General features: G+C 34.8%; 12 protein-coding genes and 1 non-coding gene across 19 annotated transcripts in view; 4 read left to right on the forward strand and 9 right to left on the reverse strand.

The window, feature by feature from the left end:
- The window catches only part of LOC133305552 (MLO-like protein 11), an 8,385-nt gene extending 6,777 nt beyond the window's left edge, over positions 1 to 1,608 (reverse strand). Inside the window, exons 1-4 of the mRNA XM_061505806.1 lie at positions 1,483 to 1,608; positions 884 to 941; positions 489 to 724; positions 277 to 393 (exon numbers count right to left, since the gene is read on the reverse strand). Of these exons, the coding sequence (XP_061361790.1) occupies positions 277 to 393; positions 489 to 724; positions 884 to 941; positions 1,483 to 1,608 (537 nt within the window). The remainder of the gene's footprint in view (positions 1 to 276; positions 394 to 488; positions 725 to 883; positions 942 to 1,482) is intronic.
- Positions 1,609 to 4,769: 3,161 nt separating this feature from the next.
- Positions 4,770 to 4,873, reverse strand: LOC133305568 (small nucleolar RNA R71). Its single transcript, XR_009750768.1, has one exon. It is a non-coding gene; the product is annotated as a small nucleolar RNA R71 (small nucleolar RNA).
- Positions 4,874 to 15,360: 10,487 nt separating this feature from the next.
- LOC133305345 (uncharacterized) lies at positions 15,361 to 39,785 on the reverse strand. 3 transcript variants are annotated; one of them, XM_061505536.1, is made up of 15 exons: positions 39,483 to 39,784; positions 38,872 to 38,951; positions 38,183 to 38,300; positions 37,903 to 38,081; positions 26,446 to 26,528; positions 26,165 to 26,349; positions 25,179 to 25,240; positions 24,875 to 24,977; positions 24,666 to 24,785; positions 22,982 to 23,101; positions 22,761 to 22,881; positions 18,126 to 18,282; positions 17,348 to 17,420; positions 16,347 to 16,474; positions 15,361 to 15,670 (listed from the first exon to the last, which is right to left on the reverse strand). In XM_061505536.1, the coding sequence occupies exons 1-15, from the start codon at positions 39,562 to 39,564 to the stop codon at positions 15,548 to 15,550; spliced, it is 1,734 nt and encodes a 577-aa protein (XP_061361520.1). In that variant the 5' UTR covers positions 39,565 to 39,784; the 3' UTR covers positions 15,361 to 15,547. The 3 variants fall into 3 exon arrangements, with proteins under 3 accessions (XP_061361520.1, XP_061361521.1, XP_061361522.1); XM_061505537.1 differs by lacking the exon at positions 39,483 to 39,784 and having other exon boundaries at positions 38,183 to 38,287; XM_061505538.1 differs by lacking the exons at positions 15,361 to 15,670; positions 16,347 to 16,474 and having other exon boundaries at positions 17,365 to 17,420; positions 18,092 to 18,282; positions 39,483 to 39,785.
- Positions 39,786 to 46,397: 6,612 nt separating this feature from the next.
- Positions 46,398 to 59,882, forward strand: LOC133305471 (bifunctional dethiobiotin synthetase/7,8-diamino-pelargonic acid aminotransferase, mitochondrial). Its single transcript, XM_061505700.1, has 14 exons — positions 46,398 to 47,070; positions 47,383 to 47,553; positions 48,962 to 49,223; positions 49,905 to 49,985; positions 53,615 to 53,735; positions 54,070 to 54,218; positions 55,805 to 55,899; positions 56,571 to 56,680; positions 56,768 to 56,905; positions 57,352 to 57,485; positions 57,588 to 57,719; positions 58,333 to 58,467; positions 58,830 to 58,942; positions 59,679 to 59,882. The coding sequence occupies exons 1-14, from the start codon at positions 46,412 to 46,414 to the stop codon at positions 59,857 to 59,859; spliced, it is 2,481 nt and encodes an 826-aa protein (XP_061361684.1). The 5' UTR covers positions 46,398 to 46,411; the 3' UTR covers positions 59,860 to 59,882.
- LOC133305328 (clavaminate synthase-like protein At3g21360) lies at positions 51,735 to 53,559 on the reverse strand. Its single transcript, XM_061505508.1, has 3 exons — positions 53,544 to 53,559; positions 52,307 to 52,558; positions 51,735 to 51,985 (listed from the first exon to the last, which is right to left on the reverse strand). Exons 1-3 carry the CDS (start codon positions 53,557 to 53,559, stop codon positions 51,735 to 51,737), a joined length of 519 nt encoding a protein of 172 aa, XP_061361492.1.
- A 2,595-nt stretch (positions 59,883 to 62,477) lies between the features above and the next one.
- On the forward strand, positions 62,478 to 69,345 carry LOC133305333 (calmodulin-binding protein 60 B). 4 transcript variants are annotated; one of them, XM_061505519.1, is made up of 10 exons: positions 62,556 to 62,624; positions 62,749 to 62,828; positions 62,959 to 63,131; positions 64,519 to 64,594; positions 65,152 to 65,210; positions 66,381 to 66,874; positions 66,982 to 67,142; positions 67,215 to 67,418; positions 67,800 to 68,034; positions 68,422 to 69,345. In XM_061505519.1, exons 3-10 carry the CDS (start codon positions 63,034 to 63,036, stop codon positions 68,997 to 68,999), a joined length of 1,905 nt encoding a protein of 634 aa, XP_061361503.1. In that variant the 5' UTR covers positions 62,556 to 62,624; positions 62,749 to 62,828; positions 62,959 to 63,033; the 3' UTR covers positions 69,000 to 69,345. The 4 variants fall into 4 exon arrangements, with proteins under 4 accessions (XP_061361501.1, XP_061361500.1, XP_061361503.1 ...); XM_061505518.1 differs by having other exon boundaries at positions 62,557 to 62,624; positions 62,997 to 63,131; XM_061505517.1 differs by having other exon boundaries at positions 62,478 to 62,828.
- Positions 69,346 to 72,342: 2,997 nt separating this feature from the next.
- Positions 72,343 to 73,464, reverse strand: LOC133305366 (probable xyloglucan endotransglucosylase/hydrolase protein 23). Its single transcript, XM_061505566.1, has 3 exons — positions 73,189 to 73,464; positions 72,865 to 73,058; positions 72,343 to 72,736 (listed from the first exon to the last, which is right to left on the reverse strand). Exons 1-3 carry the CDS (start codon positions 73,462 to 73,464, stop codon positions 72,343 to 72,345), a joined length of 864 nt encoding a protein of 287 aa, XP_061361550.1.
- A 17,270-nt stretch (positions 73,465 to 90,734) lies between these two features.
- Positions 90,735 to 91,859, reverse strand: LOC133305367 (probable xyloglucan endotransglucosylase/hydrolase protein 23). The gene is made up of 3 exons (XM_061505567.1): positions 91,584 to 91,859; positions 91,259 to 91,452; positions 90,735 to 91,128 (listed from the first exon to the last, which is right to left on the reverse strand). The coding sequence occupies exons 1-3, from the start codon at positions 91,857 to 91,859 to the stop codon at positions 90,735 to 90,737; spliced, it is 864 nt and encodes a 287-aa protein (XP_061361551.1).
- Positions 91,860 to 95,642: 3,783 nt separating this feature from the next.
- LOC133305383 (probable xyloglucan endotransglucosylase/hydrolase protein 23) lies at positions 95,643 to 96,759 on the reverse strand. Its single transcript, XM_061505593.1, has 3 exons — positions 96,484 to 96,759; positions 96,159 to 96,352; positions 95,643 to 96,036 (listed from the first exon to the last, which is right to left on the reverse strand). The coding sequence occupies exons 1-3, from the start codon at positions 96,757 to 96,759 to the stop codon at positions 95,643 to 95,645; spliced, it is 864 nt and encodes a 287-aa protein (XP_061361577.1).
- Positions 96,760 to 99,693: 2,934 nt separating this feature from the next.
- Positions 99,694 to 100,833, reverse strand: LOC133305385 (probable xyloglucan endotransglucosylase/hydrolase protein 23). Its single transcript, XM_061505596.1, has 3 exons — positions 100,552 to 100,833; positions 100,231 to 100,424; positions 99,694 to 100,102 (listed from the first exon to the last, which is right to left on the reverse strand). Exons 1-3 carry the CDS (start codon positions 100,831 to 100,833, stop codon positions 99,694 to 99,696), a joined length of 885 nt encoding a protein of 294 aa, XP_061361580.1.
- Positions 100,834 to 105,454: 4,621 nt separating this feature from the next.
- On the reverse strand, positions 105,455 to 106,564 carry LOC133305384 (probable xyloglucan endotransglucosylase/hydrolase protein 23). 2 transcript variants are annotated; one of them, XM_061505595.1, is made up of 4 exons: positions 106,292 to 106,564; positions 105,992 to 106,185; positions 105,677 to 105,883; positions 105,455 to 105,616 (listed from the first exon to the last, which is right to left on the reverse strand). In XM_061505595.1, the coding sequence occupies exons 1-4, from the start codon at positions 106,562 to 106,564 to the stop codon at positions 105,475 to 105,477; spliced, it is 816 nt and encodes a 271-aa protein (XP_061361579.1). In that variant the 3' UTR covers positions 105,455 to 105,474. The 2 variants fall into 2 exon arrangements, with proteins under 2 accessions (XP_061361579.1, XP_061361578.1); XM_061505594.1 differs by having other exon boundaries at positions 105,455 to 105,883.
- A 4,285-nt stretch (positions 106,565 to 110,849) lies between these two features.
- Positions 110,850 to 112,011, forward strand: LOC133305372 (probable xyloglucan endotransglucosylase/hydrolase protein 23). The gene is made up of 3 exons (XM_061505574.1): positions 110,850 to 111,080; positions 111,212 to 111,405; positions 111,519 to 112,011. Exons 1-3 carry the CDS (start codon positions 110,865 to 110,867, stop codon positions 111,913 to 111,915), a joined length of 807 nt encoding a protein of 268 aa, XP_061361558.1. The 5' UTR covers positions 110,850 to 110,864; the 3' UTR covers positions 111,916 to 112,011.
- A 12,831-nt stretch (positions 112,012 to 124,842) lies between these two features.
- On the forward strand, positions 124,843 to 126,394 carry LOC133305485 (CASP-like protein 2C1). The gene is made up of 3 exons (XM_061505720.1): positions 124,843 to 125,144; positions 125,245 to 125,383; positions 125,851 to 126,394. The coding sequence occupies exons 1-3, from the start codon at positions 124,987 to 124,989 to the stop codon at positions 126,100 to 126,102; spliced, it is 549 nt and encodes a 182-aa protein (XP_061361704.1). The 5' UTR covers positions 124,843 to 124,986; the 3' UTR covers positions 126,103 to 126,394.
- The last annotated feature ends 11,596 nt before the right edge of the window (positions 126,395 to 137,990 follow it).

Here is a 137,990-nt window from a genome sequence, read left to right on the forward strand (position 1 = left end):
TCAGTCAAAAGAAGTTCATCAAAATCTTTCCAAAATCTATAAGTTAAATGAAAAAGATATATGGTAGTCCTTCATTAACAGCAGAAATATAATACACATTATCAATTACCTTTTTAAAGAATGATTCAAACTACTCTATATCATTACTCCAATATTGTTCAATATGCAAAGGCAAGTATGTTATGAAACAGAAATTAATATATGGCTAATTCTTTGCAATAATGATAAATGTGTGGCAATCAAATGCTTATCTACATATAGGAAACAATAGCTCACCTTCACAATGGCTAACAACATTGTTAGGCAACTGTAAGATATATGTGTTACCGCCATGACAAAAATGAATCGATGCAATTGCTCTAGACCTTCATACGAAACAAATGGTTCATAACCCTGAGCAACATGACAAATTGAAAATTAACCTACATTGATATAGAGCAGTAAAAGCTAATGATAATCAAATTTAATACAAGGTATATTCATCATGCCTCTCTGCAGGAGTTTCTGTTTATTCCATTCAACATCCTCCTAAGTAAGCGTGGGTAAGCAGAAGCCATCAATAATTTACGTTCTTTGGAGTCATTCTCTTGCATTTCTTCATCAATCTCAGATCTAGAGCATGGAGAAAAAGCACTATTGTAGAACTTCAATGGAATGCAAATATTGGCTATCATGCTGGACGTAGCTGTTAATAGGAGTGATATAAATCCAAGCAACATCAACTCTGAAGGTAGAATTGCAAAACAGTGAGAATTGATCAATAAGAAGCGACACAAACAAAAAAAGATTAGCACAAAGTAGAAAAGTCAGAAAAGATAAACAGATTAAAAAGAATTCTTGTTTATATTGGAAAGGATTTCCAGTAGAACTTAATGCATGATACCTTCTTTCATCTTCTCTAAAGCTGCAAGCAAGGGTTTTCGATTAGTTTTCCGCAGCCACTGCAGCCACAGAAAAAACATAATCACACATCAGAATTCATACAAAAGTTGACCACAAAGAACGGCTCATTTACTAATTGGTCACAAGTAAGACAAATGTACGATTAAGAGAAATCAAGCTTTAAACAAAAAACGAAAATTATAAATCTATACATGTACGTGTAATTGCATTTTAAGAGAGAGCTTCTTTCCATGCCAATTGATGCAGATCCACATAAATTTCTTATAGACATACATTGAACCCATAAATGAAGCTTCTTACCACATTTAAATAGTTGTTAGGCAAAATATTTTTTTCTTTTTTTCTTGTCCAAAATCGTAATGGACCCGACTAATCCGGTTTCAGGCGTGTGCCTCTCTTTTCATTTTTTTACCTCTGCCCTTCCTCCACTCAATTTCATAAACAAGTCTGATAGCAGCTCCTAAGTATCTTAAGTTTGCAAAATTCCTTAAAAATAGAACAAGCTTCCAATTTTTTTCCATGCAATTTATTTGCTATAAACAACAATCATAGTTCAATAAAGATTCTAGCAATACTTACATTGCTTAAACGGTGAATGGAGCGCTCCACAAGCAAAGAGACAGCAACGAAGATAGTCAACACAGTGGCAACCGACCATGTAGGAGTCAAGGCCAGTGACCGTGTTTCTTGTACATTTTCTGCCATTTTTAAGTATCATATCACTGACCAAACCTTCAATATGACTACGCCTTAAAAATCACAGGCCAACTTCTTCAATGGACGTAAAATATGGGTCTCATTAGAGATCAACATTGAAAATTATACAAACAGAACTCATAGTACATCAACATATAACTTAGTGGGATAATACTTAATCCTATAAATATAAAATCCTAATCGTGGAAATATTGGCAATTAGTGATCCTGATTCCTGATTTACATACTAAGATACAACAAAACAAGGGAAAATGAAGCTCCTTGCATTTCCAATCTCTTCACCATTGACTCTTTGGTTTGAGTATAAGAAAATAAGTCTCTTAAATGAGACTTAGAACATATGGTTTAGAGTGTAATTGGTGAGAAATGAATGATGTTTGTGATTAAAATACCCCAAAAATTTATGTTGGGCTTAAATTCTAATGGGCTTAAACTTGTTATTTTACAGGCCCATTGTGTTAACATTCATCAGAAAAAGGAAAAGCAAAAAGAAAGTGATGGGCCGGACCTAAAATATTAAAGCCCAGAGAAAAAGGGAAAGGAAGAGAAGAAGATAGGAGGAGGAATTGGGCTGGATCTTTTGGTGGAAGGCCCAAGTTAAAGGAAAGGGAAGCTAAAGGGATCAGAAAGAAAACCCTAATCTCCTCTCTCTCTAACCCATTACGCTACCTAACCACAACCGCACACCAAACCCACCCTCATCATATTTCCTAATCTCTCTTCCTCTAAGCCGTGAATCATTTTTCTGAAAGACCCACACAAACCACCAGCCACTCAAATCAAAGTCCAAGTGTGATTATTGTAACCATCTGTGACCACACAGCTTGCTTTAGCCATTGTTCTAGAAGCCATACACCAACAGAATAGTGATGTGGATGCTGTTACGAGTGCGGAGCGAAATTGCATTTGGAATATCTGATGCGATTGTGGAACGATTGGGGACCACTGGTGTGTAACGCGTAAGGAGCGCGTGTATACCTGCTGAGCTGGAGAGGAAAATTGCGCAAAGAAGGAAAGGAACCCTATAAAAAGGGAAAGAGGAGTGAGTCAAAGCGCCCCTTCTTCCCATTCCTGATTCTGATTTATCGTTTTTTTAGTTCTTGCTTTCTGCACCATTTTTATTTTATTTTAATTTTTATTTTGTAATGAGATTCTGGTTCATCTGATGAACTCGATACATGCATTTACAGCACTGAAATTGCTGGTTGTTAGGCGAGTGCTGTAAATTATTTTCTAGCATTTCTTTTTTGTAATTTCTTTAGTTTTGTGTTACTGTGTGTAAGCCTCATCCATATGGATAGTGGCTAACTTTTTAGAGGTTGGGTTTTGGTGATACCCAAACCTCAGTGCTTGTTAGATCTTTGATTTTCTGGTTTTAATTGTTATATCTCAGTTGTTTAATGTTTTTTTTTATGTTTAAAATTATCTGCATTTTGGCCGAATGTCAGAGGTTTGGTTAGGATTTAGTTGTTGAGAAACAACTAATTCTGGATTCTGCATTAGACACATGGACTTAGATGAGAAATCATCTAAGGGATCTCAATTCAGAAATGAATGAGTCCTCATGTAATATTGGACCTGAGTCTCAAGAGTCCTAATCCCACTTGGCATAGAGATATGGAAGTGGGCAACTTTGGGATAAAATAATTTTTAAGAGATTAAAATTAACAATACAGTTCTGTTAACTGAGAATCTTAGGATGAGCTTTTTGTTAATCAAATTATTTTTCAAGCACTGTGGGGAAGGAGAACCAGAACTCAACCCACCTTTTTAAACCTCTTTATCAATTCAGATTTTCCAATTTCCTTTGTTATTTCATATTTCAATCTGTATTCTGTTTTCAAAATTTTTGTCACATCTGTCATTTAAGTTGCTTAATTCTTCATTCTTATTTTATAACTTAGGAAAGTAATTCATAAAATTTTAAAAGAAAAGTGAACAGTAGTGTTTTAGGTCCATTCTAGATTATTTTTACTTTACAATTTTATTTCTTCTATTTTCAAATAGTAACTCAGTTTTAAGCAATTACAAATTTTAGTCATTTCAAAACGCCAACGATCCTTGTGGGAACGATAACTGGGACTTATAACAGCCCTATATTACTTGTTGTCGCGTATACTTGCGCGCATTACTTGCACAACTGTTAGCAAGGCAACAAGTTTTTGGCGCCGTTGCCGGGGATCGAGGCGTATATGATCAGATTTCTGTGTGATTGCTATTTTTGAACTGCTTCTTCTGTTTTTAGTGTAGCTCATTTGAATTCTGTTTCAGTTTTGTTTAGTTATTAGTTCTATAGTATCTTGAATATTGGTAGTTTAAAATCTGTTCTGTTCATATTCTGTTTATTTTATGTCATTTAATTTTTTTTTAGTTTCATTTTTATTTTAATTATTAGTTCCACCCTGTGTGAGGGTGAGTTATTACTGCCTTATAAAGCCGTCAGGCTGTGAACTGTCTTGGGACTTTTCTGCTTGCAGGTTCTTGTGTGTTTATTTTTTGCTTGTTCTGCATAAAAGTTGGTTAGTAATCTAGGTGTTTTAGCTAAGTCAGGTTTACCTGTTTTAGTTAAAAGGGGTGCATGAGTGCAACTCCACACCCGTTCATATATTCAATTGACCCTGAACCTGAGAGGACATTTAGAGTTAGGAGAAGAGCCCAGAAAGCACATAGGCAAATTCCACTTCTAGAAATTGAAGAAATGGAGGATTTAGGAAGTGTAAATGGGAATGATGGGATAGGAGGACCTGCAAGGATAAGGGAACCACCTGTTATAAATGATAATGATAGGTCCATGATGGACTTCATCATACCTGTGTTGGATGAGTTAGATCCAAGCATCGCCCAACCTGTGAATGGAGTGCCCTTCAAATTAGAACCGGTGATGTTCACCATGCTTCAAAACATGGGGCAGTTTCATGGGTTGTTGATGGAAGACCCACACAAGCACCTTAGAAATTTCATAGAAGTGGCCAACACTTTTAGGAATCCTAACATCTCGGATGATGTGTTAAGATTGAAGCTCTTCCCTCATTCACTGGCTGACAAAGCCAAAGAATGGTTGAACTCCCTTCCATCCAACTCTATAACCAATTGGCACACCCTTGCTGAGAAATTCATTATGAAATTTTTCCCCTCTAATAAGATAGTGCAAACTAGAGGTGATATTGCTAACTTCATGCAGAGGGATGGAGAGACACTAGTGGATGTGTGGGAGAGGTACAAGAACCTTCTTGCAATGCCCAAATCATGGTTTGCCCTCTTGGGCAGTGTTACAAACCCTGTACAATGGCCTAAATACTCAAAACAGGGCCTTGGCAGATTCTGCTGCTAATGGCATGTTTATGACTATGTCCTTTAACCAAGCCCATGAGTTGTTAGAACAAATGACTCAAAATTATGCCCAATGGCCTGAAGAGAGAAATCAGCCAAGGAGAGTGGCTGGTTTACATGAGATAGACCCTGTAACAGCTCTTTCAGCCAAGTTTGATGCACTGTCCAATTTAGTGAGAACCCAAGGACAAACCATTGAGGCAAGATTATCCCAATCCCAAGTTCCTGCACCTCAAATACCTGTGACCCAACCTCAAGTTAATGCAATAAACACAAGTGTAACTTGTGTTTGCTGTGGTGGGCCCCATTTGTATGATAGCTGCCCATCCAACCCAGAATCTGTGTTTTATGTGGGAAACCAAAATAGAAACCAAAATATTTTTCCCAATAACTTTAACCAGGGATGGAGGCAGAACCAACAGCCTCAATATTTTCAAGGGCAGGGGCAGCAAGCTGGTCCTTCTAATGCCCAAACAAAAATACCTTTTCCTACCCAGAATTACCAACAAACTTCAAGGCAGCAAGCTGTTGTTCAACCTAGTGAGATGCCTATTGCTCCATCCTCTTCTTTAGAAGCTTTGTTAAGGGAATATTTGGTTAAGAATGAGACCAAGCAAAACAGCTTGGAAGCTGTTGTGCAAAGTATTCCAGCATCCCTAAGGAACATAGAATCCCAACTAGGCCATTTAGCAAACACTATGAATACCAGACCTCCTGGTACCTTGCCTAGTAACACTGAAGAGCCTAGGAGAAATAAAGAGCAATGCAATATGATAGAGCTTAGAAATGGCAGATCTGTAAATCAGCCAGAAGCTGTGGTTAGACCTTCCACATTAAAAAAAAAGAAGAAGGGGAGAACATGCAGAAAGAAAAGGATGCAAATTCTGAACCTGTTCAGAATTCTGTTGTTCATAATAGCCCCCAAGGGGTTGTGCACAATAACTCTTCACCCATTTTGGTCGAATCAGACACTCAGCCCTCTATAGATGAGCCTTTAGGGAATAATTCCATTGAAAAACCTACTCAAAAGGGTTTGACCCCTAAGCCAAATAGTGAGACACCTGCTGCTTCAAAAAGACCTCCACCACCCTTTCCTCAAAGGTTGCAAAAGCAGAAGCAAGATAATCAGTTTAGGAAATTTCTAGACCTCCTAAAACAGTTGCATGTCAACATTCCATTTGTTGATGCATTGGAACAAATGCCCTCTTATGTAAAGTTCATGAAAGAAATTCTTTCAAGAAAAAGGAGGCTAGAAGAGTTTGAGACTGTTGCTCTTACACAAGAGAGCAGTCAATATCTTCTTAGTAAGATACCTCCTAAACTAGGAGACCCAGGAAGTTTTACAATCCCTTGTACCATAGGAGACCACTACATAGGCAGAGCATTGTGTGATTTAGGCTGCTAGTATCAACTTAATGCCTTTGAGTGTGTACAAAAAGCTGAAAGTAGGAGAGCCTAATCCCACCACTGTCACATTACAGTTGGCTGATAGGTCTCTAGTTTATCCGGAAGGGAAAGTAGAGAATGTTTTGGTGAAAGTAGATAAATTCATTCTACCTGCTGATTTTATAATTTTAGACTATGAGGAAGACAGAGAGGTTCCAATTATTTTGGGAAGGGCTTTCTTAGCCACTGGTGGGGCTGTCATAGATGTTAAGGAGGGTGAGTTGGTCATGAATGTGAATGGGGAACAAGTAAAATTTAATATTTTAAAAGCCATGAAATACCCAAGAGACATTGAGGAATGTTCTAGACTAGATATCATTGACTGTGTAGTCAAAGATAAATTTTTGCATGAGTCCTCATTAGACCCTTTACAAAATTCTGGTTTTGAGGGTCTAGAAATCAGTCAAACTGATTCTGAGGAAGTAGTTAAGTGGCTGAATTCTAAAACTGATGTGGTTTGGAAAAATAAAAATTTTGAGTCATTAGAATTGGCCAAGAGAGGATTAAAAATTCCCAAATCTTCAATTGAAGAACCCCCTGTGTTAGAACTTAAGCCTCTGCCTAACCATCTTAGATATGCTTACCTAGGAGAAAAAGATACCTTGCCTGTCATAGTGTCCAATCTGCTCACTGTGCTAGAGGAAGAACAGTTGCTGACTGTTTTAAAAAAATTTAAGAGGGCTATAGGTTGGTCTTTAGCAGACATAAAAGGTATTAGCCCTTCTTATTGCACACATAAAATTCTGTTGACTGACCCAACCAGCAGCTCTAGGGAGCAGCAAAGGAGATTGAACCCAATCATGAAAGAGGTAGTCAAAAAGGAAATAATTAAGTGGTTGGATGCTGGGGTAATATATCCTGTTTCTGACAGTAACTGGGTCAGCCCAGTACAGTGTGTCCCTAAGAAGGGTGGGATCACTGTTGTGGAGAATGAAAAAAAAGAATTAATATCCACAAGGACTGTCACTGGTTGGAGAATCTGTATGGACTACAGAAAACTCAATAAGGCCACTAGGAAGGATCATTTTCCTTTGCCTTTTATTGATCAGATGTTAGATAGATTGGCTGGTAAGGAATACTATTGTTTTCTAGATGGTTATTCAGGGTACAATCAAATAGCCTTAGCTCCTGAAGACCAACCAAAGACCACTTTCACTTGTCCCTATGGCATCTTTGCCTTTAGGAGAATGCCCTTTGGATTGTGCAATGCACCAGCCACCTTTCAAAGGTGCATGATGGCAATTTTTACTGACATGATAGAACAATTTGTGGAAGTCTTCATGGATGACTTCAGTGTCTTTGGGGATTCTTATGAAGAATGCCTAGGAAATTTGGAAAAAGTTCTTGAGAGGTGTGAAGAGACAAATCTGGTCCTAAATTGGGAGAAATGCCATTTTATGGTGAGGGAAGGCATAGTTCTAGGACACAGGATCTCTAAGGCTGGTTTAGAGGTTGATAAGGCCAAGATAGACCAAATTGAAAAATTGCCACCCCCTGTTAACATAAAGGGGATAAGGTCTTTCCTTGGGCATGCTGGCTTTTATAGGAGGTTTATAAAAGACTTTTCCAAAACCTCAAAGCCTCTTAGTCATTTGCTGGAAATTAACACCCCATTCCATTTTGATGAGGCTTGTCACAAAGCCTTTAAGGAGCTAAAACAGAAATTAATTTCTGCTCCCATCATAATAGCTCCTGACTGGTCACTGCCCTTTGAATTAATGTGTGATGCAAGTGATTGGGCAGTGGGGGCTGTTTTAGGACAAAGAAAAAATAGAGTTTTTCACTCTATTTACTATGCTAGCCGAACCTTAAATGGAGCCCAACTGAATTATACAGTTACTGAAAAAGAACTGTTGGCTGTTGTATTTGCCTTTGACAAGTTTAGATCTTATTTGGTAGGTACCAAAGTCACTGTATATACTGACCATTCTGCCATAAAATATTTGGTGGAAAAGAAGGATTCTAAGCCTAGATTGATTAGATGGGTTCTTCTCCTTCAAGAGTTTGATATGGAGATTAAAGATAGGAAAGGAACCGAGAATCAAGTGGCTGACCACTTGTCTAGGCTTAATGAAGGGCAGAAAAATGATGTGGGAGTTGAGCAAGCCATTAGGGAAACTTTCCCGGATGAGCAGCTATTTTTAATTACCTCCAACACAACCCCATGGTATGCTGATTTTGCTAACTATTTAGTTAGTGGGGAACTTCCTAAAGAGTTGAGTTACCAACAGAGGAGGAAGTTGGTGCATGACAGTAGGTTTTATTTGTGGGATGAACCCTACATGTTTAAGAAATGTGCTGATCAGATAATTAGGAGATGTGTGTTGGAGGAAGAGAAAGAGGCAATTTTACAGCAATGTCATGACTCACCATATGGTGGTCATTTTGGTGGTCTAAGGACAGCAGCAAAGGTGTTGCAATCTGGTTTTTATTGGCCTACTTTATTCAAGGATGCCAATGTTTATGTCCATAAATGTGATAGGTGTCAAAGGACTGGCAATGTGTCTCGAAGGCAAGAAATGCCTTTGAAGCCAATTTTGGAAATAGAACTTTTTGATGTTTGGGGCATAGATTTTATGGGACCATTTCCCCCTTCCTTCGGGAATCAATATATATTGGTGGCTGTGGACTATGTTTCCAAATGGGTAGAGGCTGCTGCCCTACCCACAAATGATTCAAAAGTGGTAATTAAATTCTTGAAAAAGAATATTTTTACCCGATTTGGAACTCCAAGGGCCATTATAAGTGATGGAGGTAAGCACTTTGCTAGTAGACAATTTGAAGCCCTTTTGGCTAAATATGGAGTTAAGCATAAAGTCTCTACTGCTTACCACCCACAAACCAGTGGGCAAGTAGAAGTCACAAATAGGGAAGTGAAAAGAATTCTGGAAAAAGTTGTGAATCCTTCAAGAAAGGATTGGTCCTTGAAATTAGATGATTCCTTGTGGGCTTATAGGACAGCCTATAGAACACCTTTAGGTTGCTCACCTTACAAATTGATTTTTGGTAAAAATTGTCATTTACCCTTAGAGTTGGAATATAAAGCATACTGGGCTACTACTCAATTGAATGTTGATGCCACTGCCTCAGGAGAAAAGAGAATTCTCCAACTGAATGAAATGGATGAATTTAGATTAAATGCTTATGAAAATGCCAAGCTGTATAAAGAACAAATGAAGAGATGGCATGATAAGCAAATTTCAGATAGGCAGTTCTTTGAGGGACAACAGGTCCTGCTCTTTAATTCTAGGCTAAAATTCTTTCCGGGAAAGTTAAAGTCTAGGTGGTCTGGTCCATTTAAGGTAACAAAAGTCCATTTACATGGTGCAGTGGACATTTTAAATGAGAAAGATGGGACCAAGTTCACTGTCAATGGTCAAAGGCTTAAAAATTATTTGGGGGAGGGAATTGAGAAAGCTCAAATCTCAATATCTCTTGCTGACCCTCCCACCATTAAAACAAACGAACAGTGAAGAGTCTAGCTTGAGACTCTAATCAGAAATTAAGCTTTGTTATTGTTGTGTTTTGTATATATTTCAGTTACTGTTTTTAAAAGTTGTTAAAAAAAAAAAAAAAAAAACTTTTGTAGATAGAATATCTGAGTCCTGACACTCTCATTCTTTTTGTTTTCAGGTGTTAAGCGAATTCTGTTTGCTGATTTCTGGAAGCAAATTCAGTATAAAGTTTGGGGGAGTGGTCTGAGTATCAACTCAGTTTTATTTTTGCTATTTTTCTGTTTTTGGTAATTTCAATTTGCTGTTTTAATATTTTTAGGCATCATGGTTAGAAAACATATCTTGCGTAGTGGAGGACCTCACAGTCCAAAGCTTACACCTCACACACCTGATCCTGAGAGTTTTTCCCTCTCCTCCTTCACATGTGAAAAAGCAATAGAAAGGTTTGAAAAGACTATGCTTGCTAGGGACCCTACCCCTGACAAGGGATTTGAGGAAAATGCCTCTTATCCTGAATATGTGCATGAAGTAGTAAAAATTCAACATTGGGAACAGTTTTACCTGCATCCTAAGGATGCGGCTAATGTCAATGTGGTAAGAGAATTTTATGCAGAAATTTTAAATGACAGTCAAACTGAGGTTAGTGTCAGGGGCATTAAAGTTTCCTTTGAACCCAAGGTTATTAGGGAATTCTTTTCCCTACCGAAGGCCTCTAAAGATGAGTTTTCCAAGCATGTCAAGAAGCATGATCCTGCTTTCATGGCAGCAATATTAGAGGTCATAGCAGTCCCTGGGGCTGAATGGGAGATAAAGGAAAAGAACTATACTCTGCAAAAACACTTTCTAAATGAAAAAGCTCAAACGTGGTACCACTTCATTAGAGCCAGATTGCTCCCTACCACTCATGTAAATTTAGTGACTAAGGATAGAGCTGTGTTGTTGTGGTGTTTATTGGTTGGGAAACCAGTAGATGCTGCCAAATTAGTTTAGAGGAATTGGAGCTTGTGCTGGGGGTAGGAAAGGCAAGCTACGGTTCCCTAGCTTCATATCACAATTATGCAAGAAAAAGGGTGTCACAGCAAACCAAGCTGATGTGTTCTTTAAAGTTAGTGAGGCTATAACTCTGCGAATCATTACTAAATTAAAAAAGGGCATTGCTGCACCCTCTGTTGAGAAAGAAAAGTTGGAAATAGAAGGAAAAGAAAAGTTGAAGGGGGTAGTTGAAGAGGAGAAGACTCAGTCTTCTCCCCCAGAAAAGAAAGGGAAATTTGTCCCTGATGTTGCTAGTTCTCAGCAACAGGAGGCTGAAAATATTGCAAATCACTTGGAGACTATGGTCCCTCCCACTGAAGACCAGCCTTTCCCAGGCGGGTTACATAATAATCTGGTTCACATACATAAAGTGCTCATGCAAATGCAAGATCATAACAAAAAAATGGACTTGCTGTTTGAGAAAACATATGATCAATTTTACACTTTTATGTATAATAGAGCCAGATTTCATGATTACATTGTAGGGAGGGACAGAGTCTTGAATGATTTTTTGAAAAATACCTTTGCAAATTTTCCTGGTTTACCTTCACTTCCTGATGATTTAACATGGCCACCTTCTTCAGTATTTGTTGATCCACAGGTAAAAGAAGTCATGGCAAAAGCTGCTGGCAATCCTCCTTCTCCCCAACCTACAAGGCAAGAGACAACTCCTCTACCTACAAAGGAACATGGCCACCCATTTAGCTCAAGGAAGAGGGGAAGGCCAAGAACAAAAGCTGCCATGGAGGAAGTGAGTGACAATGAAGAAGAAGAAATGCAATCTTCTGAATCAGAATCTGAAGATGTGGATAAATCTGAGTCAGGGGACTCAGATTATCAGGAGAAATAGGCCAGAACTTCTTCTGGCCTCAGGTTACACTGATCCTACTTGTAAAATTTTCATTTGTGTAACTTGTTTGAGGCACAACAGTGAGGACACTGTTGAAATTAAGTTTGGGGGAGAGTATTTTGTTGGTGCACCATAAACCATGTTTGCTCTTTAGAAATTTTTTAGTTTGAATTAATTTCCTATGTTTCAGTTGCTATTTTGATTGGATTTGTTGTTTTTAGAGTTGTATGAAGTTTTCTGTTGGTTTGGTTGTTTTGAGTTAGGAAGAGATTTTGTGCTGTTTTGAACTGTTTTGTATATACTTGCTGTTTTGGTGAAAGGGAATTTTGGATATGAGAATGGATTTGAGGAGTGTGATGTTTAGCAATGAGTGGTCAGTATCACAACTAAGCAGCTGAGAATTTGAATAAAGGAAAAGAACTCAGGGCAGGTGTGTGGATGAAGAGTGATATGAGTGTTTTAAATGATTGATGGGTAAAAGGCAGTGAGAGGTTGAGAAATTTAGTTGATTAATGCAGCTTGAGTGTTTTAACAATAGACACTAGAGATGGTGACTAGACCCAACACAGTGAGTCATTGAGCCTACACAGTCAACATTTTTTATGAGGTCTCCACTGGGTTAGTGAGACAGAACTTGCTTTGATGCTCAGTTGATGAATTGTTGCACTTGCTTAATTTTAAAATGATGAGGGCAATTTGTTGTTTTGTTTAACCATTTTCAAACCAAAAAGCCATCCATAGATCATCATCCATTGAAAACCCATTTTGAGCCTTTGACCTTTTCTTTTCACATACCCACATTTTATCTTATCCCACAATTTACCACACCTTTTAGTTACGATGGAAACAGAAAAAGAAGCAATATTTTTTATTTTATTTTTTTTGTTATTTTTTTTTTGTTTGTTTAAAAAAAAAATGAATAGAAAGTAAGAGACTGCTAATAAAATGAAAAGTTTGATTTCATAAATAAAAAAAAAAAAAAGAAGAAGAGATTTTCAAAAAGAGAAAAATACCAGTCAAAGTAGCAGCCAGTGAATTAGTTGATTATGCTTCATAATTGTGTTTCATTTCCATCATAGCTAAGTTAGCCCAATCCCCCACAAATTTTCCACCTTCACCTTAGCCAAGTTACAACCTATTCAAGTCCCTTTGATTGAGCTTAGGTCTGTGCATCACTTTAGAGACAAGAGCATCTTAACAAGCCTATGTTACATCTTTTTCCAGTGTTGGATTGAGAGAAACAGAATCCTTGAGCATGGAGTGAATATTTGTTTTATTAAGTGAGGAATTGAAAAGTTGCCATCTCTGTTGCATTGTTAAAAATTCTGCATGCTGTGTTAAGAAATAAAAAAAAATTCAAGATCTCCTTTGTCATTATTTTACAGTCATTGAGACATTCATGCATTTGAATTTTGCACACTGCCTGCTGAGTAATTTTATGGAATAAAGGATCACTAAGCTGCCTGGTTTGTGATTGACTGATTGCTGAATTAAATACATCCCTCTGTTCCATGTTCTTTATGAAAAATTTGAAGCGCTGATTGGTTTGAATATTTCTGAATTGTGCTGAAATTTGTTTCCTGGTTGAGAAGAATGTTTAATTTACTAAATTGTGGAACTAATTTCTTGTGTTACTTGAGGACAAGCAACAAGTTAAGTTTGGGGGTGTGATAAGTCTCTTAAAAGAGACTTAGAACATATGGTTTAGAGTGTAATTGATGAGAAATGAATGATGTTTGTGATTAAAATACCCCAAAAATTTATGTTGGGCTTAAATTCTAATGGGCTTAAACTTGTTATTTTACAGGCCCATTGTGTTAACATTCATCAGAAAAAGGAAAAGCAAAAAGGAAGTGATGGGCCGGACCTAAAATATTAAAGCCCAGAGAAAAAAGGGAAAGGAAGAGAAGAAGATAAGAGGAGGAATTGGGCTGGATCTTTTGGTGGAAGGCCCAAGTTAAAGGAAAGGGAAGCTAAAGGGATCAGAAAGAAAACCCTAATCTCCTCTCTCTCTAACCCATTACGCTACCTAACCACAGCCGCACACCAAACCCACCCTCATCATATTTCCTAATCTCTCTTCCTCTAAGCCGTGAATCATTTTTCTGAAAGACCCACACAAACCACCAGCCACTCAAATCAAAGTCCAAGTGTGATTATTGTAACCATCTGTGACCACACAGCTTGCTTTAGCCATTATTCTAGAAGCCATACACCAACAGAATAGTGATGTGGATGCTGTTACGAGTGCGGAGCGAAATTGCATTTGGAATATCTGATGCGATTGTGGAACGATTGGGGACCACTGGTGTGTAACGCGCAAGGAGCGCGTGTATACCTGCTGAGCTGGAGAGGAAAATCGCGCAAAGAAGGAAAGGAACCCTATAAAAAGGGAAAGAGGAGTGAGTCAAAGCGTCCCTTCTTCCCATTCCTGATTCTGATTTATCGTTTTTTCAGTTCTTGCTTTCTGCACCATTTTTATTTTCTTTTAATTTTTATTTTGTAATGAGATTCTGGTTCATCTGATGAACTTGATACATGCATTTACAGCACTAAAATTGCTGGTTGTTAGGCTAGTGCTGTAAATTATTTTCTAGCATTTCTTGTTTGTAATTTCTTTATTTCTGTTACTGTGTGTAAGCCTCACCCATATGGATAGTGGCTAACTTTTTAGAGGTTGGGTTTTGGTGATACCCAAACCTCAGTGCTTGTTAGATCTTTGATTTTCTGGTTTTAATTGTTATATCTCAGTTGTTTAATGTTGTTTCTAATGTTTAAAATTATCTGCATTTTGGCCAAATGTCAGATGTTTGGTTAGGATTTAGTTGTTGAGAAACAATTAATTCTGGATTCTGCATTAGACACATGGACTTAGATGAGAAATCATCTAAGGGATCTCAATTCAGAAATGAATGAGTACTCATGTAATATTGGACCTGAATCTCAAGAGTCCTAATCCCACTTGGCATAGAGATATGGAAGTGGGCAACTTTGGGATAAAATAATTTTTAAGAGATTAAAAATTAACAATACAGCCCTGTTAACTGAGAATCTTAGAATGAGCTTTTTGTTAATCAAATTATTTTTCAAGCACTGTGGGGAAGGAGAACCAGAACTCAACCCACCTTTTTAAACATCTTTATCAATTCAGATTTTTCAATTTCCTTTGTTATTTCATAGTTCAATCTGTATTCTGTTTTCAAAATTTTTGTCACATCTGTCATTTAAGTTGCTTAATTCTTCATTCTTATTTTATAACTTAGGAAAGTAATTCAGAAAATTTTAAAAGAAAAGTGAACAGTAGTGTTTTAGGTCCATTCTAAATTATTTTTACTTTACAATTTTATTTCTTTTATTTTCAAATAGTAACTCAATTTTAAGCAATTACAAATTTTAGTCATTTCAAAACGCCAACGATCCTTGTGGGAACGATAACTGGGACTTATAACAGCCCTATATTACTTGTTGTCGCGTATACTTGCGCGCATTACTTGCACAACTGTTAGCAAGATCACTGATATTAAACCTCCTCAACCTGTAGAAAACCAGTGAACAGTTGAAAACTGGTACCGGATTTTTGAATTTTTATGCAAATTATATTAAAATTGCAAGCAACTTTATTGGCATGGTACAAGTACAACTACTATTATATTTATTATATATTAATATATAAATTCAATTCAATTAGTTCAACCAGACCCATTAACCTAAAGCCTTCAACCACTGATCCGGTATAATAACATTGATGAATAAAGAGGCTTCGCAAAGAGCGTCTAATTGTAATTCACAGTTCGAGTCCAAGCATTCTCCGAAGCTATGCCAAGGCTTGAGCCATCATGGAACGATTAGAGAGCTGCTGCTCATAAAGACCACGGAATATCTTGTATTTTGCATCATGGTATCTTTTGACCTTTGGATCATTAGATGGATGAATTACCTGCCAAAATTCATGCACTTTATTAGCCGTTCAGGTAAAACTAGGAGGAGCAGAGTCTTGTTTCATTAACTGAATTACTGAAACACCTAGCCGGTAGAGACAATAATGAGGGGAAGGGCATTAAAAGGAAAATCTGGCTGCAATTGAAATTTAATAGCTCAGCACTCACCCATTCAACTTTGTATTGTTAATAAGATAAGATGCATACAACGTGATTAAAGCAGCCTCTAACCGCTTCGTGGCATCTTTGCAAGACTACCGAGTATAACAAATGACATCTGTTTTTCTAACAAGTAACTAGGAATAGGAAGTATCACAACCAAAACTATTTAAAGGATATGCTTCACACAAAAATGCAAAATTGGCAATAGTTTCATAAGGAATTTGACCTAGAGATATAATGTACGTGCGGAATATTAACAAATGATTATTTCTAAAATATTTTTTCCCACGGTGATATAGTATAATTTGAACTGAAACTATGTTATTTATGCTAATTTGACAACCCATTTCGGTTCCTAATACTTCCACCTTCAGTATCAATTTACTGCAAATGTTGATGACACGGCATTAAGAATTATTTGGAAGTAGCATCCTTGCACATAACTTTATGAAATCGACCTTAATTTCTAATCTGAAAATAAAAGATTCGAAATAGAAAGGAAGGCATCCACACCTGACCAGCTGCATTCAGGGCTTTCATGGCCTCCCTTAGGCTATGATATTTCCTTGTAGCAACAGCACCCAGAATAGCCGCACCCAAGAGCACAGATTTACTCTCCCTTGGAAGAATTATTGGGTAACCTGGGAAAATTATAAACGTGGTCCATTATTTTTAAAAAATCAAATATAAATAAAGCTAAAATGACCATCCATGTCATTCCTTATCATTTGGATGCACAGGAAGTTCAACCACAAATTATAAATTTCAACCTAGTTTTTGCAGCGGACCATAAGATCCCAAATATTAGAGTAAATGACAGAGTTTGAGATACTAGCAGGGGTGTTCAAAATCCAAACTAAGGTGGGTAAACCAGCCAAAGTTTGGTTTGTTTTCTTTACCCCTCCCTAGCCAAAAAAAGAAAAGAAAAAGAAAACAACAACAACATAAGGTTTGGTCCATGCTTTAACCATACTGTGTATACATATAAAACACATAATATTATATACAAACACTTTAGATTTTACATATATTACATGCAAGATTGAAGTTCTTGACTCATGATCTTGCTTTTCAATTATTGGATTATTGCACTTTGTTTTTGTTATTTTAATTTATTTATCATTGAACAAGAAAAAAATTTGAAACTGAATTATATACTATTGCTATTATAATTGCTGTTATTTCACCTTTTGGTTTCTACTGACTTGAAACACCAAAAACACATGGTTTGGAAACAAACCAAACTTTGAATTGTGGATTGATTTGTAAAGTACATAGAGTGATGTATGATTTGTTTCAAGGTTGACCATCAAACCAAACTAGATTGGACTGTGACTCAGTGAGCAACCCGAGATACCAGCATAGTCTCGTTCATATTTTAAAACTGGAGCATACTTCATGTCATTCTTTGTACTGGAAAATGTTCATATAGAATATGTAACATAAAGATATGAGTATATGTGTGCATGCATATACACATGCTCCCCATCCCTGTCCCCCTCCTCAACACATACCAATAATATCAGCATGTTCCTGAATGAAGATACGGTTCTTAGATAGGCCACCACATGCAAGTAGTGTGTCGATCTGCAAGCAAAGGTAGAACAATCATGATAATAAAAGCCATCAAAATAATCAAGAGTAATGACTTGGCAACATAACAGGGCTATACAACAATTATACAAACAATTTTTAGCTACTTTTAAGGATACATTACCTTAATGATGTTAGTAACCAGAATACGAGAGATGATCCTAGAGGACAGATGTAGACCAATTGTCTCATGGGCCAAAGGTTTGGAGGGTGTACACAAGAAGGCCAAAGAAAGTGGTTGAGGTGGCAGGGTCTAGTGAGGGTTACTGAGCAGCATCCAGCAGGTGCAGTGAAATGAGAATGATTATTTAGGGGAGGTTAGTTAGAGAAGAGAGTATGTGAATTATTATTCTCTTGTTCAGCAGTAAGCTGAGGGCAGAGGTATACTCTCTTTAGCAGTTTTGCTCTAGGACAGCACATATCAACAGTGTTCCACATATCATGTGCCCATATAGTTAAAAATTACAAAAAAGTTAAAAAATACAGTTGCAACCATAATATATTGTCATTTATTGCTTGTTAAACGTCATCATTATTTTTTTGGCTCTAATAAACAATCCCCACCTTAAAGTATGACATATGCTAGTACAACAACTTTATAGTAAGATGCCTCTCAGCGATGTAGGTGTAAACATGAAATGGATGTTAAAAGAACTAGTAATAACCTCAAATATTTGTGAGAGCATTGTGCATCCTTACTTTGTAACCATGGGCATTGCAATGCTCTACAATGTGCCGTGTGCCATACGCAATGCCTTGCACAGTTGCCAGGTATAGAAGAGCCAACTGCTCGTCACTGGTGTCAAGTGTCAAACCAGAGATAACTCCTTTTGCTTTTGGGTCTGCAATGGGAGACCTGGGCGATACATAGTGTTAGAAATAATATTAGTTTTATTATTATTAGTTTAATATTCTAGAAGGTTATTTGGGCTTAGCCCATTAGGTCATTTAACCTCTTTAAATAGAGGACTCTTGTACAGCATTATTCACAATACAATACAATACATTCATCCTTTTCAACTTGGTACCAGAGCTTGTGTTCTGGGAATCCTGCTTCCGCATATCGTGCCGTGCATCATACCGGCAACCATCCTTTCACACCTAATCCTTATTTAGTCACAAATTTTTTGTCCTCAACCTCGTATCATCAGGAAAAAGATCGTCAGCCTCCGTTCATCGCCGGAAACCGCCACAAAACCACCGTCCGCCACTGTTCACCGCCGTCAGATTGCTTTTCCGGCGACTTTTCCGACCAACCACCACGCGATCAGGAGCGGCTCAGGGAGGCGACCCCGTTTGTCCAAGCCGCGTGTTGATCAGAGCATCCACGCGCCGGTGGAAGTCTCCGGCGGCCGAACCACTGTTCCGGCGCGTGAGCCACCGTCTGGCCACCGTTCCAGGCCGGACCACCACCATCTTGCTCGCCTCCTCACCCTCTTTCCAGATCTGGTCTCCGTTCGTTATGGGTCCCATCCGTTTGAAAGATATCAGTGAAAAACCCGTTGTTTGGACACTTTTGTGCAACGTTTTTGCGCGATTTCTCTCTTTCTTGTAGTTCTTTGCTATTTTCTGGTCATCTCCTTTTATTTTGTGATGGAGGGCTCAAATAATGCGTCCAAAAACACGACTAGCATCATCTCCGGTACTACCCCATCTCCATTCTTTTCTCGGGCCGGTGATTCCAATTGGAACAGTGGACGCGGTCGCAGACGTGGCCGCAGACAGAGGCCTCGTTGCAATTATTGCCAGAATCTTGGGCATTTTGAAGAACGTTGCTATAGGAAGTACCCTCATTTGAAGCCACCGACTACCAACTTTGCTCAAACTGATGCTACGCCACCTTCAACTGGATTAGTAACTCTTTCAAGTGCCGACTATGAGGCACTTCTCAAGAAGGTTTCTTCTCAGCATCCTACTCAAGACACTGGTAATCATGTTGCTTGTTTTTATCAATCATCTCTTGGACCCTGGATAATAGACTCAGGTGCTACTCATCATCTTTGTGGTAATAAAGATCTCTTCACTTCACTTTCTTATTCTAATAACCTACCCCCTGTCACTCTTGCTGATGGCACTAAGGCTCCTGCTCGTGGAATTGGGGAAGCCAACCCAACTCCCTTTTTAACTTTGAATTCTGTTTATTATATACCTGGCATTCCTTTTAATTTAATCTCTGTTAGCCAGTTGATTCATTCTCTTTCATGTACTATTACCTTCTCTAAACAATCCTTTTCTATGCAAGATTCGGGTACGGGGAAGACGATTGGAGCAGGCGTTGAGTCACGAGGTCTCTACTATCTGATTGCACCACCTTCTCCAGTAGCTTGTTCTCTCACAGAGTCTCCTGAGCTAATTCACAGCCGTCTGGGTCATCCAAACCTCTCCAAGCTTCAGCATATGGTTCCCTTTTTATCCAATCTTAAGTCTTTAAATTGTCATTCTTGTCAGCAAGGAAAACACACTCGCTCCTCCTTTGCTAATAGAGTCAATAAAAGAGCTGATGCTCCTTTTTCTATTGTTCATTCTGATATTTGGAGTCCGAGTCGAACAACGTCTATTTTGGGTTTTCAGTATTTTGTCACCTTTATTGATGATTTCTCTCGTTGCACTTGGGTTTATTTAATGAAAAAACGTTCTGAATTATTTTCAATTTATCAAAAAATTTGTGCTGAGATAAATACTCAATTTGGTGCTTCTATTCAAATTTTGCACAGTGATAATGCAAAAGAATATGTGTCTCTTGAGTTTTCTAATTTTTTGGAGAAACGTGGGACGTTACACCAGACCAGTTGTCCACACACTCCACAACAAAATAGAGTGGCCGAACGTAAGAATCGACATCTGGTTGAAACTGCTCGTACCCTACTAATTCATATGAATGTTCCACTTCGTTTTTGGGCAGATGCTATACTCACCTCTTGCTTTCTCATCAATCGCATGCCCTCTTCCGTGCTCAATAACGAAGTTCCTCATCGTGTTTTATTTTCAGGAGCACCTTCCTATCCTCTACCTCCACATGTATTTGGATGTACCTGCTTTGTTCATGATCTTACTCCAGGAAAAGATAAATTAACATCCAAAGCCTTCAAGTGTATTTTTCTTGGATATACTCGTTTTCAAAAAGGGTATCGTTGCTACTCTCCTGATCTCAAGCGTTATATTGTCTCGGCTGATGTCACTTTCCTTGATCAACAACATTTTTATTCTATCCCATCTCAGATAACACAAGTTGATCAAGTTCTTCTTGTTCCTTGTCTTGATTTGTCTTTACCAGTTGCAGGAGACTCTATCCCAGGGGAGCAACCCCTTGCCTCCATCCCTGAGGACCGTCCTTTTCTCACCTATCAGCGTCGTTAGCCTGCGCCTCCAGCAGATTTGACCCTTACTGACTCACCACCTGCTGCTGTCGACTCTTCCCCTCCGGATCCTCTATCAGAGACTACTCTCATTGCCCTTCGCAAAGGTATTCGATCCACTCGTAACCCTCATCCACTTTATAGTTTCTTGAGTTATGACAGACTTTCTTCACCACATTTTACTTTTGTTTCTAGTATTTCGTCTATTTCTATTCCTAAAACCACAGGTGAAGCACTCTCTCATCCGGGTTGGCGTCAAGCAATGATTGATGAAATGCAAGCACTTCACTCCAATGGCACATGGGATCTTGTTCATGCTACTCCTGGAAAGTCAGTTGTCGGTTGTCGATGGGTATTCACTGTCAAAGTTGGTCCTGATGGCACTATTGATCGCCTCAAAGCTCGTTTGGTGGCCAAGGGATACACTCAGATATTTGGTCTTGACTATGGGGATACTTTTTCTCCTGTTGCCAAGATGGCATCTGTTCGCCTATATCTTGCACTTGCTGCCATTCATCAGTGACCTCTTCTACAACTTGATATCAAAAATGCATTCTTACATGGTGACTTGCAAGATGAAGTATATATGGAGCAACCACCAGGTTTTGTTGCTCAGGGGGAGAGTTCTGGCATGGTATGCAAGCTTCGTAAATATTTATATGGCCTGAAGCAATCTCCTCGGGCCTGGTTTGCTTCAGTTCCGCTGTTCAATCCTTCGGTTTAACCCGAAGTCAAGCGGATCATTCTGTCTTCTATCGGCATAGCTCTTCTGGCCAGTGCATCTATCTCCTGGTCTATGTTGATGACATCATTATTACTGGCAGCGATCAAGCTGGGATTGATCAGTTAAAGAAGTACTTATTCAATCAGTTTCAGACCAAAGATCTTGGCAGACTTCGATATTTCTTAGGAATCGAAGTAGCACAATCTAGGAAGGGCATTTCCATTTGTCAGAGGAAGCATGCACTGGATATCTTAGATGAGACTGGTATGTTGGGATGTAAACCCATTGATACACCTATGGATCCTAATATTAAGTTATTGCCTGGACAGGGGGAGCCATTGGCAGACCCTGGTCGTTACCGCCGACTAGTTGGAAAGTTGAACTATCTTACTGTGACAAGACCAGACATCTCTTTTTCAGTTAGTGTGGCAAGTCAATTCCTTGACTCTCCTTGTGACTCTCATTGTGATGCAGTTATCAGGATTCTTTGATATATCAAAAAAGCACCAGGAAGAGGTTTATTATACACTAATAAGGGGAGTGCAGAAGTTTCTAGCTATTCAGATGCTGACTGGGCAGGTTCTCCTTCAGACAGACGATCCACCTCCGGGTACTGTGTTCTCCTCGGAGGAAATTTGATCTCTTGGAAGAGTAAGAAGCAAACTGTGGTTGCCAGATCAAGTGCAGAGGCAGAATATCGGGCCATGGGAAATGCAACCTGTGAGCTCATCTGGCTAAAGCAATTGCTTAAGGAATTACATCTCTGTGAACAACGGCCCATGAAACTTATTTGTGACAATCAAGCCGCATTGCACATATCCTCTAACCCAGTCTTTCATGAGAGGACTAAACATATAGAAATTGACTGTCACTTTGTTAGAGAGAAGATTCAGTCAGGCGAGATCGAGACAGCATTTGTCAATTCCAGTGATCAACTTGCAGATGTTTTCACCAAGGCTCTTAGAGGTCCCCAGATCATATATGTAACAAGCTGGGTGCTTATGATATATACGCACCAGCTTGAGGGGGAGTGTTAGAAATAATATTAGTTTTATTATTATTAGTTTATTATTCTAGAAGGTTATTTGGGCTTAGCCCATTAGGTCATTTAACCTCTTTAAATAGAGGACTCTTGTACAGCATTATTCACAATACAATACAATACATTCATCCTTTTCAACTCATAGTGGCCTATTATTCGGAAGCCACTATGGCATATAACAAAGAGGAAAGTTGTCATTGGTCACTAAATACCTGTTCCCATGGAAGTCAGGAAGAACGTGTAAATCTTCAGTCAAGGCAGCAACAAAGGATTGGTTCTGCTTAATCATCGTTGTTTCCAAGAGCTTGTTCAGAAGCTCAAATACTGAAATCTCTGAAATATTAAAGCATAGAAAATTAGCCTTCTGAAGACATTCATAAACATAGGACTTAATAAAAATATTTGGTATATTTCAAACGAAGGAAAACCTTACTTTGGGAAGCAGCTCGATTTGCAAGGCGTGGAGAAGCAGCATGGTTTTCAATTATATGATCCAATAATGCACCAGTAGCACTCTGTCCCCCTTCAGTCAGCCAATATTCTGGTACCATTGCTGAAAGTTCAGGAAAAAAATGCATCACAACATAGCAGATGCAAGAGAAGCGATGATGAATGCTATAATAAATCTTAGATAAAATAGATGATGATGAAAATTAAAAAGGTTATCCTTTAGATGGTCCAGTCATATGTAACCTCCAATTTCAGTTACCTCCTTTTATGCCAATATCAATTTCCACAAAAAGGAACCAAACATAAGTAGCCACACAAATATCTTTACAGAGACACATACATGAATGATGTTAATGAGAATACAATCACAAAAGTATTTAAAAAAAAAAAAAAAAAAAACTCAATGTTAAAATGAGACTGATGGGCCTGTAGAGCCATTTCCACGTTGTTATAGGAGAAGGAAGACTACAAGCTCAGCCCAAAAAGGTAATGCAAGCCCAACCCAACAAAATAATGCTGATCAAGTCAATAAAAGGTTAGATATACGGGCAGGCCAGGAGGAAATTCGGATCACACAGGAGGATAAATTGGATCCAAGCCCAAGCAGCAATATTAATGTAAAAGAAGCAGTGATCCAAAGAATGGGTAAAGGGATGAAAGTGGTTATGAACTTATGCATAAAGAAGAGATGGACAGCTGGCAGATGCTGAATGGCATGGAGGAAATTGGGGAGCTAAGGAACGTGGCAGGAGTTAGTTATAGTGAGAGTGGGAGCAAGGGAAAGGTGTGAAAAAAATTATCCAATCACTTGGGGGAAGGAAGGGTTTTCTCTACCAACGGGTTTTGTTGTGTAGAGGGAGCTGTGAGTCTGAGAGTTGGTAATAGGAATAATAGTACGAGTCATGGTGTCTGTAATTTGTATCTCATGAGTGCAATGTACCTCTTGAGTAGAGTCTGTAATTACAGTGTCGTTGAGGCCTGTGATAGTTGAGTCTGGAGTCTTTTCTTATTTCAATGTGTATCCCTTTCAAAGTGTGGAAGGTTGGAGTCTGTGTTATTTCCTTTGTACTGATGGGAGTGACTTTGTTCATTTCCTTTGATGAATAAAATTGTTACCGAGGTATTTCAGATACTGTTAGATTTATTTTGATCTGGTTTGCTATTATATATTCAGTAAAAGGACTGTAGTTTAATTGAAACGAATAGGTACCAACAGAGACAAACATTCATCTCAAATAAATACCTTTCAGATCCAAGTTCCAACAAAAGGAAAATTTATTCGTGAATTTTTCAACCACAACCAAGCCACTTACAATTATTACCAAAAAGGAAAATTCCACTTCTCACTTTAAACTGCAATTTTCAACCATCTTGGTATTAACAACGTTTAAACTGCTTGAATTGTTATGGTAGGTACTCCACAAGATAATCCACTTACAATTATTACCAAAAAGGAAAATTCCACTTCTCACTTGAAACTGCAGTTTTCAACCATCTAGGTATTAATGTTTAAAGTTTAAACTGCGTGAAGCCATGAACTGCTATGGTAGGTACCCCAAAAGATAATTGACGAACCAAAATTATTTCAAATGTCTCTCAAGAAAAACATACAATGTCATCAGGAATTGAGATTTAATTCAAAAAATGGAGAAAATAGTATAGTGTACCTGACCAAAATGGCCCCCAAACCCCAGGTACGAACAATTTGCTCTGGGATACAGCCATATGGCATGTAGAAGTTCCACAAACTAACACCATACGATTGCAAATTGCTTCATTGTCATGTTCTGAGGATACATAAGTACTTTTAGTTAAGAAATACTACTGCTTTATCTGAATGACTTTCAATCACAAGTATAAGGTAAGTCATGACAACCTTCAGCTTCTGATGGTGGCACACTTTCAATTACCCCCACACCACCAGCATGAGCATCAATTAGTGATGTCCCAACAGGAATTCCTGGAACCAGACCCAGTTCCTGAAAATTTCAACCCAGCAGAAGTATTAAAACCAGCCAAAACATAGGAGTTTTTCACATCAAACTGAACCAATCTCCATAGGAGGAAGGTTGTGATCATTCTTCCCACTAAGTAGTACATGTTTACTTTGTTAATGAACCTCAAGGAAGCACTAGTTCAAACTTCAGCATAATGCATAATCATAGTACAAAATTTCTTGCCTTTGCTGCAGTAGGCGTAAGGCCAGAACCCAAAGGATGGCCCGGGAAAGCAACACTTCGTCCTGTTATTATGATTCACTATCAAGTTAAGCAGTGGGAAGACAGAAGTAGCAATGAAAGGCACAGGAAGCATATAATTAATCATAAGCTTACCAATGTTCAAACTTAATCATAACTAATCATATTGCACAATAACATTGTTTCTTCACATTGAACTTCCAAAGGGAGAAAAGAATTAAGTTCAATATCAAAGCTATGGTGGAATAACACAGTTTGCAGTTGCACCAAAATATTCCATTAGATTATTTCCTGAAAATTAAAATTTTCTAGATGAGTAATAAATTTTTTATATAATCCTGGTCAAAGAGGTTGTTATTTGCACACACACTTCCTATCCTATATTTAAAATTATGGACAGAGAAAACTCAGTTTCAAATAGGGAATACAAAAGCATATAACATTTATCCATTTTCCACTTCTGTCCAAGAACAAGTCATCAACTAAAACAGGAATTTTGCATTTTACTACAAGAACATCCACGACTCAAACTATCATAAAATTGAGCAATGACAAAAATAAAGCCACACAAATTTGTGTGTGTTTATGGACTTTGCATTCAGTACACATGGGCAGTCTAAAATCTTATCAATAATGAAAGTAAGTAGGCTATTAGATATGATATAAAACTATTCATATGCTTTAGCATAACAACTTAAGCTTTTGTCAGAGTAGGTTCTTGACATGGTGTCAAAGTCTCTATGACCAAGACCAAGTAATGTAGAGTTCGATCCTTGTCACTCCCATTCTTCGAATATTAACTTTCAGCACAAGTTGGCCTATTTTCCACGCATCAAGCCCAAAAGGCACTTGCATAAGGGGACAGTGCTAGAAATGTAATAAAAAAATCATTCATATACCTTCACCTAGTAGTTTAAGCTTTTGAAATAGCTAATTCTTAACAAGGTCAATGTTAATTAGATGAATACCTATCTTAGCATGATGTCCTTCAACAAGATCACCCAAACCAATTTCCTCCCAAAAGTCATCATCCCACCCACAAGCTTCCATATCTCGGGAGTCTTTATCATTGATATGCTGCATGTGTGCATGACCAAGATATGTCCATTTACAAACTGTGGTGCACAGACTGCGAGTATCATCTCCAGTTGCCCTAAAAGTTACCAGAAATTAATCCAAGTGAAGTTCCACTAGACTCGAACATCAAACTGATCTTGGACATCAAGAAGATTTCATCAACACAGAGTACCTGTATGACAACCAATCACTCAAGTCCATCCACCTGAAAACCATAGACCAAGATTCTTGCAAATTTTCTTTAACCCATAGAAGCTGAAAAGTTAGATTGCATTAGTAAAAATTTGAGAAATCCATAATTGAATAAATAAAAAAGTGTATCATACTCAAAAATATAAATGAAATAATAATACAGCAGCTGTATTGTGCAGAACCTAACCAGTTCAATAGTTTCAAAAGGTAAATCTTTGGTAATATAACTTTTCCAATAAACGAGTTTATGTAGGAAATCAGGATTCAAATATTTCCGTTTTTATTTCCTATTGATTATGATTGATTGATTGATTAGGATTGATTAGTCATCACTGAGTCATTCTTAGAGATTCTTTCGTGTATAAATACTCCTTATGTAATTTATTCAAATCAATACAAAGAAATACAAAATTCTTTATGGTATCAAAGCGGGTTCGTTCCTACCTTAAATCAGCCATCTTCAAGGCTGAAATACCGTCCAAACATCATCAAAAACACCTCCTCAATTCTGTCCAAACCCAAAAACCTTATCTACAGACCTCCAATCAAGAAAGTGAAGTGACCATTCGACTTAGAAGGCTCCGACGAGTTGACCGCCACTGGACCCATCGCTGTCAGCCACCACACGCGCCGTCACACGTGCGGCCAGCCTCCGGCGCGTGAGCTCCACGCGCCACCTTCCCGGCGTATTTTTCCGCCGCGACTTGCACAGAACCTCTCACCGGCGTCTCCCCTTCCTGTTCCAGAGGTCAGATCAAAAAAAAAAAAAAAACTTGATTTTTTTCATCCACGGTCAAATCCTCTCTTCCTTCATGCCTTCCTCAGAGCGTTCTTCTGCTTCCTCATCTGTTCCCAATACTCCGTCCTCTGGAGACAACTTAAGTATGCAGATTACTAGTCACCGGTTGAACGGTAAAAAATTTCTGTAATGGTTTCAATCTGTTAAGTTGGTGATCCGGGCAAAAGGAAAGATGGGTTATCTTGAGGGAAAAATTAAGAAACTTGCTGAGGATTCTCCTGATTATGGAAATTGAGAGATTAATAATTCCTTGGTAATGGCATGGCTGACTAATTCCATGGAACCACATATTGGCCAAACCTATTTGTTCTTCGATACTGCCAAGGAGATTTGGGATGTTGTTTAACAAAATTATTCAGATCTGGAGAATACCTATCAAGTCTTTGAACTGAGAAATAAGTTGAGATACTTTCGTCAAAGGGGTATGACTATTACTGAATATTTTACTGCACTAACAAATTTATGGCAGGAATTGGATCTTTATTATGCATCCGATCTTAAAGGATTGGAAGCGAATACCCAGTTTAAAAAACACTTGGAGAAGGAACGACTTTATGACTTCCTTGCTGGCCTCAACCGAGATCTTGATGAGGTTCGTGGTCCAATATTGGGGCAACGACCGTTACCCTCACTTGCTAATGCCTTTGCTGAAGTTGGTAGAGAAGCAAGTAGACGGAGAGTTATGCTAGGAGAAAATGAGTCAATTGATAAGTCTTATAATATGTCTGCATTGGCTGCCAAACGTACCATTGACCGTTCCTCTGGAGAATCAAAACGGGATGGTCGTCCATGGTGCACCCACTGCAATAAAATTGGTCATACCCGTGAGAAATGTTGGGAAATCCACGGGAAACCTGCAAATTGGAAGCCAAAAAGACCGAATAAAGGTCGTGCATATCAGGTCTCTACTGATGACAAGGTTGATGAGCCTCATGCATCCTCTGAGTCTGATGATGTCTTTCTTAGCAAAACTCAGTTTGAACAACTTCAGAAACTTCTGACTCAACCTCCTAAGGCCACTAGTAATGTGGCCCAGCAAGGTACAGCTTTCCATGTTGATACTCAAAATCATTGGATCCTTGATTCTGGAGCCTCTGACCATATGACAGGTAATCCGAGCTTGTTCTATTTATACACTCCATACTCTGAACCCTCTCGGGTCAAGATCGCCGATGGCAGTTTTTCCCAGATTGCAGGACACGGAACCATTAAACTTTCTGAGCTGATTAATTTAACATCAGTTCTTTATGTTCCTTCTTATTAGCGTAGCTTTCTGCTATAGGTCTCATTGTATTAGACTCTAGCTTATATAAATGTGTTAGTGTACTTCTGAGTTAGTTAGAGTGTGACAGTTGTAAGCTAAGTGTGTGACAGCTGTAAGCTTCAATGCTGAGTCATCAGTTTGTAGTTTGTATATATATCATCTTGTATCTGAAACGTATTGTAACTTTTCATTCTTCAATAATACAAATGGGTTCTTTTCAGATTACTCTCTTCTCTCTCTCTCTCTCAGATCTTCTTCTCTCTTCTTCATGCAACTCTCAGATTTCTAATATGGTATCAGAGCTCTCTTTCTGAGGGCCTGATCCAGTTAGAACTCCACTATGTCTTCCGCTTCCGACTCTGATTCAAACGCATCTGACTCGAATCAACCACATTCCAGATCTAAATCTCAGAATCAACGATCTTCCAGATCTACTTCCTCATCAATGAAGATCAAGACAACTTCTCTGTTTAACCTTCAGATCTCTGCCAAACTGACAGAAGATAACTACCTTTTTTGGAATCAAATTATCGAACCGGTAATCACATCACATCAGTTGCATCATTTTCTTGTTAATCCAAAAATTCCTCTTAAATTTGATTCAGACGAAGATCAAGAGAGTGATCAATTGAGCTCAGAATATATTGCATGGCTTAATCAAGATCAGATGTTACTTACATGGCTTCTGTCAACAATTTCTGAATCTATTGTCAATGATATCTTACCTGTTAAGCATTCTTTTGAGGCCTGGAATAATATTCATAAGCTGTTTCATGGAGTTATGAAATCTCGTGCTCGTCAACTCAGATCTGAGTTGAAAACGATAAAGAAAGGCTCAAAGTCCATCAAGGAATACTTAGCACGCATCAAAACTCTTTGTGATTCGCTGAAATCGATTGGAAAGCCTATATCAGTTGAGGAGCACACTGAAACTATTCTTGAAGGCTTACCATCAGAATATACTCCGTTTGTTATGATGATACACGGACGTGAGCGTGATTGCTCTGTTGCATATCTAACAGTGGAGCTAATGGCTCATGAACAACTTCTAGTCAAGCAAAATGATAATCTCCTAACTGAAGGAATAGCTGTGAACCTCACCCAACGTTCTCCAAGTTCGCTCCAGGAAGTTACTAACGAAGAAGACGACTCTGTTTCTGAAACCAGAAAACAAAGTCGAACAGAGCAATTTTCACAGCCTGCTTTTCCTTCCTCCAATGCTTATACTAATCAAAACAGAGGTCGTGGACGCTCTTTTACACGCTACAATCGAGGAAGAGGACGTGGAAACAGAGCTAATGTTCACTGCCAGTTATGTTTCAAGTTTGGCCATGATGTCACTACCTGTTGGCACCGGTTTGATGAAAACTTTGTGCGTAGCTTGCCACCTCCACAACATGTGCCATATTCTCAGTTCTTTCAACAGCAGCAACCTCAAAACACACGATCATTTCAGTATGTCAGGCCTTCAAATCAGCAACATGCCTTTTCAAATCAGCAACATGCCTTTGTTACTGCACAACAAGGATTGTTACCTACTCCAAATACCATACCAATGATGGAGTGGTTGCCAGACTCTGGTGCATCTAGCCATGTAACTGGAGGAGCACAAAACATCTTTCACAGCCAACAGCTAAATGGTTCAGACCAAGTTTTGATAGGAAACGGTCAAGGTTTGCCTATTACAGCCATAGGATCCTCTTCTTTTCTTTCTCCTCTTGATGCTACCACTTGTTTACATCTAAACAATTTATTGTTGGTTCCTTCTATTACTAATAATTTGATCAGTGTGAGTAAATTTGCTAGAGACAACTCAGTCTTCTTTGAATTTCATCCTAATGTCTGTTATGTCAAATCTCAGGTTTCACATAAAGTCTTTCTTCAAGGAACTGTAGGAGCTGATGGTCTCTATCGTTTCTCTGACATTCATTTTACTTCACAAACTGATCCAGTGACCAGTAATAGTTGTCCTCCAATTTCGTGCCTGTCTACAGTTACTGATTCTTGTAATTCTCAGTCTGATCGTGCTCCAGTTTACAGTAGTGTTGATTGTAAAAATAGTTGTGTCAACACTGAAAATAGGACATTGTGGCACTGTCGTTTAGGACATCCACACTTTGATTATCTCAAAAATGTATTGAAAACTTGCAATATTCCTTTAAGTAATAAAGTAGCTGGAGAATTATGCTCTTCTTGTTGTGTTGCAAAGGCTCATAGACTACCCTCATCACCTTTTACCTCTCACTATAAATTTCCTTTTGAATTGGTGTTCAGTGACTTATGGGGACCATCACCCTTTAAATCTACTCTTGGTAATAACTACTATATATCATTTGTTGATGCCTGCACATAGTATACTTGGATCTATCCACTTAAACAAAAATCTGATGCTATTTCCATTTTTAAACAGTTCCATGCAATGATTAAAAACCAATTTCAAACACCCCTTAAGTCATTTCAATCAGATTGGGGTGGGGAATTCAGAATTTTTACCCAATATCTAAAACTTCATGGGATCCATCATAGAGTCACTTGTCCTCATACTCATCACCAAAATGGTGTTGTTGAAAGAAAGCATAGGCATATTGTTGAAACAGGTCTTGCATTACTTGCACACTCTTCCCTTCCCATGATCTATTGGGACTATGCCTTTACCACAGCCACATATCTCATAAATAGATTGCCCTCTTCTTCTATTGATTTTACTGTTCCATAAAAATCCAGATTATACCTCCCTAAAAGTTTTTGGCTGTACATGTTTTCCTTTGCTTCGGCCTTATAATAAGTATAAACTGGAATATCGATCAAAGGAATGTGTGTTTCTTGGTTATTCTTCAAACCATAAAGGTTACTTGTGTCTTAGTCCTGATGGCAGAATTTACATATCCAAGGATGTACTCTTCAATGAACATAGATTTCCTTTTACCTCTTGGAAAAACAATACATCCTCTCCCACTTTACAACCCACCTCTACCTCTGTTCCCCTTACTATTCTTTCACCACATTTATCCTCTCCACCAAATGCCCCATTTCTGCCTCAGCCCTCTTCCCCATTACCCATACAGTCACTGCACACCAATGATTCTCCTCCTTCAAGTCAGCATACACCCCCCTCTCCTATTATTGAGATCAATCCCCTGTTAGACAACCCGTTGATGTCAGTCTGATTCCTTCTCCATCCTCTCCAGTTCACACTTCATCTAGTTCTTTATCTTCCACATCCTCACCTTCTGAGTATGTCCCATCTGGTTCCCTTCACACCTCTTCTCCTCCTCGTTCTATTATTACCAGGTCCAAAACTATGGCTAGAAATTTGGCTCTTCTCACTCATCTTGAAACAACTACAGTCAAACAGGCTCTCAATAGTCCTCATTGGTTAAAGGCTATAGAAATTGAATATGATGCTTTACAATCTAACAAAACTTGGTCTCTTGTTCCTTTACCTGTTGGCCGAGAAGCTGTTGGATGCAAATGGGTTTTTAAAGTAAAGGAAAATTCAGATGGCAGCCTTAACAAATATAAAGCAAGGTTGGTTGCTAAAGGGTTTCATCAAAGACCTGGTTTGGATTATACAGAAACTTTTTCCCCTGTCATCAAGCCTGTAATTGTTCGAACTATGCTCACAATTGCTCTTACCTATGGCTGGACACTAAGACAGCTAGACATCAACAATGCTTTCTTAAATGGAACTCTACAAGAAGAGGTGTACATGCAACAACCTCCTGGGTTTGAAAGTGATGACAAGTCCTTAGTTTGCAGACTACATAAATCCCTCTATGGTCTCAAACAAGCCCCAAGGGATTGGTTTGACAAACTCCAGGATACTTTGCTCTCATTTGGTTTTCAAGGCAGTAGATGTGATTCTTCTCTCTTCATTTATAATTCTGGTCCTCAACGCATTTATATGCTTGTTTATGTTGATGATATAATCATCACTGGGAATGATGACAACTTCATACAGTCCCTAATCTCTCGGCTCCATTCCATTTTCTCTCTCAAAGATTTGGGTGCCCTGGACTACTTTTTGGAAATTGAAGTCAGAAGACAGTCCCCTGGATCTCTCTTACTTACTCAAACAAAATACATTAGAGAACTTCTTCACAAAACTAATATGTTTGAAGTTAAGGCTATCTCCAGCCCCATGCCCTCTAGCTGCAAATTATCCAAGTTTGGCTTCGATTACTTTGAGGATCCTGGCTTATATCGATCAGTGGTTGGAGCTCTCCAATATGCTACCATTACAAGACCTGAAATCATTTTCTCAGTTAATAAAGTGTACCAGTTCATGAGCCAACCTCTTGTGGATCATTGGAAAATAGTCAAAAGAATTCTCAGATATCTCCAAGGTACTATATCCTTTGGTCTCTCTCTGACTGCAGCTCAAACACCTCACTTTGATGCTCTATTTCACTTGGCAGCCTTTTGTGATGTTGATTGGGGTAGTGATCCTGATGATAGGAGGTCTACCTCTGGTGCTTGTGTATTTCTAGGTCCAAATCTCATCTCTTGGTAGTCTAAGAAGCAGCCTCTTGTAGCAAGATCCACGGCTGAAGCTGAATACCGCAGCATGGCTTTAGTTTTCTCTGAAATTCTGTGGCTGCAATCATTATTCCAAGAATTGAATCTGCCTCTTTCTGTCCCTCAGGTTTACTGTGACAACCTGAGTGCTGTAGCACTTGCTCATAATCCCATTCTTCATGCTCGCACCAAGCATCTTGAGTTGGATCTTCATTTTGTACGTGAGAAGGTTTTACTCAAACAGATCACTGTTGCTCATGTCCCTGCTTCAGACCAGATAGCTGACATCTTTACTAAGTCATTCTCTCCAGATCCCTTTGCTCTTTTTCGTGCCAAACTCACAGTCCTGGATTCTGCCTTGCAGCTCCAGCCCTGATGAGTTTGTGGGGGAGTATTAGCGTAGCTTTCTGCTATAGGTCTCATTGTATTAGACTCTAGCTTATATAAATGTGTTAGTGTACTTCTGAGTTAGTTAGAGTGTGACAGCTGTAAGCTAAGTGTGTGACAGCTGTAAGCTTCAATGCTGAGTCATCAGTTTGTAGTTTGTATATATATCATCTTGTATCTGAGACGTATTGTAACTTTTCATTCTTCAATAATACAAATGGGTTCTTTTCAGATTACTCTCTTCTCTCTCTCTCTCTCAGATCTTCTTCTCTCTTCTTCATGCAACTCTCAGATTTCTAATACTTCTCTGGCTTGTAATCTCATCTCCATAAGCAAGTTGACTTCTGAGTTGCATTGTTTTGCTAAATTCTTTCCTCATGGTTGCTTTTCAGGAACAGGACTCGCAGAGGATGATTGGCAGTGCTAGAGAGGATGGTGGACTTTACTACTTTGAGGAGGATGTGACTCATGAAGTTGTTTTTGTGGAAAAAGACTCTATGTTTCCTTTTGATTCATGTAATGATGTTATGTTGTGGCATCGTAGGCTAGGCCATCCAAATTTTAACTATCTTCAAAAGTTGTTACCAAACTTATTTATTAATAAAAGTCCTAGTTTGTTTTCTTGTGATATTTGTCAACTTGCCAAGCATAATCGTGTTCATTATCCTTCTAAAGTTCACCATGATTCTTCCCCATTTTCTTTAATTCATAGTGACATATGGGGTCCAGCCCGTGTAAAGAATATTTCAGGTGCTCGATGGTTCATTACCTTCATTGATGACCATTCCCGAGTTTGTTGGGTATACCTTCTAAAGGACAAGTCAAATGCTGCATCCATTTTTAAAAGGTTTCATGCCATGGTTCAAACCCAATTCCAAGTTGCTATACAAATCTGCGTACAGATAATGGCAAAGAGTATTTTAACTCTATTCTTGGAGAATATCTTTCCCATCATGGCGTCCTTCACCAAAGCTAATGTCCTGACACACCCCAACAAAACGGAGTTGCGGAAAGAAAAAACCGACATCTTCTTGAAGTTGCTCGGGCTCTTATGTTCACCATGAGTGTTCCTAAATACCTTTGGGGGGAAGCTATTCTCACTGCTTCATATCTGATCAATCGAATGTCATCTCGCATTCTCAAATTTCAGTCTCCTCTTTCTAGTCTTTTCCGCACCTTCCCTTCCTTCCGAGGCGTCTCCTCCCTACCTCTCAAGTTATTTGGTTGTGTTGTATTTGTCCATATTCCCTCTCATCAATGATCTAAGCTTGATCCTAAGTCTCTCCGGTGTGTCTTTGTTGGTTATTCTCCTACTCAACATGGCTATAAGTGTTATTCTCCCTCTCTTCGTAAGGTCTTTGTCTCTATGGATGTCACCTTTTCTGAGACTCAACCTTTCTTTCCCTTGAATTCTCTTCAGGGGGAGTCTATAGGAGCAGATGAAGATCAGTCATGGGAACCTACTGATGCCCCAGTATTACCTCTACTATTGGAAAAAGGGGGAGCTACAGAATCCTCACCATCCGGAGCCTCCTCAAAGTGGGGACAAGTTTATAGCAGGCGAAAGCCTCCTCAAAGTGTAAATAACCCAGAGCCTCTACATTGCCAGGATTCTGAACCATGTTCTAGTTCAAGCACCCCAGCACTTGAGTGCCATGATAAAAATGATCTACACTTGCCTATTGCTCTCAGAAAAGGTACTCGATCTTGTACTACTCATCTTATTTCTAATCATATTTCATATGAAAAGTTGTCCCCAGGGTTCCGTGCTTTCAATACTATGTTGGATAGTACAAAGATACCGAGAAATATACATGAGGCTCTCGATGATCAAAAATGGAGGGATGCTGTCTTTGAAGAAATGAATGCTTTAGAAAAAAATGGAACTTGGGAGATAGTGACCCTACCAAAGGGAAAACAGGCAGTAGAATGCAAATGGGTGTTTACAATAAAATTCAATGCAGATAATAGCATCAACAGATACAAGGCAAGAGTGGTTGCAAAGGGGTTCACGCAAACTCATGGGATAGATTATCATGAGACTTTTGCTCCAGTTGCTAAAGTCAATACCATCCGAGTTCTCTTATCACTTGCTGCCAACCTAGATTGGCCTCTGCAACAGTTGGATGTGAAGAATGCATTTCTAAATGGTGACTTACATGAAGAAGTCTATATGGATCCTCCACCTGGTTTTGAAAAGGGAAATGGATCAGTGTGTAAACTAAAAAAGTCTCTATATGGGTTGAAACAGTCTCCTAGAGAATGGTTTGACAAATTCACACAAGCTGTCAAAAGAAGAGGCTTCATTCAAGCACAGACTGATCACACTCTCTTCCACAAACACTCTAAGGATGGTAAAATTGATATTCCTATTGTGTACGTAGATGACATAGTTCTTACAGGTGATGATATTGAGGAATTGAACTCCTTGAAGAAGTATCTAGCATCTCAGTTTGAATTAAAGGATCTTGGCACTCTCAAATATTTCCTTGGTATGGAAGTTGCTAGGAGCAAAACAGGCATCACTCTCACACAAAAGAAATATGTTCTAGATCTTTTGGTGGAAACTGGAATATTAGGGTGTAAGCCTGCTAAGACACCTGTGGAACCTAATACCAAGTTAGGTATTGAAGATGGGAATGAGGTGGATAAAGAACAATATCAAAGATTGGTTGGCAAACTAATTTACTTATCTCACACGCGTCCTGACATTGCCTTTGCGGTGAGTATGATTAGTCAGTTCATGCACTCACCCAAGGAGAAACATCTTAATGCAGTCTATAGGGTGCTCAGATACCTCAAGAACACTCCAGGAAGAGGATAATTCTTTAAAAAGGGGTATAAAAGGACGATTGAAGTCTACACTGATGCAGATTGGGCAGACTCATCAGTAGACAGGAGATCTACCTCAAGCTATTGCACCTATGTGTGGGGAAATCTTGTTACTTGGAGAAGCAAAAAGCAAACGGTGGTTGCAAGAAGTAGTGCTGAAGCAAAATTTCGAGCTTTAGCTCATGGAGTTTGTGAAGGAATCTGGTTGAGAAGACTTCTTCAAGAGTTGAAGATTTCATATTCCCTACCAATAAAACTATATTGTGACAACAAGGCAGCTATCAGCATTGCTCAAAATCCTGTGCATCATGATCGAACAAAGCACGTGGAAGTTGATCGCCACTTCATCAAAGAAAAATTAGATGATGGAAGTGTGCGTATGATGTATGTTCCTATGTTCCTTCCAAAGAGCAGACTGCAGAAATCCTTACAAAGGGCCTACACCGTCCAGCATTCGAAGACTTGATTGGCAAGTTGAGAATGATCAACATTTACCTCCCAACTTGAGGGGGAGTGTAGGAAATCAAGATTCAAATATTTCCGTTTTTATTTCCTATTAATTATGATTGATTAGTATTGATTATGATTGATTGATTAGTCATTGCTGAGTCAATCTTAGCGATTCTTTCTTGTATAAATACTCCTTATGTAATTTATTCAAATCAATACAAAGAAATACAAAATTATTTAGTTTATTTAACCACAATACTCCAAAAGTCAAAATAAGAATACAATGATACAAAAACAAGAGGATCAAGAAAACAAAAGCTTAAGGAGCACATACCATTTTTTGTGAAAGAATAATCAATTAATAGATAATCCTACAAATCCTGTGATGGGCCCATGAGGCCCTTTGAAAAGGTATATACTAGAAGGGAAAAAAAGGGCCCAATTGGGAGGAGAACAAAATAAAATGATAATAAAGGAAGATGAGACAGGGAGGTTAGTTATTGGAGATGCCACATGGCAAGCTATGAATGGAGAAGGGATAATGGGAAAAGCGTGGGGTGAAGATTCAATGGAGGAAAAGAAATGATGATATAAGGTGGTCACGGTGGGGTGAGGAGGCAGGCAATTTTCATTAAGCAAAATGGTGGTATAGCAACGGGGTGTGGTGCTCAGCAGCTAAGAGGGTCCTTGAGAGTATTGTGGGAAGACGGGTAACCAGGAGTGTAGCTCTCTGGTCTTGATTTTCTGTTTGTTTATTCCATTTGGTCTAGTCTTGTTTAGTTTCTTAATTAGCTCTTGTTATCGAGTCTGTGAGAAGTTGCCCTCCTCTGAGTTTCCATTAATAAAAATACTTTGTTCTGTTCTGATTTTTATTACTCTGGTACCATCATCCTATCAACTGTGTCTAGCTGGTTATCTACTCAGATTAACCATGATGTTCTAAACTTAATCCATTACAGATGAAAAGGCCCTATCTCAGTTGAAGATATGGTATTTAACACTTTCAGTGATCATTGCCATAAAAAGTTATATACCCATTTCCATAAGAAGTCTAAAATCACCATGTCCTTAAAAATTATAGAAAAAAAATAACATTTAAGGAGGAGAATATTTACAATTAAATTTAATAGACAGCATACTATGTACAATGTCCAGTAGTGAAATAATGGGATTAGTTCAGATGGTACCTTTGGTGGCTGCATTTCAGGTGAAACAGCTCCACCACAGTACTCCAATACAGGTGAGTTACAGGAATTGATTCTTTCAGCTTGTTCTACGGCTCTATGATCCATCCATACTATCACATTTCTTCTTGAATCACCACTCAAAGAAACCGAAACAGGTGAGCTGTCAGCATCCACCGCAACTGTTATAATTCATAAACAATTAGTTGCAGATACTTCACATAAAAACTAAATCATCCATGTTGAAAAGGAAAAAAGCATCAATTTTAAAAAATTTACATACCAAGAGAACAAGTAGCTGCAAATCCCATACCCTTTACTTCTGTAGGTGCAACTTTTGCTTGAGAGCAAGCTGCTTTTACAGCTGCACAAATTGCAAGCCATATATCTGTAGAGGATTGCTGTTTAGAACAAAAAGATGAATCTACATTATACAATATATATACATTAAAGCATTAACAATGGAAAACAACAACACATATCCAACTCAATAGGAACTAACTGGAAACTTCAAGACCATCCCTTCCCTGTTTGCAAGATCAACCTAATAGATTAGACAAGCAGCTGCTCCAATAGAAAATGAAGCAGATTTGCACTTGGAGATACTAGATTCCGACATGAAACTCTAGCCATCCCAGAAACTTCAGTATAGTATATATATTATAGCCTCACAGAGCACCAGACCCACTAATTTGGGACTGTTTATAAACCCCCCAATTGACCAATATGGTAGATTAGCCTCAGTTACCAATATATAGCAGACTAAACAAATCCTAACCAATTTCCCTTTAATTTTCACAACCAACTAACCATGGTATATTGGTATGGAATTCCTGCCCTAGTTAATTGGTGAACATATCATGTTTCCTGACCTAGTGGCTGTCATTGATTGCTATATGCCTATATCAGCAGCTTCAGGTAATCATTTGTATATACTGAAAGTCCATTTACTACAGAAAAAAAAAAAATTACCTCAACACAGGCACCGTCTTTCCATATCTGTATGGGGCTACTAGACGAACCAAGAAGCTTTCCTTTCTCATCAAACAGGCCTGTATTAGCATTACCAGTAAAAAGACCAGATCATTTAGACCAGTTTGTCACATCTAACAACGACTTAAAAGTTCATTAACTTGTACATACACTGCCTGCAGCACAATACTACGTAAACAATGTGAATTTAATAAAACCCTTCACTTCTATTCAAATCAAGGATGGCAAACAAGTAAAAATAGTAGCTATTTGCAGGAAAACAATCAGAAATGAATGGTAAAAGAAATAGAAATTTTGAAAAGAATTTATTAAAAAAAAATAAAATCAAGGTTGTTAAATGATAATTACGGTAATCTCGATAGCATAAATTGCAAGTGTCATAAATAAGCATGCAGCAAACCATCACGCCATAGCAACCGAAATAATACAAAAGAAGAAGAACAGCCAGAGAGACGCATATTAGAAAATGCACGTCATCGAAGATCTAATGAAATACATCATAATTTATTAATAATTCATTTCAACAGAAAAATCCAAACGAAAACTCAAGGAATATGAATAGGAACAGGATGTTAATGGCAGAAGTGGACCTGCACGAGCGCTGCCGGTGCCGACGTCGACGCCGAGGAAGACGGAGCGAGAAGGCTCGTCGGGAGAGGAAGAAGAGGCCATCTAGACGGAGACGTTGCGGCGATGGAATGGCTCTGTATCGGACCAAACTCTTCTTCAGCCAGATATTCACTATATCACCTTCTTAATTTTTTTGTCTCTATTTATCTATGTTTTGATTTGCTTTCACTATCAGATACTATCGTATTTCGATTATCGTCGTTCATAATTGTCTCTATTTATCTAGTTTCGAATACGAATAATCTCATCTCTCTCACTCTGTGTTGCCTTGTTTCTAACTTTCAATTCCTTCTCAAATTTGGAAATGGGAGGCTAGATCAGATTTTATTTTTTTCCCATATCAACGCAATTTGCTTCGAATTAAATATTTGTGGGGTTGTTAGTAACGAAATAATATTATTTAATTTTTTATAGAAAAAAATATTTATTATTTTAAATGTTAGTACTTAGTACCGTCTTTGATAAAATAACGTCTTAACAATTTTTTATATTTTTGTCGTTCTATAAAAGTAGGAAGAGAGAAAACATAATAAATCACCAATTTTGTGCCAAAAATATGTTGTTTTATTTAAAATAATATAAAATTGTGTTATTTAAAATGATAAATATTTTTCATTTTTTATAATATAGGATCAATTTTTTTATATAAATTTTTTTCTCTATCAAAATAAAAACTATTTTTTAATTATTTTATTACAATTTTGTGATTACTTGAAAGTGTTTTCTTTTTCATTATTTGAAAGTGTTTTCTTTTTCATTATTTGAAAGTGATTTTACCCAAAAAAAAATAAAGAAAGTGATTTTTAAATAATAATATTACTTGGACCTAAAAAAATTATATAACTGTCATAATTCTTATCATCATTATTTTTTTTTCTTCCTCCTTTTTCTATTTATTTGTATTAATAATTTATAAAAAAAATTGTAAATAATGTAAGGTAACCAGAAAAAAAAAATTGTGAGTCTCATTATATATGACTAACATTGCTATTTAAAGAGATTAGTCTGTGGGGTGGAAAAAATAAACTCTCCTTTGCTTTTAAGATTCAGTTTTTTTTTTTTTTTTTACTATTATGGAGTTGAATATACTAGTTCCAACCTTCAAACATAACAAATCCTTGATAATTTACTTTGAATTTAGTTTTAAAAGTTGTAAAGCGTGAGTTGTTGATCCAATTAGATAGATAGAGGGAATCAAAGCAAAAATGCTAACAAAATAATTATTTCTCTCCTTTCTGGTGTGATTACATAATATAGATTTAAAACTTGTCACTTTCGTCTATATTGGTTACAGAAGTGTATTTTTTATACATGTTGCGGTCTTGTGGATATATCGTATATATCACTGCGACCTATCACAGTCTTATTCATATGTAACAATAAAATTAATTCCAAATGCAACAACAACGTCAAAATTAACTTGCCATGGATGAGGCTGTCATCAACGGCAAGAACTTGCAACTTGACTGCATCGGAGGGTGACTCCTCGAGAATTCCAGTCAAATTCTAGTTGAAAACTTTGCCGGCGGCAGCCATGAAACTCAAGTGTGCCTCTTTTTTGGGTGAAAATAACAAACAAATGACTGCCTCTTTTTTTTTTTGGGTGAAAATAAGATTCATCCTAACGATAAGTTGAGGTAACATTATATGCATGTCATATCAGATTATAAAATGTTGATATGTGAAATGTGATGTCTCTTAAAAGGTATGAATTTCTGTGTAGAATGTGGGTTGAACAGTATCATCAAAGAAACTTGAATGCATATGCTGTCCCTGAATATTTCATGAATGATTTCTGTTTTTTGTTTGGCTCTAAAGTGATATTGAGCACCCTTTATGCTTCCATCATGGGAGATATGGATCATTATTTTGTATTCATACAATTGTATGCTGTAATTGATAATGCAAGATGATTGTATGTGATTGGGCAGCAATGAAAAGTAACAAATGCAGTTATTGAATGTTTCCTTGGACAACAATGAGTACAGTTAAAGAAAGTGCTGGACAGCAATGAGATGATATGAATCCAAGATGTAGAATTCCCTTGGAAGTTCATGTAATCCCTTGCCAGGTGAAGTAATAATAAGTAACACCTCTTAGGAGACGTACTACTGTTGAGATATATATAGTCCCACATTAGTTGTATGTGCAACTAATGTGGAGTTTATAAGGTCTTGAGCACTCTCATCCTTTGAGCTAGTTTTTGGGATGGTGTATCCCAAGTTCTTTACATGGTATCAGAGCTTGAGCCCTTACTGCTCCCACTTTAAAGTGGAATTAAAATAAAATAAAAAAAGCACAAAAAGATAAACCGAAAATTGGGCCTGTGCAATTCCACACTTCTAGCCCAATGGGCTCTCGTATGAGGGAGCGTTTGAGATATATAGTATCACATTGGTTGTATGTGCAACTAATGTGGAGTTTATAAGGCCTTGAGCACTCTCACCCTTTGAGCTAGTTTTTGGGGTGGTGTATCCCAAAGTTCTTTACACTACAGTGAGCAAAGAGAGCTCATGGAAATGTATGGATAAAGTTGTGACCTCTTAGGAGACATCCTACACTGAGCTACTAGAGTCATGGAGGCACCCCTACGGATAAGTGTTTGATGCCATTTTGATTGCCTAATGTGTCATTGTTATGCAGTGTCATTGTGATGGATTTTGTGATTTCTTTTTGAGTATTGTTATACTAATCTCTCTGCAGAAAGTAGTGAAGGGGGGAGAATTTATTGTTTTTTTAATCAATAATTATGAAAATATAGTTGTTTTGAAATTATTTATGCAAATATAACACTTAAACACGCTCGCATGGAATGTGTTTCAATGGAGAGAGACGCGTCCATATTGGAAGTGACCTATAGGGCAAACATGCCCAAGAGGGGCGTGACTAGGTGAGAGACACGCCCAACAGCGACGTGACCTCCCTGGTCTATATAATCCCCATTTTTCACATTTTCCTCATTTCATCCTTCATATTCTCTCTCTAAACCACTCCTCCAACTTCTCTCTATATTTTTTCTGGAGCGTTTTGCGCAGCGAAACTCTGTCTCTCTCGTGTAAGTTCCAATTTATTGTTTATATTTTTTATTAACATCAATAAATATATGATAGTTAGTGACTTAGTTAATTGTTAGTACCTTAGAAAAATGTTAGTGACCTATGTAAGAGAATGATTAGTGACTTAGATAATTGTTAGTACCTTAGAAAAATATTAGATAAGAGAATGATTAGTGACTTAGCAATTATATAGGAACTTAGAAATTAGTTAGTTACTTATAAAGTGGTATATGCTGGTGATAGGAATTAGTTAGAGACTTATAAATTAGTTAGAGACAATTAATAATTTTATAGGAATGACACGTATGAACATATTGACCTTTGCAATAATTACATTGTAATTAAAGTTTGAAAAAAAAAATAGAGTAGGCAATATTAATTTAAGTTGATTTTAAATTATTTAATATATTTAAATATAATCTAGAATAATGTAATGTTCTTTAATTTAGTTTTATTGACGTTAATTTTGCTAAAATTAATATCACTTAATTCAATTCAATTCAATTAAATTGCTATTTAATAAAATGCTATTAAATTTCATTTAATGTAATTTAATATAATATCAATAGTAATTTGTGTTTAATTTTTTCAACTGTGCTAGTATTCTGTTAGGGCCCATTCGTCTTCGTCAGAGTCGTCGCCCTCTGGATCCAATGGTGATGTTGAGCCTTCCGATCCTTGTACGCATGTACTTCCTGGACCATATAGGTGGGAGGTACTTCATAAGAGGACACAACGCACTCACGTTTCACAACTTGTGTGGAACGAGGATAAGGTAAAGGGTTAAAGACTCGAAGTGGGAAACTACAGGGTGGACCCTGTCATGATGATATTCCAGATGTAGTGGCTGACTATTTGACATAGGCTGATTTTATACACGTGGCACATATGAGTCATATTCTGGTATATAATTTATAAATTACTAAATGAAATTACTGTAACAGGACTTTGTATAAAGTATTGATGTGCTTACATATTGTCTGACAAATGTTGTTTCTCTTTCAGATCGATACCGCCCTTATTAGTGCTTTGGTTGAGCGGTGGAGATCAGAGACACATGTTTCACATGACGCAGGGAGAGATGACAATCACATTACAGGACGTGGCTGGTATACTCGGTTTTCCTACTGACGGGCAGGCAGTTACCGAACATACAACGTTGGATTGGACCGCAGTGTCTCAGCAGGTTTTTGGGACTGCCCCTGTCTCGGGCATAGACATTCACAATTGCGATCGACGTATCTCATACGTGGATATATTATATCCTGATTGGGGCCCTGTTGCACACAATCCTGATGAGGTGAGGTGTTATACCCCGGACACACATTTTGCGGCTATTAGGCTCATGGCTACTGTGTGACAGATCGAGTGGAGGCAAAATTGCGTGTCGTTACGTTCCACTGCTAGTAGGGGACTTTCATGTATTACGTAATAATAATAATAAACAGGAATTAATTACATCAACATCGCACTACGCAAATATTAATAGTTGTTACAGAGCATACCTTCAGGATGTTACGGTACTTGACTCGATGTTGCGTCATGATGTACTACGATACGAGACTCCCCCAAATCATGCCACGACTAGATTTAAGAAACGGACCTGCCACATTCTTCGTCATTGTTTGATGCACTGGCATCCTTTGTAAGAAGACGATCCTCTATTGTGATATTTTCCTCATATCATCCTCATAGTCCTCATCCATAACCCAGGTAGGGTCATGTTCATCTTCCTCATACATGTTAACAGCTGGAGCAGCAAATGAGGATGCATTAAGAGGAGAATTAAAAGTAACTGACCTCATTGGTATCACAACATCCTCCGTTGTGGCAGTTTTCACGTACAACTCTAAGAAATCCTTTCTAGACTAGTTCAAGAACTCTTCCATTACCATATCAATGTCTTCTTCGTCGACCACTTGCAAACTAATGTATTGTTCACATTGCCATAATCTTGTCATGACTAGAGTGATCAATTGGTTGTCTTCAAAACATAATTTTTGTCGTATTTTCTGATGAAGCTCCGCATCCGTTGAGTTCCACTTAATACGTGACCTTCCTCTTTCCTACCATTATAATATAGAACAACACGAATAGATTTAGAATTCGAACTCATTGTTAGAAATAAAAAAAAGAATAACATAAAACGAAATATAAATAAACAAGTGCAAATGAATGTGGGAGTTTAAGAATAATGAGTGAGAAGAGTTGTGAAGAGTGCATAGAGGATAAATGTATAAATAAGCTGTAGTTGGGTCACTCACGCTCTGGTTGAGCATGATCTCCAGCTGGAACACGTTTCATGTGGGCGTGTCTCTCTCATAGGTCACGCCCTACATGGACGTGTCTCTCTCTTGTTGGTCACGCCCCATCTGGGCATGTTTCCCATGTAGGTCACGCCCAACATGGACGTGTCTCTCTCCATTAAAACACGTCCCATGTGGGCGTGTTTGAGTGCTTTATCTGCATAATTAATTTCAAAACGACTATACTTTTGTAATTATTTATTAAAAAAGCAATAAATTATTTTTTTTCTTCCAAAAAGACCTCAATAGTTTCTTGGTTTATTGAGTTACAACTCACCCCCTTTTCGGGGCTGCTAATGCAGGAGGCAACTGTGGAAACTATTGGAAAAGAATGATGACCTGGAAGTCATGGCGATCCTAACCCAATCTAAACTCTAATGTGATATATTTTAACTTTGAGTAAATATTTTCATCAACCAAAAAATACGAAATTTATTTTAATTCTTTAAAGAAAAAATTGATTCAAAAATTAAAAAAAACTTATATTAATTCTTAAAAAAAATATTGAGTTTTAAGAATTAATATGAGTTTTATTTTTTATCGAGGGACTGTTATGTAATGAGATGCTCATTGCATGACTGTGCTAGTCTACCGACAAATGTTCTCATCATTAATTAAAAAAAGTCGTGTTCCTTCTAAAAAAGAGACGAGTTAATTATTTAAAATTAGGTTAAATTATATGTATGTCATTATAATTTTATTAAAATTTTAAACAAGTTTTTTACAATTTAAAAGTTTTAATCCAATGTATAAAATAAATAAATTTAATCCATACTTTCAAATAAAATTAGGCGAATCTTTAGTAACTTATGATTATTAGATTCCTTTAATGAATGCTTACTCTCGTTTATTAGTCACTTATGTTACTATTACTAGTTTTATTCATTAGTAACCTAATTAAAAATTTAATTAATCTGTAAGAAATATATTTAAAAGTTATTTAAAAAATGGGGTAGGATCCTTTAAACTAATTTAAAAATTCAGGAAGGCGCAAGGATAATAATTTAACTTTAAAATTATTTTTTGAATTTACATTATAATAAAGGGTTTTATAAGAGTTATGTTATAGGAAAATTGATTGTATCAAATTATAAATATTCATTTTCCGTACTTTAATTTTATTTTTTTTTGCTTTAAAAAATGCGAGCCCCAATTATTTTGAGTGTGTAAAAACTTTTTTATATCATGATGAATGCAAATTCCTATAATAAATTTGTCCAACCATGAACCACCATGTCACGTGTCGATTTTATGAAATAATATTTTCCGGCTGATATTTTTGCAATTTTAATAAAAAAAGAAGATATTTTCAATTGGAGGATTTGGCTCGTGGCACCGGACTCATGAGAGTTTGTTTGTTTGATTGTTTTTTGCTATAAGAATGACGTTTAAAGTTCTTCAAACAGTGGATATCATTTTTGCTTTCCCTCCTTAACTTCCCTCTACCTGCCATTGGTGACTCCGTGAAACAGTGAGAGTGACACTGATACTGACCCTGATTTCCTCTCCGTCATCTTTTCCTTCGCCATGTTCCGCTTCCCTTCCATCATTCTCTCACGCCGTCTCCACCGCCGCAACAAACTATTTTCCACCACTTCGCAACCGCTCGAGCTACCGCTCTCTCACCCCATCTACATCATCTGGGGCTCCAACACCGGCGTTGGCAAAACCCTAGTCTCCGCCGGCATCGCCGCCGCCTCCCTACTATCTTCCCCTGCCAAATTTCACTACCTGAAGCCCGTCCAAACCGGTTTCCCTTCCGACTCCGACTCCCGCTTCGTGTTCAACAAGCTCCGCCAACTCTTTCTCCGCCGCAAACTCCACACTCCTTTCGCCGCCTCTCACCGCATCCTCAATGCCTCTTCCGCCGCAAGGGACAGCGGAAATCGCGACAACGAGATGGATCTGTCTTCGTATTTCGCCGGTGAAGAAGGGCTTGCCTTCTCGGAGTTGATTTGCAAGACCTTGTTTGCGTGGGAAGAGGCGGTGTCGCCGCATTTGGCCGCGGAGAGGGAAAGTTTGGTTGTGAAGGACTCGGTGCTGCTGGAAATGTTGCAGCAGTGTTTTAGAGACGTGTTGGAAAGTGGTGTGGATAAGGAGAGATCGGAAGTTGTGTGTGTCGTTGAGACTGCCGGTGGAGTTGCGAGTCCAGGTCCTTCTGGGTCACTTCAATGTGACTTGTATAGGTGTGTATTTTACTCTCACCTTTCGTTAAATCATATGCGGATTCAATTTTGGTGTGTGTATCTAGGTGGCTCAAATTTTGTTCGGTTTGGTAATTGCAATTTCATGCACTGTTGATTCTTGATACTCTTTGTCAGATCATAGTCACGGGAATTTTGCAATTAACTGCTAATATTTAGTCATTTAGGCAAAGGAAGCAAACAAATTGTATGCATTATCAGGCAATGATGATTAAACAGTAATGCGTGTAGTATGGATATACTGTATCTATGAATTTTTCTGTTAAATCCGTTCCTTCTGCCGTTTTCTGCAAGGCCATTCCGTATTCCTGCAATTCTTGTCGGAGATGGGCGGCTAGGAGGTGTTTCTGGAACAATTTCAGCTTACGAGAGCTTGGTGATTCGAGGTTATGATGTTGTTGCTATTGTTCTTGAAGATCACGGCCTTCTAAATGAGGGTCCACTAATGTCTTATATGCGAAACAAGTAAGCTTGATTACACTAGTTACTATGTTCCCTTTTTGCTTGTGACTTGAAGCACAGATAAGTCTACTTACTCTTAGAGTTTTACTTGTGTTCCTTTTTCTGGTGGTGTTTTGGGTAGAACTGAAAAAATTGTACTGAAGTTTGTTGTATCGAAAAGTTTAGCACTAAATTTTAAATGTTTGATAATATTTTTTTATTTTAAGTTATTGGTATCTAATTACACAATTAATCTACGTTAAAGGAAATTATTTTAATTTAACAACTTAAATAAGAAATGGGTTAATTGTTTATGCTCAATGTATTTAGGGTGTCTATGACAAACATTATGTTATTTAACCTTGTTTTCGGTGAGAAATAATTTTTTTATATTTATATGCCTGGGAACTAAGAAGCTAATTTTTTTTTTCTCCTCAATTTTGTTCCTGTGTTACTAGTTTATTCTCTGGAACAGGAAAATAAACTGATTCTATCAAATGCAATTTTTAACCATGTCTGTTCCCTAGATGAAAAATAGAGAAAAAAAAAAAGTTTTGGGAATCCTAGGGTGTGCATGACAAGGTTCCTAAAAACTTTTTTTTTTTTTTAAATCAGAGTAATAGAAATGGTTAGAAATTGTGTTTGATAAAACCGGTTTATTTTTATATTCTAGAGAATTAACTGGTAACATTTATTTTCAATATAGTTATAATTTTAAACAATAAATTTTAAATATAATAAATCATTTATGTTATATTTTAAACTATTTTTGGTTATATTTTTGAATCTTACGACATGATTCACGATTAAAAAACCAGCCTAACATTTACTATTTGAATTGCCATCAAATAACTTTGAATGCAAAAATATATTTTAAAAATTTGCTCAAATATTGGTGGTGAGGATAATTTGGTAAAATCAATTCTTAAAGGACAATATGCTTTCGGAGTGGATTCTCTCATGTATTATTGAACATGACCACGTGGAGGATTCTAACTATTCATTGGTAAATCAATGGTGATGAGAGAGAAAAAACAGGGGATAGGGAGTTACAAAATTATCAACTTTGATTGTCCATGAATGGTTGGGATTTTCTCACATTATACGGTCACGTAAAATAACACATGAGAGGATCCATTTTTTCCAGAATTAAATTTGGCCAAAAGTAACAAAATGTCACTTGCCTCAACGTGGGTTTGAGGCTTTTGATATTAGAATAGTTATCTGCCAATAGTTTGCCAAATGTGCGTTTGATAACTTTTAATTTTCAGAACTCAATTGAGTTTTACAAACAGGCTCTCTCTCTCTCTCTCAAATGCGTAAATACACCCAAAGTTCCTTTATAGCTAGCTGCATTTACGTCTCAGCTAAGTAGCTATCTTTTTGACTTTTTACCTGATGCTTATATACTCTTGTTGCCTTCTTCATGCAGGGTTCCTGTTCTAGTGCTACCACCTGTTCCAAAAGATCCATCAAATGACCTACTGGAATGGTTTGAAGATTCTCATTATTTATTTAGTAATCTAAAGGAAATACTGCTATCTGCTTATTTTGAGAGAATCAAGAAGTTGCATGACATGCCAAGAAAGGCGAGTGATATCATCTGGTGGCCATTTACTCAACACAAACTTGTACCAGATGGAGGGATCACAGTAATTGATTCACGCTGTGGTGAGAACTTTGCAGTCTTCAAGGTTTGTTTTAATTAAATTCTTTATTTGTTCTTTTTTTTTTTTAAAATAAATTTCTAAAAGCTTTGTGATACGAACAACTTAACAGTATACTAAATTGAAAGGAAATTGACAACCGATACACAAATTATGAAATGAATCTGTAAATTGTATTGATGTTCAAACTGGAAAATAACCTAGTACATATGACAACCATCTGAACAAAAAATACAAAGAAAAACTGGAAGCAAAATTACGAGGAACGAGTAATGGAAAGGATAATTTCAGAAGACTTAAGAGAGCCTCTGATCTCTCCCAAAAGCTAAAGGTTTCCAAAGCCCAAAGATGATCCGAGAAATGCTGTGATGCTGCCCCCACTCCAATATAACAGTGCCCTTTTGCTCTCCTATTACATTCCATGCTAACTGTTTATAACATAAATGCCATTCACCCTTGTGCTAAGTCGGCAATAACAGACTTTGAATAGTTGATCCCCTGTATCGTTGCCTACTGTACACCCTCATCTTAGAAAGGGTTGTATCACTTTGCAATTCAAATCTTAGTAGACTGCACTATGCTGAGCTTACTGCTTTAGTGTTTACTTTGGAATTAGATTCAGAAGTTTTATAGAATTACTTCATTCATGTTTTTTTTTTATATGCTGATACCTAGATGCCACATTACTTGATTTTTCTTTTCTTAAAGGCTCAGAAGACAGAAGTCATAGAACCACTATTTGATGCATGTGCTAGTTGGTGGACTCAAGGACCTGATGCTATAATGCAGGTCATCCTCATTTTTTTTAAGCTTTTAATTCTATTATTTAAACTGATAATAATGGTATTAGTTATTTGATGGAGGGACATATACCAAAATATGTCATTCTTCCTTTCTTTTACTGTTGGACATGCCTGTAAAAGTGTCCTCTATATCTTTTTAATTTTTATTGCTTAACTATTTAGTTTAACTCAGCTTATGTCATGTTTTTTTGCCAAACTTTACATAGCTGGTTCCAATTCCGAATAAAAAGGGAGGTTTGTATTAGACTGTCAATAGCCAATGTAAAATTTAATGATTCTTTATGACATGGATCAACAATCCAATTGTTCTTCATTATTTATTTTATGGGCAAAACTACTCACAAGACAACCCAACTTTTTTAATATTTGTTTAACAACGTTGAAGTTTTCTTATTTAAAATATAATTTAAATTCCTTTAAGAATTGTACTCCCCTCTCTCCCTAATTTTTTTTATTTGGTTCTGCCACTGTTTTGTTTTCTAATTCTTGCTACTTTTAACTTAGGTTAAGTGTTGGTGTGTGTTGAGATATATAAAACCATTAATGTAGCTTCACCCATGAATTGGTTCTTTACATGGTATCAGAGCCTCATGTCTCGGGTTCGATTCTCACCGCCCCCCACTTTCTTTCTAGTGGAATTTCTTTCTTCGCACAGGTAGGTGGGCCTGTGCATTGTCCACTCTTCAAGCCCAGTGGGCTCTCGTGTAAGGGGGTGTGTTGAGATATATAAAACCATTAATGTAGCCTCACCCAACAGCTTAAGCTTTTGGGTTGAATTGGTTCTTTACAGTATATTTGGCATTTTGGCTCAGGAGTTTTGGCAATACTTCTCTTCCTCCAAAAATTTCTGCTCATGGTCCTTTTAAAAGATGTTTCTAGATTGGACTAGCAAGTTGCAATGGGTCTGGGTTGCTCTTTTGCATTGATTTATTTGTTTTTTCCTGTGGTTATATTTTATTTGTAGCTTTAGGAGGATTCCTGATCATCCCGTTTGTACTATTTCCTTTCTTAAAACAATTAGGTTAGGGCAATTCTCATGCAACTTCTATTTAGAGCGTGGGTGAAGATATGAGTGAGAATGATGGTACCCAACAATGTAGCAGTAAAATTCACAGCGAAATAACAAAGAAATACTTCTATTGATGTAACAAGACACTGGGGGTAACTCCTTTACAGACTCAATGATACTGGAAAATAACAAAAGAGCAATATGAACTCTTCAGCTTGATTACAGACTCCCACCTACTGTAGCTCACCACTAACAAACACTAAACCAGGACACTGAATTAAGACTCACCATACTAATGACACTATAGAAACGATACAGTGATCATACTCCCTTAACAAGGCAATCCACCACCTCATTGAGCTTCCCTCTCCAACCCCACTGTTGCAATATTCTCAAATCCCCCCACATCCCCTTCATTCTCCCTTATAACTAACTCTCCACACCACCCACGCTTACCTCCCCATTCAGAGCCATCCACATGTCACTCCTTCTAACAAACTCCTTATTTTCCTTCTCTCTCGAATTCCCATCCTTAGCAGTAGGGTTGGCAAAACGGGCCAACCCGGCTCGACCCGGCCCAACCCGCATTCAACCCATAAAAACGGGTCGGGTTAGGGTTGGCTCGAAAAAATAAACGAGCCAGAAAACTCAACCCAGCTCGACTCGAGCCGGGTTAGGGTTGGCTCGGAAAAAAGCTCGCGGGTTGGCTAAAAAAAAACTCGCAGATTAACTAGAAATGATGCCAGTGGGTTGGCTCGCGGGTTGGTTAGCTCGAAATATTGGCTCGTGGGTTGGCTCGCGGGTTGTACACAGATCATTTCGTTCATCTTCCCACCCAATGTAAGCAGCCACCATGCTATTAAACCATATCTTGCGTTGTCTTTTCTCATCATACTTTACACCCGGGATTGGACCCATAATTGTTTTCACTCCTCCATCTTTCAACCATTCCAGCTTCATACCCAGTTTAGCAGCCCCGCAAATTATTCCAAGTGAGACCATTGCCAAAGCATGAAGAATAAGAATAAGGGTGGACAATGCACAGGCCCACCTACCTGTGCGAACAAAGAAATTCCACTTGAAAGAAAGTGGGGGGCGGCGAGGATCGAACCCGGTACACCGAGGCTCTGATACCATGTAAAGAACCAATTCAACCCAAAAGCTTAAGCTATTGGGTGAGGTTACATTAATGATTTTATATATCTCAACAAAGAGCTACACATAAACTCACTGATCAAATATGCAACATTTTTTCTTCACATAAAAATAAAGAGAATCCTTTTAAAAAAGCAGAAACCTTTGCTCGGCGATGGCCTTATCGCTGGTCAAGAAGTTTGATTTCCAGCCACGGCCAATTGGGGATGAAGGATTGTCGTCTTTCCCTAAAACCCTAATGTACAACAAACCATGTTCCTCTAATCTGTCCACAAAATCAGGGTACTTGTCCTTCATCCTGTTATACACAACATGGCTAAGAACAATTAGGGTTTCACCCCCACTCCCAGGTTCCACTTCACAGAAGAAAAACAATTTGGAAGGAAATTCAAGAACTTGTTCAAAAACCCCAATTCAAAAAAAAAAATCCAACCCGCGAGCTGACTCGTTTGACCCGCGAGCTGGCTCGTTTGGGTCTGGGTTATATCGGGTCGGGTTGAGTCGGGTTGACAGCTCATTTAGGCCAACCCAACCCAGCTCATTTAGGACGGGTTGCGAGCCAACCCGACGGGTTGCCTTGTTTTTGCCATCCCTACTTAGCAGCTACACGCACCACATTGGCTTTGGTGTCTTCATTGCTCTTTTCCTTGGCTTGTTGAGCACTCTCTTTGCTGGTCTTGGGCTGGTTTTGGGCTTCGTTGTCTTTCCTTTTATTTTTCCGTCTTATGCGGCTGTATACTCGAATTGGGGGCCCATCAGAGAACCATGCAGTAACATATAAAGAACTAGGTTAGGACCACACCTTAAAATTTAGTGCATGCGCAATTGGATATTTTCTCCAGGAACTTCTTAATATATTTCAACAGGATATTGATTTATTTACGGGAGAAGTTTATAGGGGTTGGAAATGTTTATTTTATCTTTTAAATACGGATTTTTATATATTTTGTCTTTCACCTCTGTTGTAAACAAAAGTAGAATTCCAGCACAAGATAGAGTGATTTTATACATTGTTTACACTTCAAGCCCAAAGAGTTCTTACGTGAGGGGGCATGTTAGATAAAAAACCAATTGTGAATCTTCACCCAATGGCTTAGGCTTTTAGGAGAGTTGACCTTGACAATTCATGCATTGCACTACTGCACTGTGATATAAGAAGTATAACTGTGCTGTATGAATGTGGCATCTTTACATAATTAAATTTGTTATCTCAATATTTGATCATGTGACCTCTCTCTCTCTATCCATGCCCCTGGTAAGCTTATTAATGTATTTATAGAAGTTGCAAAGTTATTTGACTTATTTGGGTGTTCCAAGGTGCTTATACTTGCAACATATCTTGCTATTTTATATTAAACATGTTTGAAAGCATATTTTTACTTGGATGCTCCTTCATGATAGCATCTCTGAACTTTTCCTTTACTGCAATCTTTCCTTTTAGGTGATTTCAGACTGAGCTTGCTAGGGAGATGGCATATGCTGCCGCAAGATTTGGGCATGTAATGTTCCCTGAGAATGTTCATGAGCCAGCCTTAAATTGTTCTGAGCTTTTGCTTGAAGGTGTGGGGAAAGGTTAGTGTGTCCTTTTTTTTAACTTTTACATTTGAACCATAATTTTTTTTCTATTAGGAATTTACCAAGTGGTTGCTTGTAGTTTTGTATTTAATACATGATATGAATTCTGATCTTAGAGCTATCCAATCAATGAATACTTTGGTTAAAAATATACTTGTCAGTTTAGTCCTACTTCTACTCAGTGATGTTTGCCAATGCTCAGTGTTATCCACTGAACGAGGGCATGTTTGTTATGTGTAGTTTGCATTTCTTCGTACGGTTGCTGACTTATGTATTATTTATGTAAATTCCTATCTCGGTGTTGTGTTTTACTGGGCTAGAGTTTGTGTAGGTTGGGCTTCTCGAGCATATTTTTCAGACAATGGATCTACTGCTATTGAAATTGCTCTGAAGATGGCATTTCGTAAATTTTCTGTTGATCATGGACTTATTCTGGATTGTCATGAGGATACTACAAATGAAAGATCCACTGAGCTTATGGTTGGCACCTTCAGTCCTTTAATTGATCTGTGGTAGTTTTTGCTACATTGTATGAAGTTTAATTTTGACCATTGTGGCTGGTATTCTATAAAAGCAATGGTGTATTTGCAAAATAAGGGGGAAATTGGTAGTTGATATCAGTGAAGCCCTTTTTATGCTTTGGGAGAGCTAAGTGACCGTTGGAAAACAAAAAACACAATAATTTTGATTGAATATTTTCTGATGACATGCTTGAAATGTTGAAAGTTGAGATGGTAGAGCTAATAAACTTATATAGCATTTTTAATATTTATTTCATTGTGATTTTGGCAGAACTGGAGATTAAGTTTGTTGGTTTGTAACTTGGTACTGCTATCATATATGTATGAAAATCATGTATAATTATCTGCTTCTAATAAAACATTTTCAAACATGTTAAATGTGTAAAAACCGTTTCTTTCTTCCATCACACTTATTTCTGAAGCTTTTAGTTAGTGTAGTATTGATTCTTTGGCCAATGGGCCAAATGTTTAATATAGCTGTTCCTAATTTTTATTATTAAATTCCTATACAATAATGTTGTTCAGGCTCTATCTCCTGATAGCTACATGTGGTTCAGGGCAATATGAATGCATATTGTTCTAATGTTGTCCAGCTGATGCTTCTGTTCGTAATAGGTTGTTGGTTATATTTTTGACTCTTGGGTTTATCTTTTCAGTTTTAAATAATTTCTTCAGATTAGTTTTTGGGGCCTTGGAAGGAGAGTGGAACGTTTTAAGATGATGTGCTGACTATGCTGTTTTATGGTGTATTTGGCTTGAGCAAGATGTCCCTGTTTTCAAGAACTTATCTCGTTCCCTAGATTTGTTATTGGATAGGATTGTTTTTCTGGTTTTCATTTTGTACTCCCATGATTTGATGAGCCTGTCTGTTCTCTATTTTGTTTTGTGTTTCCTTTTTTAAGGAGGATAATATGCATTTATTTTCTCTCTGATAGTTTTTTTTTTCTTTTATTGAAAATAAAAAATGGAAAGGAATTTTTGATAAGAAGATTTCCTGTTTAGGAAGAATTAACCACTCAAGTGGTTGATTAAATCATTAAGTGGTTACTTACTGGCCACTCTTTGAACATTGTTATTGGGTTGAGAGGTTAACTATTCCTAAACTAGTTTTTTTTACTGAGAATTCCTTTTTGTAATTTTCCCTGAAATAGAATCTCTGTATTATGCTCATTTCGATAATAATCTGTGTCTATTTGTCATGTCGGTCATGTTAGGCAAATTTTACGTCCTCTTTAAGTAGTCTTTCAAATATTGTAGATTTAAATGTAAGGCTCTGGTGTCTTTTAGATTGAGTGAATAATGCTGTGTATCTTTGTTAGATAACTTCATTTTGTTTAAATGATGGTGGGCTGCAATATTATCATTTTAATCTCATTTAATTTTACTTTCCAAATAGTGGTTTGTGTATTTTCTCTGTAATTCTTCAAGCATCTAGTATACAAGATATATTGCAATAATTTTTTTTTTTTTTTTTTAAGAAAAAACTTAATTTTATCCTATGAAGTACACATCTTTGTTAATTGCTTGTGGACCTAATTATTTCAGGTCCTTGCACTTCAGAGATCTTATCATGGTGATACATTGGGTGCTATGGAAGCACAGGCGCCATCATCGTATACAGGCTTTCTGCAGCAACCATGGTATGGACATCATCTTCTACTGCATAAAGTGAAATTCAGTCTTGCTAATTTGTCTTGAATCTTTTACTACTTGAGCTTACTATTGTCATTTTGCACTGTATTGTTATGGTGTTATCTAAGTGATATGTGCTCCAGGTCAATTGGTAGCTTTTGAATTTGGCATCCAGTTAACATGGGCCTTTTTATAATCTCTCCGTGTAAAACATTATAAAAGGTGTTGGAAGATAGACCAAAAATAGACACAAGCAGTTTTGGTTTGGGAATTTCTGTTTAGCATAAGACATATTGGCAATTTTTTTTTAATTTTATAATATTTTCTTCATGCTTAGTATATTTTGTTTAAGTGCAGAAGTGATTTCCCTCCTGCCACACACTCACCAGCATTTTTTCTTTATTTTTTTAAAAAACAGGGTGGGTCCCACCATGTTTTTGTGTCAGATGCAAACTCTCAAATTTTGCAGTGACAGGAGAGTTGCAAAGCCCTTTTGTTTAAAAACCTTTTGTGAAGCTATATTATATTTTGTTTGTGAATTCTGAAATTGATGCCATAGATCTTCAATTCTTGGATCATATTTTCTTTATATATATCAGAATCAGATTGGAATTGATTCTAGTTTTCTCAACCTAACTAATACTGATGAAACTCTAAGTCTCAATTTTCAATTTCATAGGTACACTGGAAGAGGTCTTTTTCTGGATCCTCCTTCTGTCTTTATGCACAACAATACATGGAATATTTCCATTCCGGAAGGGTTTCAGTCAGAAAATCTGAAACATGAAAGTATCAGTAAGTTCAAAATTTCCAACTGTATTTCCTTTCTTGGTTACTGTTTAGAATATGTTTTTTTAATTGTTGATACTTTCACAGCCTTTGCTTCTCGTGACGAAGTATTTCACAAGGGCAGGGATAAGTCGGAGCTTGCTACAGTTTATTCATCTTACATATCAAAAGTATTATCTGGATGTAGAGGGTCGAATAATGTTGGAGCATTGATTATGGAACCAGGCAAGATATTTTATGTGACCTTTCCTTTGCAGATTATAAAATGTCATTTTAATTTAACCATCCCCTCCTGTGCCCTAATAACGTGATCCTGTGGATTTATATTAGTGCAATGCATGAAGCTGAACAAAAATAAAAATAAAAAATGAAATAATCATTTGCTCGCTTAATAGTCTTCACTCTTCACATGATAACACATCAAACTCCGTGTCTAAACTATGCCCACAATAACACAATTACATGTGTGAAATGTAAATGCAATACTGCATTTTGGTGGTTCTATGTAGGTCTTCCACACAGGTAAACTGTCTTGCTTTTCTTTTTCTTGGTTCCTATAAGATGTCTTCATTCTGAAGTTGTTTCAGTGGCCTTCTAGATCTTCTTGTTTAATTTAATTGCACATTTTCCCGGAATTGATCAACTCATTTCGGGCCTGGGCTTTTCTGTAGTGATACAAGGTGCTGGTGGAATGCATATGGTTGATCCACTTTTTCAGCGTGTACTTGTTAATGAGTGTCGGAGTAGAAAAATTCCAGTCATCTTTGATGAGGTTTTTACTGGTTTTTGGCGTTTGGGAGTAGAGGTGATTCCCTTAATGACTACTATTCTCTTTTCTCATTCTTCAAAAAACTGTTTTCTATATTCTTCATTTATTTGATTAGCACTTTTATATTTCTTCTCACAGACTGCAGTGGAGCTAATCCATTGTGAACCAGATATAGCCTGCTTTGGGAAGTTGATGACTGGTGGGATTATTCCATTGGCTGCCACCTTGGCAACAAATGCTGTGTTTGATTCATTTATTGGAGACTCAAAGGTATTGCGATTTTTTTTGGAGGATTTTCTTTCTCTGGGTTGACTAGACATGGAAACTGTTGTATTTTTAGATTTTGATGCCGATGGAATGGATTGCTTATTACACCGACAACTAATTTATTGTTTTCCTTTGCTTTTGCTGGTTGCATTCCATCATAGCTGTATATCATCTGACAAGTACTTTGTTAATCTCAAACTTGATTTCTTTTATCAACCTATATAGACTATTTAGCAGCTTGAACTGGTTGCTTATTCTTTGTTGTTGATTTTCTGATTGCTTTCATACAACAGATGTAAACTAATAATGCCCTAAAATATACTAGATTTCTTGTGATAAAGATAGTGATTTCTTATATCCCTGTGTGATATTTTAAGCAATGGACACTAGTCTTCTCACTTTTTCTTGGTTGTGCTGGCCTTTATTTTCTTCCTTAAGTGTTTCTGGTGTACTAGAAACAGGTTGTGACAAATCATGGCTTTTCGATTTTTTAGTTCTCTAATTGTATTTGAATATTTGATTTACCTTTTGGTCCTACTTTTGCTTATTCAAAGCAAAGTTCCTGGACAGTGTTTTGATGACATAATAAAGTGATGTGCACTCCTGTTCTGGTTAGCTCAAGGCCCTTTTGCATGGACATTCTTACTCTGCACATGCTATGGGCTGCATGGCTGCAGTTAAATCCATCCAATGGTTTAAAGACCCTAGTTCCAACGCTAACGTCTCTTCTGAAGGAAGATTACTTAGGGAGGTATGATAATTGCAATTTGTTTTGTTTTCTCTGAACTTCTAGCTTACTCCATAATATGGACTACGCATGACTACACTAGCCATTTTCTCATTGTATTTCTTGTCATATAATGAAGGATTTGTTGTTCAATTTTTCTTACCATATATTATGCATTTGTGTGTGTGCATATAAATAATATGTTTTAGTATCAGCAAACATTTGATATGATTTGTTGTAAGTTGTAACAAATACGGGATCTGACAAAATTAGTTTTGGGAACTTTTCATGTTAAATTCTATATATATTGCTGCCTTAATGGAGTTTGTTATTGTTCACTATACAGTAATGATCATTTGATCTAATTTTGGATTTTCTATTTGCAGTTATGGGATGATAAAATGGTTCGCCAGATTTCATTACACCCTGCAGTTCAAAGAGTAGTTGCATTAGGAACTCTATGTGCCTTGGAACTAAAAGCAGAAGGCAATAATGCTGGGTATCATTTCATCAACTTTCTCTCTTTTCCCTCCTTTTCAATAATTTTGAGCATCTCATATTTTAGAATTCCTTTATTACATGGCTTAATGAGCTTATGTATAATTGTATCATGCTGAAGTTAGTAGAATGTTTCAGATTAAGGGGCAGTTGCAAGTGATGCTATCAATTAAATATTTGATATTTGTAAGTGTGTATACTAAGAGGGTGAGTCTAAGCACTGGTAAAGTAGCTACCGTGTGACTGAAAGGTCTCGGATTCAAATAATAAGAAATAAACTTTTCCCAAAAATGCAAGGTTTGCTTGAGAGCAACCCTTAGTAATTTAGTTTTGGTATTATGTTGTTGAAGGAAGCTCATATTTTAGCAACTTGTAGATTGGCAGTATCTCTTGGTACTTGATATGTAGACATCTTTTCTCTCCTATCAGCTCTTCCTGTTGTCATCTTGAGTACAACTGCCATAACATTTATAACGAGGGCTATGAACTGCAGGACATTGTGTTTATAGTTATTGGTCATGCATACTTCTCTACCTGTATTTTTTTATTTTCAAATTCTTATTTTGTAATGAAAACTTCATCTTTTCATGGATAGAATGTACAAATAAAACTTTAATTTTGATCATTTTTGTCGACGCACCACTTTGGTTCGTGGGGGAGAAAAGGGGTGGGGTGTCAAAGTTGAATAAGTTATGCATTTTACCCTTCATGAGGTCTTATTATTTAGTTTTGCACAGGTATGGAACATTGTATGCAAGACCCCTTCTTCAGAAACTTCGGGAAGATGGTGTTTATATGAGGCCTCTCGGTAACGTCATTTATCTCATGTGTGGACCCTGCACGTCTCCAGAAATTTGCAATCAATTACTCGTCAAACTTTATAAGAGGCTTGAAGAATTTAATGGAAGTAAAAATTGAGAATCCTGACCTGGGGGGAACTGAGGAGATTGCAAATCCAAAGTAACCATTGGTTTGATTTTTTCCTTCTTAAGTTGATATGTTTTTGTTTATAATTACAAAAATGTTATTTGATTTATCATGGTTTCTTGGTAAATAAATATTTTTCACTTGACTTTCCTATCATTTCATGCCAAATACTCATACCAAACATCTTCTAAATGTTTCGTGCGTTTTCTAAGTTTTCTTAAAGGGAATTGGAGTGTAATTTATGTTATTTAATGTCGCAGTAGCAATAATCTATTTAGGGATGTGCATGGGTTGAATCGAACCGGATTTTTTTGAAAAACCGAATCGAATTGGTTTAAATAGTTCGGTTTGAAAGTGGTTCATTCGGTTCAAAACTGATTCGGTTCGGAAGTGGTTCGGTTCGGAACCGGTTCGGGTCGACCCTCTTTTGAAAAGAAAAAAATTAAAAACTTAAAAAATAAAGTTATAAAAATCAATTTGGTTCCGTTTGAAAACGGGCCGGTTCGATTCAAAATGGTTCGGTTCATGATCTGGTTCTTTAAAAACTGGTTCGGTTCATGAACTGATTTTTAAAAATCGGTTATTTTAAGAGCGGTTCGGTTCATGGTTCGGTTCATTTTTTTTTTATTATTTTGCACACTCATAAATTTGTTGACTGTTGATAACTCTTGATGTTTGTATTCCTAATTAGGTTTTTGTGCTATGATGCTTTGTTATCGTGCATAATAACAATAAACAAAACAAGTGATAAATTTAATATTCGTATTTGGTAAGCAGAGGGAGCTATTTTTCCCTAGAATTGGTTGTGAGTTAGCTTTGTACGGTCCGTTACTTGATGCATAAACCGTGTATCTAATACAGGATTCAAGAATACTAAGAGAAGTCTTTGCCTAGGAGAAAATTAATGTATAGGACTTGTATCTTGCATAACTTTCCTCTTTTATTTTCTGACATGTAAACGTGTGATAAATTATTTAAAAAATTGTTTTAAAGAGGCTAATAACTATTTTAGTTATCGAAAATGGAAAAATCTCGTAAAATTATATATTTTTCGTTAATTGCTGAAATGCGATTATGTTTCATAAACTTGTTAACTCACATTTAGTTGGCGCCAGTCAATAGCTTTTGGACAGCCCCGGTCCAGTTTTCTTACTCTTCAACCGGTAAAGCTATCATCGTGTAATAGGAATCGAAACCATTTTTTCTGCTGAAACAAAAATATATGTGGGTCCCATACCCGTAATAAAAATAAAAAATAAAAAAAGTTGGTGCGAAAACCAATGAATCAGTAGGTAAAAAATGTTATATTATGTTACATGATACTAGTTTTTCCCCTCTTCAACATGTTAATTGATTTATGGGTTATATTTATCTACTTTTACATAAGATAACTACATTTCCTACACACACACAAGCTAGGTGGGTCCCATTTCTTTTTTTTTCTCTCTCCTCTTACTTATGGGTCCCACTTACAATCTTGTTTCTACAACATAAGATAAGCATTTTCCTACAACATAAGAAAATTATTTCCCTTGATTTATATGGATCACCACGTTGTGTAAAGTTAAAAATAAATAAAGTAAATATTTTTTTGGGTCGTTAACAAAAGATATGGTTCCTACTTTAGTCTCTTACAAAAAAAATTAATTTCAAGGTTATTAAGAAATTCAAAGTGAATTCATTTAGTTGAAATCGTGGTTCCTCGCAAATTAAAAAAAGACTCATATTAGTTCTTCAAAAGGACTAAAATGAATCAACTTTGAGTTTCTTAGGAACTTCGAGACTAATTTTTTTTATAAAAGACTAAAGTGGGAATTATATCTTTTGTTACGGATCCAAAAAAATATTTATTCATAAATAAATAAAATGCACCTATGGCTTGTTAAAATGTTCTTTCTCTCTCCACGTTCTAAAAGGAAGCTCTATGTGCATTCTTGCACCCAATTCTAATTAACGACAGTGCGATATTGAAAAATGTTTGTCATTCTAAATGACATAAAATTATGTCATTTTAAGAAAGAAATAGATACAAAAAATATTTTTTATTTAAAATTTAAATTATAAAAAAATCACTTATTTTCTTCACCCACAATTTTTATTCCTTATGTCTATCTCTTTCTTAAAATGACATAACTTTACAAACTATTTTTTGGTGAACTCATTAAATATGTTTTGTTTCAGTTATATTAATTATTTGTGTCTTTTTCTTTAATTATGATTTTAAACCAAGTAAATGTTTTTTTGTCTTCATCAATGTTTACGACAAATGGAACGAGATGATGTCAGCCTCTAACTATCAAGTGACGTGAATAGAGAGTATAACTGTATAAGTGGCCGGCCACCAATGGTTATCTAATCTGATCAGGGGAAACGTACGGCCACGATTGCCCGTTACTTCCCCCTTTCAACGACAAGGACCGTATAAGTTAAATAAGCCACCAAAAAACATTGTATTTGTACTGGGACTGAATAACGGGTGTAATAATCAGGTGCGGATCATCAAAGCTACACATCGTCAATTTAGTGTTGGGATTATCCAAAGTTCATGTTGGACATCTCATCATTTGATTAAAGTGATAAGGAACGGTGTTCCTTAAAGTAGACGATCACTTCTCCATTCAGCTGAAAGTCGCCAGAGTAGACCATAATAACTATACGAACTGAACTAACCTATTTCTGTTTTCGATTTTCTCGCTCTTCTCTCTCTCTCTCTCTCTCTCTCTCTCTCTCACTAAACACTCCAAGTTCTCTCTCAGGTTAGAGTAGCACCGTAGCCTCCCTTTTGCATTCCCGCTTTCTGTTTTCCCTTCGCTCTCTCGCTCTATCTCTTCTTCAAATTTTCAACTCGACAAAACCAATTCTGGTTTTCTCTGTGTACAGTTCGTTACCGACAATTTTTTTTTTCTGGAATTTGCTGCTAGAGATTGCTTTTTGGGGGTTTCGCAAGTTCACAATTAGAGGTTTTCCTGAAATTCGAGTTCAATTTGTTTGTTATTATGTTCTAGATCTGTTATGAATTTTTTTTGTTTTGTTTGGGTGCTGTGGCTGCTAGGGTTTCTTTGTTTGTTTATTAGTTTTTTTTTATTGTAGGTGATAGTGGTGACTTTGTGGTTTTGGGGTGGTTGCAGATTTGGTAATCAAGGTAATTATTGGAAGAGAGTGCAAATGCAGAGGCCGACGAGCGACGCAATTAGTATGGGGAAAAGGACTCTGGAGGGTGGTGAAGATGAGCAGCCTGAACGAAAGAGGCCTGCTCTTGCTAGGTAGTTGCTACTCTTTCTGCAGTTGTGTGCTTCTATGAATTTGCTTTGTTTATCCACCATTTTAGTTTAGTGTTTTTTTGGGGTAAAATTTTTGGTTTTAATTTTGTCACTATTTTGCACAAGTTAGTAGATCTGAGCAAATAATAATTTATTTTTGGGGGCGCATATGACAGTGCTAGTCCTAATTTAACCAGTAAACCCCTGTTGCTACTTCTGAAGATATTTGTTGTGTTGGTCAATCATTATACCTGATTTTAACCCCTAACTTGTTCTAATAGTCGAGTTAGATTATCATGGCTATCTTCCTAAGTTGCTGCGGTGGTCGAACGTTTTATTGTCAATGTCATTGTTGGTGCTGAATATTACTTGTTACCAGTGTTTGTGACAACCACTTAATCTTTGCTGTTGCGGCTTATGTGATAATTTTCTTCTAGATGGTTTTGGCCTGATTTGTGTTTTTTTTTTTTTGGTATCCATACTGGCGGATCCAAATTGGGGGCAGTTCTCCCAACACCATTTTCTCCATTCCTAGCACTTGAACTTGGTTAAGGTTTTGGTTCCATTTTTAGTATCATTGTATCATGCACTTAAAAGATTCTTTCTGGTATTTCCAAATCAACTCAAAAGTAGTAACGGTTATTTGAATCACTGAGGATGGTCAAATAAGGAAACCTGTAACTGGCTAGCTTTAGTTTATTTGTTTTTCTTCTTTGCTGCTGCTGCTTTTTCTTCCATTTTTTGAAGGAGGAAATCTTAAAATTTGATTTTGTTCCTAACTCGTTTTCTTTTCTAATATCTTTCCTTCTTTAATCGAAACTCTCCTGTAAAAGTTTGTAACCCGGAATATAAAAATTGTTTTGACTTGAGAGATTGCATCTCTTTGCTTATCATATAAAAAATGTCTTACTACCTCTTGAGGAATAATTGAAACTGTACTTCCTTAGTGAGGAAGGTTCTTGGTTTGCAAGTATGAAGGGCATAGGAGGAAGCTTCTCCCAGTGCATAATCTGTAGTCATTCTCTATTATATGAAAAAAATTGAAAGGTCTTCCTCATTTTCATTATCTTCAGAGCATGTTTTCTATTGTTTGTTGATACCATTATTGTTTGGTCAAATGCACTCTAAAACTTTCGTAGGAGTTAGGATGAAATAATCAAATCAGTATTCAGTAACTTGATAGCAAATGAATAGTTTCAGTTTTATATTTCAAATAAATCAGTATATATGCTTATAAACCAAAATAATTATATGTTTATTTAGAAACTTATCTGCTAAACTTATTATGAAACAATATTTTATTTCTTATTAGTCTTTGTCCATATGCATACTTCTTTCTAATTTATTTTCTTTGTTAGTTTCCTATAATTGATACACTCGTACCTTGCAGTGTAATTGTGGAAGCTCTCAAGGTGGACAGTTTGCAGAAGCTTTGCTCATCTTTAGAACCTATTCTTCGTAGAGTTGTAAGACATTTGGCTTCACACTATTCACTTCTCTTTTTGATGTGTTTGGTTTTTTGGTGGGGGGCAGAGGGGCTGTACATTCTACAAAGTTATATGCCTTTTATTCCAACTGGAAGCCACTTTTGCACATTAAATCATTTCTAAAAAGTTATGCCATTTGTTATGCAATTTCATGCTGTTGGAGTATTTTTACTTGAGTGTGGACATTATCCTGCTTATTTGTGAAAAATCTTCTTGTTTAACCAAATTTTTTGAACCTTAGCTGATTTTGATTGCCTAAGGAACCTATTGTTCACAGGATGGCAGTATATTGCATGTACATTTTACTTTCAATGTTCCATTTTACGCAATTTTTTTCCTTCCTTTTTTGGTATGTCATCACTCATCATTAGTTAGATCATTTGTGTGAAAACATGAGTTTGACCTGTGATTGAGAAAATGAATGATTCTGTATTCAATTCATAGAAGAAATTATACTGTAATACGATTTGTTTTGTTATACCTGTAAGTTTCTGCATTTGATTCTTATTTGGTTTAATAACAATGATGTGAAACAGGTGAGTGAAGAAGTGGAGCGTGCTTTGGCAAAGTTAGGTCCTGCAAGACTTAGCGGAAGGTCTAAGAAATTCTTTACAATTGGTGGAAATTGATTTCAAAATATTTGTAGTTTCATAGTTTCCCTTAAACTATAACTGTGTTTTCTCCATGCTCTTTTTCATGTATTTGTCTGTAGAACAAGCAAAGATATTATTGGATACTGTGGAAGTAACAACTATCATTTCACTGTATAGTTTTGAGTTTTGTGGCGTTTTTCTCTTTTAGATTTTGATTCTGTGGTGTATATTAGGTGGTATTAAAGTGAATAATTTCTTGGTTCTCGGGTGGAAAATATCCCCTCCCTCTGAAAGTTATCTTGTGATGGTTGGCTGCAGTATCAAGAAATATGATAATGCATGATAATGATGTGGCATGGAGATGGCTGCGTATATGATTGAGCTCATCCAAAATATATTTGTGCTACTGGCTGGATTTTGAAAGTATATTGAAGAATGCTTTATTTTTTCTTTTAGTAGGATTAGAAATGATTGGAAAGGAAAAGAGATATGAAGATAGAGGATTAGGAATCCTCTTAAAAGTGGCCAACCAACAACAAAGCTAAGAAAGTAACCCTATCTTGAAAGATGATGTGTTAGGGGAAATCTACTCCTAAAAAATCTAGCATTAAGCTCTAATTAAATGCTCCATACTCTTGCTCTCTTAGTGCACTTCCACAAGACCTTGTTACTTTCTCTTTTACTCCAGCCCTGAAACTGAATTGGAAGAAACTGAACAAGGAAATTATAATTTTGACAAAAGTCATTTTATTAGGTGTCATTGACTATTGAGGCACTGTTCAACCCACCACAGTGCTAGGATTTAGCTTTCATGATATAAATATAGACTAACTCACTAGTTATATTGGTATTTATGTGACAAAGTAAGTCCGGCTTTTTTTAATTTAATTTTTTTTTATATATATGCTTAGCTGCCTTGGTCTTATGGGTCAATAGTGTAGTATGGTGGTAATGATTGCATTCATTATGTGATATCCCCTATTTGTTTTTTTTTTTTCTGGTGGCTGTATGTATGACCCTTCCATTGACCTTTCTTTTTTCATCTAATATAATGTCCATACTTTCAAAATTATACATGTAACTATCACCACTTTAATGCCACCATTGTCATATTTAAATTTAGTACCTTGGTAAGTCTGGTATTTTTTTTTCTAACAGCTTTAAAATTCCAGGTCTTCTCCTAAAATGATCGAAGGTCCTGATGGCAGAAACTTACAGCTACAGTTTAAGTCCCGGCTGTCTCTTCCCCTATTCACAGGAGGAAAAGTGGAAGGCGAGCAGGGGGCTCCTATTCATGTTGTTCTGATCGATGCCAATAATGGAAAAGTTGTAACATCTGGACCTGAATCCTGTGTGAAGCTTGATGTTGTTGTCCTTGAAGGCGATTTTAACAATGAAGATGATGAAGATTGGACTCAAGAAGATTTTGAAAGCCATGTGGTGAAAGAACGTGAAGGAAAGAGACCTTTGTTGACTGGGGAACTGCAAGTGACACTCAAGGAAGGAGTTGGAACATTGGGGGAACTGACATTTACAGATAATTCAAGCTGGATAAGGAGCCGTAAATTCAGGCTTGGCCTGAAGGTTGCATCAGGTTTTTGCGAGTCCATACGCATTCGTGAAGCTAAGACAGTGGCTTTCACAGTTAAAGATCATAGAGGAGAATGTAGGGTTATGCTTCTGCTTCTTCAAGTTTTTTTTTTGGCATTAGTGCTCTCTGCTCCTACACTGTAATTACCATCTTTGAAATTTTATATTTTGTCCTTTTTACAGTATATAAGAAGCATTATCCTCCTGCGTTGAGTGATGAGGTGTGGAGATTGGAGAAGATAGGCAAGGATGGGTCATTTCACAAGAAGTTGAATAATGCAGGAATAATCACAGTTGAAGACTTTCTTCGGCTTGTGGTTAAAGATCAACAGAGTTTGCGGAATGTAAGTTTAGGTTTTACGTCTTAATCTTGAAGTTAGGTCTTTCAGTCATTCTCTTATGCCATTCAACTGTAGATTCTTGGGAGTGGTATGTCAAACAAGATGTGGGAGGCTCTCTTAGAGCATGCAAAGACCTGTGTTCTAAGTGGGAAGCTCTATGTTTATTATCCAGAAGATACAAGAAATGTTGGTGTTATCTTTAACCACATTTATGAGCTGCGTGGCCTTATAACTGGAGAACAATACTTTTCTGCTGATTCTCTCACTGATAGCCAGAAGGTTAGTCTGCATCGTCTGTTTCTTCCACTGATATTTGTCGATAATGCAATTTCTTTTTGATGTGTTTGATAAGTTTCTGTATGATAGGTTGTCCTTCTCGAGAAGTTGAGCATGCATTTATGTTGCTGACATACTTCAATTTATTAATATAATTGATACAGCAATGCTGTCCGTATGTTTTCTCTCTCACACTTGCAAACGTACCAATATTGAACACAACTAAACAATTACATGTTATGTTACTGACTGAGAAATTGTAGATAATGATCAGGATTATAACATATAAAACTTACCAAGTCTCAGATTGTACTTTCCTTTTATAGCTTTCTGTTAGGATTAGGTTAAGCTTTTGATACCTTTAAAATGCTTTTGCAATTCCAGGTTTATGTAGATTCATTGGTGAAGAAGGCGTATGACAATTGGGATCAGGTTGTAGAGTATGATGGCAAATCACTTGTGAATGCTAAGCAGAATAATGGATCTGTTGAATCAGAAAATGAACTTCATTTAGAGTCAATTGATTATGGTAGTGCTTTAGATCATCAACTGCAACTGCCGGTCCTCCCAATGTCTGTTCCTTCTGAGCAGCAAATGCATTCAGGGATGCCAGTTGGAGGTAAGCATTACTGTTTCCTTGAACTCCAATTTGATGGATGCTCTCTTTTTTGTTCCTCCCCCTCCTTTTCTTTTGTGCTGGGGGTGTAAGATTTTCAGTTGCTTGTGTCTCAAATATGATTTTTGAATACAGCTTTCTGATAATAATATTGAAAGAAGTGAGATGTTTTCTGTAATATTGTTGATAAAAAAATCTCAAGATAAAAAAAAATAATTTAAAAATGAATATTCTAAACACCCCAACCCCCAAAGAAAAAAAGAAAAAAAAAGCGTTTCCATATACATGAATAAAGTTGTTTATTTGCTAAGTTCTATGCAACATTGCTGATTGTGTGTGATGATCTTTAAGATGCGAATTTGTGATAATGCTTGTACAATCCCTTTTCAGGTTATAACGATAGTATGACAACAAGATATCCAACCCAGTCAGTGATTGCAAACTCCAACTCCCGGAGCCATTTCGACAGCTCATTATATCTGTCTAATGACCAGCTAATCAGCAGTGCTCACCAAACCCATAGCACTAGAAATGATCATGGCACGGTTGGGTTAGCTCTTGGTCCTCCTCAATCATCGACGTCAGGGTTCCATGCTGGCAGCGCTTCTATTCAGCCATCTACCCAAAATCCTTTTGATGATTGGTCACACAATAGGGATAGGGGGGTTGATGAATTGTTTTCAGAAGAAGAAATCCGCATCAAAAGTCACGAGATGCTAGAGAATGAAGATATGCAGCACTTGCTTCGCCTCTTCAGCATGGGAGGTCATGCCTCCATGAATGCTGAGGATGGCTATTCGTTCCCATCATTCATGCCATCACCGATGCCAAACTACGATGAGGATCGCTCTCGTCCAGGAAGAGCTGTTGTGGGATGGCTGAAGATCAAGGCAGCAATGAGGTGGGGTTTCTTTATCAGGAAGATAGTAGCTGAGAAGCGGGCACAGCTAGAGGAGTTAGATGAATAGGTTGTTTGGACAATGGTTGCAGGCTTAATAGATATGCAAATCTAGTTGCCTTCATCAGTGCCAACCGAATTGTGCAGTCCATGGTAATGACATTCTTGATTTATGCATCTGTGTATTTGACTTGACAGCTCATTTGTCTAGTATTCTGTACAGTATGTTGAAGCTTAGGAAAAACCGTGATTGTCATTTGTTTTTCACTTTCATGTTAATGCTTCTCTCTTGTAACCTTTCCATTGGCTCTGGGCTTGTAGTTATGATGTGATAACAGAACACCTGTCATATTTGAGATGATAACTTAGATTTGTCGTCTCACTTGATTAATGTATATTAATTATGATCTACGTAATTTTCTAGTTGTATTATGACTTATTATCTCACCATTTGGTGTATTACTCCGGTACTATTATCTCTTATATTGGTATCTTACTATATCTGAATCCAATAGGGAGATCAATTTCTCCCATTATCAGTATTACTGTGGGGGGTGTAACGTTAGGGGCTGGGAAGTTGGGAATTTTTCTAAAGGAAATAAGGACTGGAATAAAATTGTCGCAAAGCAGATTCGGAAAGAATCATACTTTATTAATAAATTAAATTTTTTTTTTAAAAAAAAAAAACTAATTTCCTTTGTAATTTTGATTTGGTAGAACTTAAAGTTGTTGTGCGATTTTATATTTTTATTTTATTATACTGTATTCATGATTTCATTTTATTTTTTTTGCAATTTTGGATTCCCGTGAGAACCTACCGGAAATCAAAGACAGCTCTAGTATTAGTATCCAGTGTTGGTTTGGTAGTGTCTAGGAAGATTGACCCGTCCCCCTCTACTGAATCCCATTCGAAGTTATCTGAATATCCTTGAAAGGTGGCGTGGAGTGCAATCCTGTTTCGGGTGTGTGCAATAGATTTAGTTTAGAATTGCTTTGATTTTATTTTACCTTATGTATTTTTTTCATCAATTTGAAAAACAACTTTAAAGGTAAGGATGTTTATAAAGTTTGCCTTCACTCCCTCCTCACTAATCGAGCTTCTCAATAATAACTGGGGAGTGGTTTTTTTAATCGGTCCACCTCCTTTAGAAATTGATACATAAAAAATGACAGGAAAATGAAACAGAAAAATTAATATATTTTACATATGCATACATACATCTTAAGAGTGGGCCACATTTATTATCCTAGTGGTGAGTGATGACACTGATGGAAAATAATGAAAGAGTTAAAATTAGACTAGCTACATCAATAAACTAATATTGGAATGCTATGATTATAGAAAAATATCACGAATTGGTTGGTTGTTTTCTCTCAAGAGATATGTTGTATTCTGGAGGAAGACTGCTTTGTGTCTGTGCAGTAATTGGTATATCATGTACTTCTTCTGCACCCATTTTAAACTCTCTTGACCTGTAGCGTCCAGTTCCTGTGAAAGCCAGGAACTGCCGGTGGAGGCATTTGATGTAGGATTAGCTGGATGTGGGAACATTGCAGGGCCTAATATTGTTGTAGGTCTAGAACTTATTTTATTTTATTCTATTTCTCTTTTTTAATAGTTTGTACTTGGGCTATAAATAATAACTTGTATATAGATTAGGGTTTTTAATATAGTAAATATTGTCACATACCCTTGGATGAACTAGAGTAAATTATGTGTCTCCGTTTTTTCCCATTTTGTTTCTCTTTTACTTTGTGATTGTTAGTGTATTTGTCGTCGTTTCCAACAATTAGAAACATGTAGGAAACAGTCGAAGAACTAGCAGTGAATAGTTTGAAAACAAAGAGAATTGAGTGATCTTTTGTAATTGGCAGTGATTAGTGAAGGGTGAGTGGTATGTGTAGGAACAAGATTGGTATTTGTAAGAAGCCGGTTAGTGATGATAATTTTGAGGAAAGGCAAGCGAAATTGCATGGAGCGAATCTAAGCTGGACACAGTTGTCGGCTTGTCGTGGTTGTTATTAATAAAGTGTAGCAGATGGCACTGGCTATTCTCACACAGTAATAATAATATTAATAACAAAAGAGCTTCCACGCGGTTGTTTCTTTTATTAAACATTGAAAGAGAACGTTTTGAAAGAGTTGAGATCAGTTGTCAGCTTGTGCAGTCGTGAACCAGCTCTAACTCTGCCCTATGGGGTGACAGTGACGCTGGTAAGTGCCAACCCAGCATAAAACTTTTCCAGCACAACTTATAATATAATTTCTTTTAAATATTATTATAAAAATATAATGTTATTTTGTTAAATTTTTTTTTTATAAACAAGAAGTATCAATGTATCATCCATCGTGCATTCATATATATATATATTTTTTAAATATTCCATCGGTTCATTGTTTCATGACTAGTCCGATTCGGAGCAGATCTAGGATCAAGGTTTTAACTCCTTCCAAAAATAATATTGAGAAATATCGAACACATGTGTTCTCATCCCCACCTACTCAGCTCCTATACGCTAACTGAACTACCATCATTTAATAGTTCACTGGTATTATTTTGTTACTATATTTGCTGAAAACTTTCGGTCTTAGACATTGGCGTTGACCTCGTGCTTTCAAGCTTTGAGCATTTCGAACACACTGTTAAAAATACAAAATTAAAGTGATGCTACCGGAATGGAGCAAGTTGTATTAGCCCTTTATGTGAATTATTAAAAAATTCAATTCAACACACTGTTAAAACACACTTCCTTTTCTCTCCTTCTCTTATCTTTGTGTTGATACCTTTACATTTTTTTTTTATAAAAAAATTGTCTTTAAACTGATGTGTTAGCTAAGTGTCCAATAAGTAGCGCATATCCAATAATTTTTCATTCAACATAACACAGGCGATAAGTATTACACATCTCTTTTTAAAAATTGGTACCTCTGAGAAAAATGAACACTTGAGTAGTTCAGTAACTAGAAAATTAAAATTCATTGTAGACATTTAAATGCATTTGCAAGTGTGGAATCACACTATCAAGTCGTGGATGTATCATTATTTTTTTTATTCATGCATTATGATAATACTATTATTAATAGTTAATACTAAAAGAATTTGCCAAAAAAAGTGATCTGCGTAATTGGGAACAAATATGAAAATCCGGCACAAATGGGGAAAAGTTGAGAGCTGATAAGATATATAAATTAGTCAATGAATTTCAAGCTACCAATGAAAAAATAATGTAAAATTTTGACATGTAATTAACAGAACCGTTACAAGTTACAACAATACTTTCTAGTTTCTAAGCTCTACGTGATATTTTACATCGTATGCAAAGCACAAACCGCAAACAAATATAAGGAATAAAAGAATGATACGTAGGAAAATGATATTGTAACACATTTTGAGGATGCAAGATGTAAACTCTTATGAGTGGGAGCATTCGAGAGGGAGGCCTTGGGGAAATCTATTTTTGTCAGCACAATAATTATAAATCATGTAGTTCTTTTGCACCCACCGCAGCCTCTGCTGACCAGTTGAATCCACCTCTTGTGATTGCCAGGATGCAGATGAAGGAGAATTTGATTTGCATGAGGATTTTCCACCGTTCCATACACAAGCATTGTCGTCATTGAAGTTCCTGTAGGATGCTGTGAAAGGAGATTTGGACCAATCTGTCTTGATGAGTCCACCCCTTGTGGCCCAATTATCTGCGTTCCAAAGGCTGGAGTATATCCTCATTGGCTGGTTCTTTGGAAAAGGAACTCCAATTGATTCCATATTCTTGAACTCCCTGATGGGTGTACCATCCACTGAAAAGCTGAAACAGATAACAATAAACTATTTAGTAACTAATGAACTACACAAACACATAAATATATATATATATACATGAGCCAGCTTCATAGTTAGTTAGATAGGAAATTTTATGGATGAGTGGGTGCTTACACAATGCGTTGACTATTCCAGAGAATTGAATATGTGTGGAAATCTGCGGTTGGGTCAAACCAGAGATAGAATTGTTGCTCTCTGTTTCCCTTGCCTTGGCTGAACACATTTGTGTGTAGGATATAAGGGTCACCACTGAGGTTTCCTAAGAATTCGAAGTCAATCTCATCCCAAGTTGATCCCTTTGAGGAGAGCTGACAAGGACGAAACATTTCTCCGTTAGTCATATATATGACCGAACAATCATGCAATCTCTATAAAAACAATAATCCTTCGAGAGAAGAGTTCAATGCTTTGTAAACTAATTTAAAAAATGAAACTTACATAATAGGCAGTGACGGTGCCAGCAGAGTTTCCTGGAACAAGCTTGAGCTGCATATCAATTTTTCCAAATAAGTATTCATTATTGGACTGGAATCCAGAGCCGGAGGCTTTGTCAAGGGACAGAGTGAGAAGATTGTCGTTGTTGAGTATTTTTGCACGACCATCTCCCCATGTAATCTGAAAGTCTTGGTTGAAGTTACCAGCAGCACAGACAACAACGTAAAAACTCGCAAGCAGAGGAATAAGAAGAAGTCTTGAAGAGATCGTAGAAGCCATTTTATGTTTGAACTTTGAACTATGAAAGTGTAGTGCCAAGTGCCAACTAACTAGTTTTTTCAATGCAAGAAAGAAAACAAGAGGTAATGTTTGTTGTGAGAAGCTTTAAAGAGAATCAGCATATATATATAGTGTGGGAAATGAACGTGTGACTTGCAGCAACAAGCAGAGGAAAAGTATGCGAAGGTCCCAAGTAAGAGCTAAGCTGGAGATAGTTGTATGGTGAGATAGCTGTCAAAAGCTCTAATGCGCACGACCAACTTTGTCATATGTAATTAATAAAGGAAGGTAATATTGGTGGAGGGTGGATGTGACTCTTGTGAAGGAGGAATAAATCTTTGGTGTTATTATTGCAGTAAGATTAACTGCATCTTATCAATGGGAGCATTGCACATTATAGGAGAAAGAAAAAATTTGGCAAAAAAAAAAAAAAATTATCTGACATGTAATATTTTTATTAATGAGATATACTAAATCTTTAGTATAACAGTAGCACCAAAAATTTATTCACGAAGAAGACGCGGTTTTTTATTTGGTTTTTGAGACTAAACGCAGTCACTGTCATCAGGTATGAATATGATCATTATCTTAGTGGATAGGGTCCAGCTCACCGACGCCACACCTTGAATCCTTCAACCGGAATTTTTTAATATTGCATTTTTGACTGATCAAGTAATACCCAAATATTGCATTTTTTTGCTAGTTGCTGTGGGCTAAGTACATCTCATAGAAGCTCTCTGGAAGCAAACTACCGAGACATTTTAGAAATTTGAATTTTGCTATCAATAAAAGTCATGGATTTAGGACATGTATCACAACTATTATATTGTCCGATACTGTTTTTGAAACAACTTTTTTCTAAATTTATGACTTACAAGAATTTTGAGAATCAGAATTATTTTTGTTAACACAATTTATTTTGATTCCCAGCACTATTTTTATTTTTACTAACAAAATTGAATTTTCAAAAGCTTGTAAAAGAGAGGGAATGTGTGTTGGTTTCTCCTTCTTCTTCTGCTTCCTCTCTTCTTCTTCTACCTTTTTACTTTGCAAAATTGCACTTTTCGTTTTTATTTTATTTTTATTTTCCTTAATACTTCATCATTTCTTTCTTTCTCTAAAATCTCTGCAATTTATTTCTTTCTCTAGAACTCTATCTTATTCCGTGTCGCGTTTGGATCGAAGAACCTTTGAATTTTTTAAACTATTCGATGAATTAGGGATTTGAGTCCTGAGCTGCGAAATCGATAGTCGTTGTTTGTGGTTTGTGAAGCTCGATGAATTCGAGCTTCTTTTCTTTGAAAATATTAGGAATTTTTTTAGGGGTGAAGGTGAATATGTCTCTTCCAAGAATGTGTTGTCCTCGTCATCAGAAGGTGTTGCAACGGCGACGTTATTGGATATTACGGTGAAGAAGCTGGAGAGGCAGCTTGATTTCTCTGGAGTGTCGGAACTCTCAATTGCAATTGCATTCGCAGTCGCACGCAACCACCTCCCACTGTCGCAGACCGTAATGCAGCAACCAGTGATTGTGATGTCATTATAGCCGCAGACACCTCATCCTTCGGTTAATGGTCTTTTGAGAGAAAGAGTGACAAATGAAAAAAAAAAACAGAAAAGTGACTCTTTTTGTGCCCAGGAACGGAGAACCAAAAAAGTTTTGTTTTTTGTTTTTATTCCTCAACACAAAAATTAAATCGGTTCATCTCGGGAACAAGAAAAATCGATTTTACCAAAGACTATTTCTATCAATTTATGTTCCCGTGAACAGAAATTAAAAAAAAAATCGATTCTCAAATGGTTGTCATGCATACTTTTAATGTCAAAATACAACAGCCAATAATTAGGTTAATTTGGCTTAATCTCATTTTTAATTAAATGAAAAGTAGTTACACACCAAAAAATTGGTTAACCAACTAAGTTGTTATGCTAGGCCAATTTAGAAGCTGGGAAAATATAACATGTACCAAATATACAATAACACTGCACGGAGAAAATAAAAAATCGATTTGTTTGTCTCGTAAAAGTTAACGCAAATCGTAAAAGTATATCAATGCATTTTAGTTTGTCTTGTAGTCATTCAAAAATTACAAAGTTTGACTCGATTTCTTTCGGTATTTCTCAGAAATAGACTTTCATTTATCACAATCAGATTTACGAAATAAGAATAAATAATTATTTTTATGCAAGGATTTGTTGCCTTAGTATTTGGAATTTTACAAATTAGTATTTACACAATTAAAATCAGATTTAGGAATTTAATTATATAAGTTAAAGGGTGAAAGTTTAATTTAATTATAAAAATGTGTTGGTGGACTAACTCGCCTGGCCGAGTCCATTGTGCCACCTCTAACTATCAGCATTTTATACCAAAATGTAATATGTCTTTATATTTATCCATACAAAAAAGCTTCTTATAGTTACGTCTAGATTACAATCTATCTATGTTTTATATAGTTGCCCCTAAATCGACTCTTTGAGGTGTGTGTATTTGTGACGTATATATTAGATGAAGAATTTGCAAATATTTGAGTTAGTACGTGTAATATTCTATCAAACACTTCATAGTTGAAGTTGAATGTCGTAATTTCAAAAATCCATTCATTAGCTTAATTGCATGAATATAAATTATTCATAAAATTAACATATATACAAGCATATATTTAATGCATCGTATTTAATCTCAATAAAACTTAAACTCTTCCAATAATAATTTGGTGAAGAACATGAAATTCAACTACTCTCAGTATTGAAAACAACTAATCATAAATAACATTAAAATAATGATATACTGCAAAACATATAATGATCATTACTTTTAATTGAGTAATTATCAAGAATAAATAATTATTTTTTTGCAAGAATTTGAGTCCTTAGTATTTAGAATTTTACAAAAATAAAAAAATAAAAGTTTATTGGAAAATAACGTGAATTACGAAGAGACACATTGTGTATTAAAACCAATTTTTTAAAACTTCTAACAAAATAATCATTGGTTCGTTTATAGACCCAAAGAATTAATTAATCCTAATAGACATAATAATAAATATTTTTAATAACCTGAATTACAAGAGACACATTGTGTATTAAAACTTATTTTTTAAAGTTTCTGACAAAATAATCATTGGTTCGTTTGTAGACCCAAAAAATTAATTAATCCTAATAGACATAATAATAAATATTATTAATAGGCTTAATAATTTTTGATGCAGAAAGTAGTGGTATTATTAATAGGCTTAACAATAATTACTCATGGAGAAAGTAGTGGATATTAATATAGTTGATTGCCACCAAAGAATGCTGAACTCTTTTCCTACTATCAAGTTTAAAATTCAAATTTAAAAAGTTACTAAAAGAAGAAACATTTAAAAGTGGTTTAATTGTGAAGAAAAAGTGTTAACATTTGAAAGTTACTAAATAATTTTTCAATAATTACTTGTTAAAATAAAAAATTGTAACAAAAATATAATAAACAAGTATGAGTTGATACAAAAAAATATTATACTTTAATTATTACTATATTGTGAAAAATAAATCGTAAGACAATCATTAACAAAAAAATCTGCAATAAGTACTAAAAATAGTATATGTGGTATTACTATCTATACAAAATAGTAATTAAATTTATATACAAATGTACATTTAATGCCAAGAATATTTCATATCACACATAAAATATATTTAACTTGCCCAACCCAATCCATGTGGTTTCTTGGGAACATAGTTGATAGAGAAAAAATATGCCGAGAGTTGAAAGACTAAATGCGATTTCATTGGCAATGCTTGATGTTTCTTGGGTTCAGGATTCAAATTTGAAATCACATTTAAAATAAATAAAAAATTTCCATATGCTGAAGGGCTGCTACATGTCATGCAAAACTTGGTAATGGCTATTCTTCATTTGTTAGTACAAATATTTTGAAAGATGTATTGTTTCTTAGCCGCATCTGTCATATGTGTGTGACACGTCTTACAGGCAGCTTCAACAACTTTATTATCTCATATGTTCTGACGTTGTGGCCAGAGTAAAGGCAAAGGTCAAGTGGAGTCAAACCATCGTAACACAAACAACAACGAAATTACATATTCTAAGCATTATGTATGACACCGAGGTTCTTTCACATTGATATAATTAACGCAGGAAATCGGTAGACAATTACCTTATTTTTTAATGTCTTATGATCACCTTTAATCAGCAGAAGCCTCATTGCATCTGTTCTTTGAGTTACAACATCAAGATGTAAAAGTGTCCAGCCATCTCGAGACAAAAAAAATAATTATGTTCCCAAACAGCTCATAAGACAAAAGAATAAGTGTTAGATAAGCTAAATATGAGAACAATTAATCATACTAGTGACTTGAAGGCTAATCTGGTATTTCTTCACAACAGGAATTGAAGAAAAATGAAGCGTTAACTGAAGAATGAACTCTATCTTAAAAAATAATAATGTGCTTGTTTTCTATCAAAAAATTATCTTCCGAATTAAGAAATCAGAATGAACAAATATGAGTTGATAGAGAAATTTGAGTAGATAAGCTAAATATGAAAACAATTTATCATATAAGTGTCTTGAACGTTAATATGATATTTCTTCACAGAAGAAATTGAAGAAAAATGAACCGTTAACTGAATACTGATCTCTAGCTTAAAAAAAAAATTGTACTTGTTTTCTATCCAAAATTTAGCTTCCAAATTAAGAAAATAAAAAATGAGAAGATTTCCTTTGTTCAGCAAGGTGTCTCCGACTTTAGCATAAAAACTAATTAAAAAAATTGCTCATGTGTTAGTATACTATATTAATAATAGAGAATATAGAAATAATATAAACAATTCACCCAATAAAGTATAGAACAATAAACATGGAAGATCAACAAACATGAAGTAGAAAACTATAAACGCACAAATAATGGATAAGATTATACCGAAGAACAACTTGAGAAGATGAAGAAGATAAACAAATAGAAACAAATGAAATGTGTACAGAAACTGATTACTAATGAAAAATATGTATTAACACATATACTATATGAGATTGCATTTTCTTATGTGACAGAGGATATCATTTTTTTTCCTGCTGAGACATATAAATGGGCCACACAGATTTCAAAAAAAAAAGAAAAAGAAAAGCGCAAAGTTCGATAGTTGTATAGGGAAAAAGAAAATTTTCATGCAACAACATAGAATTATTTCCTATACTATATATACACAAACCAAGGAGGTTTTTTGAACTTATTTCTTGTTTTAAAATAATCTTTGTTCATTTGTAGACCAAAAAATTAATTAATCTCAACAGACATAATAATAAATATTATTAATAGAATTAACAATTTTTATGTAGAAAGTAATGGTATTATTAATAGGCTTAACAATACCCATGCAGAAAGTAGTGAGATATTAATACAGTTGTTTGCCGCAAAACAATGTAAACTCTTTTCCAACCTATGAAGTTTAAAATTCGAATTTAAAAAGTGACTAAAAAAAAAACTTTAAAGTGATTTAAAGCAGTGTTATGAAACCCGAACCGACCCGGCCGGGTAGACTCGGGAATCGGTAAACTGGTCATATAACCGGTCCGGTTGAAGCAACAGACCGGTTATGCATCAGAACCGGAGCGACCCGGTCCGACCCAGCCGGTTTTCATGAAAATCGGTGACCCGACCCGGTCCCAAAAAAAAAATCTAATTTTTTTTTCAAAAAAAAAATCATAATGGACATATTTGAATATTTTTTTGCTTATTGACTTACATAAGTTATGTACCTACAACACTAATATTATCTCAATTATGCACTATGCAGAAAATTTTGATTTGATTTATAGTTAGAGATGTCATTTTCTTTTTTTTTGGACATTACAGGGAATCGAACCGCACACCTAATACACACTAAACACACCCAACACCACTAGGCTATTTGTAACATCCCCAGCCTCGAGCCGGTTCAATTAACATGCATATGATACTTAACAGAAACAGCGGAAGACTTAACTTACGAAAATACGAACTAACTTTTTCTTTTTCTTTAATCCTTTTTCACATGACATATCACATTGCATACTTCTTCTAATTTAATTCTTATTTTACAGAGACGAAAATCGGACAGAGTAACCTCTGTAAATCGGACAACTGGGGATTTTCCAATCCCACTCTCAAGAGTTCCTGATAGACAGTTTAAACAATATATATTTCCAGAAGTACCAGTCATGCAAATATACTCAGATACCCATCTATGGGTGCATGCTGAACTTGGCTCCGTGCCACAAATCTAATAGCATGCAATCCAATGCATAACATAACTGAATACTACATAGTCATATCATCATGCCTGAATACATAAATGTACATGTATCGAATATGAACACTATGCAACAATACATCTTTTCCAAAAATACGTCTAAAACAAATAGTAGCATCCGACCACCCAGAACTCCACATCCTCATACTAGTACCTCTAGCCACGGTTAGTGTCCTGGTCCCATGAGGCTCTTCAATTAAATGTGTTCCTGAAATCATATCCCCAAACGGGGTTAGAGACGAATCTCTAGTAGACTCCAGGTTTATGGAAAACCCTCCATACCCTGGGCTCACTTCCTGCATGACAGTCAGATACATAATATACAAAACATCATATAAGCAATTATCATAACTGAACAAAGCATATATACATATCTTATCAAAGACAAGCGCAGTCATTCCCAAGGGATGACCCCAAGTGAAAATCAACGCACGTAACAAATATCTTTTACAAAAATCATCACAATACTCACATCAGAACAAAACGTGTTATATCAGAGACGTACGCAATCGTTCCCAAGGGATGACCCCAAGCGGAAATCAACGTACGTAACAAATATCATTTACAAAATCATCATACATATCCCATAAAACATGTCATATAATCAAATATCATAACTAAACAAAACATATACACATATCTTATCAGAAACATACACAGTTATTCCCAAGGGAGGACCCCAAGCGGAAATCAACGCACGTGTTCCCAAGGGAGGACCCCAAGCGGAACCAGAACATATCAGAGGCGTACGCAGTCATTCCGAAGGGAGGACCCCAAGCGGAAATCAACGCACGTGTTCCCGAGGGAGGACCCCAAAGCGGAACCAGAACATATCAGAGGCGTACGCAGTCATTCCCAAGGGAGGACCCCAAGCGGAAATCAACGCACGTGTTCCCGCGGGAGGACCCCAAAGCGGAACCAGAACATATAAGAGGTGTACGCAGTCATTCCCAAGGGAGGACCCCAAGCGGAAATCAACGCACGTGTTCCCGAGGGAGGACCCCAAAGCGGAACCAGAACATATCAGAGGTGTACGCAGTCATTCCCAAGGGAGGACCCCAAGCGGAAATCAACGCACGTGTTCCCGAGGGAGGACCCCAAAGCAGAACCAGAACATATAAGAGGCGTGCACCATCAGTCCCGAGGGAGGACCCCAAAGCGAACATCCGGGTACTATACAATCAATGGCCAGATATTGTTACAGAAATCATATTACAGAAGTCATATCATAACAAAACATATCATATTAACACATATCAAAGTAAGTACATCAAAACAAAACATATCATATTATCATATAGCTCTATATGAATGCATCTATATCATATATCTCACACATATCATACAACCTGACCACAGTCCGTACACTATGGCGGAACACAAAGTAGGAGCGAACCCCATAAACATAGAGCTTACCTCTTGGAGCTTTACAATTTGCTTACTTGAAGAACAAGCTACTTATCTTGCTCCACGAGAATCCAAACGTTCACAGTCTCTAGGCACACCTAGAGAAGGAATTCAACACAAAACTCAATAAAATGATATAATGCCATGTAAATATACAAGACACATACTTTATTGTTTATTTTCTTTTTACTTAATCATATTAAGTCATGAGTGGGTGGTTCTTTGTTCAACAAATCCCTACAAAATTCCACATGTTCACTTAGTCTTAGGATAGTCCCAAAAGGCCTTTAGAACACTCATTACTCCTCTTACCACCTAAAAGCCTATTTTTTCCAATTTAAGGCAGAATGCCCATTACAAAGGAGCTATAAGATTTCTCTTTGTCTAGTGCCTAAACCCAAGCTTAGCCACCTATATAAATTATTTTACACATATAAGTGTTCTTACTTTGCGAAACAATATCTCCGAACATATACTTCCTTTGAAAATGGCCAAAACTCATTTTAAGGTCATACAAAGGAGCTACCTTATTTTCTTTTTTATTTCACCAAAGCGAAGGTCCATACACCTTAAAATATTATTCCACGCATAAAGTTATGCTCGCTTTGTAAAACAGTAACTCATAGCACATACTTCCATTGAAAATGGCTAAGAGGCACATACAAGAAATCATGCCAACTTCATGATTCCAATGCTTTAGTCCATCAAATTCAAGCTTATCACACACCTTTAATCCAAGATTCATTAATTCATATATATACAGTATTGTTCCTCTCTACAGTACTATTCATGTATACGTCACTATTCACGTGTACGACACTATTCAAAAATACGTTATCTTTAATTTTTCAAATACATTTTCACCGTTAAAATTCTCATCTAAACACTTTTCTCAACATGAGCTAAACTTGAATGAAGCTCTAACATGCTCAATCAAAACAAATTTTCAAAATGAAAACCTAAATTCAATCTTCATAAAAACATGAAAAGGAAGGAAATTTCTTACCACAATGCACTCTAGAACAAATGAGAGATGAGTTCCTAAGCTCCTATGGCCTCAAGCTCCATCAAAATCTATCTTTTCCATGAAATTCGAAATCTTTGGGGGAGAAGATCTCTCTCTACAGTGAACCCCACCCAGAAATACTGGTACCAATAGATTCCTCTCGAAATTTCTCACAGGTTTGACTTTGGAACGGAATGATTTGGAGGTCTCTAGCTCAAGTTATGAATTTTGAAAATATTTTTATTGATGGAATACACTAAATCTTGATGCAACAGTGACACCAAAAATTTATTCGTCAGTGAAAAGGGTCCAGCGCACCGACGCCACACCTTGAATCCTTCACCCTACACAGGGCAAGTGGGGCAGCAATTATTTATTCATTTTTGACTGATCAAGTAATACCCGAATATTGCATTATTTTGCTAGTTGCTGTGGGCTAACTACATCTCGTAGAAGCTCTCTGGAAGCAGACATCGAGACATTTTAGAAATTTGAATTTTGCTGTCATTAAAAGTCATGGATTTAATGTCAAAATACAACAGCCAATAATTAGGTTAATTTGGTTTAAGTCACTTTTTAATTAAATGAAAAGTACTTATATATTTTTTTGGAAAGAATGAAGAATTTAACTGTAATTAAATGAATTCGAGATTAATTTTATAATTAAATTTAAGAATTAAAGTTTGTGTAAATATTCAGGGATCAACTCACCCAAAAAATAATAATTAGGTTCATTGTAACAAAAATACTTGTATACCAAAAAATTGTTTAACCAACTAAGTTGTTATGATCGGCCAATTTAGAAGCTGGGCAAATATGACATGTATCAAATACACAATAATTAAGATAGGATATTTGTACTATTATTTTTCACTGTCATCTATTACCATTTACTATAATTATATATTTCAGGGAATACATAATTATAATAATAAAAAAAATTCTTTCTCTTTCTTCAAAAAAAATTCAGAGAAAAAATACTAATCAAACAATAATTAAAGAGATAATGGATTGATAGTAAAAAAAATGATATTATGAATATTTTCCCAAATATACAATAACATGCTCCAATCATGTCGCGTAGAAATCCTTTTTTTGCATTGGTTACTGGGAGCCCAAGTAGTTGGTGCATGCAAAACTAAGTATTCAAATTGTCTAGAGTATTACTGCAAAAAAATAAAATAAAATGTCTAGACTCTAGAGTCATGAAAAACCTAGAGGAACTTGCAATTGACGATCCAATGTACATTAAATTTTATAATTTTAAACCTTATTATAAGAAAAATTAGATTTTATGATTAAGATCTCCTCTGATTTTCAAAACAAAATGTATGGGCGCTCTTGCTTATGAATTCATCCAAGGCCCTGTTCCCACACATACATACTAACAAAACTCCTTGCTAGGTGCATGCATAAGGTTGTTTCTCTTTGCTGAACTGGAGTTTAACATTTCCATTTAATGTAAAGAACTTAACATGAACATTTTTTTAACTCCTTATTAATTTGCAAGAAAGAAAAGGATCGGAGGATGAGTCATGGCGGAATCAGAATTTTGGTAATGAGATCAAATCTATAAACTCAAATTTCTAAATTCCTAACCTCTTTTAATCTAAGGGCCGGGGGCTTTTGGTAGATGATATATTTTTTTTACCAGGTAAATATACCAGGAATATGGTGGGAAAATGAGTTTGGTAGAAAAGTTAGAAAAAAGTTATTTGGTTGGCCGAAATTTTACCAGAAAGATTTGGTTAAACTTTGTGAGTCTTTGTTTGGTTGAAGGTAAAATATTGATAGAAAAATAAGTTGAAATGACGAAAATAACCCTTATAATTAAATTAGACAATAATAATAATAATAATAATAAAAATATCCCACCACAACCAAAAGAGAGATCTATATCCCTCTCACTATATCGTCTTCCTCAACCCTTGTTCTCCTTTTGTAGACAAAATTAGGAAAATTTAATTTTTTATTATTTAAAAAAATCATTGTAATCCCAACAAATCAACCATTCTATCAGCAAAACACACAAGCAGATCGAAATGCTGCCGAACAAAGAGACCCAAAATAGAAACATGGAAGTGCGAAGCAGAAAAACGCAAAACAAACATGCCGATCAACCTAAGCTGACACTAGCAACATTGGGAATGCCCAAAAGTGGAGATCTGGCACCAAAGTGAAGCTTTGATTTGTCCACTAGCAACGAGGGTCATCTTGCACAGATGTATTCTAGTTAGAAGAGGGTAATATTGTCATATTTATCGTCCATTTTTTTTTCATTTATCCCGATTTTTTCAAATATCACGTGGGAAGTGGTAAACTTGCACAGTATATTTCTTTCCTTTTTTTCATACTATTCACAAATTCTTTTTTTTTTGGAGTTACCCAACCCTAATTTGAGACGAATTGACTCTTTCCGGTATCCCACAAGCTTCGACTCTTTGAGACGACTACGAGACTATTCACGAATCCTAGGCAAAAGACTTTGCTGGATAAATTTTTAAACCTGTTCTACCAAACGAGGACAATAATAAAAGCCAAAGTCAGATGACTAGGTAAATTTTCAGAATACCCCTACCAACACTACCTAAATATTTCTTTAAGTTTCAAGGGCCGCCACCTTAGCCCCTAACTCCACTACTGATGATCACAATAAATACAAACACAGTTGTAAAACCTATTTTTCAAGGGTTATACTTATATAATGTTACATAAAAAATACTATTTGGTCCTATACAAACATAAAAGAAGAAAGAGAAAATGAGTTGAGGAAAGAGAAAATAAAAAATTGTGGATCCCATGTCTATTTGTTTAGATAGGAAAATAAGCTTACATCATGTTACATGATAGATGTATTTTCCATTTTTCAATTAGTTCCATAGAACAAATATACTAATGTAAGAAAAAGTTAATTTGATACTCTACATGGTATTTTAATTAACAACATAATTATAAAAATTATTTCATCAAACAATTTTATTTTTTATTTTGAATTTTAAAGTAATTTTCAGCTAAAATTTATATATAATCACAAATATAAAATTTAAGTGGCATTTGCTTTTTTTTTTTTTATGGCAATCGAAATTGCAAAGTTGGTTCCAAATGGGGATGTGGATGTGGGGTCTCAAATTATTCATTGGAGATAGGCTGGGTGGTACACACAACAACTCTGTCCTCGAGCCATTGCAGTTTTCTTTTCCTTTTTATATTTAGTCTAAAAATCTCTTTTCCTTCTTGTCGCACAATTTATTCTCTATTTTGTTTTTTCTTTTATTTATTTATTTATTTACTTCACTGTTTATTTTTTCTATTATCTATCTTTATGTTTTTTTTATTTTTTTATTTTTTATTTGGGTTCATCGATTGACCCATTTATAATTTTGGAATAAAAGTGTTGATGTTATTGATACAAATTTGAAACTTCTATTTGATACTAATCCAACTTATTACGTAGAAGGAGTGTTTGTGAGTTAAATTGATTTGGTTTTAAAGAGAGAAGTCAGTTAATCTCGTAATTTTTTATTTTCATTTTTTTTGGTAATCTAAGGGGGTTAAAAACAACACTCCAAAAAGATCAATTCAATAAAATCGTTCTGAAAAAAGACAAAGACAAATCAGCCCAATACAAAAACCAAATACCAGGTGGAGGGTATGAAAAAACACAAAAATTATTCTCACCAGGATATTTTAAAGGATATTTAGAAAGTCAGTCTGCACAACTATTTCCTTCTCTAAAAATATGAACCAGGTGAACTTCCCCATTCTTTTGTAACCATGCTCGAACCTGAGTCACTAAGCGAGACTCTCGAGCTGCTCTTTCACTACCGGAGAGCAAAATGATAACTAAGCTTGAATCACTTTCTAGAATGCAGCATCTCCAACCTCTAACCCAAGCAAATTCAAGACCCTTGAGGACACCCCATAATTCTGCAACAAAAGCTGAACAATAGCTAATATAGTAAGCAAACCCTTATATCCAATAACCATTTTCATCTCTTATAATTCCTCCACAAGCAGCACCCCTGCCATCACTCCTGGCTGCACCATCAGTGTTTAATTTCACCCAACCTGTGTCCGGAGGTAACCATCTAATAGGAACAGAAATGTAATTCTTGGTCAGCTTTGTCCCCTTAGAAGTTATCCAGGCTTGTGTATACTCACGAACCAGACTCTCTACGGACTGCACCTTGTATGCTTTCCCGTTATTTTCCACACCATGCACCTGATTGCTTCTTCACTGCCAAGCTAACCAAACAGTAACAGCAAAAACCAACGATCAGGGAGCATCAAAGCACAAAATAGATACATTTTGAATATTCAAGGAAAGTCAAAAATCTAATTCAGTATCAAAAAAATCATTTATCAAATTTGACCTCAAAAGATAAGACCAAACTTTTTTTTTTTTATTTTCATTTTACTGTCCATTGAGTTTGTTTTTAAATTCAAGTTAGGGTGAAATTATATCATATAATTAGAAGCTTGCTTCGCATAACCTGATCTAAGAAATTAATTAAAAATATACATCTAACTAGCTTAAGATTTATATCTTTAATTTTCTATAGTATATTTAAAAAAATCATAATTATATATATAGAGGTAGGTTATTTTAATCACTTTTTTCTTTCTTCTTACATCCTCTTTCAACCATTTTTTTTATTGTTGGACAAGAGTCAAATCAATAAATTTTAGTTGAAAACATACCTACCACCTTTTTTTATTCCTTTTATAATCAATTGTGTTATTATTTGATTAAAATCAAATCAACGGTTACAAAATCACCCTAGGTGAAAGTTATTGATTTGATTTTTTTTTTAAATTTTATTTTCAAAAATATTTCAATCGGTTTATCGTTTTGTGCGACTAGTCAAATTTAGGACGATTTTCTGAATTAAGATTTTAAACCCCTCCCAAAGACGGTACTGAAAACGATCAAATACAGTTATTGATTTAATTTTGATCTAATAATAACAAAATTGATTGTAAAAGTTGATGGGAAAAAATGATAAAATATAAATTATCCCTATATTTTTTTTAAAAAAAACTTCATTTCATGACTCGAATAAATTGCATGTTCATAATAAAAAAGAGAGAGTCTGTCATACCTATGTTATGGCTAATCAGTGTAAGGGTGTAAACGGGTCAGCGCGCCTAACAGGAGCCTACATCTCTGTTTACATCAGATTATGTTCTTCCTATTACATATATTTAAATAGAATAGACTTATGCCTCACAAAAAGCCAATTTAGAAAATAGATTATATGTTTTATTTTACATACCGGACCTATAAACCTAAAGGCCAGCCCATATAATATTATTTATTTTAAATAAAATAAATAAATTAATATATTAACAATATTTAATAATAAAGTAAAATTATTTTAATTATCTTTTAAATATTGAATGCCTAATATGCTTAAATAGGCTAATAAGTTTGAGTCAAGATTTTTGTTTTTTAAATATAAGTCATATCAAACTTATAATTTAGACCTACAGCTAACAGATCAGGTGAGACCTAAAATATTTTACACATGCCTATCCTATTTAAGCCGAAACCTAACCCGACCCAACTTATTTACATTTCTACTAATCAGTTTTTATTTTGATTATTTTGAAATAAAGACACAATTATGAAGTTTTATAATTTCAAATAATAACTCATTAAGAATTTTTTAAAAATCAATATTATGTGCTACATATATTTGAATTTTTTTTTAGTACAAAAAATGTTTTGTTGTTGTTGTTGTTGTTATAGATAGTATTTGATGGTATTAAATTGTATTCAAGTGATTTATAAATATCCTTATAAGAATAAAATTTAATAAAGCTCGAGATGCAGTTGATAAATTTAAACTCAAATCTTTACATGTGAAAGCCTTGTCAAACTTTTATATTAGGAAAAAAAATCTTTAAATGCAAAACAATTCTTAAAATTTTACTGTAAAGAGTTAAAGAAAACTGTTAGAAATCATGCTTTAGAAACTGCAATATTTTTAATTATTTAGGAGTCAGTTTTTATTTCTGTTTTAATGAGTTGTTAAGTAGTGAGCAGTTACTTTTCTGCTTTAATGGGTAGTTATGAGGTGAGCAGTTTTCTTTTCTATTGATGGGAAGTTATGTAGTCGTGAGCAGTTTCTTTTTATTATTTTCTTTATAAGTTGTATTGTTATGCATCAATAAAGTTGTACCTCATTTCTCAATTATATTTTTCATCTCCAAAACCAACAATTGGTATCAGAGCCCTTTTCTTACGGGACCTGTAGAATGGATTATGAAACAAGTTTTTCCCAAGCAGCTCTTCCAGTTTTCAATGGGGAAAACTATGATCTTTGGGCCGTCAAAATGGAGGCTTACCTAGAGGCTTTGGATCTTTGGGAAGCTGTAGAAGAGGATTATGAAGTCCTTCCTCTGCCGGACAATCCCACCATGGCCCAGATCAAGAATCATAAGGAGAAAAAAAACCGAAAAGCAAAGGCAAAATCATGCCTTTTTGCTGGTATCTCTACAACCATCTTTACTAGGGTCATGACTCTCAAATCGGCAAAAACAATTTGGGACTATCTAAAGGCAGAATATGCTGGAGATGAAAGAATTCGAAGCATGCAGGTGCTTAACTTAATGAGGGAATTTGAGATTCAAAGGATGAAAGAGTCTGAAACAATCAAGGAATACTCAGACACATTGTTGGGCATTGCCAACAAGATAAAGTTACTGGGCGGTAATTTTGCAGATTCCAGAATTGTTGAGAAAATTCTGGTAACAGTGCCAGAGAGGTACGAAGCATCTATTGCTTCGTTGGAGAACACAAAAGATCTGTCTAAAATTACTTTTGCAGAAGTGCTACATGCTCTCCAAGCCCAAGAGCAGCGAAGATTGATGAGGGAAGATCATGCTATTGAAGGTGCTCTTCTAGCCAAGAGCCAACAAACTAATTACAACAAAGGAAAGGGTGAAAAGAAAAGTTACCCACCTTGTCAGCATTGTGGCAAAATGGGTCACCCTCCTTTCAGATGTTGGCAGAGACCTGATGCTAAATGCATCAAGTGCAATCAAATGGGGCATGAAGCAGTCATATGCAAGAGCAAAAATCAACAGCAAGAGGAAGAAGCTAAGGTTGCTGATCAAGAGGAGGAGGAGGAGGATCAACTCTTTGTGGCAACGTGTTTTGCAAGCAGCGAAGAGAGTGAGAGTTGGCTGATTGACAGTGGCTGCACAAATCATATGACCAATGACAGGGAGCTTTTCAAAAATTTAAAGCCAACCAATATCACCAAAGTCAGAATAGGCAATGGTGATTATATTTCAGTCAAAGGAAAGGGGACTGTTGCAATAACAAGTTGCTCAGGTACAAAGTTTATTCCTGATGTCCTTTTTGTACCCGAAATTCAACAAAATCTGTTGAGTGTTGGCCAATTGATTGAAAAAGGATTCAAAGTGCTTTTCGAAAATAGAGTTTGTCTCATTCACGATGAGAATGGAAAGGAAATCATCAAAGCAAAAATGAGAGGCAAGAGTTTCTCATTTGAACCAATCAAGGAAGAGCAAGCTGCACCAATCAAGGAGGAGCAAGCTGCTATTTCCACAGAGGAGAATGTGACTGAGACTTGGCACAAGAGACTAGGCCATTGTCACCTCTCAAATATGTTGTTGATGAAGAAGGAGCTTTCAGATGATTTACCAACCTTTGCAGATTATTTACCAACCTTTGCAAATTGTAATGCCTTTCAATTTGGCAAACAAAACAGAAATTCATTTCCTAAGTCAAGTTGGAGAGCCTCCAATAAGCTGCAGTTGATCCACTCAGATGTTTATTTTCATGAAGATAAGAAGTGGAACTGGAAACAAGCACAAGAGGCATCCATGAGTAAGCAGAAATCAGATCCTCTCATCCAAATAAGCAAAGAGCAAGGAGTGGAACATTGGCAAGAAGAGTTAGAAGATGACCCACCAGACCCACCAATTCGTGGAACAAGGTTGCTGTCCAATATTTATCAAAAATGAAATGTAGCCATTTGTGCACCTGCAAGCAAATTTGAAAATCTAAGGAAGAAGATTGGTGTTTGCAGCTTCAAAAGAAACTGCAATATTTTTAATTATTTAGGAGTCAGTTTTTATTTCTGTTTTAATGAGTTGTTAAGTAGTGAGCAGTTACTTTTCTGCTTTAATGGGTAGTTATGAGGTGAGCAGTTTTCTTTTCTATTGATGGGAAGTTATGTAGTCGTGAGCAGTTTCTTTTTATTATTTTCTTTATAAGTTGTATTGTTATGCATCAATAAAGTTGTACCTCATTTCTCAATTATATTTTTCATCTCCAAAACCAACAAAAACCACAAAATATAATTGCGTATTTTTCTTGTAATACGATTGACAAATATGAATGAAAGAATAAAACAATTAACATAAAGCATCATACAAAATTCAAACCAATTTCTAATTTTTAAACTACACGTGATATTTTACATTGTATGCAATTGCAAAGCATAGACCGCGAACAAATATAAGGAATAAAAGAATGATACATAGGAAAATGATATTGTAACACTTTTTGAGGAAGCAAGTTGTAGACTCTTATGAGTGGGTGCATTCGAGAGGGAGACCTTGGGGAAATCTGTTTTTGTCAGCACAGTAATTATAAATCATGTAATTCTTTTGCACCCACCGCAGCCTCTGCTGACCAGTTGAATCCACCTCTTGTGATTGCCAGGATGCAGATGAAGGAGAATTTGATTTGCATGAGGATTTTCCACCGTTCCATACACAAGCATTGTCGTCATTGAAGTTCCTGTAGGACGCAGTGAAAGGAGCTTTGGACCAATCTGTCTTGATGAGTCCACCCCTTGTGGCCCAATTATCTGCGTTCCAAAGGCTGGAGTATATCCTCATTGGCTGGTTCTTTGGAAAAGGAACTCCAATTGATTCCATATTCTTGAACTCCCTGATGGGTGTACCATCCACTGAAAAGCTGAAACAGATAACAATAAACTATTTAGTAACTAATGAACTACACAAACACATAAATAAATATATATATATACATGAGCCAGCTTCATAGTTAGTTAGATAGGAAATTTTATGGATGAGTGGGTGCTTACACAATGCGTTGACTATTCCAGAGAATTGAATATGTGTGGAAATTTGCGGTTGGGTCAAACCAGAGATAGAATTGTTGCTCTCTGTTTCCCTTGCCTTGGCTGAACACATTTGTGTGTAGGATATAAGGGTCACCACTGAGGTTTCCTAAGAATTCGAAGTCAATCTCATCCCAAGTTGATCCCTTTGAGGAGAGCTGACAAGGATGAAACATTTATCCGTTAGTCATATATATGACCGAACAATCATGCAATCTCTATAAAAACAATAATCTTTAGAGAGAAGAGTTCAATGCTTTATGAACTAGTTTAACAAAATAAAACTTACATAATAGGCAGTGACGGTGCCAGCAGAGTTTCCTGGAACAAGCTTGAGCTGCATATCAATCTTGCCAAATAAGTATTCATTATTGGACTGGAATCCAGAGCCGGAAGCTTTGTCAAGGGACAGAGTGAGAAGATTGTCGTTGTTGAGTATTTTTGCACGACCATCTCCCCATGTAATCTGAAAGTCTTGGTTGAAGTTACCAGCAGCACAGACAACAACGTAAAAACTCGCAAGCAGAGGAATAAGAAGAAGCCTTGAAGAGATCGTAGAAGCCATTTTATGTTTGAACTTTGAACAATGAAAGTGTAGTGCCAAGTGCCAACAAACTAGTTTTTTCAATGTAAGAAAGAAATCAAGAGGTAATGGTTGTTGTTTGTGAGAAGCTTTAAAGAGAATCAGCATATATATAGTGGGAAATGAGCGTGTGATTTGCAGCAACTAGCACGGGAAAAGTATGCGAAGGTCCCTAGTCACAGCTAAGTTGTAGATAGTTGTATGGTAAGATAGCTGTCAAAAGCTCTAATGCGCATTGTCCTATTTAATTAATAAAGGAATAGGTAATATTGGTGGAGGGTAGATAGAGGATGTGACTCCTGTGAAGGAGCACGCGGTTTTTTATTTGGTTTTTGGGACTTGACTGTCACTATCATCAGGTAAGGGGTATTCGTATGATCAAGATCTTAGTGGACAGGGTCCAGCTCACCGACGCCACCCTTGAATCCTTCACAGTTCACCCTATACCGGGCAAGTGGAGCAGCAATTATTTATTCATTTTTGACTGATCAAGTAATACCCAAATATTGCATTATTTTGCTTGGTGATGTGTGCTAAGTACATCTCATAGAAGCTCTCTGGAAGCAGACCATCGACACATTTTAGAAATTTGAATTTTCCTGTCACTAAAAGTCATGGATTTAATATCAAAATACAACAACAATTGCAGATGAAGTTTGGGTTTTTTTAGTATTGTAGCCTTTAAGTTTAACTAATAAAAAATTATCATTTTGTCCTCATTTATAAATTATTTTAAAAATTTAAACTTCTCAACAAACATTACACCAATCTATCCCTGTTTGACCGTTGACTACCCAGTTACCCGAGTAGATCACCTGGTTATCCGGGTAGAAAATTATTTACCTGGGTACACACTCGATTACCCTGGTACACACCCGATTAACCTGATACATATCCTTATTTACCCTGATACACAGTCGGTTACCCTAGTACATATCCTTATTTACCCTGGTACACACCCAATTACCCTGGTACATGTCTTTAGCTAGAGCGAGTGTTAGTGAGGTATGCATATTGAGTCCCTCGTCTATAAGGCATAAAGACATCATTGCATATTCATAACTTTTTGTGAATAAGAGTGAAATTATGTATATATTTTAAAATTAATGTGAAGTAAGACGAAATTTTTATAAAAATTAAAAGATTTAATATTAACTGGTTAAAATATAAAATATAATTTTTGAAATTTTCAAAATGATGGGGTTAATACGGTTTTTTTTGTAATTTGGTTATGTGAGATGACCATTGGATTATACATTCATATATGTTTTACATGTTTTTTGTCTTTTGGTTCTACCATGTTCCTATTATTACTTTACAGTTTATTGTTTGTCTTTTGAGTTGGATTCACGGTTGGGCTTGTAAAATAAGGATATGTATCAGAGGAACGAGGTGTGTACCATGATAAATAAGGATATGTACCAGGGTAACCGGATGTGTACCAGGGTAAATAAGGATATGTACCAGGGTAACCGGGTGTGTACTCGGGTAAATAATTTTCTACCCGAGTAACTGGGTGGTCAACGGTCAAACAGGGGTAGATTGATATTATGTTTGTTGAGAAGGTTAAATTTTTGAAATAGTGTAGAAACGAGGGCATTATGGTAATTTGTTATCAGTGAAAGGCTACAATGGTCAAAAAGCCTGAAGTTTATGTGTCTCATCATTTATTGATGGGATTTGATACCTTGTAACTATTATCTTTATAGTGAAAATTTGATTCTGGACTAAAGCCCCGTGAATTTTTACTTCTTTACATTAGAGAAGGTTTTCCCACGTTAAAATTATGTTGTGTTTATCTCTATGTCTCTCTCCTCTGCGTTTTTGTTTTTATGTTGCACAAAGGCAGACCTGGTGAGGTCAAGCCGACCACTCTGATATTTTGATTTAATTTTTATCTAATAATAACAAGATTAATGGTTAGAGTTGATGAAAAAAAATGATAAATATAATTATTCCTATATTAATTTCTTTTTAAAACTTCATTTCATGACTCGAACAAAATTGCATGTTCATAATACAAAAAAGAGTCTATCATTCCTATATGTTATGGTTAATCACTGGGTAAATGGGTAAGCCAATCTAACATTAGCCTACAATTCTATCTACATCAGGTTAGGCTCTATCTATTACATATATTCAGATAGAACATACTTAGGTCTCAAAAAAAGCCAATTTAAAATATAGGCTATATACTTTCTTTTACATACCAGATCTATAAGCTTATAGGCCGACCCATATTATATTATTTATTTTAAACAAAATAAAAAATATTATTTTAACAATTTTTAGTAATAAAGTAAAATTATTTTAATTATTTCTTTTAAATATTGAATGTCTAATAGGCTTAAACAGGCTAACAACATGAGTCAAGATTTTTGTTTTTTAAATATAAGTTATACCAAACTTATAATTTGGGCCTACATAGGACTAACAAACCAAGTCAGACCTAAATTATTTTACACATGTCTACCTTATTTAAGCCAAAGCCTATCCCGACCCAGCTTATTTACACCTCTACTAATCAATTTTTATTTTGATTTTTTGAAATAAAGATAAAATTATGAAGTTTTATAATTTCAAATAATTACTCATTGATAATTTTTTAAAAATCAATATTATGTTCTACATATATTTGAATTTTTGTTGTTGTTGTTGTTATCATTGTTGTCAAAAACTAATGTAAAAACTTATGTTTTTACTGAAGTGATATGTGTTAAAATGCAAGTAAAAACTCTCCTCAGTAAAATATGGTAAAAACGAACCAAAAAACTAAAATGGGTCTTGTACAAGAAAAAAAGAACCAAGTCAACTTTTAACCCATGATCCCTTTTTTTTTATAAAAAAAAAAAATACCTATTTACATTCCCCTAAATCTAAATGCACAATGCAAAAAAGAAACCCTCGGTGCGAAGTTGTTGTTGCAGAGAAAGAAGAGTGTGAAAACACTAGTGAAAAGTTAGAGTATCAAGCTGGAGTGGGTTTCGAATCAATCTATTACATTTTATTTCAAATAAACTTATTATAGGAGCAAGATAATAAGATATTGATGACATACAACTACTGCAAGATGATATTTTTGATTTGAATCAATTGATATAATTTGAGAGTTGTTAAACTTTATTTTTTTGATATTTTGGAACTTTGTTATAGGAGTTGTTAAACTCTTTTGTGTTTATGTATTATATATATATATATAATTTTATATCTTGACCTTAAATAGTAAAAACTTTATGTTTTGTGTCATTCCTATAATTTATGTTTCTACTATCCCCTTCCGTTTTTATGTTGAAACTCAATTTTAACGACATTGGTTATTATAGATAATATTTGATGGTATTAATTGTATTCAAGTGATTTATAAGTCTCCTTCTAAGAATAAAATTTAATAAAGCTCGAGATGCAGTTGATAAATTTAAACTCAAATCTTTACATGTCAAAGCCTTGTCAAACTTTTAAATTTGGAAAACATCTTTAAATGCAAATCAATTCTTAAAATTTTACTGTAAAGAGTTAAAGAAAACCACAAACAACAATTGCGTACGTTTCTTGTAATACGATTGACAAATATGAATGAAAGAATAAAAAATTAACACAAAGCATTATACAAAAATCAAACCAATTTTTAATTTTTAAACTACACATGTGATAGTTTACATCGTATGCAAAGAATAAACCGCGAACAAATATAAGGAATAAAAGAATGATACATAGGAAAATGATATTGTAACACTTTTGAGGATGCAAGATGTAGACTCTAATACTCTATGAGTGGGTGCATTCCAGAGGGAGACCTTGGGGAAATCTATTTTTGTCTGCACAGTAATTATAAATCATGTAGTTCTTTTGCACCCACCGCAGCCTCTGCTGACCAGTTGAATCCACCTCTTGTGATTGCCAGGATGCAGATGAAGGAGAATTTGATTTGCATGAGGATTTTCCACCGTTCCATACACAAGCATTGTCGTCATTGAAGTTCCTGTAGGACGAAGTGAAAGGAGCTTTGGACCAGTCTGTCTTGATGAGTCCACCCCTTGTGGCCCAATTATCTGCGTTCCATAGGCTGGAGTATATCCTCATTGGCTGGTTCTTTGGAAAAGGAACTCCAATTGATTCCATATTCTTGAACTCCCTGATGGGTGTACCATCCACTGAAAAGCTGAACCACAGAACAATAAACTATTTAGTAACTAATGAACTACACAAACACATAAATATATATACATGAGCCAGCTTCATAGTTAGATATATAGGAAATTGAATGGATGAGTGGGTGCTTACACAATGCGTTGACTATTCCAGAGAATTGAATATGTGTGAAAATCTGCGGTTGGGTCAAACCAGAGATAGAATTGTTGCTCTCTGTTTCCCTTGCCTTGGCTGAACACATTTGTGTGTAGGATATAAGGGTCACCACTGAGGTTTCCTAAGAATTCGAAGTCAATCTCATCCCAAGTTGATCCCTTTGAGGAGAGCTGACAAGGACGAAACATTTCTCCGTTAGTCATATATATGACCGAACAATCATGCAATCTCTATAAGAATAATAATCTTTAGAGAGAAGAGTTCAATGCTTTGTAAACTAATTTAACAAATAAAAACTTACATAATAGGCAGTGACGGTGCCAGCAGAGTTTCCCGGAACAAGCTTAAGCTGCATATCAATCTTGCCAAATAAGTATTCATTATTGGACTGGAATCCAGAGCCGGAAGCTTTGTCAAGGGACAGAGTGAGAAGATTGTCGTTGTTGAGTATTTTTGCACGACCATCTCCCCATGTAATCTGAAAGTCTTGGTTGAAGTTACCAGCAACACAGACAACAACGTAAAAACTCGCAAGCAGAGGAATAAGAAGAAGCCTTGAAGAGATCGTAGAAGCCATTTTATGTTTGAACTTTGAACTATGAAAGTGTAGTGCCAAGTGCCAACTAACTAGTTCTTTCAATGTAAGAAAGAAATTAAGAGGTAATGGATTTTGTGAGAAGCTTTAAAGAGAATCAGCATATATATAGTGTGGGAAATGACCGTGTGACTAGCAGCAACAAGCAGCTAGAGGAAAAGTATGCGAAGGTCCCAAGTAAGAGCTAAGCTGGAGATAGTTGTATGGAAAGAAAGATAGCTGTCAAAAGCTCTAATGCGCACGACCAACTTTGTCATATGTAATTAATAAAGGAAGGTAATATTGGTGGAGGGTAGAGGATGTGACACCTGCGAACGAGCACGCGGTTTTTTATAAAAAAAACTTAACACAGTCACCATCATCAGGTAAAGGTCAGCGGTATTCGTATGATCATGATGTTAGTGGATAGGGTCCAGCTCACCGACGCAACTTGAACTTTGTTTTTTTAGCCTTGTGTCCCTTCTTAAGTAAAAAATTACCCCCTATCAAAACTATAGATTTATCTTTCTTTTGATAAAATGACACACGTATACAATAACACGGTTCCTGACTCCCTAAACACGTCTTCCGTGCATTTGTTGTCGGTGCATCTTCCTTTGAAATAATGACATATGTATAAACTTTGTTTTTCTTTTTCTTTCGGTACAATTTTTATATTTTTTCTTTATTTCTTATTCGTAAGTCGCATTGAATAAACGGTGGTAAGGATGCACTTTAGAAAATTCCGACTCCCAATCATGGAAAATATTTAATATGCATCAGGGAGACGGTGAGCCTTCCATTAAAAGTATGATACTTAAAATTAAAAGAAAAAAACTCTCTCTTCTTCATACAATTTGCTCAAAAAATGCCGATTTCTCATTGATTTTCCCCACCAAATTTATTGTGCACCGGATGCACTAAAATCTCACCAATCATGTAGGGTACAAATTGTCTTTTTTTATTGTTACTACTGGGATCGCAACTAAACACTGACCTTTTTTTTTTTTTACAAGGTTTTTTTTAGGTTTTTTGGGAAATTAATTTTTTTTAAATTTTTAATTTTCGAATATTATCGTAAATGGAATGATTTCATCATATTTTTGAAAATCGAAATTTTTGAATAAATTTTTTTTTCCTCTACCAAATGTCCCCTTTAATTATAATAATTAGCCTACGCATCCATTTCTTGATTTAGTTAAATTAAATATATATGTTCAAGAATATTTATTTAACAAATGAATATTTTGAATATATTTGAATTAATGTATTTATTTTACTTAAAAAAATGTACAGTCAAAATATTTAAAACATAATATTTGAATAAAAATATTAAATGTATTCCATATATGGTATAATAGAAAAAAGAAACTAAAATATATTTATTATATAATAAAATTAAATTTATAAAATTATCATGTTCTATTATACAACTTTTATGTTATATATAAATTATTTAACATTGATATTTTCAATATTTTTCTTTTTATTATATTTGTTGGTTACATGTTAAGAGATACGAGTGAAATTTAATTACGAAAAAGTTCTATATACTAATAAAATTTTACATTCAACTCATTAAAAATGATCGTACCAAAAACAGAATTACACATAGTATCGTATTAAATTTAAAAAAATTATACACTATATTCAAATTAAATTTTAATCTTTAACGAAATTATTATAAAATAATTAAAAAACTAGTTAACCAAAGATTAGGGTAATTACAGTTCTCTAATAAACGGAAGGAAAAATTTGCTTATTTTAAAATTGTAAAAAATATTTATCATTTTTAATGAAATTATGTTGTTTTGATGTATTTTTATATTTTTTATATTTTTTATCTTTTATAAAATTAGGAAGAAAAAAAATGGGGGAAAAAGAATATAAAAAATAATAAAATGACATAATTTTATTAAAAATTATTTAAAATTATGAAATTTAAAATAACAAACACTTTAACGAATACAATTTCACTGTTCTCTTATAAGTTTTGTTAAATAAGTACAGTTCTAACAGGATTTTTTTTTTAACTCCTTATTAATTTACAAAAAAGGGAAGGATCGGATGATGAGTCACGGCGGAACCATAAATTTGGTAACGGGGCCAAATCTACAAACAAAAATTTCTAAATTTCTTACCCTCTCTTGATCCAAATATTTTTGAAAGTTTCAAGGGGCCCACCTTAGCGAGGATGACAAAGATATAATATAATGTAAGTACAGTTGTTAAATCTATTTTTCAATTAGTAAAAGAGATAAATAAGAATCATCTTACAGGTAAAAAAAATTGGTATCATGCAATCTCTATAGGCAAAATAAAATCATTGAATACAGTGCCACTTCAAGTTTTTTATTATTATTTGATTTGTCGTTACTTTTGTAAGAAATTTTTTTTTGACCGTGTTACATGACAAATCGAAAACCCTTAGTAAAATTACACAAATCTATTTACCGAAAAAACATTACACAAATCTAGTAAACTTAAGGAAATATTGTCTTATTTTTAAAATTTACTGTTCTCTAATAAAAGTTTTATGTAATTTTAAAAAGTCTCATTTATCTTAAAAGTGAAGTAGTATTTTCTTAATTCATATTTACATGTGCATTTTTATTGCTGTTAATTTGATGCTCTTTTGGTTAATTCACATTTATCGTGTACAAGAGATGCATTGCCATTAATAGATAAAAAAAGAAGAAGGTATCAGCAAAGAAAATATCACTGCACCATTAAAAAATCTAAATAAAAATTAAAAAGCAAGTAACGAAAAAGGGCATAATTTAAGCTGAATTATATTATTGCAATACAATTGACAAATATCAAAGAATAAAAGAATGAGCATAAAGCACTTTACAAGTGAAACCAATTCAATTGAACAAAGAAGAAATTAATCTGCAAGCCATATATTCTTGCTTTGGTTTGAGTCTCCTATGGGGATTAGGATGTTTTGCACTCTGTGGGAAGGCCTTGAGGAAATCTTTTGGTGTCGCTGCAATAATTGTAAATCATGTAATTCTTCTGCACCCAAAGCAATCTGTCTTGACTTGTTGAATCCAATTGTTGGGAGAGCCACGCATTATTGGATGAGGCAGAGTTGGAAGTGCAAGATGATGAGGGAGACGCAGACGACGCTGAGGAATGGACGCATGCATTGGCATTGAAATTCCTATAAGAAGCGGTGAAAGGAGCTTTGGTCCAATCTGTCTTAACAAGACCACCTCTCGTTGCCCAGTCATCAGCATTCCAAAGGCTTGAGTATATCCTCATTGGCTGCGACGTTGGGAATGGAACTCCCTTTGATTCCATGTTCTTGAATTCTCTTATGGGGGTTCCATCCACTGAGAAGCTGAAACAGATGAAGCAGAGTGGATTATTAATTGATGCATGCAGTATTAAAAGTAGTATTCAGAATATATGTGTCATGTGGATAAGGATTGATCATTGACAATTTGACATACATATATATATGCTTACATAATACGCTGAGGATTCCAAAGAATGGAATAAGTATGGAAATCAGCTGTTGGGTCGAACCACAAATAGAACTGTTGCTCTCTGTTGCCTTTTCCCTGACTGAACACATTGGTGTGAAGAATGTATGGGTCTCCGCTCAGATTCCCCAAGAATTCAAAGTCAATCTCATCCCAAGTTGAGCCATTTGACGATAACTGTATCACATAAATCAAATTATTAAAAGGAAAAATAAATAAATAAGGAATTTGAAAGTTTAGTAGCATTAGCAGTGACGCATATATAAACATACTATATTTGTTATTGAGAGCATAAGATACATACATAGTAGGCAGTGACGGTGCCAGCAGAGTTGCCAGGTACAAGCTTGATCTGCATATCAATCTTGCCAAAGAGATATTCGTTCTTGGATCGGAACCCTGAGCCAGAGGATTTATCAAGGGAAACAGTGAGAAGCTCGCCGTTGTTGAGTATCTTGGCGCGTCCATCTCCCCATGTTATCTCAAAATCGTTGTAGAAGTTGCCACCATACGCTGCCATGAAAGAGGCCAATGCCAATGCTGAGAGAATAGTTATTGTTGAATAAGTGGAATGAAGAGATGCCATGGTTGATTTCAATTGGTGGACACTAGACAGAGGAAATTGTAGCTTTTTAGTACTAATGAAATATGAGAGGGAAGGCTTGAAGGGATGGTTGTGGCAGAGAACTAGGATTGGTATTTATAGTTACAGATAGATGTGTTTAAAGGTGTGGAAGTAACATAGGAAGGTGCAGTCAGCTTTGGACAACTGTAGGTCTCGAAGAGTTGGAACAAAAACAAACATTAAAATATTAGCAATTCGCTGTAATGTTTCTCATGCTCGCTTCTTGTCGCACGATTAACCCAACCAACATCTTTATGTATGTAAGGAATGGTTTGGTTGCATCTTGGGACGCGTTTTTCCTTTTTCTATTGCAATCGAAATTGCCAAGTTAGTGCAAATTGGGCATGTGGGGTCTTGAAATATTCAACGGAGATAGCCTGGCCAGGCACATCCAAACCAAAACACCAACACCGCCACCAAGTCATTCTATTTCTTCTTTCCTTTTTTTTTTTTTTTATAAACTCTTTTTCCTTTTTATCTTGAAGTAGTAGTGAGATTATATTTATAATTTTTTTTCACTTATAACCTCTAACAATCAAATCTTAATTGTTAATTTTTGTTAATATGATAGTTCTAATTTATTTGATCACATATATTAATTAATTATTAAATTTCAATAAATTATAACCGTCAGGACAGAAAAAAATGATTAAAATTTGGTTGTAAGAAGTTCTAAGTGAAAGAGGTTATAAATATGAGAAGATATTCTTACTAACAAAAAAAAAAATTCACTACCAACTTACTAACTATCTAATCACCCTTAGCCTTAGATAAAAGAGAGAATGTTGAAAAGTTTTTAAAGAGAGAGAAAATATTGATTCGGTAATTAGATAAATAGTAAGTTAGCAGTGAATTTTTTTGATAGTAAGAATATCTCCCTATGTAAATATAACCTTCTTCTTGAAGTAGTACTAATTTATCTAAAAATCTTAAGAAAAATTGTTAATAAATGCGGAATTTCTCAAAAAGACCACAAAAAAAAAAACGAAAATATCAAATGCTGTCAATATAGAATATTTTTACGCTATCGTATAAATTTTTTTTTTTTTTTGGAGTTTACATGGAATCGAACACCATCTCCATGCACTAAACACACTCCTAATTGTTATAAAAAAAAAAAAAAAAAAAACACACTCCTAATTACACACACCCACACCACTAGGCTAGCGCTAACTTTATTAAAAATCACATGAAATGTTAAGTGCATTAAATGATATTTTAAGAGATTATTATATAATAATTTAAACCTTTTTACGGTTACAAAACAACATTATTGAATTAAAAATTACGTAATTTTTCATCTTTTAAAGTTAAATTACGATAGCAAATGATGGTAGTTCAGTTGATGTCAGAAAAATTGAGTAGACAAAAGGTGACAGCATGTGTTCGATCTTCCCCAGGACTTACATTTAAAAAATAAAAGCCTTGGTTTAGACATGTTAGCCTGTTTAAGCTTATTAGACATTCAATAATTAAAAAAATAACTAAAATAATATTACTTTATTATTCAGAATTATTAAAATAATAATTTTATTTAAAATAAATAATATGATATAGGTTTATAGACTCGACATGTACAAAAAAGTCTATGATTAGTTTTCTAAATAAATTTTTTTAAAAGCCTAAGCATGTTCTATTTGACTATTTATAATAGGTCAAGTCTGATCTAATATAGGTTAAGTCGTAGGTTCTTGTAGGCCGGTATAGCCCATTTATACCCTTACTAATTGTGAATTAATGAACCGCTTGGAATATTAAAAAAGAAGAAGTTAGATTACCATTTTTTTTTTGGTAAACATGTAAAGAATCTTGGGCACTCCCACTCTTTGAGCTAGCTTTTGGGGTGGTGTATCCCAAGGTTCTTTACATGGTATCAGAGTCTCACCGTCCCCCACTTTAAAAAGTGGAAATAAAATAAAATAAAAAAGCACAAAAAAAAGGTAAACCAAAAATGGGCCTGTGCAATTTTCACCCTTCTAGCCTAGAGGGTTCTTGCGTGAGGGGGCGTGTTGAGATATATAGTCCCACATTAATTCGATGGGCAACTAATATGGCCTTTATAAGGCCTTGGGCACTCCCACCCCTTGAACTAGCTTTTGAGATGGTGTATCCCAAGATTCTTTACAAAAGAGTTAAATTACCATTTTTAATACTAAAGGGGTTATTCTTTTCAACTATTTAGAAATGTCTGCAGAACTTATATGGCTGCGATCAAATTCTAGACGGCCATGCTCAATCTCATATACAATCGAGCGAATTTAGGTTTAAACCTTAAGATAAATAAAAATCCTTGAAATTTTGTGTGTTTTAAATTAACGAATAAAACAAATTCCTCAACAGTGTTCGGGCACATGATAAAATGTCCGAATTCAGTATGAATACATATTTTACAACTGAAATATTTTTTTGACAAACCACGTATATTCTCTACGGAGATAATTCTGTTCGGGGTACGTTTAGAATTAAAACTTTAAATTTCTCTAAAAAATAGTAGAATCAAATACATCTCTCACTCACCTGAGTTTTCATAAGCCAATTGATCTACTGATGATATTTCACAATTGAATTTAGTTTGCGATTTGCATAATACCAGTCATTTACTTAAAAATTGTTTGTTTGAGTTTTTTATTTTTTTATTCTTCATTATAAATTAGTTTGTAAGAACTTTTTTTAGGATAAAATACAGAAGGGGGGGGGGGGGGGGGGGGGGGGATCTATTTGGTAGCACTGTTTTGAGATTGAGAAAAAATTAAAAGTTAGAGCTTGTTTGATTTGTGATTTTTTCATTTTAACTTCATTTTATGATTTCTTTGGAATTACTTAGATATTTTTTTTTTAACATATATTTTCAAAATCAAAGCAAGGCATGTTACTGCTCATTTGTAAGTAGTTTATCCAAAATAAATACAATATAACATTTGAAGTAAGTATCTAATTGAAGTAATCTTTTAGCTTAATTTTTACAATGTATCACTTAAAATTAATATGATATAACATTTCAAATATGTATACGATATGAAATTTGTAAACGGTTTTGACAATTATTTCATTTAAGTAATTTTTTAGCTTAATTTTACAATTGAAGTGTTCCGCGTAAGGTTTAGTGCTGTCGGCATCGAGTGCTTCTTTTGGCTTCTTCAAATAAAATGGGTTTCTTAATCCTCTCCACATAGATATGTTCGCGACTATGTTTACTCAAAATAGCAATATGCAGTAAATCACGAGTAAGATTTATATTTAATTTATAAGCAATTCTTATGTTATAAAATTGTGACCATTTAATAACAAAAAATATGTCTTGTTTCAGTTCTATTAAATAGATATAATTCCTAAAATCATTTATTAGGTTACTGCAGGTACGTACTTACATTTCAAGACAGATAATGACCACTCCACTAATTTCCCAGAAAATCATCCAACAATCCACACTAAACAGTGCTTTGTGAAGCCGGGCTATCGGTATTTAATTATTTATTGAAATATTAAGAGTCAGTTTGGATGAATTTTTTTTTTCATAAGTTGTTTTTTTTTTAAAAAAAAACACTTATTGAAAAAAAATCTATTTAGATGCCTGCTTTAAAAAAAAACAGAAGTCATAAAAAAAAGTTAAAAATCTACTTTTTTTTCAAAAGCTAAAAATTTTAGCTTTTTAAAAAAGCAGAAGTCACAAGTCAAATATTTTTTTAAAAATCTAAATAACTGTAACTTTTATAAAAAGTACTTTTAAAATAAGAAAGTGATAAAAATAACTTTCTTCAAAAGTCAATACAAATGATCTCTAAATGTAATTGATAAATCAACGATAATCTATTAATATATATAGAACCTTGTATTAACAGTTTTATTATGGACAATGAATTTTTGTGTGGCATAGCAAATCCAACAAACAATAAAATTGTTTCCTAAAAACGGGGGAACTGCATTGAACTTCATACGCGGTTCACGATGTGTTTACAACTAAGCTATTGATTTCATTCCCAGACAAAAGAACGAAAACAGATACACTTACCAACAAAAAAGTTTACAACTTTTATTAATTTAATAATCATTAATTTCTGTCAATCTAACAGTTATAAATTAATAACATTTATTGTGTCATATTTATTCTCAATAAATTAATAACTGTTAAGTGATTAAATTAGTTGAAAGACTTGTAAACTTTTTTAGTGATAAGTGAACCCTCCCTGACAAAGAATAGCCCCATGAAAATTTGATGTCCTCTCCTGGCACATGACATTATTTACTTAGGGAGAATTTGGTATAAGAAAAAAAACTTTATCCGAAAATCTCAATTTTCAGAAATATAATAAAAACACTCCGTATGCGATAATATCCAAAAATTAAAAATTTAAAAAAAATTAATTTTCAAGAAAATCCTGAAATATCGCCTACCAAACGCCCCCTTGTCTTATATATGGCCAAGGTCATTATTAAAGAAGATCGGAAAAGGAAGAGGTAACTATTTAAATTGGATCTTTTATAAAATGACATATACAATGAATTAAAAGATTATCACAATGGAAATCAGAACAGAAAAGGAAAAAAATAAAAAACAAAAAAACAAAATCAAAAGGCAGTGGAGAAGTGAATAGTCTTGCTTCCCTAAACCCTCGTGCATTCTTGAGGAAGGCCCTGTGGAAATCTTTTTGTGTCAGTGCAGTAATTATAGATCATATAATTCTTCTGCACCCACTTGAGTCTTTCTTGACCAGTTGAATCTAGCTCTTCTGAGAACCAAGCATTGCTAGATGGGGTAGAAGTAGAAGAGGCAGAGCTTGCACCGCAAGATGATGTTCCAGAGGACCTAGTGCATGCATTGGCATTGAAATTTCTGTATGAAGCAGTAAAAGGAGCTTGAGTCCAGTCTGTCTTAACAAGCCCTCCCCTTGTGGCCCAATCATCAGCGTTCCAAAGACTAGAGTAGATTCTCATTGGCTGGTTTTTTGGGAATGGAACACCAATTGACTCCAAGTTCTTGAACTCCCTAATCGGAGTTCCATCCACAGAGAAGCTGAAATGGAATAAAAAGACTTATTTAGTTGCTTCCAACACAAAGTCAGAAAAACAGATTGATTCTATTTATATATTTTCTTTTGATGACTGCATTTAAGAAACTTACACAATGCGTTGGGGGTTCCAGAGGATGGAATAGGTGTGAAAATCTGCAGTTGGGTCAAACCAGAGGTAGAATTGTTGCTCCCTGTTACCCTTGCCTTGGCTAAACACATTGGTGTGAAGGATGTATGGGTCACCACTCAAGTTGCCCAAGAATTCAAAGTCAATCTCATCCCATCCTGTTCCTTTTGAAGATAGCTGAAATTGAGCACAAGAAATTCTCATTAATATTAGTAACCAACAAAGTTTATAAAGAATATGACTTCGATATGAATTGTAAGGTAAAAGATGATTTTGTGCTTACATAGTAGGCAGTGACAGTGCCAGCAGAGTTGCCAGGGACCAGTTTGAGCTGCATATCAATTTTGCCAAAAAGGTATTCCTTCTTAGACTGGAACCCCGAGCCAGAGGCTTTGTCAAGGGACAGGGTAAGAAGCTCGCCATTGTTGAGTATCTTAGCACGACCATCCCCCCACGTTATGTCAAAGTCTTGGTTGAGATTGCCGGCAGAGGCATTCACAAAGTAGCCAACCGCAGAGATTAATAGCACTAGGAATGCAGCTCTTGAAAAAGCCATAGAAAAACTGTTTCGAAGTTCAGATATAAAACTGAGCAATGAAAGAATGTAAAAGGTTTTTGGTTGTGAGAAGAAGTGGGACGTTGAATGTTATGTTGTGGTGAATGGCATGCTTGAAATGGTATTTATAGGTGAAATCGAAAAGAGATAAGAGCGGATGGACACATAGGAGAGGAAAGTTATGAGAAGGTTCAGTATTTAGTTGTACTTGGCTGAGCATTTAGTAAAAGGCATGGTTGTTATTGATGGACGCCGACCTGAATCATTGTACGCGGTTCTATGAAAGGCAGAGTCATTCAATGACGTAGAGAAGTAGGACCGAAGTTCCCTTTACCAAACACAACTTTTTTTTCGTACCTAAAACCATCACCGCCATTAGGTCATCAACTCCTCTTCCTTTCTATATGGTGTATGATATTTAATATTAAGTACTGATAATAAACCGTATTCATACGTAAGCGCATAAAATAAAATTAAAAAATTGACCCATTGGCTGATTCAATTCGTCAATCCGGTAATAACACTGCTTGGAAACGTGGCAATGCCCAAAAATAACTTTGACATGCCATGTCTAACATCACATGACATACTCATATTTAAAAAGACATGAAAGGACTTATTCCCTGTGCTGATCGATAACTCATTTTGATTTTCAACTGATTTGTCCCATGAGAACTGCAAAATGAAATAAGGTTCTCCTTGGAGGAAATCCGAGTATAAATCAACCTAATGTATCTCTTAGTAAATCTAGACTAGGTATAAAAAAATTCAAGTTGAGCTTCTTAAGTGGAGAAGTGTATACCACCCTAGCCGAAAAAGCCATGGCCCAACAACATGAGGGCCCATCATACCTCACAACTAAGGGTTGGTTATCAGGCCCCAATCTCATCACCCAAGCACTCTAATTGTCAATTCTCAGTTAGAGGGATAAAAAAAAAAAAAAAAAAAGGGAAATCAGTTTGTCACGTGATAAGAATGATACTATCCTGTAATAGGATTTGATTCTGTATCCTGATTTCTTTAACAAAATCCAATTTCGAATCCTGACTTTTTTTAAAAAAAAAAGTGTGGGATCCACACTTGATTTATGTGTACAGGTAAAAAGCTCATGTCATGTGATATGACAAAAACGAACCCTAAAGAAATATTAAATAATTAATATATTTTCATTCAACGCTTAAGGTTTTGGCTTGAAATAATTTTTATTATGGTAGTGACTACAAGATCACATGTTCGATTCTCATCGCCCCGTTTTCAGGTAGAATTAAGAAAAACACAGCAGACCAAAAAAATGGATTTATATAGCACAAGACAGACCAAAAATGGACTTGTGTCATATTCACGCTTGAAGTCAAAGGACTCTTGCGTGAGAGGTGTAGAGATATAGAAAATATAAAATAACTAATTAAGTCTCAATAAACGCCTTAAGGTTTTGCGTTGAAATAGTTTTTTTTATATAATCACGAAGTTACTAGTTCGATCATCGTCATACCCACTTTCAAGTGCAATTAAGAAAAACACCACACAGAAAAATTGGCTTGTGCATGTTTCATATTCAGCTTCAAGCCCAAAGAACTGGGTATTTTAGACAGGTACAAAATAATTGATATATCATCTCTTAAAGGGTTGTGATAAACCTTTAGTTTATCTTATTTTATAGACTAAATTAATATAAAATATCAAGTTAAATAAGTCAAAAACTAGGGTTTAATATAATAATCATGAACATTATCTGAATTTTGTTTAATTGAATCATCTTTGCTATTTTTAAGGATTTGTTGACAAAAGGAGTCAAAGATGAAGATTGGATAGATAGAGATCACAACTAGAAGAGATGAGATCAAGAGATGATAGAGGAAGATAAAAAACAAGATAGATTTGAGATCTTATCAAGTTGTTAGAGAGGAAGCTTAAGCCTCCATCATGAAGCTTAAGCCTCCTAGACAAGCAAATAGCCTCTGTCAATGGAAGCTTAAGCCCCAATAAGGAAGCTTAAGCCTCCAAAATACGCAAAGAGTCTCGGCCTGTGGGCGCTTAAGCCCCCAACTCAGGGCTTAAGCGCGCTGGAAGAAGATAATTCTGACTGGAAGATCGAGCTTAAACGCCCTACAGCGCGCAACACGAATTCTGCAATCACCGTTCTAGGGGGCTTAAGCGCCCCAGAAACCCAACTTAGGCCCATTCAAGGTGTTTCATCAAGATACGAACTCTTGACCTATTTAAACACCATTGGGGACTAGAAATACAGAACTTTTCACATTGCAAAACAACTCTTGGTGCTTGGAGGCGGAGGGAACGCGGAGAAACATCAGATTCATGTTCGTGAGCGGCGGAGACAGATCAACGTCAAATGTTCACTGGAGATATTGAAGATCCACCAATCACCTATGGAGTTTGGGGGAGCTTTTATAGTTTCTTTTGTTATTGACTTTGCTATGTCTGGCTAGTTCTTTAAGTAGTTAGGGTTAGATGGATTTTAGTCGATTTATTATGTTTTGAACAATTCGCTGTGTTAATTTTCCTTTATATCATGAATGAAGTTATGTTTTTAATGCTTTATATAGGCTTGAATCTTATATAATGATCATGGGTGAATGCATGACAATAGGAATGTTGGTGTGTGATCCATACCTGATAACTTCATCGTAAACGTTATGATTCTAGGGATAGACATAGGGTTTGAGTAATCTTTAAGATTCTTGAACTTAATGCTTGCATGCTTGGGGAATAACCGGGGAACTAGGGTTCTTCCAATATTGTAAAGGTTTTAGAGTAACAAGGGATTGAGCTCTAATAACATGCGAAAGAATTGATTAGATTGATACTAAAGACAATTAACATTAAGAAGGAATTCAAACGTAATCAGGAGATTAAATAAAATCGAACCCCTAGCTACGTTCTTTTACATTCGTAAATCACATCTTTAATTTCTTGTCTTTAATTCTTGCAAGTAATTAGCTTTAATATTTAATATTTTAATTTTGCAATTCAAATCCTGTTTCCGAAAACAACTTCGATTGTCCAACTAAGTTTGCGACAGTGAATTAGTGCTTGAACCATAATTCTCGTGGGAACGATCTTTTACCTAATCAGTATATTACTTATACGATCGGTGCACTTGTCGTGAGTAGTCCAACAGGTTGAAATAGTTGTTATCATTCTCGCTCAATGAGCAATAATCAACGAATCTAAACTGTCTGATTAGAGCAGCCTATAAGGTAGCATAGCAAAAACTGAACGATCATTTTCACTCACACTACTATAACTGGATTGTAATCTGTAAAATCATCAAAACTTAGCCGATTCGGTAGGACATTACGTGTACAGATCCTAATCCTTTTTTTTTTCTTTCTTTTCTCTCTCTCCGCTCTTCTTTCGGAGATTTGAATTGATCGATTCAATGGATCGTAGATGAGTAAAATTAGTGGTGTTAAAGAAGATACATGGATCTGCATTAAGGATAATAAACTGCCTCTCCAGTCTCGTTTTAGAATTCGCCACTTTTTGTAAAAGAATACGAATTTTTGTACAAAGATTAGGTGCCACTTTGAGTGAAGTTCATCATTTTAAATTGTAATCACGATTCTCAATGCTTCTTCATTTTTATTTTTTTTTCGTTTTTTGGTATTTCTTACGTATACAGGCCCAGAAGTTAAGAGATAGATAGAAACCGGATAGAACATCTTTCTAGAAGTTACATGTATGTCAAAGGAGCAAAATAATCCCTTTCTACCGCCGACTTGGCAAGCTAAGAAGGTCCTCTGGAAGACACCAGAGCCCACTTAGATTTTTAAATGCTCAAGTTGTATCACTTTAGATCAGTACTACGAATCAATAATACCACACGGTTGCAAGAGCCAAACCCAAGTTTGGTTTTGGTAGGAGAAACCTAGGAAGTCATAGCCACTGCGCCGTATGTGTACGTATAAAATAATGCCTTCCCTAAGAAGCACCATGTAATGGACCACTTAAAAGTAAAAACTATGATTATTATGCAAATGAAACCATTTGCTGTCCAGCTGTTTAGTTGCCACTTCCCCCCCCCCCACCAACCAACTTTTATTAATTAAACACATTCCCAATATGCTCCCACAAACTTCAGAGACTGCTATAAATTGGAGAAGAGCAACTTTCTTTCTCATCAGTTTATGCACCAAATACCAATTCTGTCTCAAATACAGAAAACATCTTCAGCAAACACTGCAACATTACCGCTTGTCCAATGGCCACTTTCTCTTCTGTTCCTTGTACTAATACATTGTTTGTGCTTTTCATAGCGTTTCTAATCTCTACACCTTCCATGGTTGCCTTTGCTGGCAATTTCTACCAAGATGCTGATATCACTTGGGGAGATGGCAGAGGTAAGATTCTGAACAATGGTCAGATTCTTACTCTGTCCCTTGACAGTACCTCTGGCTCTGGCTTTCAGTCCAAGAATCAATATCTCTTCGGCAAGATTGACATGCAAATCAAACTTGTCCCTGGAAATTCCGCTGGCACCGTCACTGCTTATTACGTGAGTTCCCTTAATCAATCTTTTCATCTGATTGAATAAATATACAAAAGAGTGCCTTCTAAATAACAATAATATGCCTAATGCCTGTTCATGGAGCCTAGTTCTAACATATAATTTTCTGCTTCATGCAGTTACGTTCAGAAGGGTCGTCATGGGATGAGATAGACTTTGAGTTCCTGGGTAATCTGAGTGGTGATCCTTACATAGTTCATACTAATGTGTACACCCAAGGCAAGGGTGACAGAGAGCAACAATTTTACCTCTGGTTCGACCCAACTGCAGATTTTCACACCTATTCCTTTCTCTGGAATCCTGCCCATGTTGTGTAAGTTTCTAAAATCCATATATATATATATATATATATACATCTATCCTTGCATTGCAATCTTTAATCTTCAACTCAATTCAGTAAACTTACATGGATTCTTTACTTTTCAGGTTCTATGTTGATGGCAGACCAATTAGGGAGTTCAAGAACTTGGAGAGTGTGGGTATTCCCTATCCAAAGAACCAGCCTATGAGATTATATTCGAGTCTATGGAACGGTGATGATTGGGCAACAAGAGGAGGACTTGTGAAGACAGATTGGACTCAAGCTCCATTTACTGCTTCTTTCAGAAACTTCGGAGCCAATGGTTGTGTTTGGACCAATGGGGTTTCTTCATGCACGTCCAACTCTTCTGCTAATGCTTGGCTATCTGAACAGCTTGATTCTACAAACCAGAAGAGGCTTAAAAGGGTGCAGAAAAATTTCATGATTTACAATTACTGCACAGACATTAAACGATTCCCTCAGGGTCTCCCTCTGGAATGCACAGTCCGCGCCAAGTCATAAGAGGAATACAAACCATACTCTTACATGTGTGTGCATTCTTTTTTCCCCATTATATCGTTTGCCATTCTTTCTGTAATTTTATTTGAATTATGTTCAGAGGTTATTGTAATATAATAACGTTAATTAAATGTAACAAGAATAAAGTGGGATACTGTTTTTGAGGTAGAAAATTATGGCATTGTTCTTGTCATTCTAGGCAGGAATCATAATCACTTTGAACAGGCTTGCCAGATAGTGACAAGGCTCCATTCACTATTGACTACATTTTAGGGAAAGCTACCGGAACATTCTGTTTTTATGTGGTCCAGCTGACTCCAAATGCAAGGGCACATTAGCTTCTTGTGTTCAATTGGTTGGTGATTGAATATTTAGATAGTTTACGAAGACTAAACACACAAACTGGCCCAAAATGCAGAGTCATTAGTAACATTGGTTTGACGATTGAGTCAACATAATTGCTGAGAGGCTTAGGCCACGTTTTGGAGTTAAAAGAGAAAATTGCATTTTAGATATTTGAACAAAGTTTGCATATTTAGTGTATGGGGTATGAGACGATCGGTATTTTACTTCGAGAGTCAATAAATATTTTGAGAATATATCTTAGAAATGATACCCATAAAAAAGTTAGATATCAATTAATTCCCTTAACACAGATACTCTATATTTATATCTATTAACTGTATCCTCTTATTAAATTATAAATTATAAAAATTAACTTTATATGATAATAATAAATTTTATAATTGATAAGTTTTTTTTTTTTTGATAGCCTGATAAGTTTTTTTTTATTAACATGTTGTGTTATCAAATAAAGTTATCATATTATTAATTATATGATTTGTTGTTTAGTAAATTGATTTAAATAATTATTCGTTGATATTTTTTGTAACTAGTTAATAGCCCGTCAATTTTAATGAATTTTTGATATACTTAAATGAATTTCAAATAGGCCTAAGGGTCGTGTTTCGTCAAATTAATTTATTAAACTAGACTCGGATTGGTCGTATACCTAAAATGAATTTTTGTTGTTATAAAAAAAAAATGAATTTTTGATAGAGTTTTAAATAAAAAATTTATATTAGAATATTGAATAAATTTAAATACTTACATTTTAAAATAATATAGGAATATACACACTCACACACACACATATATATACCCAAATTTCTACTTTTTATATTAAAAATTTTTAAAAAAAATTATCTTTTAAAATAATTAAAGTAGACATAATTCGATTTAATTTATTTTTTGTCTTGTATCGAATTGAATTAATAAAGTAGTTCAATTGAGTTTAAAAAAAATGTTCAATTCTTAAATTATTTAAAAAATAAGACCAGTTTAAACAACATAACTATTTATAATATTAAATAATTTGATTCATAATTCGATTATATTTATATGAATTCTCCCCATCTCTTTATGGCTATAATTTGATTTGATTTATATCAAATACAACCAAACCGGTAAAACAATTCAGTTCTTTGAAATGTATCGGTAATATTCAATTTTTAAAATAATTAAAAAAATTATTTAAAATATGATTCAATTTGATTAATAATTTTATTTAATTTATGTGATTTTTTAAAAATAGAATTATATGATGAAAAATTAACTAAAAGTTGAAGGCAACATTTATCATATGTGATGTGGGGACAAAACTTTGATGCATACTTAATTGAGTACATCTTTTTGTACATTTGAAACAAAATTTATCACTTTTGAAAAATAAATTTTTCGTTGAAATCTTTTTTACTTTTGGAAAAAAGATATACCCAATTGATGTATCCATTGGGTACATTTGATATGGAACAATAATCACAATATCACTGTTTAAGAAAAAATATACTCAATTGACTCATGAATAATAAAAAATTTTAAAGTGCCACACATATAAATTCACTATATCATATAACAAAATTAATATTTTCTTGTGATAGTTCGCTATTGATAGTATAGCGAATTATTTGAGCAAAGGAATACAAGTTCGCTAGATAAACAAGCAAACTATATTACACTATTCACGATTTGACATTAATTAGCATCATGAATAAGTCTTTTTTTACTTGCACTGCAAACAACACTATTGTGAACATCTATGATGTACGGACACGAGATACGATACGACACGACACGCCGACACGTTAATTTTAAAAAATGACATATTTGGACACGTTGGACACGTTTTGATATTAAATAAAAATTTAATATATATAATATAATTTATATTTGATACATATAAGAGTCCATAATAAGTCATATAATCAATCAAATATTTAAATTTCATAACATAAATATAAATTATTTTTCGTACTTTGTTAATTTTTCAGGTCAAATTTCATAACAGAAAAAAATTAATTTATAAATTATTTCTTTTATATTTAGTTAACAAAATAAAACTTAAAATTAAAAAAAAAAACGTGTCCAAGCATGTCCGAGCTTTGACCGCGTGTCCGAAAAAATTAACTGCGTGTCGAAAAAACGTGTCGGAGAGTTGACCATGTGTCTCCAAATGTTGACCGCGTGTCGGACGTGTGTCCGAGCGTGTCGAAACGTGTCCGTGTCGGACACGTGTTGGACACGCAAATTTTTTAGAAAATCAGCGTGTCCGTACGTAGGTGAACATTATGATTTTACAATTTTTTTTAATTTTACTTCATCTCCCACTTCCCAAATCTTCATTTTGGAAAAAGCTCCTCTAAAAGTTGCTTTTAAAATAAATATATGTGTGTATTTACCTTTAAAATTTCAATAGATTAAAATTAATGTGTACTTTTAAATAAAATTAATATACACTTTTAAATTAATATATTCTTACTTTGCTTATTTTAGATACAAGATAATTTTATAGGAGTCTTTTTCTTCTACTTTTTCTTTGCGGGCAACTAATTTTTAATCTATTTCATAAGTCTATGGTAAACAAGCAAAAAATCTAGATCAGCCAAATCTTAATCGAAATTAAAAATAATTCTCATCTTATTACATAAAAATTTTATAACATTTGGAAACCATTTCACCAATTAGAGGCCCAACTGGTGTACCCAGTTGGTCCATTTGACACATCAAAGTTAATCCGTGCTGTTTCCATTATTTTTCAAAAAAAAAAAAGTTAATCCGTGGGATATTCGGGGAAGGATCGAGGTGGCTTCTGAGGTGTCAGAGGAAGCAGACTGGGCGCAAAATGTAGTGAAGTTTCGTGGTTATTTTGTGCTTGAAGTCGTGTCAAGATAATCACGAATCCGTGGCGGCACCGAACCTACTCAGCCAGCTATTATCCTCTTCATATTTAAAACCTTTGGGCTTCCACTTTCTCATTTTTTTCATTTTTTATTTTTGGGTTGGCTCCCAGCCTCTCCCACCTTTATTTATGCCCTGCTACTTTTAACTCAATGTAAAAAATATTAACATTAAATTTTTTTAAATAAATTTTTTTAAAAAAAATTATTTGAATTAGAAATAATCATCTGTTGCACGGATCATTACTAATTTAAAATAATTATCTGTAACGGGGAAAGTTATAAGCCGTAAAAGGATTCTTCCAAAATGCTAACTAGAATGTTGGTTTTGGTACTACTATCCTTTGCATCTCCCCTGCACAAAGTGCTAATGCCACCAGATAATTTAATCATGTCCACTCTGAATTCTGAAATCATTTCAAATTCCTTTCTCTTGTTTTCATGTAAATTATCAAACAATGGCTTTCCTCTATACCAATTTCGGGAGTGGCTCCTTTTATGTGGAAAAGTGGTCATGTGGTCATGTTATTTAATCGCAATCACTCATTGATGATAAGATAAGAAAGAGAAAAATGTATAATTTTTAAATAAGTGATTATGATCAAATAACATGATCATTTTTTCACATGAGAGGATCCACTCTCACCGATTCCAGTTTTTTATTTTAGTTCCTTGTAATCCGTGTTGTGACTTATGACTTTGACATATCATGAGGACACTAAACTAAGCTAACTAGTTCAGCAATCCACGCACTTCTTTGGAAAATATATTCAGCGGGACATTTAGTATGGGATTTTTTTTTATCGAATAAGTTATGAAAAAGTATTTGGTAGAATAAATTTTTTTCAAAAAAGTAATGATACTAAGTTTAGTTGATTGTAAGATATTGATAAAAATTTGAATTGAAATTATCAAAATACCGATTATTTTAAATGAGAATCTGAGTTCATATAAAACAATAGGACATTTTTATCTAAAAAAGTTAAAAAGAGATTCTTAGTACATGCAAAAAAAAATTACCATCGATGAGGTGAAATTCTTTTTTGAAGTGTGTAGATACAAATGGGAATGATGTGAAATTATTTCGTTGAGATTATTTTAAGTTTCCTCCTATCAAACATGGTCAAAAAATATTTTTCACCTTACTTTTCTATCATTTCAAACAAAATATTTAACCAAACACCCCTTTACAGAAATATCGAATACTCAGTGTATTTTTTATTAAATATAAAATAATATATATTTATACTATTTTTATTTTTATAATTATTTTTTTCCCTTTTTTTATCTTTTGGTAAAAATATATTTATTCTCATTGTACCCAAAATATGTTGAAACGAGGGATTAGACTGAGGAAAATCAAAGTGTAAAACAATAGCAGAATGAGGGATTAGACGGAGGAAAATCAAAGTGTAAAACAATAGGAAAATCATGCATGATTGCATGGGCGTTGTAGAGAAAAAAAAAATTTATCTGGAAATCATGATTTTAAAAATATAAATTTTACCTCCAGTCTACAATAATATCCAATAATTTAAAATTTAAAAAAATTAAATATCTTGAGAATCCGAAAAAAAACCGTCTACCAAACGATCATGTCAAAATTGACATGCTGGGAGTCTGGGACGTGCACTTACTTTCATTTGTATGTTTTTTGGGTCATTCTAGAATGGACGCGTGGGAATTGCGGTGGCGCTCATATGGGTCAGTGAGGGATTAGTCTGAGGAAAATCAAAGTAATTGAATGAAATGCAGCGGAATAGTAGAAGCTCCTCTGTTTCCTTAATATTCATTTCCTAAATTGAAGAAAGGAATAAAATAACTTATAAAGTTACACTTTTTATTATTAATCTTGAGGTGTAGTGTGTTTCAGATAAGATAACTTTGTTTTATTTCATTATCAAGCATCAAAATTCCGTTCCACCCTTTAAATTGCATTTCATTTCGATGGCCTAGAAGATACCTAAACATAGCCTGAATTTTTGGTAATCGATTTTTTCCGATAAATTTTAAGAATACTAGAGAAATGTAATTACTAGGTATCCATAGAGAAAGTTGAATAGATGGGGTAGTTAAAAAAAAGTAGTTTGGTTTCACAAAATTTTACCAGGGAAATATAAGACAAAAAGTGTGTCAACAATGCTTTACCCGGGTTTTCTCAAAAAACCACCCTCAAATTCGGTTTCTAAACAGTGCAAATTCCTATCTTTCTCAAAAAGCTATGTATTTCACATGGATGGGTTTTGGTCAAAAGCTGTTGAAACAAACATTGGTTTTCTAAAAACCAAACTTCATTTGCCTAGGAAAATATTGAAAAGAATGGAACCAAACATCACCTTAAGGTGTTTGGTTGAGGATTTTTAAATATTTACCTATGCATCTGACTTTGGCAAATTGTGAGATCCATGTTTGGTAGAGAGTTTTATAATATTTGCCTAGCTATTGTATTTGCATAGCATTTGAGAAATGTGTGTAAAATGTAAGTATAAATCACTGTTGAGAAAGACAAGTTGGTGATGGTATTCTATAGTTACCCAGCTAAATGGCAAGAAGAGAAACCATACGGAGACCAAAATACCCTTGTCTGGAGCGCGAAGAAAGATAATTGTATTGCTTGACACCAATTGTCGAGGAAGTTACATGTACTCATTTCTCTGGGCAATGGTTTTTCTATTATAATGACTACAAATTTTCATGAAACAACATCATTCACAGAGATGATCCCAACAATCACAACTCTGAACTTTAAAAGATATTATGGTTAACCACCAACGGTTAACCACCAAAGAGATTATGGTTAACCACCAATCAGCTATGATACCAATGTCAGGCGGGTCCAGGGGAAGCCCGTGGCGGAGGCCACCAGCTAAGGCTCCACCAACCGTAGCAAGTGGATCCGACACCATGTCTCAACCCAAAACCTTAAGGCATTGGATTCATGGGTCCTTCCACTTATATACTCTTCACTTAGCCCATTATCAACCAATGTGTGACTCATCACACTTGAATATCCCAACAATCTCCCCCTCAAGTGTGAAACCCAACATTGATATGCTCACCCCTCAACCGAGTACCCCAGGGCCCAAGTACTCAACCCGCCTCCTAGCCAATCACCAGGCTAGCTCAAGCCCAATCCGGCTCTGATACCAATGTCAGGCAGGTCCAGGGGGAAGCCCGTGGCGGAGGCCACCACCAATGAGCTAAGGCTACACCAACCGTAGCAAGTGGATCCGACACCATGTCTCAACCCAAAACCTTAAGGCATTGGGTTCATGGGTCCTTCCACTTATATACTCTTCACTTAGCCCATTACCAACCAATGTGTGACTTATAATACCCCAAACTTAAGCATTTAATTGATTAAATTTAATTAAATAATTAAGCATGTTTTAGTGAGTAAAATTAAGTATAAGACTTAATTAAATGAATCTGAGTCACTTTGGAGTTAAAAAGTGTACTCAGTGAAAATTAAGGGGTATAAATGGGTACTGGCAAAAGTGCCCAAAATATAAAAATAAAATTATAAATATTCCTAGAATAATATTTCAGACTTTTGGATAAAGTTTGGTAATTAATGGAGTTGAATAGATAGATGAACCAATACCCACTTGATTCCACTTAACTAATGTTAAGTGACTTAAAAGAAAAAAAAGAACCCAAAACCCTCCCCATTCCCGTCGCCAGAAAGAAGAAGAAGGAGGAGGAGGAGAAGAAGAAGAGGGAGAGAGAGAACCCTAGAACCTTGAGTTCTTCACCATTTTGGGTGATTCAAAAGCCTAAACTACTCCAAATCTTCCCCTCATCACTAATCCTAGCTTGGTTCTTAGTGGGGAGTGTTGTGTTGTGAGATATCCTCCTCAAAAAATTCGGCCCATTGGAGAAATTGAGGTGTTTGAGAGTTTCTACCTCCATGGAAGCTTGAGGAACGCTCATTCCTCTATTGTGTGATCATTGGTGGTAAGTTTCCACTCTCTTTCACATGATTCTTGGAGATTTGCATGAGTTTAGGGTTAATGAATAATGTTTTAGGGTTTTTATGAAATGTTGAGTAGATTGGCTATGTTCAAGGAAGAATGAGGCTTAGAGTATGTTGTGAAAAATGCTAGGAATGACATTTAATCGGTAGAAATGAGTTTATAGTGTTATTTTAGTATGCTTTGATGTTTGGATAAATCTAGGCTTGGAACTATGGATTTCCTTGCATTGTTAGCATTGTTTGATTGTATTCCTTGTGTTGATAGGATTGAGGCAAGAGGACCAAGTGGAGTGACCAACCCTTGGGGTTGTGTGCAATTGAGGAAAGCTCAAGAGCAAGGTAAACCTTTGGACCTTGTGGTTGATCCCATTGAGTGTTCCACCATACTCCGTTGAGGAGAAATGGTTTATGAGATGTGATATGTAATTATGATAGTAATTGTATGCTCATGCATTGATTCATGCATTGATACATGTTATGATTGATTGATGATTATTGGTTGATGTTTGATTGTTTAAGAGTAATTGAGGAATGATTATAGAAGTAGCAATAATGAATGAGGTAATGGTTGAGGATTGTGATTGAGGTTATGAGTGATAGTATTATGATGAGGATGATTGGTAGGAACTTCCCTTGGAAACAGCCCTATGTGGATCTCCATGTGGTTAGAGCCTAAGAGGAACAACCCTATGTGGATCCCTCTTGGAGGTTCCTAGATTGAGGAAAGGACTTCCCTTGGAAACAGCCCTATGTGGATCTCCATGTGGTTAGAGCCTAAGAGGAACAGCCCTATGTGGATCCCTCTTGGAGGTTCCTAGATTGAGGAAAGGACTTCCCTTGGAAACAGCCCTATGTGGATCTCCATGTGGTTAGAGCCTAAGAGGAACAGCCCTATGTGGATCCCTCTTGAAGGTTCCTAGATTGAGGAAAGGACTTCCCTTGGAAACAGCCCTATGTGGATCTCCATGTGGTTAGAGCCTAAGAGGAACAGCCCTATGTGGATCCCTCTTGGAGGTTCCTAGATTGAGGAAAGGACTTCCCTTGGAAACAGCCCTAGGTGGATCTCCATGTGGTAAGAGCCTAAGAGAAACAGCCCTTTGAGGATCTCTCTTGGAATAGATTGAGGAAAGGACTTCCCTTGGAAACAGCCCTATGTGGATCTCCATGTGGTAAGAGCCTAAGAGAAACAGCCCTTAGTGGATCTCTCTTGGAAGTCCATGTGATGCTTGTGGATAAGAATGTGTTAAGCTATTATGATTATGTGTACATCGAAGTGGACCTTAGGGTGGAGTGATCTCCAAGGACCTCTGGTTTATTGTGATATATTCGTATATCTCACCCCGTGTTGTGGGGCATCATTTCAGGTACTGATAGAGGTGAGGTTGATCGAGGCAAGAAGCGTGAGTAGACTGTACCTGATAGCTGGACATGTTGAGTTGCATGCCATTTAGCATTGCTATATGTATATTTTGATGTCATATGATGTATTTTGGAGGACTTAGTGCATGATCATTGTAGTAGTAATGGGTATCTGATACATGGTTACTTGCTTTGATCATGTTCATTTTGTAGTTAAGTCCTTTGGCATGTATATGAGATTTGTAATTAAGACATGATGTAATATTGTAAGTAATGAAGATATTTGTGTATGATGATTACTGTAAGTTAAATGCATGAATGTATTTTTATGTATTGGATATGTTGAGCTGGAAAGTCAATTAGGTACCTTGTGCTAAGTTGGGAAACGTTGAGAAAACAAAGGTTATGCTGCCCAATTTCCGTTAAATCAATGATGAGAGGATGAGAGTTAAGCAATGATATAGGGATATCACAAGCTTGTTAAATAGGTTGTAAAATGTGTAGGATTGATTCCCTAAGAAAGATGCATGAAAAATATGAGTATAGGAAATTGCCCAGAAGAGGGGGCTTAAGCCTGCAAATGGAGGCTTAAGCCTGCTCAGGGGGCTTAAGCGCCCATGAGGGGGCTTAAGCGCCCTGATGCACCTGTGAAGACCAAAAGCTTTCTGCCGCCTGGGGCTTTAGCGCCCAAAATGGGGGCTTAAGCGCCCTGGAGCGCGCTTAAGCGCCCTTGGTGGCCAAAAAATGTGAATTTCCTCTGTCTGTGGGCGCTTAAGCGCCCTGGAGCGCGCTTAAGCGCCCTGCCCGCGTAGTTTTTCGGCATACACCTGAGTTAGTAAAATTGTCATAACTTGAGCTACAGAGCTCCAAATGAGGAGCGGTTTGAAACCACGCGTAGCTAACGAAGAGATCTACAATATAGTAGAAATTGTGAAATAAATAGGAAGTAAATTAATGGTTTATAAATGGAATAAGAACATGATGTTAAGCTTAATTTATCTGATTCCGCAAGGTAATATGGTTATGATCACGCAATTGGCTATTTTAAATTCGGCGTCGTTTTAAAAAGAAAAACTTATCTGGATTTTAATTGAGCCAATGTGATTGTAACTGCGCTTAATATCATAATGGGATGTTAACAAACCGGTTCTAGAACGGGGTGTTACATGACTCATCACACTTGAATATCCCAACAATCTCCCCCTCAAGTGTGAAACCCAACATTGATATGCTCACCCCTCAACCGAGTACCCCAGGGCCCAAGTACTCAACCCGCCTCCTAGCCAATCACCAGGCTAGCTCGAGCCCAATCCGGCTCTGATACCAATGTCAGGCAGGTCCAGGGGGAAGCCCGTGGCGGAGGCCACCACCAATGAGCTAAGGCTACACCAACCGTAGCAAGTGGATCCGACACCATGTCTCAACCCAAAACCTTAAGGCATTGGGTTCATGGGTCCTTCCACTTATATACTCTTCACTTAGCCCATTACCAACCAATGTGGGACTCATCACACTTGAATATCCCAACACCTCGAACTTGTAAGTTATATTAGTTATTGATAGGGTTGAAATTTAAAGCTTGTCCCCCAACTCAGAAAGTGGAAACATGATGCAGCTTGAAATTTTAAAATTTTAATACCAGCTTGAAACAGGATGCTACCATCAAAAAATTTAAAATTAGGGTTATTTTTGTAATATCAACTTGTTTTCCCATCTATATTTTACCTCTAACCAAACATAGATTTCATAAAAGTTAACTAATTTTTCCCGTAAAGTTTTTCCCCACCAAATAACTTTTTTTTACATTTTCCTACCTATCTCACTTTTCAACTATTTTTCTATCAATTACATTTTCATAGTAGACACTTTATACCTCGTTTACGGCCAGGGCAAAGGTCATTGAGAGCAGCAATTCCGTACCTACTTCACTAAACATAGTCCATCTTCTGAATTTCTAACGTATTATGTGAGTAGAAATCCAGTGTCTTATATCTCCTTTTGTTTGCAGTAATTTGATAGGAGTAATTTTTTTAAAAATAAAATAAAATAAAATAAGATAGTGTTGAACAATGTGTGTCTATTTACGTCTTTTATGTCAATTAAGTGGATGCCACACCCATTAGGGAGTTCAAAAACTCGGTATCAATTGGCATCTGTTTCTAATGAATCAGGCAATGAGGATATAATATATATTATGGCATTTGGAAGGATGATGAGTGGGGAACACGGATGCTTCTGCGCACTATTCTATTTATACATGCAATTTAGTCTGCAGAACTAGTAATGAAAAATACGTGTTAAACTTTTAAAAGAATTAATATAAATTATTTGTCTAAATGGGTAATTTTAACAATTTGACCCTTCAAATTAGTACTTATTCCATTGGACCTAAAATAAGCTTTTTTATTTAATTATCTACTAATTAATCATCAATTTTTATTTAGCTAAAATCATTTGCATTTTTATGTGATTATTTACCCCTTTATGAGATAAATTATGGGGATTTTTTCCCCTCTTTCTTTGCCTTATTATTTATCTTTTTCTCTCTCTTAAAAAGATCATCCTTTGAAAGGATATATATTTTTTTCCCCAAAAAGTAATATAACCTACTTTTTTTCATTTTATCCATTATTTTATGATTATTGTCACTTAAATCTCACTTTTTTTAATGAAATATATCATCCCGTAATATTAAAGATATGCTCGCGATTAGGATATGCATATCAGTTTATAGAATGTAATAGAATTTAGAACGTATAAATTCATGTACATCTCACACAATCACAAGTTTTTTACTATTTTAATTCATTCAAAACTTTAACTATTTTAATTCAGTCAAAACTTTAACTACTTTAATTCACTTGAGTATATTTTTTACTAATTTTTTTTTTTGGTAACCTATTTTTTACTATTTTAATTATTAACTCTTTATTCATTTTTTATTAAACATTTGTTTTCGTTTTATTCTGATTGATTTATTTATGCCTAATTTTTATTGGTTTTTATTTTTAATATTTATGATTTATCTTATTATATAAAAATTTAAAACAATATTTTCCTTCTATAAAGGACCACTTCAGCTCAAAATCTTAAGGTATTGAGTGAGGACCTTTTAATAATTTATATTATTCTCTAACACACCTCCTCACGCAAGAGTCCTTTGGGCTTTTTAATGATTTATATTATTTTCTAACACATTCCCTCACGCAAGACAAGTGGGGGCGGTGAGGATTGAACTCGTGACCTTATGGTCACTCAAGCTCTGATAACATGTAAAGAACCACCTCAACCCAAAATCTTAAAGTGTTCTCTAACACCTTCCTTAATTTGAGATAAAATTAAACCGTCCATAAAGTAATTATATTTTACCGTAAACAATTATACGATCACTAGAGAAAATTGACTAAAAACAAAGACTACTATTATGGGGGTATTTGGATGGGTTTTTTTTTTAGCTGAAAACAGTTGTTTTTTTTTTAAAAAAAATTCTTTTTGAAGTGTATATCTTCCGGAATATATAGTTGAACTTGTAAATAAAATTTTTTGTAAACATAACCCTCCTTATTTTATATATAAAAATTATTTATTAATTTTAATATCTGAATAACTTTTTATTTAAAAGTATTTTTTATATATTCCATTTAAATATAAAATAATGTCAACTTTTGAAAAAAAGTCATTCTAAACGAATCATGCCATAAAGAATCCTTTTTTAAAAGCGCATATGTCACGTCAATAATTGAGCCCAAGTGGCAAGCTTCGGTCACTTTCATTTCGTTTTTTGTCACTAGATTACCAAAAAGATACGGTGCATATGATATACAAAATCGAATGCAATTGTCCTTAAGGTAAGGAAAGATTTTAACGTTGCAACAAACCTATTTATGAAGTCACTATAAATTAGTTGGATCACAGATGCGAAAACAAAGTATACCAGACAAGCTAGGTGTAGTGGCTACAATTTAATGATGATTGTATCGGAAGATTTAATGTCCGTCCCACATGCCTACGACCACGTTCATGTTCATAACTTAAAGAAAAATTGAAAAACCACTTTCCAGCTATTTTTTTTCTACAAATGGAAGAAAAAGACCATCGTTTCATTAAAATTTTGGTCTATGGCCGTTTCAATTTCTAGTAAGTCCGAACAAGGTTGTGCGAGAAAAAGACCGTTTGAGTCTCTCTACTCTAGTTTCCAATGCACACAGAAAATCATACATATATAGAAGGATAGTAAAAAAATAATAATTCATATCTGACACAATAATTAATTACAGTAAAAGGTATAGTTCCAACCAATCTGGTAGAGATAATAAGATGGATAAAGATAGAGGTTAGATAACAGTTGAGATTATTGATTTCCACCTTACCCGTGGCCGTGGATAGTTCTCAGTCATTAGCGTGTAGTCAACCATTGACATAACATGCATCTACTCAAAAACTCAATAAATGAGCCCAAGATGGAGCAAAAACTAAGAATCAGAATAGGATTCGTATGAAGAAATGGAGTTCGGAATGGCTAGAGGGGAAGTTTATCTAAGGGTCTCAGCAATACTTGTCTTGGTATTAACTGCTTGTTTAGTTGCTTTTGATACTCAAACAAAGGTTGTCTTATTAACTATTGAGAAGAAGGCTACCTACAAAGACGTGAATGCTCTCAAGTAAGAGCTCCCTCTCCATCTCTATATATCTCTGTTTATTCTCCGATTTCTGTGGCTTTATATGCCCTAAATTGGAGCTAGGAATTGTATGTTTTTATAGGATCTTGGTCTACATTACATCTGCTGCAGCTGGTTATAATATGCTTCAACTATGCAAACACTCTCTCTCAGCCTATTCTGGAGGAAATCCAAAAGGGTCTAGTATTTCCATGGCTTGGATTTGTTTTTTGTTGGATCAGGTAAATTACTCTTTTTCCTGGTTATCTATTAGTTATGTATGCATTTAAAACGCTTTCAAATGCATACGCCAATTGGAGGAGGGAGAAATTGAAGCAAACTCAGAATCATCAAATTATTCTGTAAAAAGTTTTGTTTAATTAAGTTGTTTTATTTTGCTAGGATTCGCCGAGCTAGCTTAAAATATTAAGGTGCTACTTATCAATTAGGTAGCTCATGTTCTGAACCAACAAAAAAAGAAAAAAGAAAAAAGGAAAAGAGAATTTCTTTTGCAGATTCTGGCATAGCAAGTTCAATAGATCTATTGTTTATTAAAGGAAAAATTACAAGTTTACCATAATGGTTTATATTAAGAAGAAAAATTTGTATATTGGTTTATCACAGGAAAAATTACTAAGAAGAAAAAAATAAGTTTTTTGTATGAATCAATCATTTGACCATATTGGTTTATATTAAAATTTGTAAACAGATCGCGGTGTACATGACATTCGCCACAAACTCTGCAGCACTTGAAGCCTCGGTGCTGGCAATAACTGGATCAGAAGCCTTACAGTGGATGAAGGTATGTAACAAATTCAACAGATTCTGCATCCAAATTGGAGGGGCTCTGTTATGTGGCTATGTTGCGTCCATCCTAATGGCTCTGATATCCACTATCTCAGCCTACAAAGTGTTCAGGATGTACTCACCAAAGTGGTTTTTGCGTTTAAAGAGAAGATGATCATCATCTTTCAAAGCATATATACTTGTATGCTGTGAAGTTTTTAAGCAGAAAATTAAAATTGAAGAAGATGAAGCATTGTGAAGAAAGGTTCGTGAAAGAGTAATACATAGACATAGTAGCTTACCTTTTGTTGTCAATTGCTAATAGATTAATGCAATTTTCTCTCTTTTCCTCATGTTTTTACCGCCTAAAATACTTAACGGCAAAAATTTTCGCACGCCAAAATCTTTATATTATTTTTGGGAAATCATTTTCTCACGTTGTTGAACATGTTGTGAGATATCGAAATTCGTGCTATCTTCTTTTATTCTTTATTTTTTTTAACAAGTGATGAGACTTATCACTTATTGTGTTTATAACATGAGAGATGTTATCTCATGTGACATGAGAAAAGATAAACCCATTATTTTATGCTTGAAAGTTGAAAATAAAAGGTAAAAAAAAGGTTGAAATATGTGTTTTCTTATTTTATTATTTAAAAAGGGAATTGTGTAATGAATTTTAATTTTTTTAATATTCAGGTATCGTTACAGATTTTCATACCTTTTTTATTAATAATTGAAAAGGTATATTGATTAATTAACAGATGAAGAATATATTATTAGTTCATTAACCAATTTATATAATTTTTTAATTAATAATTGAGCCATCATTTACGAATATAAAATTTTTAGTATGCAAATAACATTACTCAACAAATTATCAGATAAACTAAGCTCATTTTATAGTGTGGAATAAGCATTTCTCTTTTGAGAATGTAGAGCAAATATAAATAATCGCAGAAATCTTTTTTCTTGTAAATATTCACTCTGCAGCGAAATTGATTTTATTATCACAAGTAATGATATGAACAGAAAAATCATATAACTCAATGGTATCAACTCTTTTTAGAAGACTAAGGTCGTTTTAATTAATGCATTTTAGCTTATATTTTTCATCCTCATATATATTGGTTTTAAACTTACTTCATAACTTAGAAAAAATGTCAAAGTATTACTTGTAAAACTAATGATATGATAAAATATTACTTGTAAAACGTTACGTGTTAAAAAGAAAAATTAATTCAGTAAAATATTACTTTTCAAACCATATTGATAATAAAGTTAAATTGAGCAAAATTATCAACCAAAAAAATTGAGCTAAATTAAGATAGATAAGCTATAATATATTCTTATTTATATAATCTTATAAATTCATCAAAAGTGTTTCAAAAATGATGAAGTTTTCATTTCTTAAATTTGTCACATATTCGATATGGGTTTTAGAAATTATAAGTTAACGTAACAAGTTTAAAAGACCCAAAATGTATTTGGACAGGTAGCTCAACAACTAGAGGGAACACGCCCAAAATTATATTAAGGTGGGCCGAGATGTTATGTTGGCAAAGGTCGTAGACTTTTAATTTTAAAACATGGCCTTTAAAGAGTTTAGAGTCATCTTGAAGTTGTAGACGGGCCACCCCTCTTGCTTCTGGTGTTGTATGTAAAATAGAGCCTTTATTTTTTTTTTAAGTTAGAAGCTACTTATAAGTTAAAGTTAAACAAAAAAGCTTAAAAAAAATTAAAAGTTGTTTGATAATTACATAAAAATTTTAGCTTAAAAACACATACTTCAATAAATTTATTTCTCTCTCTATCTTTATAACCTATGAAGCACCGACACTTCAAAAACTCTGACGTGTCGTGTCCGACACTTCCCGACACTCTCGGACACTCGGACACTTCCTGACACTCCAACACGCGTTATTGAAATTCAAAAAACGGTTTAAAGGTTAAATTGCGTTGAGTTTTTAGTTCCAACTGTTAGATTCGTTAGATTACGATTACCATTTTATTGAATTTAATATAAATATTTGGAATATCTTATGTTTCTTTGTAAAATTTATGAATATTATAAGTTTAGATACATTTTTTTGTTAAATTATTGAATATTAAAGATAATATATACTACATAAATTAAATATATTATTTAATATCAAAACGTGTCCTAACGTGTCGAAATTTAACATTTTTTAGAATTAACGTGTCGGAGTGTCGTGTCGTATCGTGTCACGTGTCCCGTGTCAGTGTCGGTGCTACATAGTTTATAACTCTTTATTTTAAAAAAAAAAACACACAATTTTGCTCCTCCTAGGAACTTTTAATTTTCAGCTTTTTTCTTCATTATAAAAAAGCTTTTCATTATAAGAGTTTTTCCCAAAACTTGTTTGACCTAACTTATTCTTATAAGTAGCTTCTAGCTTAAAAAAGAAAGAATCCAAACAGGCACTTAGTGAATATATTCTACTACTGCTTTTAAAAGTTTTCACCATTGAACATCAAGTTAATAAACTATTTTGAATTTGATTAAATATAAATATAGTTGATCATCCTATCTAGGGGTGTAAATGAGTCAGGCTGGCCCAGCTCAGCCTACAGCCCGGCCTACATTGAGTCCGGCCCAGGCTCGGCCTTTCAGAAAAGTAGAGTAGAGTTAGGCTTATAAAAAAACTTTTTTAACAAATAGGCCATAGGTCAATTTTGTCAAGCCCGGCCTACAGCCTTGTAGGCTGGCCTATTTAATTTATTAAAAATAAAATAATAAAATAATATTTATTTTACGTGGCAAAGACGCAAAGTACCAAATACCAATATCTCTTACTTTTTGTGCTATTTTATTTTATGAAAGGAAAACTTGTCTAATGTCTCCAAATTTTACATGCTGTTACAGCTTAATACCATGGAGTAATGGATACCTTGCTGGATTATGATGTTACTGATGAAGATCTTTCAATAATACTCTTCTTTCCCTTGTCTTGATGGTGGTTTAAAGATTTTTAGGTAAATGACATTCTCTTGTAGACTTTATTTCAGCATCCGGTAATTGTATTTTTCTTATTTTCTCCATTTCTTTGACTCTATTCCTCTATGATATACATTCTAGAGCTGAGGTATTATGTTGACTCTTTCTTGTTTGTCATTTTTTTCTTATGAGAAGTACTAGTGCATGCATGAATGAAACTTTCTTTGCTCTATACAATTATTTTTTTTGCTTAGTATCTACAGTGGGAGGCCTACAAGGCCTGTAGGCCATGTCAGACTTTCTTATTTTTAAAAATGGGTCGGGCTTGGCCTACAAATAAAGCCTTTAAAAGACCAGTAGACCAGACAGGCTGAATTTTTTTGACGTAGGCTTGGGCCAAAAAGGCCAAAGCCCAGTCCAGTCTATTTACACCCCTAATCCTATGTATTTATCCATCTAGGTGTCTGGAGATACTCTTGAGTAAAGAGTAGATGTATGTAGTATGCATATTCTGTGTATATAAAATATGAGTTAGGATATTCTTACTATCAATTTTTTTTTATCACTTCACTATCACTCTAATCATCATTGGATTAGAGAAAAAGTTGGACGAAGAGAGAGAAAAGAAAAATAACTTTTGAATCTAATGGTGATTAAAGTGGTAGTAAAAAAATTGATAGTAAAAATATTCTACCAATTAAAATATATAATAAAATAGTTATTCGATTTTGTTTGCCTTTTTTTCTTCAGGCAACAAATTAGAAGATTAATACTTCTTCAAAAATATTCAAATATAAATTACATCATGCATGCACAATTTTATTTTTTATATTTTTAATTATTTATAGGATAATAAGAGAATCATTATTAAAAATATAAATGTTTAAGAATTTTCTTCATTTTTTAATAAGGATTTTAATATTTTTTTATACAAAATTATGACATATCAACATACTTAATATTAGTGGCTTCAATTCAAAGGTCAAAAAACTATTTTTTATGCATTATTTTTGTATAAGGATTTTTTTAAGCTAAATCTATTTTGTATTTGAATGGAGTATCTAAACAACAATTTTAACAACAAAAATTATTTGTATTAAAATTTTAAAAAATTATCTACAAAATAACTAAAAAAATATGTGAAAATAAATTATCAACTCAAGATTTGATGACAACGGTGGCGGTGGCGTGCTGTGCTGGTAACGAAGGTGACGTGGTAGTAGGCTAGTAGAAGGAATGCTGGTGGTACGGTTGGTATAGGTTGGGATTTGAATTAGGGTAAATTTGGATTTTATGAAAGATATTTATATTTTTTTTTAAGAAGCTATAAATTTTAGGTTGAAAATTACTATTTTAGGTTTTTCCTTACTTCCGCTTTATTTAAAAGCTCGCAACCAAATATTTAATTAGAGTGAGAAATATTTTCTTTTATTTATTTAAAAAAAAGTAACTTTTCGAGAGAAAAAAATTAAAATAAACTTCAAAATAGTCCCTTTATTATTATGTTAAATTTAAGTCGAGCCAGATGGGGTTAAATTTGTTGCCGGTTCGAAGGGTTGAACAGACCTAAATTTTGTTTTTAATATATATATATATATATATATATATATATATATATATATATATTACTTTGTCATTTTATTATTGCATAGTTTAAATCTAAATAAATATATAATAAATGAATTTGTAGTAATACAAATATTAATTATATTATGGAGAGTAAAAATAAAACCCTTCTGCATATCATATAAACTATTTGGTAACACTAAAAAAAAAAATGGGCCTTAAAAGTTTGCCCGGCCGATCGGTTTTGATTCTGGAAATGTAATTATTCTTAGGCTATGGCGACTTGTGAGTATTATCAGATAATAAATTCAGTTTCTAGTCTAATCAAGCACAAATTGGATGAATATCCAACCATTGTCATTTTAATTAAATAAAGGGAATAAGTTTGTCCCGATGCATGAGAAACATATTAAGGAGAAGAGTGACAATTTATCAATTCAATTATTATTTCATATAACACATAAAAAATATGACTGATACCCGTTAAGAAAAAGAGTGAGAAAGAAAAAACGGATCCCAAATCTCAATCATTTTGTGTGCGTGGATGAGACAATTGTCTCATACGCGACATGAGAAACATATTTTTTATAAATAAAACATATGAAAGTATATTTATGATAAAATCAAATGTAAGTATTTTTATTTTGGGAAAAGTTCACCAATGCCCTTGTGGTTTACTTCAAAATCACTTATGTCCCTGTGGTTTTTTTCTTATCACATATGCCCCTGTGGTTTGTAAAAGGGTATGTTTTTTTATCACATATACCCCTATGGTTTCTTATTTTTTACAAAGCACAGGGGCATATGTGATAGGAAAAAAACCACAGGGGTATAAATGATTCTGAAGCAAACCACAGGGGCATTGGTGAACTTTTCCCTTTTATTTTTTAATGAATCAGATATCCATAACTATAACGGGAAAAAAGTTACATCATGAAATTAAGCTAATCTAATATTCGATAATCCATATTATCTCTTTTTCATAAACTAAAAAAATATTTATTAACAAAGGAAAAGGTGCCATTATAGATTTTATACACACACATATATCTCATTTAAGGGTGTTAGATCAAAGCATATCAATAATGTCACATGTTTACAAATCTAAGTTGTTAGATCAAGATAAGATCCACGACTCTTAGAAGAGACGTCAAACTTTTTGTTTGAAACCAGTGTTAAATTATATTGTCTCATATATATATATATATATATATATATATAGAGAGAGAGAGAGAGAGAGGCAGGATCCTTTGACACCGGTGTCAAATTTGAAGTTTGACACCTCATCTGAGAGTCGTTAGATCAAAAAAGATCAATGACTCTGATTTGTAAGCATGTGACACCGTTTGATTTTTTTTGATCTAACTGCTCTCAGATGAGATGTCAAACTTCAAATTTGACATGTGTCAAAGGATCCTACCTCATATATATATATATATATATATATATATATATATATATATATATATATATATATATAGGGTCAGGATCATTTTACACCAGTGTAAGTTACTCTCTCAATCTTGTCCGTTGATCCCACTTATATACGGATTTTTATTTGTTATGTCATTGTATTGTCCGGTCATGATTAAACTATGTCGTTTTTTTTATTTATTCTCTTATATTAATTGATTCATCTTTGTATGGTTATAATTCTTTTTTTCTCTCTCTTCTTTTATCACCATTGATTCACCTTTGTGCGGTTATGATTTAGTGACTAGACAAAAGCTTATATCTAGTGACTTGACACTCATAAAACCATATATATATATATATATATATATATATATATATCATCTTACACCGGCGTAAGAATAATAAATTTGACATCAAATCTTAACCGTTGATTTGATATATATATATATATATATATATATATATATATATATATATATATATATATATATATATACTCGACTTTAATTATTTATTTGATACGTTGTCTCCCTACTACTCTGTCTATATTGCCAACTAAGCTACACTCAATAAATACACACACATTTATTTATTTTTGTTAAAAAGGAAGCTGTCACAAAAAAAAAAAATATTATTAACCAATATATATATATATATGGGTTATGATCATTTTACACCAGTGTAAGTTACACTCTCAATCTTGTCCACTGATCTCACTTATATCTAAGGGCTCAAATTTTTTAGTAACGTGAGCCATTGGATATAAGTGGATCAATGGTCAAGATTGAGTGTAAGACTTGTAACTCTTACACCGGTGTAAGAATATCTTGCCCCTATATATATATATATATATATATATATATGATATATAAAAGATATATATATATATATATATATGAGGTGGGATCCTTTGACACCAGTGTCAAATTTAAAATTTGCTTACATTAGATCAAAAAAGATCAATGGTGTCACATGCTTACAAATCATAGTCATTGATCTTTTTTGATCTAACGGCTCTCAGATGAGGTGTCAAAGGGTCCTACATCTCTCTCTCTATATATATATATAGTGGTAAGTTGTTAAATATTTTTTTGGTAAACCAAAAACATGTTATTTATTTTTTTGGTAAACCAAAAACATGTTATTTACACACACACACAATTCTAATATTCACCGAAATGACATCATTTTAGGGTCGAAAAATTAAAAAATTGTAATGGTAAAGATTATTATAATCCTGAAATAAATTAAAATTATAAACATACCATGATTTTCGTCCCAAAATGACTTCATTTCGGTTAACATTAAACAAAATTATTTAAAGTAACTTTAGAAAAAGCGCATCCTATCTAAAAATGATATTTTGGCTATAAAAACAATAATAAGTAGAAACCTTATGATATATAAATAAGTTATAGAAAAAATATACAATTATATAAGTTGGATTTGATTTGATTTGTCACAAGTGTAAAATATCAATTTTATTTTGTTTTAAAATTTCAATCTAATTTTTTTCAAATTAGATTGATTTGATTTAGTTACGAGTGCTCTTAATTAAATCAATCCCATCAAGTAAGTGATCTTCAATGAACAATGCAAGGATGGGGTATCTATTACATGAAAAAAGCATAAACGTGATAGAAAGGAAACGAAATCTACTAGGAAACGGAAATAAAAAGTAAAAGGTAAACACAAATTCAGAAAAAGAGGAACATAATCCAGATTATCTTCACATGAAGAAACAAGGTTTATACAAACCAAAAGATAATGACAGTCTAATCAAAAGTGGAACCACTTTCACATAGCTTTATTACATGTTGGATACAGCTTTGTTTGCTCCAACACCTCACTTACGAAAGAACGGCAAAGAGATGTGACTGAGCATTTTAGTGTCCGTTACGTGTTAAATTGTTTCGTTGTTGTTTAATTTCACTCAACAGTCTTAATCAGTTCCTTTAAACTTCAGTAAAACTCTCAAACCAGTGTTGCAGAAATGAAAACAATATCATTTAAAAAAAATAAAATTGAAAACAAGTTTCCATAATATATGGTGGTTTACAAAATGGAACAGAAAATTCAAATTACAATCTTGAGTATGCAACTTGAGTGAACTCGCTATTGTTTTTTGTGTGTGCCAGTGTAACTATTTTATACTATAAAAAAAGTTTATAAATACTTGCCCATACACACCAAATTTGGAGAAATAAACTTTCTAATTTCATAGATAAATACATGACAAATTAAACTATTATCAAATATCAGCATCTTCATGTGAACGTTGAAAGAGAAATTTTCTGTAGGTAGTCATTTAAAAAGGCTAAAGTCCAGAATGCACTTCAACGCGTAGCTTAACTGGAACAAGAAAGACACTGAATTTGTTGCTTCATTTTAGCTAAACCGGTAAAAAAAAGAAGTCCATTGCAAGTTGGGCTTCTACCTTAAACAATGAAATGATAATAAGTGGTTGATTAAGCAATTAACAAAGAGTGCCCCACATGAGGACCAAGTCGAGGACGTAAGGACTCATAGTCAAGGATCTGTGGACCACAGCATAGATGATGATGATGGATTATCTGCTACTAATTAAGGGGCATTAACTGATGCATTACAACCTTAAAGAGGCACCTAACATGGCCCCTCCCAACTCTATAACTTGAAATAATGGCCGACCATATCGAACCCACAAGAGTTTTAAAAGTACTTGGCAACATTAATCCCTGTCTCATTTACGAATCATCCATTGAAGTTCTATCTTTTGACATTTTAAATCCGTGCACATATGCGTAATTCTAATTTCCTTACCATTGTTAAGACTGAAGAGTAATCATGGTACGGTTGAAGCAAATCTTTCCTTTTGCACTTCTAAACTTTATTTGTTCTATCTTGAAGTGTATAATAGGAATAAATTTCCTGTGCTACTGTTGAACCAAGAGGTTCAGTGCATTTCACTAATGGGAGCATTACATATCATAGGAAAGATAAAAAATTTGGCAGAAAAAAAAACTTTAACTAACATGTAATATGTCTATTGGTGGGATGTACTAAATCTTTGGTGCAACAGTATCACCAAAGATTTATTCGTATAATAGATGACGAAAAATACTCCCCCCAATTAATCCTTTAATTCTTTTAAATAAAGAAAATTCGATTATAACTGCACCATTTTTGCTTCACTAATGTTCCTTATTTTCTTTCCTTTTATTTTTCATATATTTTTTTCCACCTTTTCATTGTCTTTAGTGTTTTTCTTTTATTTTATACACATTTAATATGCTTTAATTCTATGCTCTACTTACTTATGAATACCCATTCTTTCTTTCTTTCTTTCTCCACTACTGTTATTTGATATAGACACATTTGTGCTTGCTTAATTATCCTTGACCGAGTATGGTGACAGACATACTCTAAGACTCTTAGACTAATCCTTTAAATGCTGTTACAATTAGTTTACGAACAAAAAAAAATACTTTGCCAACATTTGTTTGGGCCTGCATTTTTTTTTATGTTTTATTTATTCAAGCCGGTTTCATTCAATTTGAACATCATTTGACCTATTTTACCATCAACCATGTGGATCAACTAAAACATGATTATTCCAGCGTAAGAACTGCTCGAGTTTAAGTCCTCGGTACACAATTGTTCCAGGTACGTACGCAAATGTATCAAAAACTTGAAAGGAAACCTTTTGTCACCCTTATGGGCTTGACTGACTAAAATTAAATTAATCCAGTAATTAATTAAGAATGGAGAAATTTCAAAAAAAATAAAAATAAAAACGCTCGCATTTACTTAATAAAACTATGTATTATATAAATTTGCAACCTGACAGCTTGTAAGAAGATTTTTTTTTTTAAAAAAAATCTAACCAAAGGGATGAAACACTTAACAGAACGTGTCCAAAGATTGAGTTTCAAGTTCGATTCTTGAAAAAATTCTTTGGAGAAGAGAGCAGTGGCAGACCCAGAAAAATATTTTTATGTCTGCACATTTAGGGCGGGGATTCGGGGGCGCTGCACCCGATTTTTTTAAAAAGAAAATCATGATCCAAATTTTGCTTCCACTTCAAAAGTAACACCACAAAAAGACATTTGTAAAAGGGTTTGCTTTTTCTATAGTTACTGCAGATAAGTTATCTGCAGTAAGCCTAATACGACGTCGTTTTGGGGCAGAAATCATGGTATTTTTGTAATTTTAATTTATTTCAGAGTTATAATAGTATTTATATTTATAATTTTTTAAGATTTCAATACCAAAACGACGTTGTTTTGGGAATAAATGCAGATAACTTATTTGCATTAACTGCAGAAATATTTTTCCCTTTGTAAAATATAGTATAATTCTAAGGATTAATGGATCAAAACCCACATATCTATTAGATCCAAAGTTGATCACTTTTGTTTCACAAAAGATCATGAAAAATCCTGTGTGATTTTCCTCCACTCTTTACTTTTTCCTTTCAATCTTTCTATTATTATTTTTTTTACTTGGCCTGAATCACACATCTTACGTGAAAAAAATTTCCCCCAATTTTTTAATGTCTGCAAGTTCAGACAATGGCACCCAAATGGGTCCGTCATTGGAAGAGAGGAACCTTTGCACTCTTGGGCATAAAGAAAAAACAGTTAAAATAATTAGTTTTAGAAATGAGATAGGATATTGTTACTATCAATGTCACTACCAATTTGTTTCGTCGTTAGATCGATTATGTTGATCCAATGGTTATATTTATTTTCACCTTTATATGGTTATGATTTTTCGTATTTAATGTGAAAGCATTAAATATGGAAAATCATAACCATAAAAAGGTGAAAATAAATATAAAATATTATTAAATGGGGAGGGATATTGTAACAACCAAGTTGTGTTACTACCATGTTACCACCAATCAATCTCATCGTTAGATCGATTATGTTGATCCAACGGTTATATTTATTTCCTTCTTTGTATGATCATGATTTCTCAAATTTAATACTTTATATTTATTTCTACCTTTGTATGGTTATGATTTTCCATATTTAATACTTTCACTTTAAATATGGGGAATCATAACCATACAAAGATGAAAATAAATAGAACCATTGGATCAACATAATCGATCTAATAGTGAGATTGATTGGTAGTAACATAGTAGTAACACAACTTGATTGTTACAATATCCTTCCCCTTATTAAATATAGGGAGAAGAAAGGAGGTTTTTAGAATGTTAAATCAGAACTGTTGGATTAACATAATCGATCTAACGATAAAATAAACTGGTAGTATATTGGTAGTAACAATATCCTATCTCTTTAGAAATTGAGAAAGGATACTTAGGGGGTGTATTAGATTAGAATTTTAAAAGACTTTTTTGAGATAAAAAATATTATAGATTTTAAAAAATTATTCAGAATTGGAGAGATTTTAAAGACTTTCTTAAAATGCTTTTTTTACAATCAAGATTTAATAAAATTGGATTTTAAAGCATTTTAATAGAATTTATAAGATTTGAAAGGACAATATGAATTTATAAGATTTTAAAAAACCATACAAATTTTTAACAAACATTCAAAATTGCAATGATATTAATAAAATAAAGTAAAACATAATATAATTTTCTCAATCAATAAAATTCATAATAAATTTTGTTTGAAATTTTTTGCAATTGATCTTGTAAACCTTGGAGTTTTTGTTCTACGTGATGAGAGTTTTCTAACCATAAATCGTATGCATGTTTTCATTGAGTATTCCAAGAAAATTTTGAATATGAATTTTTGGGTTTTATTACATGAAAGTTTAGAAAATTTCTCAAATTATTTTTAATCGATACATTGAAACCTTAAATTGCTTTGGGCCTTTTGAAAAATAAGTTTTTAGTGATCCATTGATACAAAAATTGTTTGAAATCGATTTCTATAGCGAAGGAATTTTGTTCATGAATGTATTGTTATGAAAGTTTAAATTTTTCTTTAAATCGATCTTGTTTTAATTGATGTAAAAAAAAAATTGGTTTAATTTTTTCCCACAATTTTATGTTGCTTTTAATACAAAAATTACACATTTTTGTACCAAGAAAAATAGTAATCAATAACTTAAAAAATCATTTTTATTAAAAACTCTCAAAATTTTCCCAAAAATCTACTATT

Source organism: Gastrolobium bilobum, unplaced genomic scaffold (genome assembly GCF_033153095.1).
Source record: "Gastrolobium bilobum isolate Gb01-03AN ecotype WA unplaced genomic scaffold, APGP_CSIRO_Gbil_v1 utg1221, whole genome shotgun sequence".
In the NCBI taxonomy this organism is placed as follows: Eukaryota; Viridiplantae; Streptophyta; class Magnoliopsida; order Fabales; family Fabaceae; genus Gastrolobium; species Gastrolobium bilobum.

Coding starts and splice junctions, on each gene's coding strand:
- LOC133305345 (XM_061505536.1), bottom strand. CDS start 39,564: ATGGCCTCTTCTTCCTCTCCCGACGAGCCTTCTCGCTCCGTCTTCCTC. Junction 38,301..38,871: donor AAGACGGTGCCTGTGTTGAG/GTAATTTTTTTT, acceptor TGTTCTAAACAG/CAATCCTCTACAGATATATG. Junction 24,786..24,874: donor GCCACCATCAGAAGCTGAAG/GTTGTCATGACT, acceptor ATGTATCCTCAG/AACATGACAATGAAGCAATT.
- LOC133305471 (XM_061505700.1), top strand. CDS start 46,412: ATGTTCCGCTTCCCTTCCATCATTCTCTCACGCCGTCTCCACCGCCGC. Junction 53,736..54,069: donor GCTTGAAGGTGTGGGGAAAG/GTTAGTGTGTCC, acceptor GAGTTTGTGTAG/GTTGGGCTTCTCGAGCATAT. Junction 57,720..58,332: donor CATTTATTGGAGACTCAAAG/GTATTGCGATTT, acceptor TGTTCTGGTTAG/CTCAAGGCCCTTTTGCATGG.
- LOC133305328 (XM_061505508.1), bottom strand. Junction 51,986..52,306: donor TAAGGCCATCGCCGAGCAAA/GGTTTCTGCTTT, acceptor GAATAATTTGCG/GGGCTGCTAAACTGGGTATG.
- LOC133305333 (XM_061505517.1), top strand. CDS start 63,034: ATGCAGAGGCCGACGAGCGACGCAATTAGTATGGGGAAAAGGACTCTG. Junction 63,132..64,518: donor AAGAGGCCTGCTCTTGCTAG/GTAGTTGCTACT, acceptor CGTACCTTGCAG/TGTAATTGTGGAAGCTCTCA. Junction 66,875..66,981: donor TAAAGATCATAGAGGAGAAT/GTAGGGTTATGC, acceptor TCCTTTTTACAG/TATATAAGAAGCATTATCCT.
- LOC133305366 (XM_061505566.1), bottom strand. CDS start 73,464: ATGGCTTCTACGATCTCTTCAAGACTTCTTCTTATTCCTCTGCTTGCG. Junction 73,059..73,188: donor GCACCGTCACTGCCTATTAT/GTAAGTTTCATT, acceptor CGTCCTTGTCAG/CTCTCCTCAAAGGGATCAAC. Junction 72,737..72,864: donor TGGAATAGTCAACGCATTGT/GTAAGCACCCAC, acceptor TATCTGTTTCAG/CTTTTCAGTGGATGGTACAC.
- LOC133305367 (XM_061505567.1), bottom strand. CDS start 91,859: ATGGCTTCTACGATCTCTTCAAGGCTTCTTCTTATTCCTCTGCTTGCG. Junction 91,453..91,583: donor GCACCGTCACTGCCTATTAT/GTAAGTTTTATT, acceptor CATCCTTGTCAG/CTCTCCTCAAAGGGATCAAC. Junction 91,129..91,258: donor TGGAATAGTCAACGCATTGT/GTAAGCACCCAC, acceptor TATCTGTTTCAG/CTTTTCAGTGGATGGTACAC.
- LOC133305383 (XM_061505593.1), bottom strand. CDS start 96,759: ATGGCTTCTACGATCTCTTCAAGGCTTCTTCTTATTCCTCTGCTTGCG. Junction 96,353..96,483: donor GCACCGTCACTGCCTATTAT/GTAAGTTTTTAT, acceptor CGTCCTTGTCAG/CTCTCCTCAAAGGGATCAAC. Junction 96,037..96,158: donor TGGAATAGTCAACGCATTGT/GTAAGCACCCAC, acceptor TCTGTGGTTCAG/CTTTTCAGTGGATGGTACAC.
- LOC133305385 (XM_061505596.1), bottom strand. CDS start 100,833: ATGGCATCTCTTCATTCCACTTATTCAACAATAACTATTCTCTCAGCA. Junction 100,425..100,551: donor GCACCGTCACTGCCTACTAT/GTATGTATCTTA, acceptor TATGTGATACAG/TTATCGTCAAATGGCTCAAC. Junction 100,103..100,230: donor TGGAATCCTCAGCGTATTAT/GTAAGCATATAT, acceptor CATCTGTTTCAG/CTTCTCAGTGGATGGAACCC.
- LOC133305384 (XM_061505594.1), bottom strand. CDS start 106,564: ATGGCTTTTTCAAGAGCTGCATTCCTAGTGCTATTAATCTCTGCGGTT. Junction 106,186..106,291: donor GCACTGTCACTGCCTACTAT/GTAAGCACAAAA, acceptor GCTCAATTTCAG/CTATCTTCAAAAGGAACAGG. Junction 105,884..105,991: donor TGGAACCCCCAACGCATTGT/GTAAGTTTCTTA, acceptor ATTCCATTTCAG/CTTCTCTGTGGATGGAACTC.
- LOC133305372 (XM_061505574.1), top strand. CDS start 110,865: ATGGTTGCCTTTGCTGGCAATTTCTACCAAGATGCTGATATCACTTGG. Junction 111,081..111,211: donor GCACCGTCACTGCTTATTAC/GTGAGTTCCCTT, acceptor TGCTTCATGCAG/TTACGTTCAGAAGGGTCGTC. Junction 111,406..111,518: donor TGGAATCCTGCCCATGTTGT/GTAAGTTTCTAA, acceptor TTTACTTTTCAG/GTTCTATGTTGATGGCAGAC.
- LOC133305485 (XM_061505720.1), top strand. CDS start 124,987: ATGGAGTTCGGAATGGCTAGAGGGGAAGTTTATCTAAGGGTCTCAGCA. Junction 125,145..125,244: donor AAAGACGTGAATGCTCTCAA/GTAAGAGCTCCC, acceptor ATGTTTTTATAG/GATCTTGGTCTACATTACAT. Junction 125,384..125,850: donor TTTGTTTTTTGTTGGATCAG/GTAAATTACTCT, acceptor ATTTGTAAACAG/ATCGCGGTGTACATGACATT.